The following is a 144,179-nucleotide window of genomic DNA, read 5'->3' on the forward strand; positions in this document are numbered from 1 at the left end:
ACCCGTGTTTTGGTACTCATACTACACTTCTGTACCTTTTTGGTGCAGATCCAGGTCCTAGTTGCCGCCGTTGAGCTAGTTCATGCGAGTTGACTATTCAGAGACAAGGTGAGCTCTTGGAGATCGAGTTGTCCTTTTTCCCCTCTATCCTTATTTGTCTTTTACTTTCGAGACAAATGTACAAGATTATTTAAGACATTTTAGATTCTGAGATTGTAAATTCCTCTTGTCAAATTTAGAAGCTCTTGTATTAATACTATCAGGTCGTGGGATTTGTGTTTGAATATCCGTTGTCCTTAGTTGTATAAATATTGATTATATTGTGTTTATGCATAGAGTCCATGTTGGACGTTCTTACCAAGGTAACCCATTGCCATAGCTCACCGGAGGGATGTGGTAAGTGCCACATGACTCCAAACGGGGTCGTGACAGAGTCAAATGTCAGTATATATATATAATAGCACCTCCCTATAATAGTCATGAAGTTTTCGTACAAACACTGAGAGGCTTGACTGTATACAACTTGTGTATTTGCATACCCTATTATTACTAAACAATAGTTAATCACCCCTCAATTCAAACTGGAAATCTGCTATATAAGTTGGATGATATCATCTCCATTACCGTTCACTTTTCTTTCAATCTTAAATTAAGGAAAAGAAGAATCTAGGAGCACTAGGAAATTTAAGCAAGTTTGGAAGTTGGAACCCACAGGAGGGAGCCCCCAGTGTTATTAGAAAGCGATTTGACTTGACCACTTGCCGTTTGGATGTCTTCATCAGCCTCTTCAACATCATTTGAAATTGAATATGCTTTATTATCTTTTCTAATTTGTGGAGTGATTGATTGTTTGTTAATTAAGATTAGAGTTATCTTGATAGTCAAGAATTCCAGTCAAATTATATTAGCCATGACCAGATCATCCCACCTATGTGAATTTCAGAAAACTAATTAGGAGGATTGCAATAGGTTGATGTCCAACGAAGTGATTTTACGTACGTATGAAGAATCTTTTGAATACTGAAATTGCTAAAACATGTCCAGCTTAGATGCACTTTTGTCAACCCCTAGAGCATTACTAGAATGATCGTGCCGGCCAAGAGATAATATAGTTTACTCCGACTAATTTAGAATTTAAGCTAGTTATTGACACAAAAGTCATGACCAAGAATCTCCACGAAGACAAAATATTAGATGATTTCTTTTCATCTATTCAAGCAGGTCCCGGGGTCTCGGAGACTCATTCTGACTGAAACAAGGGGCGGGTCTTTACCAACTTCCAAATAGTCTATTTTAGGGAAAAGGTGAACGCCTAGCGCGAAAGGTTGCTTTACTAAGTAAGACAAGGCAAGAAGCAAGGGCGCAGCAGCTGCACGAAAGCCCTTGCTTCTTAGCGCATCCCTTTTCTTCCTCGTTAGCACTTGACTAATAAGACAGAAAGAGCCTTTCTTACTTGTTTAGTAAAGTCTCGTTTTTTGATAGGAGTAGGTGTTTGCTAGGGCAGGGCACTTTTCATTCTTCATCCGAAACTAACAAGACCTATGGAACTAATTGAGTTACACACAAACTGATTCGGAAGTATGATCAAAAATAAAAAAGTCATAAGCAAGCAAATGATACATATAATAATTTAAAAGTCACCTTACTTTTAAGGAAAAATGAACCCAAGATTTTGGAGTTCAAAAAAGTCTTTAATATTTGTTTGTTGCTTCCGTCAACTTCATGACTAGCATCTTACAAATATTAGTGCTCTTTCATTTTTGTTTTTAAGCCAGCTGGTTTTGATGGCTATGGTAAACCTTCCACTCAATCAGCAAAGTAACCAAACAAAGTGCACAATATCATTTATGGAAGTGCTAAGAAAAACTTGATAATGGTTCTTTTTGACTTATTTACTCTAATAAAGTTCGCTTCTACTAATGGTAATTTGGCTAGAACTGAAAATCCCTCTAATGGGATATGGCCCTTTGTATTTTTATCCCCATTAGTCATTAAACAGAGACTAAGTTATTGCGGCTAATTAATCATTGTCGAATTAGTGCAGTACCTAATCATTACCAACCATACCTAAGTTACAAAAATAAAATCATCCCAAATCTTGTGAATCTACAGAATATCTGATTTTCCTGTACTCAATCATTGACAATTGAAAATCAGATTTGTCATTTGTGAACCATTTGATTTGGAAACCAATAGGAAAATCTTAGCTCAGTGCTGCGTCCAATCGGCTGAGTTTGATTTGATGAAATTAATTAGTTGGAAGACTTATTCAAATTATCCATTTCCTAGTTTCTTTTTCCAATATTACTAGTTTGTGATGTTTGGCTGAGCTTAAACTAATATGATTTTTATGATTAAATACGTCGACTAGAAATTTCATAACCCCTAATCTCTACTTGGAACTAGTTTATACTGAAAAATTAGGTTTCCTCCTCTATAAATCTAGTTGTTTAAGATACTTTTGGAACAGATTGACTAGGAACGATTAACAAACTATCTGAAACAGAAAAACTACATGTAATATTATAATGCTATCCTTATATAGATTAAAATTTATATGCACCTAATGTTTATACTAAATTATATCAACTTATCATTATTGAATAAATTTTATTGAGGTGGGAGTGTGTATATTAATGAACCACGGTTAATTGGGCGATGTCCATGTACAAAGATATCATGCATCTATATTAGATCAATTTTTATCCTAACATATTGTATTAAGACTTATATTCAAACCAAAATTAGGGGGAATAGCTTTCTGATATTTTATTTGGAGATGTTAATGTGACTCTTCATCTAGTACTTGTATACCCTTCATAATTGTTATTTTATGGGCACACTTTACAGCAGTATGCCCTAATAATTGGAGAGACATATATAGTACAATCCCCACACTGCATTTACTGTTTAGTACTATGACAAAAAATTAATGCTAAGATTGCTTCACATATATATGCACCCTAAGCTGCCACATTTCATGCTTCAATACCGATTGTTGAACTTCATCTTAATCTGTCAATGCCTTTCAATGCTTTCATTTTCCGCTGAATTAACAAACGTATCAGGTAGCAGGTTTTCGGGGACCAATAATTTTTGCGTAGACCTTGTATTTAACTCGAGATATTCATGAAATATATAAAAACATTTAAACTTGGCCTCAATTCTGTTGTTGGAAACCAATAACAAAGCGTAGCACTTATAATTTTTATTTTCTTTTTTTTTTTACATTGGAGATCGTTGGGTACACATAGACTTTAAATCTTGAATTATTACTTTTGCTCACCCCCCATTTCTTCTTCCACCCCATTGAACTACACATTGTTATCCAAAGAAGTTCTCAATACGTCCGATATGGGACAGTTCCTCAATTTGTCTTCTTGATTTTAACAATACACGAAAGACATTAAAAGATTCGTTATATTTGTAGGGTAGTACTATTCATATTCATCAGAAAAGTGGTCCTTTTGAGTACCTACATGTCTCAAAAATATTCATTCATGAAGCTTTCAAATTAATGTACCAAAATGATTATAGTGTGTTTGTTCATGACAACTAGAGATGCACGTGGAATTCATTCTGAGAAGAAATCCAGAATGGCTTGAAAGAGACCAAAAGACTTGGTCTACAATGTTCATGAATATATATCCTCAAGATCTGTCAACTATAACTTGCAAATTAAAATCAATCACCCCATTAAGTGTTTGATTAGCAAGTAATTTACTTTACTTGATACAAGAATTTGGCTCCCATTAATTCCCATGGTGTAAGATTAGTAATCAATATCGATTCCAAGAGGCAAGAACCTTAGTTCCTAGCTTATTAATTCTCTTCTTTTTTGAACCAAAATGTTAATATTATTACTAGTAAAGTAGTAGTAATAACTAATATGCATCATAACCAAACAGTGAGTCCGGACAATATGTCCCTGCAACGTGGAAAAATTTTCTGCTAAAGGAGTACTAGCCAAAATCATAGGCGGAATCACTATTTTATTTAGTTACGGGTTTGGCAGGATCCAAATCCACTAGTTTTCAAATCCTATATTCATATTAAAATTTCTTTAACAATATATAAATACCGTAATTACAAAACCAAGAAAACAAAAATGGTTGTGGTCCGGTCCAGTAGAACCAATATAAAAGTAGTTCCTTAGAATCCTAGTTCCTTGCTAATTTACATCACTATGGTTCCTTTTGGCAATATTGTCTATAGTAGCTCATTTTTTGTTTGCATTATTTTTCTTTTAGTGCGTGTTAATTCGTTCATATTTTGTACCTATGGTGGGTGGTAGTCGTGATAATTTGCAAAGTTAAGATAATGAAGTATATGTTTGGTACTACCATAGGTCATTAGGGGAAGGTGAGGAGTAACATGGATAAGGAAGGACAAGGATGGATGGCCTAGACTCCATAATTTTTTTAATTGAAAGAAATTAAAGAGAAGACCAATAAAAATCATAGAATGTGATGAAAATGGCAGTCTTCCTAGTTGGGTGGTTGTTGAAATGTTGTCATTATTGGGGCACATGTCATCAATTCATTAACTGCTACTATCCCCACCAACAAGCTCCATAATTAGGTAGTAACAAATTACATACAAATAAAGTAATAGTAGTACTACTAATAACAACGAGCGTGGTGGAGGAGTAAGTACTCAGAAGTTTCAAGCTTGAACTTTGTGGCATGTGGATTCGCATTTATTAGAGGGCTTTTTACTCTCTAATATGAAACTTTTCGTCAGAAATTCATATTTAATTAAACTTTGATACAAATATCAGATATCGAGCGAGAAAGCACTACAATATCTCTGTTCCAAGATGTAATGAACTTATGGGAGCACATTCATATATTAATGGTGAGAGTGGGATGTCTCTTTTTTATAATTCTCCAAAGAATTAAGAGCTTGTCATGTCACATTAGTACCAGAAAGAGAAACCCCTTCAATGGTTTTGTGCCTTTTTTCTTTTCTTTTTGTTTATATTAAGAAGAAAAAAAACTAAAGGTAAAAGAAGTGACACGAACCAAAAAGGTATCCTTGTATTTGCTACAAATGATTAAAAGTGTGAATTTTAATTAATTTAATTAACGCACTTAAGCTAAGAGGTCCCCCAAAGGAAAATTACAATATATGATTGATGTAGATTAAAGTGTTGATAATCGGCGCCTCCAACATAATTTTGTGCTCTTCCAATAGCTGGTGGATGAAATGAATGTTAAGAATTTGGTCACTTTTTATTATCTGGAAAAAAGTAAAGGTATAATTTTGTTTCTGCCTTTGAGGACCTAATAATTTTACATGTCAAAGACTAACATTATGATGTCTTTTCTACACTTAAATCTTCTGTTTCTATTATGCTACTTTCAGCTAAACATTTATAGGACTTAAAGTTTTGTATTGAATCAGAAGAAATACCAAAGTGCTGTAAAAAGTCATGTGCATTATTTACTTCTATATATTGACATTGCATCAGCTTAAGTTGTGCAGTTTCATAATTTTACGTTAAATGATGCAAGGTTAAATCACCATATTTGGTGTAGTTCGTGACTGAAAGAGGAGAGAAGCTAAAGTTTAAATTTTCATTGAATTAAATTAATGAAAATTCAATTTATTTCTGAAGTTGACATATTTCGTAAAATCAAGAAGAATTCTGCCACAAACACTAGCTCAAAGAGTTTATTTGTTTTTCTTCTTTCATTTCATCCGATCACCGATTGTGTTGAGGAAAAAAAAAAACATTTTGTCAAATTAGTCTTGCATCTAACTCAGACCCAAAAACTAGCTCAAAGAGAGAGGATCCAAACATAAGGCGAGTCCAGTATTAATCTCATATTTCACCGATGTTTAATTCATTCAATTATCACCTTTCACTATTTTATCGGGTAATATGTACTACAAGGGTCCCTTCTTCAACTCTCTAACGTTCCTATTGGCATATAGTCAACACTTGAGCTTCCAATAGATTCAATTTCAATTATGAAGCAAAAAATCTTTTTGGAGTTGAAACTATCTGTCTTGTTAATTCTTTGATATGAAGTCTCTCGACCAATAACAATCTCCGATTTTTTGTTTGTATAGATCATATATATAAAGGTTAACTAATATTTTTTTTTTTTGTTTCCCAAGGTATCCTCAACCTGACAGGTCAAAGACTAATCCTTCACGGATCTGAGCTCCATTTAAGGGTTTACCGCTGGCCAATTGGTTGCTGGATGCACAAAGCGGGAATCGAACCCCCGACACTTGCTTAAGCGACCTAGTGAGCTAACCATTAGGTCAACCAAGCTTGGTTAAGGTTCACTAATAATTGATATATGGAATGAATATACACACTCCAATAAAAGCGATTTATCCTATCTATCTGTCTTTGCACTTTTTCATCATCTTGAAGGGGGAAAAGAAATAAAATCATTTTAGAAAATACTAAAATAATGAAAAGATCGGCCAATTGTCAATATCAGATGCTCTTGCCTTGTGTCTAGAACAGGTGCATTTGGATATTCTCACAGTGATTAAAATATAAAGCAGTGGCTTGATCTTATTCTAAACCACTACAGTATTAATTGTCAATTAGGAGTTAAGTCAAACAGAAAATGGGGTGGGACTGGTAGGCCACATTAATTACTTACCATTGTTTGATTATATATATAGTATACAATAGCCTCATTAACAAAGAGATTATTCTAAGGAAGGGAATTGTTTATTTTTGGATCAAGAATACTTTTTCAACTTGTCCATTAATGGAGTATGGTCAAAGGCAGCTCCATGTGTTTGTCTAAATTAACAAATGTAGACATATATATTGAGGGGAGAGCTGCAAGTTGTTAATAAAGATTTGGAAATGGTTTGTTTTCCTATGAATCGATCTACACTCCCATTTTCCTTTGTCGATTTTGTTATTATCAGAATGCTCATTTCTCTAATGGGAAAATAAAAAAAGTTTAGCCATCTTTGTAGGCTTATAATTTTACAATTAACATTTCAGATAGTTTAAACAAACCAACGTGAATTGTGGTGATGGTTGAATCCCTCCACCCGCAACCATATCCCACTTAGGTATGAAAAATTTGTTGGAAATGTTGCTCTCGAAAATGAGTCTTATAATGTGTTAATCTAAATTAATTAGATTCTAATGTAATATGGAATGAGAAACCAAAAGAATTACAATATAAACGAAATTGTCTAGAGAATTTTTTGCTTTATAAAGTTGGTCATTGAAAGTTGCTTGTTTGTTTAATTTTGGTAAAGTGACTTCCACATGGTGCAATATGTCTAAAGAAATGAAGCAACTTACAGTTGCATCTCCTTGGAGTATGTTTACTGTGTCTAAAAGAAACAGCTAAAGCCCAAAACCACAAAGTGTGTAAGGCTACAGTTCCACATGTAATATACTTATATAATTTCAAAAGTTAACTATTGATTCATTTCTACGCCTATCATATGATTATGGATTTATGAATTTTAGATGGATTCACGCGGCCGTACTGTGACTGCTCGAAGAAATGCAGCTTTAATATTTCACATTTTCTCAGTTTTTATGATATATTTTTCTTGCTAAGCTTAAATATTTGACTTTACTATCATTTGCATAAAGTAGGGGTGTGCATCGATCGATTCAGTTTTGTGTGTTATTGATTCGATTTATCAGTTTTCGATTTTTAAATATGTAAAACCAATAATCAACCAATAAGATATTTTCTTATCGGTTTCGATTTATCGGTTTTTGGTCCTTAACGGTTCGATTTTTTATTTAACCAATAAGAAAATACTTATAAAATAGAAATAGTAACAACTAACATAAAAAAATGAAATCTTAGTTACCGTCAAAATTCTACGCAGTGCATTTTAGTTTACAAAAATCTTAAAACTTGAACTGAATGTTAGTTAGAAAAAAAAATCCTAATTGTTGGAAGCTATAAATGCTTCAAACTTTTTAATACGATAATAGCCGAGCTTTATATTGTATCTTTGTTGCCCTGAATAGGTTAATAATATTTTATGAATCACTGAATTATGAATAAATAGTGCATATAATATATATATATATATATATATATATATATATATGCATACACATATCTATCTATCTATCTATATAGAGAGAGAGATTTATATATAACATAAGTAGAGATAAAACAATAACTTGGTGTATCCTTATTGGGTTATCGGTTTAACCGATAACCCAATAAGCTAAAATCGAAATCGAACTGTTTACTCAATTAAATTTTTTATAAAATCAATTAAAAATCGTTAATTCAATAACTTTTTTATCTATTCGATTTATCGATCGGTTCGATTTTTGCCCACCCCTAGCATAAAGTATATATCAGAAACATGGAAATCTTATTTGCTTGCACAATTCCTTTTTATCTACGTTTTTATATTGAGGAAAATACTCCAAAATAACAGTTCAGTTGGTTGCATAAAAGAATAAATTCGGCATATAGTTCCGTATGGCCTAAAAAATATGTGGTTTTCATGATAAATATTTTAGCATTATAATGTTATTTCTACATAGGCCAAACTCATCGGTGGCCTTCTAAATTTGGCACGAATTTTTACTTAGGCACCTCAAGTGAACGTTGTTCACTTTTAACACCTCAAGTAGCCACAAAGTGTGTCACTTTGACACCTTTTGCTGAATCAGCAAAGAGAGTGTATTGCCAGGCGCGTTTTAGGGTATATAACATATAAATGAACCAATTATAAAAGGACATTTGACATTTTTATAAAAATAATTTTTATATAATTAATTTAAATTAAAAAATAAATTAATAACCCCACCCCACCCTTATATCATCTTCCTAACCACCCCACCCCACCCCATATCATCTTCCTCAGCCCACCCCATCCCCAAATCGTTGTTGTCACTCTCACCCGAAAATTGTCTTCTCCCACCCTCCCCCACCCCCATCCTTTAGTTTTCCACCATTTTTTTTTCTTAATACAATTGATTTTTAATATTTGGAAGAATGCAAGTTGGTGCAGATTGTAGATTTCTTCTTCTTCTTCTTCTTCTCTCTTTCAACTATTAATTTTCCACCATTTTTTTTTATTTTCTTAACACATCTGTATCTCTTCATTTTCTTGTCTGATTTTCGAGAAAATGACAAAAATGGTCCATATGTTGGGATTTGATGAGACTATCATGATGTTTTTGAGAAAGTGGCAAAAATGATCCATATGTTCAGAAAATGACAAAAATGATTTTCGTCGATGGAATAACGGTGTTTGCTGTTGTTGGTTTGGTTAATTTGCGCTATATGTTTTGAAAGTGAATTTGTTGTTGGCAAAAATTATTGTGTGAAGTGAATTTGTCTTGACGGAGGTGCGGTTGTTGGCTTGGTTGGCGGCTGGGGGGAATGAAGAAGATGACTTTGGGGTTTGGGGAGTGGGGGTGGAGGTGGGGGTGGGAGAGGGCAAATGGAGAAGATGACCGGGGGGGAGGCTGTCATGTAGAGAAGATGACTTGGGGGTGCTGGGGGGATGGGTAGTGTGTTGGGTTCGAAATCGAGAGGGTATCATACGGAAGTTTAAAGTTTGCAAACCAACGGTGATAATTCAAATGACAAATAAAACATATATTAAAAAGACATATTATTAATATGATTCGGTCAAACAACCTACATATTAAGAACAATATTAGGAAATATAAAACTTATGAAAAAACATAAACCTATGGGAGAAATCTCCCCCTAAACCAGACTCTTTTAACGACTACATTATGGATGTTATTGTGTTATGGTATGAGAAGGGGTCTTCTATTTATAGATATCCAAAATCTTTCCTCCAAGAAAGAAGTTGGTGAAATATGGAAAAGAATTATATTTTTTTCTTTCAAGAAAATTAAAAGTAATTATGGTAACTTTTATTTTCCTTCTAAGAAAAAGTAAAACTTAAATATAGTAAGAAAATCAGGTCAAAAACCCTAACAAATCTCCCCCTTTTGGCTTGACCTTCTTTTTGTGCATGATCTTCGTTCTTCATATATATTCTTCATATATCACTATTGTTTGACATGCTTTAAAAATTGAAGCTTTTTGGGTTAAAAATATATAACCCCTTTCGGGTTAAAAACATTGGAACCCTTTATAGGGTTAAAAGTAAGTTTTCTTTCCAAATATGTAATAGCAGGATTATTGAAAATATGATTGATAATTGTCTCCACATATAGTTTTTGGACATATATCTTCATTATCATCAAATTTGTTGCAACTTTGTTCTCAACATGTCCTCAATCTGAACTATCGAATTATTGAACCATAGGCTCTAATACCACTTGTTGGGTTCGAAATCGAGAGGGCGTCATGCGGAAGCTTAAAGTTTGCAAATCAACGGTGATAATTCAGATGACAAATAAAACATATATTAAAAAAACATGTTGTTAATATGATTCGGTCAAACGACCTACATATTAAGAACAATATTAAAAAAATAAAACCTATGAAAAAACATAAACTTATGGGAGAAATCTGCCCCTAAACCAGACTCTTTTAACGACTACATTGTGGATGTTATTGTGTTATGTTATGAGAAGGGGTCTTCTATTTATAGATGTTCAAAACATTTCCTCAAAAAAAGAGATTTGCCAAATATGAAAAAGAATTATATTTTTTTTCTGAAAAAGTAAAAGTAATTATGGTAACTTTTATTTTCCTTCCAAGAAAAAGTAAAACTTAAATATAGTAAGAAAATCAGGGCAAAAATCCTATAATTGAGTTTGGAGTTTAGGGGTGGTAGGGTGGGGTGGAGTGGGGGTTGGGTTGATAATTTTATAATATTTTTTAAAATGCCACGTGTCAGTAATTAATTGATTCCTTTAATTTAATTGTGTGTATATATATTAATAAGTTGGATAATTATTAATAATCATGTATTTTGGCCCTTTTTTAAAAAAAATTAATTGTGAATATAAATAATGATGTGGCAATTTAGATGAGTTGACACAAATCAATTGATCGTTTTGTCCACGTTGGCAGCGAGTGTCCACGTTGACAGCGAGTGCAACACACTCTCTTTACTGATTCAGCAAAATGTCAAAGTGACACACTTTGTGACTACTTGAAGTATTAAAAGTAAACAACGTTCACTTAAGATGTTTATGTGAAAGTTCGTACCAAATTTAAGGGCCACCAATGGATTTAACCTTCTACATATCAATTCAAAGGTTAGTCTTTGAAAACACTCGACTGGATAACCATACATAAGGTAGATAATTAATTACTCATAATACTACTTATCATCAAGTAACTATGTGATGCCAATTTTGTATAACTAATTCATAAATTGAACGCCCCATGCCTTTTCAATCATTATTGTCGTTTTTCTACAATCAGTAATATGGACGTACGTATGTACCCCCAGCCCCACACACACACGAAAAAAAAAAACAAAAAAAAAAACAATATGTACGTAAAACTACACTTCAAAATTTTCGTCCGGTCAAACGCAATTAAATGAAGACTAGATAGAAATATTATTCTATTATTATTGTTAGTACTATTATAGAAATACACTTTAGTAAGATATTTTTTAAAACAAAATTGAAAAAGAAAGGGTAAATGGTCAAATATATTCTTAACTTTGAGAAAAAATTTAAATATACCCTCCGTTATACATTTTATTCAAATATGCCTTTGCTGTTAAAGTTTAGGAGCAAATATATCCCTAAACTTTGCGAAAAGGTCCAAATATACCCTCCGTTACAAGTTTGGTCCAAATATGCCCTTGCTGTTAAAGTTTAGGAGCAAATATACCCCTTAACCTTGCGAAAAGATCCAAGTATACCCTCCGTTACAACCCATAACCCGACCCACCAATTTGAACCAACCTATAACCCGACCGACCAATTTGGACCAACCTATAACCTGACCCAAATTTTGTTTTCCATCATTGAGGTTCCTTTTTCCCGCAACAAGACAATATCTCTAATAGTCATCTAAACGAGGATCATTCTTTCCGTCTATCTAGCCTTCAGAGGAGAAATTACGAATCTGTTCCGCGAACCTAACCGTGTAACTTGAGGCATCAAATTTGTATATTAAAGTGATTCTATTCTGCCCCTCGAGAAGTTTGTTGTAAAAATTATCGATATTACTTTCAAAGATTGAAACAAGGCCTATTTCGAATATGACAATCCATTTTTATGGGGTCTATCTCTCTCTTAGGAGCTGAAACAGCTGAGAAGCCATGACCCTGATTCTTCCACATTTTACAACTATTTTGAAATATTTCTATAGATTAGAGTCCTTCGCGATAAAATCAAACAACATGAAAATAAATCAAAATTTGAAAAATGTAATATCAACACAATATTTGAAGTAGAACACACTGGTAATAAGAAAAATGCAACATTAACATAATATTTGAAGAGTCATTGAACTGATGAATATTTCGATAACATTATAAGATTGAAATTTTGATGAAAAAAATTTGGGTCGGTTTATGGGTTGGTCCAAATTAGTGGGTTGGGTTATGAGTTGTAACGGAGGATATATTTGGACCTTTTCACAAAGTTAAGGGGTATATTTGCTCTTAAACTTTAACATCGAGAAAATATTTGGACTAAAATTGTAACGGAGAGTATATTTGAATCTTTTCACAAAATTTAGGAATATATTTGCTCTTAAACTTTAACAGCGAACACATATTTAGATCAAACTTATAACGAAGGATATATTTAAACTTTTTCATAAAATTAAGGGGTATATTTGATCCTTATGCGGAATTAGCCCTTATGACATTGGTAGTCACGAGGATAGGTCTGACGCGCATTTAGTGTCCCATCTCCGCCCCTAACCACTAGCCCCAGTGCACTAACTAGCCCTTTCCACAAGCACCCAATCACGTGCCAAATCCATAATCACACTTTTTCGATATCTTATTTCTTTCGTCGATCTTTATTTATTTGATATATTAAAAATAAATATTTAAATTTTAAATCAAAATAAAATAGGTAACTTATCATTTTTATAAAATTAAAGAATTTTTTTATTTATTATTTTTCAGGAAATGAGGAAAACTATGAATAAGAAAACATGGATAGAGAATTTATTTATTTTTTTAAAAAAAGATGATGAGGGTGGGCGACCCAGGTAACCGGTAACATAGCACTGAATTCAGGAAAGAGTTGGCTATGAAGACGACATAATTAAGCCGGGAGAAGATGGCATAACTAATGGCGTGTATATTCCCAATCCACAATAATCCATGCACGTACACGTAGTCAACATTGCAGTTAAATTAGAAAAAGGCTGAGGGTAAATTATTTCACACTAATTACATCCTGACCTCATCCTTAATTTTTACTTATAGGGGTTTCCTATAAAACCTACAAGTAGGAGTAATCTTTTATCCCTCCTTTTCAAAATACTCTTTCTAAATATATTTATTTATAAAATTCAAAAATATTATTATATTTTTTAATACTATATTTATCATTAAATAACTAAATAAAATGTATACTTTAAAATTTATATTTTCAAAACATAATCAATAAGGTTATTGATAAAATAAACTTCTAATAAATTTTTTCTAAGAAAAACTTCAAATTGACAAGAATCAACTATTTTAAAACGAACGAAATGATTTAACACGAATAAGTAATTGCTCTCTATTTCAATTTGTTTGTTTGTTTTTTGACTTATATAGAATTGAAGTAAAGAAAAGTTTTGAATGTTTTAATTCTAAATAAAATACTCTTTCTTTGTTACTTATTTATTATTTCAAAAATAAAATTTCAATTTAACTTATCACAATTATTTTTTTCAAGGTTTTATTCTTAACATTAATTATATATTTTTCATGATCATGCAATGTTGAAAGTGAACAAGTTCAGTTCCCTATTTTATTAGTAATATGTATTCCTGAGTACTATAAACACTCAGTTGTAACACATAACAAATAAGTAGACTAAATATGAATCAAGAAAAGTCATGTTAAGACATAAATAAAGGTAACATAATCAATCATTTCTCCTAATAATAATTTTAATATGGGACATAGTAAATAAAAAAAAAACAAGTATTTTAAGACTGCTGATCGAGGCATTGATCACAAGAAAACTTCAAATATGTTTACAAATAACAATGGATTCTCATTTACTTTGAAAACTCCAATTCATAAGTAGCCTCTTCAAAGGCAAATATTCTACAACGAGGGGATTAATTTGGCCATAATATTAACAATAATAGACGTTGATTCATTTTTTTATACTTTGGTGGCCACTGGCTGGTGGGTTGGTTGGCCATAGCAATGGTGCAATTTCCCATGCGTGAGAAGGGGAATTGATCGACAAACCGACCGACCGTCGAAGCTAACGGCGTTAAAAACAAATTCATTTGTTGGAAAGAGGGGAGGAGAGGACACAAAGATGGAAGAAGAACACGTGATAAGAGGATCAGAACTGTCACTGACATACATATACAGAGGAGCTAGGAGGGGTCCAAAATACAGTATATATACTGTGGCTAGCCACTGCTCATTGCTTAATCGTCAAATCCATCACTCACCCTATCTCTGATTCTTTTGGCATTTTTGGGAAGGCTCCTCCCTAGCTCCTAAGTCCTACCTAGCTTGGGGTGTGAAAAAACTCAATTTAATTGATACTCGAATTGAAAAAAAAAAAAAAAAAGTTAATTAATTTATTGATAGTGGGTTATTAGATTAATTATCTGCAAATGATTTTTGTAATTTTTTAAATTAAATTATAGTACACATATGATTATCAATTTATAAACGAGAATAATTCAAATGGGTGCTTGAAAGATCCTATTACTGCAAATCAACTACAAATGAGACAAAAAATGGTGGGGCTCATCTCATTTCTCAAAGCTAAAATGGAAAAGCTTCCTAACCATTCTCATAGAGCCATGCATTAGAATTTAATTTGGCAGGCTAATGGAGTTAATTTAGAGGAGGAAATTGAATGATCATTTTATACACAAATACAAACTAATGGAACAACAAGCACCAGCCTACCTTAAAGAAATTTATGAGCCGGTATATTTATTAGTAGTACTAATAACTATCGAGCCTCTGGCATCATTATATGAAAGAATAATTACACCATGGGCGTATGATATTCCATTAATTCATCTTTATTGAAGTACTGTAAATATTATTGCCCATTATGGACATTACTACGTCTCCCTCTAAAGTTACATGGTCTATAGCAAATAATTACGACTGGGCGAGCCGTGGTTCAATGTGTCAACCCTTGATTAAGAGGACAACAAAGTATAAAATTTCCAATAATCCTTTTGCCCACAATAAAAAAAAGTTAGATTTACACTATAAACTAGTTAATCTTTTGATATTTTTATCCTGTGTGGGAATTTATTTGAGAAAAAACTCACAAGGCTATGTAAGTCTTTTCACAATTATGACCAAATTTACGCCAAAAAATTATGGTCATTTAACACTTCCCTAAAAATTTATTGGATTTTCAATATGAATATAGGACGCACACAAAAGTTATCAAATTCTTGTGAACCCTCATCAATTATTCTAAATTTGTACCTCTTTAAAATGTTCCTTTTCAACACACATTACTCTATTAATAGATTTCCAAGTTTCTTTTTTTTAATATTTAATGAATTTTTAATATCATACAGAATATATGCAAAAGTTAAAGAATTTCGAAGTAACTCCGTCATCTACCCTAATTACTTCGATACTATTATTATTGTATTAGACTTTACATAATTTGAAAAACACTGTTATTGGACCATCCCGTTCCAAAGTTCATAATTCTTTGAGACAAATATATCAAAAGGAGGTTGTAAGTGTACTCAAACGAATCACGTGGGGTAAGAGTAAAAAAGATGTAAAGGTAAAAACTACTGTAGGGGAAAAGGTAGAAAAAATGGAGCTAACAAAGGAAAGAATTAAATATATGCAAGTTGGCTAATAAGATTTCATAGCAGTGATGGTTTGCATAGAGAGTCCTATTTAATCGTGAAAATAGAAATAGTCTGCAGATAAAGTGTAAAAGCCAATACGTTGACTTGCTAAAACCCATAGTCAGGCAAACCTCCATTTGCCGGTAATCCCCATATACCCCCCACTTGGTAAAAATAAAGTTTATAAACTTTGGTCCCCCTATTTTTAAAGATATATTCCCACCTCGGAAAAAGCCTCTGCAATCCAATAAAAGAGACTCACTGGGATTTTCAGTTTCACATTAAAGTATTCTTGGTAATATATGCAGTGGTCTTTTTGTGTTTGCTGATTAAGAATTAGGGAGAAAAAGGAAAGCGAAAGAAACATTACATACAACAAGAGCAAAAAGGAAGAAGAAGAAAGGATTTATATTCAAAGAAAGTGAGGAAACAGAAGTTTAGTTTGTTTTTGTCTTGTTCTTTTATCTTCTTCCCTTACTATGTTTTTTCCTCCGTTTGGTTTGTTACTACCAAATCCCGTTTCATAGAGCCAGTTAAACAACAGCCAAACTCTCCTTTTTCTCTCTATTACCATCATCATCATCATCAAACAGCAAAAAGCAAAAAAGTACAAAGAGATAGAAAGACAAGAATCAGAAAACTCACAATGGTTTTGGGATGGCGAAGAGCTTTTTGCACATCGATCCCCAGAGATCGAGATACTAAAGAAAAGCAAGACAGCACAAACCCAACTCCGAGTCCAAGGATAAGTTCCAAATTTGGGTTTTTCTCTAACCCTTCAACGCCACGTTTCCAGTCACCACCAGTTTCCAGTTCAATACTCCGTTGCCGGACCACTGCTGCTCCGCCATCTACCTCCACTATTCAGGCGGCGTCAGCTCCTGGAAGTCCAAAGCTTCAATGCAAAACTAAAAACAGTCCACGGTTTTTCAATAGCTCTACGCCATCTTCCCCTCGTTCACCTTCCACTTTTTCGCTTCTCAAATCCAGCTTAGGTTTTCCTAAGGTAACTATAACTGATTAATACTGTTCGCTTTCCTGTTCTCCCATCATACACATTTCTGCACAGTGAAATCCAATTATATGTACAGTAAAGTTATCCTTTTTTTTTTCTTTCTAACTTGCTGTTTTCCTTGTTCAGCAGACAAAGTGCGGCACATGCTTACAGACGGTGAAGACTGGGCAAGGCACAGCCATTTTCACGGCGGAATGCTCTCACAGTTTTCATTTCCCATGTATAGCAGCTCTGTTGAGGAAACAAACCGCCCTTGTGTGTCCAGTTTGCCATTCTGAATGGAAGGAGCTGCCTCTATTGTCGATACACGATACTCAAAAGCCAGTGAAAGTTGAAGAGAAAACAATTAGAGAAGTATCTCCATCACCCAAAGCTAAAAGAGATGTCAAATTTACAAATGAAAGCAGCTTTCAAGGAAGGCCTATTTTAAAGGTGTACAATGATGATGAGCCACTGATGTCTCCTACTTCTGGTGCTCGATTCAATCCGATTCCGGAATCAGATGAGTACGATGAGGAGGAGGATAATGTGGTGGAAGAATTTCAAGGCTTTTTCGTCGATGCAAACGTGAAGCCGGTGAAGGAGAGTTTGGTAAATTTTACCAACTTCGAGTTGAGGTTATTGCCTGAAGCTGCCGTTGTATCTGTTGGCCGGAGTCATGAAACGTACGTGATTATACTGAAACTGAAAGCTCCACCGGCGTTAGCAAGGACAGCTCGAAGAGCACCTATTGATCTTGTTATGGTGCTTGATGTTAGTGCAAAAATGAAACCTCAAAATATCCAAATGATGAAACGTGCTATGAGGTTAGTAATATCATCGCTATCCTCATCCGATCGCCTTTCCATTGTCGCCTTCTCCACAACCTCTAAAAGGCTTTTACCATTACGGAGAATGACATCAAGCGGAAAACGATCGGCACGTCGCATTGTGGATGCTATTGTTGCTCTAGATGGAACAGGAACCAGTGCAAGCGACGCCCTCAAAAAGGCTGCCAAGGTTCTAGAAGATCGCAGAGAACGTAACCCAGTCGCGAGCATCATGCTCTTATCAGACAATCCAAATCAACGCTCCACCGCCACCACCACCATCTCCACCAATCAACGTTATCAATCCTCCATCGTTTCCACCTGCACGCGCTTCAACAACCTGGAGATTCCGGTACATTCAATCGGACTGAACCAATCCAACGAAGAAACCTTCACGAAATTCATCGGACGTAAACTAAACTTCGTCGTTCAGGACCTTAAAGTTCAGCTAGGGTTCGTCTCCGGTTCAGCGCCGGCGGAAGTAGCAGCGGTTTATTCCTACACAAACCGGCCCGCTTCACTCGGTTCCGGTTCACTTCGACTCGGCGATTTCTACGCCGAGGAAGAAAGGGAATTGTTGGTGGAACTAAAAGTTCCCACGTCAGTAATTGGGGCCCACCATGTATTGTCCGTTCGATGCTCTTACAAAGACCCATCAACAGAAGAGCTCGTATACTGTAAAGAACAAGCTCTTTTAGTCCCGCGTCCCCACGCCGTTCGATCATCAACTCCAAATATCCAACGGCTTAGAGACCTTTTCATTTCCACACGTGCCGTAGCCGAATCTCGCCGAATGATTGAGCGTAATGACTTAACCGGCGCGCACCACTTATTGTCCTCGGCTCGAGCTTTGCTCATTCAGTCCAATTCCAGCTCAACTCGCGAATTCCTTCCTGGCTTGGAAACCGAGCTGTCTGAGCTACATTACAAAAGGCATAATCAAGCTCAGTTTCAGTCTCAGTTTCAATCTCAACCTCAGCGGCCGCATCGGCGTAGAATAGACGTACAACAAAGAGAAGATGATAAAGCTGAGCCGCTTACGCCAACATCGGCTTGGAGAGCAGCTGAAAGGCTAGCTAAAGTGGCTATCATGAGAAAGTCGTTGAATAGAGTCAGTGACTTACACGGCTTCGAAGATGCAAGATTTTAATTGTTTTTTTTTTCTTTTTTTAATATTGTAGAAATTAGATCAAAATATAGGGCCTATCCATATAAGGAAAAAATAAAAAACGACAAGGGGTACCCGACGGCTCGGCGCTTTCTGCAGAGGAAAACAACAGATAGTGAAAGGGTAAAGTGGGTACCCCACATTTGGGTGATTGATTTGATTAAGGCAGTCGGTGGGGCTGGGCAGGGGGTGTTAGAGGAGGTATTATGTGCTTTTGTCTTTTATTATCTCTCAAAACTTTTATAATCCTTTTTTTTAACTTTTATTATGTAGAGATTTCAATGATGTTTAAATGGAGATGAACAGAATAATCCTTCTTCAATTTGTTGTCAGTGGTTGTCTCTCTATCTTTTGTTTGTTTCTCTTAATTTAAGTTTGTTGGTTTTGGAAATTTAAGGCTAACTAATGCAGCATAATATAATATAGTATTTGTTTATTGTTACTGAACTTAAATTAATAGAAGAAACAACAGTCCTATATACTGATTCTGCATGGAATGATTTATTTCGTTAAATGGTGTCAAAAAGGCGAAAGAAATAAATTTATCATTTAACTACACTCGAGAATGAACTAATGTTCTGATTAGATATCTGGATTGAAATAGTATTTTCTATCGAAATGATATTTTTGCTTATCTTGATGGTCCTTTATACAGAAGATTTATTTTCCTTTTTAATGAATCAAACAAAATAGCTGATGGTTTAGTCAAAGAATAGAGACTGGAAAGGTGGGTGTTATATTGAATTCATATAATTTGATGTTAAATATATGAGCAAATGCAAAACAACTGTTTTTGTACTTTAATTTTGATGAAGGACAACATGTATTCAATGTACACAGCACGAGCCTGGTTGCTCATCAAATAATTCCAGAGAATACAAAAATCACAACGATTCTCTAATGATCTTGGGGTCATCTCTGCTGAATTATTGCACAAAAATCCAGGCTAATTTAATGAGCAAATAAATACAATTTCCCTCCTACTCAATAATGCCAAGTCCAAATTACTTCGACATTGTTTTTTTACCACTTGACATTATTTTATCAAAAGAAGCATCTTTACATCCACGAAATAGGGGTGAGATTCTTATACATTCTATTCTCTCTCATTTATAAAATTAAATTAAGTATATGTTGTTGACGTTGTTTTAATGGTATAATTCTATGTTTGAAAATATTGTGACTTAAAACTTCTTACTTTAACTGTAATCAAAAGAATTATAATCAAATACAAGTGACACATTTAAAGTTAGAAGTTTCAAGAAATTAATCACCACACAAATGTAACGATATGTTTAAATTTTTAAGTCGAATCAAAATGTGCTACATAAAATAAAAATAAAGGAATATTTTAATCTATCATCAACTTGTGTAATGGACATAATGGTTAAAATCAATATGGGAGAAGTGGAACGAGACAAAGAAATTTTACACTACTGCCAAATATGAAAACACAGGACATGATATACATCTCTATTTTAGTGTCATTTTCAATTGATTCAAAAGAATTGGAAGATAATATCAATTGATTCAAAAAAAATTGAAAATTAATGACCCAACAAAGAGGGTGGGGATGGGATTATTTTAATTTACCCTCTCTAATCCCAATAACAAAAAGCAAATGTGGGGAGCCTTAATCACATGCTTAAGAGTCATGGACCACATATAATCATCATCATCAACTCCATTTAGTTTCTAGATAAATCTTCTGTTCTTGAAAATCCCAAGAAAATTAGCAAGAAAAAAGTGATCTGTTTATGCACTTTAATGAAATTCCACATTAGCATAACTTTAGCTATACGTTTGTGGAAACTAAGGTAAAAAGATATAGAGCCTTTTTTGCAAATGGAAATATGCATGAAAGGAAGAGATAGAAAAAAAGGTTTAAGAAAGTAAATAATTACTAGTACTATAAAGTGGGGAAAAGATATTATTTCATTTGAAACTAGTTTTGGTCATAAAATTTCAAATTTAATTCGAAATTATTTAAATTTGGAAAATAACTTATAACATAACATGTAATTTGACTCACTTTTTACTTTTGAAATTATATTTAGTTACATTAAGTAAGAATATTAGTTTTTAAAAACAAACACAACTCTATCTTCGACTCCATCTATATAAATTTCAAATATAGAGAAAAAGTATTTGGAACCTATGACCAAACACCTAGTAAGCTTATTACTGTACTTCTTTTCACTTTTTTGGTGGTCTACTCCTGAAATTGCTCAACTTTGTTAGAGCTTTTTGAGAAGTAAAGTACTATAATATCAAAAAAGATTATAGGAGTTGGTACGTTTAATATGCTTCCTTTTAGACAAATTCTTACCAATCCAAACCAAACAATTTCATTGGAATCAAAAAGACACCTACTTTACTTCTTTATATATATCACCATAAATTTACGATAAAATAGCCAATGGAAAAGGTAATGCCTAAAACAATTATTACTATATGCTGTACTTTGTGTCTTCTTACTCGGATCATGTTCTCTATTTGTGGGGCTGTCACATTTTTTACCAATTTAACACTGTATCCTTCACCAGATCTCTGGGATCCAAAGATACGTGTCCCAATTGGCATAAAACACTTAATATGAGTAAGTGGAAAAATGAATGGGCAGATCCAACCATGATGAATCAATTTCTTTATATTTAGAAAGATAATACTCCCTTCATTTCGAAATAAGTAAATCATTGAATTTTTTTCTAAATTTTTCCTTATGATTTGACAATCAATTAACTTTTGAAAAGGTATTATAAGGTCAACTTTTTTCTTTTTTGGAAGTAAAAATGAAAGGTTGTGTTAAATTTATATCTTTAATGCTTCTTCCTTAATATATGTGTCAAAATCTAACAATTCATTTATTATGAAATGGAGGGAGTACATACGTACTAGCTTAGAGTAAGTTTTGATAATGGATCTAGGGAACAAAAGAATCAGAGAAAATTATAAATATCTGTGATCAACACTTTATGATGATCACCTCTTGCTATTTATAGATCACTATTTGACACCATTAAAGAGATGTGTCCCAATAAACAGATATTTTATTCACATGAGGGACATTTTATCCATAATATTTCATGTCTTCACAAGTGTTTGGTTGGTTAACCACAGAGAATCGTCTGCACAGAAACGACAAGAGAACTGTGGGCTATTCAACAAATTGGCTCTAACCAACCAAGAAATAGACATCATCAAGAAGATACCCTATTAAAAACCTCAATCAAAAGTCATGTGCTTACATGGGATGTTTATTCAGAAAAATAATTACCTTTTATAAGAATAATAATCCATAAAAGTCGTATCTTCCGAAAAACATAAAGTTAAGGAGTCACCAAGGTTGTTTTGATTATTCATTCAAACCAAAAACACAGTAGCATCTCCAAAAGGTTATCCAAACACCCATTCGGTTGCTCAATTCAGTCAATCAACCGACCGCTTGCTATGTTCAACAATATTTAGACCCATATAACAAGTATTTCTTCTACTTCAGTTCATATTACCTGTAGTCCACTCCACCATGTAAACTTGCATATAACAGATTAAGAGCTCAGGTGGAGATGGAACGCATCGCGCCAGTTAAAAGCTTATTGCAAAGAAAAGGGGGAAGAGAGGGGGAGGGGGCTTAGGAAAGAAACAGAATTCATCTCGTACATGTATACTAATCAATCTCGAACGAATTACTTCTTACGTTATTTCCTCCAGAACCCATTTTGACCTAAGGTACACGAACTGAAAGACTTCAAGAGCAACAACTGATTGTACTGGCATTTCAAATTAGTTGCATGAAATGGTAAAGAATTTCCTATTTACATCCAATTTACCATAGTACATCGAATAGAGCAATTTTAAGCACAATTAACACTACGGTCAGAGGTACCATCAACCATGTAACGAATGAACGTGAATTGAGTTCAAAGAGAATAGAGATAAAAGAGGGGTGACGAGAAGATTTTAATACAAACGCTGAGACAATCAATTCATACTAGAAGAACAATTGTTTACACTGACCGACCTCAACCTCTGTGGGGCAGTAAGGACACTTGAAAGGCCGTGTATTGTTATTCTTTGACAGTTTTGTAATAGATTGCTTGCATAGCACATGCCCGCAAGACATCAGCATAGGCGGATTCTCCTCTGTTGCCTGATCCCGACTCACTGGACAGACAAAGATAGAGTGGAACTGAAATTCTCTGTCCAAGTCTATTGGCACGGGTAATTGTTTCATGGATTGCCACTCCTGCTTTTTCCCAGTCATCACATTCATCAGTTTCAGAAGGGTTGGCAACCCCTGGACGCCAGCAGCAATGGTCGCACTCAATGGACTCTCATAGGATTGACCCATGAGATTGCAGAACTGACGAGCAAGCTCTTCAGCCAGTTTATCCCAGTGGCAAGGAGATAGTAAATCCGAGTAAGGTGAGGAATCCAGTTTCCCAGCCCACAATAGACAGGCCATGAGCCTCTGGATCTCTGCCAAATATTTGGTAGCAAAAGGTGGGAAGTTCGTTCTAGCATAACCTAAAGCTTCATCTCTACCTTTATTCTGCAGAATTTCTACAAACTGCTGCCTGTGTAGCTTCATTTCAATATCAGATCCACTTAGCTTAAGTTTCTCACTATTGGTGGTGGCCCAACTAACAGCTGGATCCAAGTTCCTAGACCTCATGGCTTCAAGTATCTGATACATTTGCAGAAATGGAGATTTTTGGTCTGCAGCTTCAGATTCTCTGGCCTCATTTGCAAAACAATCACCAAGATCAAAGTGGCCTTCCCGGTAGAAATGGCTGGCAATTATCTGGTTAACAGTATGGATATCTGAACCAACATTCCTGTAAGCCTTTGATATATCAGGATTTAGAGACTTCTCAAGGAGCTTTGGGTACTTGCTTAGTGCAACATTTAGTTCTTTTTGTGTTCCTTCCAACTGACTGAGCGGAGCAACTTCCTTCAACTTGGCTTTTAGTTCACTAAGAATCACTTTGTGTTCACTCAAAGATGCAGTATCATTTATTGATTGTATCTTCAACAGTGCTTGTTCTATTTCATGACCGATCTGCTCAATCACTTCTTGAGATTTTGATGATGCAACCTTTTGCTTCTTTGTGACACGATCAAAGGCATCTTTAATTGTACTCAGCTCCATTTTTAATTTCTCGAATTCCTGCAAGAACTTTCTTGGTGTAAAATAGACAATCCCCTAGATGGAAAGGATAGAACGTCATTATGCACCTCCACATGGGCACAAATAGTAGATAAGAAAAAGAAATGAAAGAATCCATCAATGCCTAGCCACCAGACTTGATGGCGTGTGCTTGTGCCTGCAAATAAAATATTTTCTCTCTTAAGAACTACCTAGCTCTAACTCATTGTGAAACACGAGATCCTAAGTAGCTACAGCAGAAAACGAGTTTAAGATCCTTAAAGAACCCGAAAGGAGACAGGATCATTAAAAGTTAGTAACTAATAAGACATGGAATATTTTGACTGCTTCATTTTATACCTTTGCCTGCTGCTAGCTTGTCTCACCAGTTGAGGAAAAAACACCACACATCTCTCCTCTCACATAGAGCACAACCACACACACATCGCTCCTTTCTGGCTACTATTTCAGCACCACTACTTTCCGGGATCGTCCAAACACTATTCATCTTTCTGGTGACGGTTCTAGTGCCACTCTCTCTAGTGGGAGGTATGCGACTTTCTATGCAACCAGGATCCCACTCTAAACTTCGGATCTTTTGTCATTGCTTTACCAATTTAAGTTACACCAATAATATCCAACAATTTTGCAACACTATCTCTCTTTTGGTTAATCAAGAACAGATTTTGTTCCACGTGCAGTGCAAAAAACCCTTCGTTTCATGTGTAGATTCATTCCACCATATTGTGCGCCTAAAGACACTCCCATATAAAGGACACCATTTACTTTGTTAACCAAGTCAACAAGAAGCCTTTTAAGTATTAGTTTCACAAACAATATCACTATTTGAAGCAGATCTTATTTACAAACATTTTGGAACAGCCTTAAACAGAAAGGATCTAATAAATGAAAAGAAAGGTCCTGCGGGAGAAGGTACTCATGTTCTTCTAGTTAGGAGTTTTTTCTCTTCAAATTCTGCTTATACTACTTTTCTCAATGGACTTCCAAGACTATCATAAAAAAAGCCCTTTGAAACTATACATTTTGATGTCAATGGCTGAGCAATTCATCTGCCACCACATAAGACTGGTCCAGATTGTCTATTGTTGTATCTCGATATTCAACCTGCCATCATAAATTACACTAGACGCCCCACCAATATAGTAATACGTACTACTTTCACTATTCTATGACCTTTGAAACCCTTCCCTATAATCAAGAAACTTGCACTCCATCGAGCCTACAAAAATCCTAATTGCTTGTAAAACAGAACCTTCAAAATAAGGTTTTCCTCCAAGTGGGTGTGATAAACACCGTGTAAAGATCTCTTAAACAAGGGTTTAGAAAATATATGCTACAAGTTATCTTGTATCTACTACTTAAGTCTTACTGGTCGGAGTTACTTGATGCCTTTAATGATGGGAGGTAACAAGTAGGAGTGGAATATCTGAGGTGCATTAAAGTGCCTGAACAACATAACTATAAGAAAACTAAGAACCAAGGCCACCCTAAACAATTCAAGTTGACCTCGGGTGTTTTTACCAAGTCAACCGTTATTCCATTGACTTACTTTACTGCATACTCCCTCCGTTTTGATTTGTTTGTCTGGACAAGGAGTTTAAGAAAGTAAAGAAGACTTTTGAATCTTAAGGTTGTTAACTAAAGATATGTATAATGTACCAAAATTTCCTTTAATTATGTGATCACAAACATGCCATGTGGAGTTTTTTTCGCATCCAAGGGTGTGGCCTAATGGTTCAATGAAGTTGGGTTGAGCACCATGAGGTCTCAGGTTCAATTCCCAACAGAGACAAACATTAGGTGATTTCTTCCCATCTGTTCTAGCCTTGGTGGACGGAGTTGCATGATACCTGCTCCAGGTAGGAGGTGGCGGGTATCCTGTAGAAATAATCGAGGTGCGCACAAGCTGGCCCGGACACCATGGTTATTGAAAAAAAAGTCATGCGGAGTTTTGAAATTAAAGAGCTGCCAAATTAGGAAAAGACAATTCTTTTTTTAAACAGACTAAAAAGGAAAGTAAGACGAGAAAATGAAACAAAATTGAGAATTTGCTAAAAAATAGAAAATATCAAAAGTAGTGAAGTATGTGATGCATAGTTGAGAATATTCATGAAAGAAGACGAACATGTTAGAAATGCAACCCTAGTTACGTATGTGGTACTTTGGAGCAAAGAAACATGAGATCTTTTGAACAGGTGGGATATGAATAGGTACATACTTGGTGTGTTGCTTGCGGCGATTAACTTTGCATATGTTTAACGGGTCGTTTGGAGGTTAAGTGGATTACTATCCCTAGCTCAAGCATAATTTTGCATTATTTTTTAACAGAAGAAAGCAAAAAAGAAAAACTTAGGTTTCATAATCAAATCAGTTAGCACATCCACTGCTCTAACTTCTACGCAATAGCTAGGAGAATTTAGCCATTATTTTTGTTTTACTTTTATAACCGAGGAATCCCCAAGGGCCTGTGCGCGCAGTTAAGAATACAGGGTGAGTGTAAAACAATTCAGCCTGATTAATTGATCTCCAAATATTACATTAATTGGTAGAAGAGATGAGAAGTGACATCGCAAGATTGGTTCCGATGCTGCATTTAGACACATTCATCTAAATGTAGCAATCTCAATATTGAGGGTACTATCTTCTAAGGTAAACATTTGGTTCTTAATGACTTGCACATAAGCCATTTCATGGCAGGGAGACTATCGATCCAGATTTAAACGAAACTAGAACATGTACGCTTAATGCTTCAGTATACCCAACCATTTCTGACATGAAATACATGAAAGTTTTCTTTAATATTTTGAAGGATGAATTCAAGACATGTCCAAAAGCCAATTCATGGAAGGGAAAGTGTAGATACAGATTTCAACAAGATTGGAATATCTAAACTTGTTGATTTGGTACCTAACCATTTCTGACTTGAAATACATGAAAGATCCCTTTTATGCTTGGAAGGAGAAATTCAAGAAAAGTACATGTTCACAAGTAGATCCAATCTAAAATTCAGAAGATTAATTGTGGCCCAAGGACAACACATTATAACAGAAAATTAGGCATAGGACCCCCATATTATCCTAACATTCTTTTTAGACCCATATCATCCAAAACGAAATAGCTTATCTTCTAAGTCACTTGGATGTTCTCGCTTTTTTATATTCAAGAAATTTCCCGAGGACCAGTGAAGCATGATTCCGGACTCGTCCACCCCTCTACCTTTCTCAATATAAACTCCAAGTTTTTTTTAAGACAGGATTCTAACATATGACGTGCGCCTAATCCACACAGCACATGTTACACACTTACCATTAGACTAAAGCCCTTGGGGTATCAACTTAGATGCTCTCTTAGACTAGATGAACTCTGGATGACACATTTATTCCTACACAAACATATAAGTCTCCTTTTTTCCTAATACGCGAAATAAAACATATATGCCGCTAACTAGAATTAAAAGAATTTCTGAATGAATTAAATGTTTTGTCGCGCTCAGAGAAACCGGTGCGCAATTGTTCACGCACTAACCCCAAAAATCAAACAACCATCCAAGAGCTGAGCTCATATAATTCTACTTCACAACAAATACCCTCCCAGTTCCAATCCAAGCTGATACACACATCATCAGAACTTCTTCCAATTAAACGAACTCCAATAATTATAAACAAATTTCATTCATCACAATTTGATTCCAACGCAAACGACTTCATTTGCAGGCATCTATCTCATCCTCAAACTTTCAACAATAAGCACAAAACTACTACACGAGTACATCGCCGCGTTACTAATTAAAATATCCACATGTTTTAGCTCAGTACTGATCCCTAGATCTGAAAAAATAACTGCTAAATCTTCAGCATAAATAACCGATTTATTACTATAACAGGCATCAATCAACGAACAATTATTACATAAAGCACTCACCCGATAACCGGATCGTCAAATCCAAAGATGATCCAAACGGTCAAGTCTAGAAAGTTCGCAACAACTCTCACAGAGCTGAATTAAGATTTCGAGTCAAATACAAAAACGTAAACACGAAGAAAACATGAGGACTTTGAGAGCGAGAGAAACCGGCGGGTGAAGGAGCGGAAGAGGACGATGAACCGGATGAGAAAAGGGTGATTTTACAGGTGACGATTTTTGTTTGTGGTAGAGACGAGAAGATGGGTGGGTAGGGTTTCCTCTGTGGCTGCTTTGTTGTTTTTTATTTGGCTAATAATGAAATATTGTGATTAGTTGGTGCAAAGGGAAATGCTGCGGAAAGATGTTGTGGCCTGTGGGTGTCGAGAATCGAACCCATGACTTACAACAATAAACGGGTATTTTCATTTGCCAATAAATGGGATTTACTAGTTTCCTCCTTATATGCCCGCTCTCCCATTTTTTTATTTATTTTTTTCTTTATCGGATTTCAATCGTCATATACATAAAAGGACGCCAATATACATTATTAATTTTATTAGATGTATCTGAACTAATTGATTTAAGTATAATTAAGAAAATAAAATATTTATCTTAATTACATAACATAATTAACGTTATATTTATGAAATTATAATTAATGAATCCTTTAATTCAGTAATAACTTTCTAATTTCAAAATTTTAAAACACTAAATTAAAATTAGATATTGAGGAATCTCAAGTCGATTTCGACAATTGCATTTCCTGTAATAATATATCACATTGCAAACCAATATTAGTTTAATATGCAACAAAATTTAAATAAATTTTTTCAAAACTTGAAAACATAAAACAATGCTTAATATCCATGCCTAATATTCTTGTGTATATACACTGAAATAAACAGAGCCATATACATAAATGTGTTACATATAAAATGTTAATGCATAACATATACATAACTTTGTAGTGTATATGTTCTGAAAATACAACAGTTCAGCAGTGTTTGTTTCAACACATATACATAACAAAATTAACAAAATTATGTATATTGGTTGATATACATAACTATATTATGTATAACACTGTTAATGCATAACTTGTACATAAACATATACATAACTCTGTAATGTATATGTATTGAAATAAACAATCCATCAGTGTTTATTTCACTACATATACATAACAAATTTAAAGTATATGGGCTCACATACATAATAATATTATGAATATGGGGTGAAGTAACAACAAATCTCAAAGGATTACCCCAAATATATACATAGTCACGAGATATATTAGGGTTAAAGTGACAACACTGATGCTTTGTAGCTATGTATATGAAAAAAAAGATTAAGCAAGGTAAATAAATTCAGGCACCAATCACTCTACCTTGGAAAGAGGGAATCATGATATTTTTATTTTTTTTTTCTTTCTTGAAGATTCACCAACAGTTTTTTTTTAGCTTCTACCAGCAACTTCCCTCAACTTCTTTGTCTTAGCGAGATCGTTGCGATGTTTGCTCCAAGATAAATTTTTTTAAAAGCTTGTCTTTATCAAAATTGATGATTGGTACAATGAAAAAGGACGAAGCGAAGATAAAATTAATGAAAATATAAGGTGTAAAGAATAAAGAAAATTAGAGATTGAAGGAGTTTTTGAGTGAATCTGAGGGATGAAGGAGCGTCAATTTTGGTGGAGGAGAGGCAAAAGCCACCGTCATTGGCGTTTTGCTCTAAAATGAAAAGTTTCAATTTATTAAAATGATGAAATTGTGAGCATAGAGTTCGAAAAGATTGAATTTTGAGGATTCGAAGTGAAGGAAAATGGAGAAGATTGTTAATGGAGTTTGTCTGTAAATAAAAAGATGATGATGAGTAGTTTGATCCGAACATGATTATAAATTCAAAACTTGGCAACCTCTTAAATATGCCTCGTTGATTATAGCCACTTTTTAGTACATGAATTGGAGAAAAAAAAATTGTAAAAATGGGATATTTGCAATTAATTTTAAAATTTGAGATATTGTATAGTAATAAAAAGTAAAATTGTAGTTTTAAGTGATTTAACTTTATATTTATTTTTTTGGTGCCCAAGATTATGGATTTATTTTCTTTTTTTTGGTTGTTAGGGTGTGTATGGGGGTGGGGTGGGATGGGGTGATGGTTATGAATTTGAACCATTGGGACGTCTAGTTTACAAAGTTTGTACCAAGTACATAATTTAAATATAAATATAATATCATGCATATCGGATACTTACTTATACACAACGTATATATTATATGTATTGTATAATCTGCAAATATTACTACAATTATTTTATTCGGAACAACAAATATCAACAAAAATTTAAGAACTTCTATCTTAATTCATGTCCTTCACACTTTATTATCTAAGGTCATGTCCTTTGTAAGCTATAACTACGACATGTCCTGTTTAATCACCTTCTCCCTATATATTTTTGGTCTACCTTTATCTTTCCGAATTCGTTCATAGTCAACGACCTCTCACACCTCCGCACTAGGACATTTGTGCATCTCCTAGTCACATGCTCAGACCATCTCAACCTTGCCTCCCATATCCTGTCTTTTAATGAAGTCATCCCCACATTTTCTCGGATATCCTTATTTCTAATAGTATCTCTCTTAGTAAACCCTAACATGCTCGTCTCCGTCACCTTTATCTTCTAGACGTGATAGTTTCAGACTGGCCAACATTTCGCGCCGTACAACATAGTTTGTCTAACTACCACCCTGTGAAACTCACCCTTAAATTTAAGAGGCACCTACTAATCACACAAGACTTCAAAAATACGCCTCAATTTCATCCACCATGCACCATTACAGTGATTGACATACTCGTCAAATCTCTCTAATTCTCGTAAAAAAAACTATCTATTTTTTTGGATGGCCTCTGTATTGAGTCTCACTTCCACGTCAACTCGTCCATCACCTTATTGCACTTGCATCCAAATACCTCAGTCTTGGTCTTGCTTAACCTAAACCTTTTAGACTCTAATGTTCGTCTTTACACCTCCAACTTAACATTAACTCATTAATTCATAAGTCTTGTCGGTCAAAACGTCATCCGTAAACAACATACTCATGACACACCACCTTAAATTTGCCACGTCAATGCTTCCGTCACAATAAAAAAAAGAAACGAGCTAAAATTTGATCCTTAATGCAACCCATCAAAAGAATGAACTCCGCGTCTTCTCTTACTATTTCTTTTCCAAATCTTGATTACATCGTATATATTTTGAATCGATCTTATGTACGCCACAAATATATCTCTAGCCTCCAAACATTTCATAAAACCTCCTTAAAAACTTTTATCATAATAGTGAAACAACATATACAAGTCTTCCTTTTGGATAAGGTTTGTTTTGATTTCCTTTCTTTTAGGCCATTCTCATCCCAAACAGAACCTCAAAAATGACTTGGTCAAATCTCTTTTACGAGCTTTGGGTAAAACGAAAATGAACAGAAACCAACAAATAAGGAAACCCAAAAAAGGAAAAAAAAAGAAAAAAAGAATAAGTAGATCCAAGGCAACCCTAATTGTATGCAATTTTTCTCCCACCGTCTTACGGAAAAGCCACCAAGTATGTTGAAACCGAATTCGGGTTCGGGCTATATACGCCCGGCGCACAATAGCATTTGGCGCTGTTTGTTCTGGGTCATTCCTCCAGCTCTACCTTTTCCTATATCATTCACCGTTTCCCAATTCACAACAAAGCCGAATCGTTACCTCGCTCTCGTTGTGCCGTTTTTCTCCAGATCGACTACCGTTTCGCTTTTTCCTCTTCGAATTAACGCTTTTCTCGGTATTCTTCGTCTGATTTGACTCGATCTGCTAGTTTTTTCAGGTATGGAACTAAGTTTTCATAAAAATTATTGAGATCTGAATGAATCAGTATTGTTTTTTTATTATTCCAGGTCGAGTCAGGTAATATTTTTTTCAAATATATTGGATTTGTAGGCTTCTTTGGATATTAATTACTGAAAATTTGGGATTCTTGTTCTTCCTTAAAAAAATTAGGGCTTCTAACAATAAAAAATAATAAAAAAAGTTTTTTTTTAAATCACTTAAGGTCCTTTGTCTCTCGTGGACGAGAGTCCAGAAATTTGATCCTTTACGTGTTTGAGTATTTCCAGTTATCTCAATTATTACTTAGAACCATCTTGGTTCGATTGCGTTCAACTTTTTTTTTTTTTAATTTTTTTTAATTATGTACGGATCGAGAAACTCTAAAAAATTCGGTGTCACAGAGAAGGTTAGGAATTGTCAGATTCTCAATCCATTCGAAGTTTTTATATTATTGTTTCAAAATCTGATCTTTAGTAGATGCTGAATGCATTTTTCTTCTGCAAATCAACTCAATTTGGTGTGAACCTGTTAGTAAAACGGAACAAGTTTTCTATATTCGGTGGAATTTCTATTATTACTATGTTATGGTGGAAAAGGTTTTGTGGTTACTATTGGGTGCCTATCTCCGGGGTCATAACTTCATCTCTCTCTTTTCAGGACTTCTGATTGTTGGTGTTTGTGAGTTATTGAGTATTTGGTTGGCTGATCCAGAACGGCTATGCACGGATATGAAAGAGATGTAATTTTAGTTTTTAAATCTTCCATATCCTTTTGAATTTTTTATCTTCTGCTTTGATATGACGGTTTTGTTGTTGATTCAGGAATACGAGGAGTATGAAGATTTGGATGAATATGAGGAGGAAGGTGAAGAGAATGAGGGTGGTGAAGAGGAATATGAGGAGGTAGAAATTCAGCGGCCTCCAGAAGAATCGTTGGAGTTCCTGGAACTGAGACAACGACTGAAAGAAGATATCAGGAAGCAGAGGATGAAAGAATTAGGTTCTTCTAATGGCCTTTCCCACGGAACTAAGAAGGCATTGCCAAGGGACAAGTGAGACTCACTAGTGCATTTCAGATTTTGGACACTCTTGTTTGTTGTCCATGGGGGACTCTTCCTTGATTTTGAATTTATTATCCAGTCTGTTGCAAATTTCTGAATGTTAGCTGTGTGTTCTGTCGTTTTTTCAAACCCATATGTCAAGTGGATTTTTGGTGTCTAATTTATGTATCTTCGTTGGAATATATGCTTGTCTTCCCTCTACCAGAGTTTCCCTTGAAATTTTTCACTAATGGAGATAAATAGAATAGAACTGCTTCAAAAATTCCGATTTCTAGATTCTAAAAAAGCAATATACCCTGTGTAGTCCGACAAATTCTGGATTCTGAAAACTATAATTCAAATATTTCCTGTTTGTTTCAAGTTTTCATGGCATTGTTGTATGAGAAAGTATCTCTTACCCTTTTTAAAGATTGGGTATACATATAGAATAAAGTTAGTAGCTTTCTGTTTTGAAGCTTATGGTGGTCTTACTTCCTATTTCTTTCGGCACTTTCAGTTATGGTTCCTTCTTTGGACCTTCTCAGCCTGTAATCTCTCTCAGAGTAATCCAAGAAAGCAAGTCCTTATTGGAGAATCCAAATTTGGCAGCAAAAGTCATGAAATCAACTCACGCAAATCACACTGTATGGTATCAAGTTTTAATTCATATGAATATGCCTGTGCTTCAGTTTAGTTTTGTAATCCTATATTTCTTGAAGGTGTGTAAGGTATCATCACTGTATTAGTGAAGTACACTCTGGTAGTGTACATCCTAACACAAGTTACACAACTACTTTAGCTTCCACCTTCGCACTATGAAAGATTTGCAATGTCACCTATGCCATGCTAATATTGCATGGTTAATTGTTGTTCTCTGGAGTCAATGGGCATTGATGGCACATACCTTTACATTGATGTCTGTGGCATAAATTATATCTGTTAAACAGCATTTCTGTGCTTGCAGAACAATAAGAGCTCTGCATCAAAGCACACAGGATCAAAATCTGGTACCAGCAGCAATGCACCAAAAGTCACTACTGGGGTACTGAATTAATTAGTGGAAATTCTTCATTTTGTTTTACCACAGATCTCCTCTCTGTATTTTGCTGATACCTTCTTGAAGATAATTTTTTGCCATGTGAATTTCTGCAGTTAAAGACAAAGGTGCAGATGTTAAAAAATACAAGAGATTACTCATTTCTCTTATCAGATGATGTTGAACTTCCTGCTCCATCAAAAGGTTCTTTACCTCATAAAGCCTCGGCTGTTAATTCTGGTGCGCTTTCTGTCATAGTTGATCTGGACATTTATTTAGAAGTAGCTCAGTGCATAAATCTATTTATTTAGAAAATCTATTCTGTTTTTTTGGTGATATTGAAGCTGCACGATTAGCTTTACCACCAGGCAACAAGCAATCGTCAAGCAATACAGGGAGAAAGTTGCTAAATGATCGTGAAATACGGAAACCTATACAAGGAAGCAGTCAAATGCCGCCGAAACTGTTGACTCAGAAATCAGTTTCAGTTGGTAAACAAAATCAACTAGCACTAGATTCCAGGAAACAACTGGGTAGCAGTAAAGGGAGTGGGCCTGGCCGGCCTTTGGGGCCAAAGGCAGTGCCTCCCAAAAACATAGGTGGGCCAAACGGCAAGAGGGTTTTGACAGTAGCAGGTGACAAGAGCACTGTGCCTGCTTTGCAAAAGCCAACCCCTTCAAATTTGCAACCTCCTATTCCAAGGCAATCCGTGGTACAGAAAAAGGAAATACTACAATCTGGAAAATCAAGGGTGATGCCGAAACAAGCTGAGCCTTCATACAGACATAAGGCGATGATGCAGAAACAGGCAATGCCATCATCCAATTCTCAGGTATTACCTATATTTCATTTGTATGTTTCGCTTGCAGAGAATGAAAGCCTACTTGCTCTTCATTTTGGTTTGGTTTAGGGTCCGTCAGGGTTGGGTGAAAAGAGTAGTTGTGATGATGAAGGATGAAGACATGCTAATCCAGATTTGTGATTTTAACAGATAAAACAACTGCCTCCTAAAAATGCGACTCGTTTTCCGGAAGATACACGCCCTGCAAGAAAACCAATAAGACATGATGAAGAAGAGGATGGAGCAGAAGCTATTAATATGATTAGGAGGATGTTTGGGTACTTACTCATCCTATTATTTTTTGAGAAAAACTTATTCTTTCTTATTCTTTTCAATTTACTCCTTGCAAGTATCTTTTAGTTGATTCATTATCCAAAGGGTTTGAGACTGGAAAGTTTTATAGCCTTTTAAGAACTTTTTTCTACAAGTGAATAAAGTAAAACTTTTTTCTAGGAGTGGATATACTTCCTAGTGGAAATGGATAAAGTTAAGTGTGACGTTCTCTTATACAATTTGTTTTGAGTTAATGGTTCTTGACTTGATATAGTTAAAAATTAAACAACATATCCAGTGCAATACCAGAGGTGGGGTCAGAGATATAGTTAATTAAGAAGATCTATGATAACTGCAAGATGCTGCTAGCTTTGGTAATGCTTAATGTTGAATTTCATCTAGTTTTGTTGGCTTGAGAAAGTATCTTCTTTTTTGCAGGTATAATCCCAATAGGTATCAAGATGAGGATGATACTAGTGATATGGAGGCTAATTTTGATGACATACTGAGGGAAGAAAAGCGAAGGTTGGTGATATCGTCTCATGTTTTTGTATTTTTCAAGACCTATTTTCAGCATCTGTTATTGAGAGGAAATACTGTCCTTTTGGCATTTCCATTTGTTTAGCAGTGATGTCAAGACAAGTTTGGAAACAGTAATTTCAAAACATTAGTTAATTTCCTTTGTGTTTTGGCTCTAAAATGGGAATTTTTTGAATCTTTTTATACAATTTTGAAACCTTGTGCTGAATGCTGACCCCATTTTAATTTTTTCGCCAGTGCGAAAATAGCAAAGAAAGAGGATGAAGAAGAACTCCGGAAGATAGAAGAAGAAGAAAGGAGGGAGCGGTTGAGAAAACAGGCAAAGAAGCGCAAGTTGAGCCATCAATGACGGGAAATATGTTTTCCCTTGTTAGATAGAGCTATATAGAGGTTTTCACATTTCCCTGGCTATCACTAAGTAGTGGGCTGTGGGGAGTTTGTACAGCACCTGAGTCTCCTCTTAATTTACCAGTTGATTTGCTTCTATTGGTTGTATTGAGTTGTGGCTCATTGCCCAATCAGTTGTAACAGAAAACTTTTTTTAATCATTCTGCAGCTGCAATAATTTAATGCCTGTGCCAGCCAAGCCAAATGTGAGAAAATTCTCAGGTATATGGGCACCTGAGTTATTTTCTACTTGCATTATTTTCTAACGTGCTGATTTCAGTTACTTTCATTCTACTTGCGCTATTTCAAATATTGGTTTGTGAATTTTTAATAATTATGTATTACAAATCATTTGCCGAGGGTCTATTGGAAACAACTTCTCAATTTCTTATGAGGTAGTGGTATGGAACTTTCAGACCCCACTAGTTGTTGTTGTATGTAGGGGTGTACATAGGTTGGGTTGGTTCGTTTTTTATTAAAAAAAATCAAATCAATTATGTCGGTTTATTAAAGCTATAAATCAAATTAAACCAACATAAAATTGTTTTTTTTGGTTTATGTTTTAGTTGTTTTTTTTTTTTTTTTTTTTTTTATATTTATAATCTTTAGTTTTTATAATTATATTGTGATTGAATACTAGATCAAATATGTTTTCCCAAATGAGGAGTGAAAAACACTCTTGAAACTAAAAAATGAGATGAAGAGTGAAAAGTTTAAGTTTTAAATTTATATTGAGTTTTCGATCATTTAATTAACAATTAATGAACAAATAGTACAACTTAAAGGTCCAAATCTAAATATATATCTATATCTACTTTCAAATTATTGAAAATTGCTAAAATTAGTGGAAAAAGTATTTAAAAAGTAAATTATAATTAATATTTTATGTATAAAAAAGTTTGAATATTATATATATATATTATGTCGGTTTGACTTTGTTTTGTTTAACACCAAATCAAATTAAGAATTGTTTTTTTTTTTTTTTTTAACGTTAAACCAATCAAATCAAATTATAAGTCTTTGTTTTTTTTTCGATTTAATTTGATTTGTTGATTCAATTTGACTTGATGGTGTGATCTGTACACCTCTCGCTAGTTGTATGCATTCAAATCATTTAAGTTTTACGCTTATACTATTATTTTTGCATTAATAATGAATTCTGTGTTGGATTCTGAGGTCATAGCTCCAATGATTAGATATGTGTTAGTTTTGAGAAGCTGTTTCAATCGGCGGATAATTTGCGGTGAAATGCTCAAAATCTGAATGATGATGTAATGAATTTAACTTAAGACTATTGCTTATCACTTCGATTGTCCTCTTCCCGATTAATTATGTAAAAAGGGAAGACGTGAAACAGCTTGGTGAGCTTTGGACGGACACTTGGACGGACATTAGTTAATGTGAAATCAAACCGCTCACTCATATGTGCAATATTTAAATTGAATTGGATTTGCTTGATAATGAATTTTTTAACTATTCAAATCACTCATATATGTAGACCGGATATATTTTGGTTTAAATCGAAAAATCAAAAAATTGAATCTAAATTTAATTTTGATTTAATTTTTTAATTTTTCGGATTAATTTCAGTTTTAAATTTTAAAAATTTGGTTAAATAATTTGGTTTTTGGATTTACCAAAAAAAAATCGGATAAATCAAAAAACGAAATTATATAAATAATATATTATATATATAATTTAATATATCTGTAAATACATTAAAAATATAATATAATCTGATATAACATATAAATATATATTATAATCATTTAGTAACCCTAAATCCTAATATACTGTTTTGCTTTAGACCCTAATATTAACGTGAAGGCTGCAACGGCGCTCAACCATCCTCAATTCATTAATTCATTTGAAATTTCAACATCGCCAACGATACTTATTTGCTCAGTTCGTTACTGCCATCGACAGTCGCTGTCGAGTGTGGCCACTGCCGTCACGCCAATGGCGATGACTCAGGAGGTCGATATTTATGGTTATTTCATGCGTGTTGAATTAATTATATTTGGGAATGAAAATAGGTTTTAAAAAAAAGATTATTTTTCTAGAAAAATCACCAATTTTAAATGCTCACTACTTTAACCTTTAAAATCGAAATAAAAATCCGAAATAACCGAACTGAATTTGTAAAAATCGAGCCAAACCAAAATAATTTTGGTTTGGTTATGATTTTTCTTTCGTCAATGCGAAAATTGAAAAATCAAATCGATATTCAATAATCAAATCGAACAAATCGAATGTCCACCCCTACATATATGTAATATTTAAATTGAATTGGATTTGCTTAATAATGAAATTTTTAAATATTCAAAACTTATATGACAAAAAGTAGTATTATATTTAAATTGTAAATTTTCTTTTCTCAGAATGGAAGAAACATATTTTAAAATATTTAATCATCAAATTTTAATATGAGAGAGAGGCCCTTAAATTTCGCAACTGACGGTTATGGATGGCGCTCTAAGCAGTTTAAGAGGAGTCGTCGTTGGACATTTTCAACGTCATGTGCTGTGTTGGAGCAAAGTCGCAAAATCTCCACCCCAATCATAGCTACTATTCACTACCTCTCTCTCACTCTCTGTTTCTCAGTCGGCAGTAGCTACTCTAACAACAAGGGAACAATGATCACGGAGATGCTTTCCAGTGTATCCATCGGCAAAGCTTATCCTCTTCCTCGTAGCAGCTTCTCCCCGGCTTACGCCAAACCTTTTCGACCTTCCTTCATCTCTTGCCTTGGGTAAATACTGTATAAACTCATTTCTATTTCCCTCTCTTAATTGTTGCCATCAATTTACTTGCTCGTCTCCATGTTGTAAAAGATACTTATGCTATTCCTCAAAGCTTATGTAACGCAGAAATGTTTGTCTAGCATGAAAACTGGGAAATATTTGCTATTTTATTGGCCAGTATGGTCAAAATGCCCTTGGTGCAGTGTAGAATTGCTCATTGGTAGGCGCCCTGCTATGGTCGAAAGCAAATTGGATTTCATGGTCGTTCTCTATCTTTGCAACAAGCTAGGCATGATCAATATCTTTGCTTTAGCTTTAGGGGGAGCGTTAAAGAAATGAATGTAGTTATAGGGACTGATAGCAAATCTTTGTCTATGTATATTCTTTATAATATACATAGACAACGTAATTATAGGGACTGATAGCAAATCTGTGGAATTTTCCTTTTACATTCCTTCCATATTACACCAGTGACCATAATCTCATTTGTTGCTAACTCTATGTACTTTTATATAATCTTGCTACTTGATGGAATAATACATCATTATTCTCCTTATCTGCTTGATTATATGGTATCATGTAGCCAGGTTCATTCCCGTTTCGGCTCCCAACTCCATGTTCCAGTTGGGCTTGGGCGTGAAGGGAAGTGTTAAAGTGAGTTAGAGCTCACATTGGTTGGGGAATGGATTCATGATCTGCTTATATGGACTTGATCATCCCCCATTAGCTTTGGGGGTTGAATTAGGCCAGGTGTCATATAGTCACAGATTTCAAAGAACTGAGAAGCATCGTCTGAAACCTACAGATCTATAGGTGTAGTTAAATTGAGTAGTATTATTGCCTTGGTGAAGGGTTGGTTGGGAGTCATTTGTTGTCATACATTAAATTGCTCTTGACAACTGTGCTTTGCTGACCTACTCCTTTCTAGTCTCTTGGTGCTGGCCTTAGTGTTTATGTTCAATCATAGTTCAACTGAAGATTAATTATATGTTTGTCGGTTGCACCATCTACTCCAAATTAAAGCGGTTCCTCTTATGTTTATTTTGTTGTCAAAACATATGATAGAAGTGTCTCAGAAATCCAATGGGTGCAACAGAATCAAAAACTTCACGTTCTAGTCAACCGTGTAAGCCAGTGACCATAATCTCATTTGTTGCTAACTGCTGGGGATCTTAAACTTTCTATGAGATAAGAGCTAGAGATAGTGTTCTAATTAGAATTTGTGTACGCCATCCCCTCATCCTTCTTCATCTTGTATATAGTGTAAAATGGGAAAAAGGAAAGGCGTCCCAGTTACTCCATGTAATAACTCAACCATTGTTGGGGGAAGCCCTATCTGGTGGCTTGCTTCCTGAGCCCTTTTCAGTACAACTTGGTGTCGCCGCATACCTCATTTAAATATCAGATCAAAAGATGGGCAGAGCGAGAGACTGTTCTTCCACTTCAATACACAAGCATATCTTTATTTAATGGGCTGAAAATTGTTTTGTTTGACTTTCTTCAGGAAGAATGCAGAGAGTAATGGCTCATCTAGTGGACCTTCGCAGTTGGAGTGAGCACGAATCCATCCTTCTCCCCCTTCCATCTAAGTTATCTTTTCTGTGTGAAAGTTTATCCGTTTATTGCCACTAAAATACTACATTGTTTTGCAACATAGGTTGGGAAACCAGATTAGTGATGAGGTACTGCAGTGTTTTTTCTTCAGTTGCTTCAATCTTGCTTTACTACCTGTTTTCATCTACTGCAATATTTTCGTCTTTTTTTTTTCTAAAAAAATAGAACACTCCACAAATGAGGAGTGGTAAATTAGAAGGGAAAGGCACTGGCATTTGGCAACTTTTCAGAGAAGCTCAAGGGAGTAAGTTATTTTTGATGCACTTTTTCCATCCAAGTTTACTTAATACCTGTGTAACACATCTTCTTATTGTGTTTTACTGAATGCCTTCCATCTAGATATCTTGTACTTGAACAGACAACGCATCATGGCAATGGAAGAGCTTGATAGAGTAAAAAGCGAGAAAAGTTCATTGCTTGATCGGATCGAGCAACTAGAGAGAACAAAGCTAATTAATACAAGAAAAGGTAGTGGGTACTATTCTTGCATTCTTCTTTTATCTTTTGCAGGACCTATCAGAGGGTTTCTTTCAATAAAAAACACAATATCCTACGGGTAAACAGCCAAAGAAACCTACAATAAGAGGGAAATCTTAGTCAATTTAGACCAAAGTATAAAAACCCAAAAGCACAATAATGTCACCAACTTAACCATTGACAAACTAACAGAAAGTACCTGAAATAGCCCCACCTAAGCGGCCAAATAAATTATTTATTGTTTCAAAAGGGATTACCACGAAAAAGGGCAAAATTCAGTCAAATCTGTTACCATTCACCTTCAGTAGAACTATCAATTGACCAATGAGGTTATCCCCAAAAATTTGTCTTCAACATTTAGCCCCAGATAGATGACACAAAAAGAGCCTTGTATTCACACCTCCATATGGTAGTAAAAAGGGAGACAAAACTCCCTGTTGTTCTACAGAACACAGAGAAGAAGAAAACATTTGAGGATAAAAAAATATTCTGCTTGTTTATTTCTAACAAGTAAACTAATAAAATCCTATTCTAACTTCAACTAGGATACTAATAAATCCTATTCTATATCAACTTAAATAACTGAATTTCAAAAATAAAATTACCAAACTAAAAAGAAAAATAGCAGCAAATAACTCAATACTTCAACACTCCTCCTTGAGATGTTTGCTGGTAACTCCAAGTTGTTCACGAAGAGTTTCAAATCTGAATTTGGGAAGAGCTTTGGTAAATATATCAGCGAGCTTCAATCCCTTCTTGGTCTCAGCAATTTCATTGAACATCTCAATACATTTCTTCACAAGGTTCTTCCTAATCACCTTGAGAATCTTGTTCCGTTGTAGCATCTCACGAGAGATGTTGAGAGGCAAATAATCAGAGTCCACAACACCCTTCACAAATCCAAGGTACTCGGGCATAAGCTCCTTACAGTTATCCATAATGAACATCTTCCAAGCTCCTATTTTCTCCTTGCAGTCTTTGCATTTGTACTGTTCCCCAACAATAGGACCATCCCACAATGATCACAACCTACTCCAATATGAACTTGCGGTCCTCCACCCGTTAACCATGCGGAAAGATCAAATCTAGGTAGTGATTTGCAGCCAGCAACTTCGTCCTGATTTTGTGCTGATGGGATCTGACGAGCAGCTTTGTACGCTGATGCCTTTTCCCTTGATGCATACAACTCGGGAAACTGCTCTTCCAGGTATTGTGCAAGAATTAAACAAATATTGGGGTATCCATTTGGATGCTCCAGTTCCAACTGGACATCTACATAGCTTGTCGCTAGGATTGATCACACAATTTTCACAATAAACATGGCCACAATTAAGAACTACGGGTCGTCATAACAACTGGTTGCAGATACCATAAACAAATATCTCATAAACACCTGCTTTTCACTTGCACTGGTGTTTTCATCCGCGAAGTTAAGATCTTTTGACGTTGCATCCATACTGGGTTTAGAACTCCATGTTGTAGGATCTAAAGAAACATCTCCTGAGGAATGCTCTCCTTCCTCTGCTGAACCATATTTCTGCAAAGGACCAGAATGAGGTGAAGCATTGTCTGGAACACTATCATTCTTGCAACGGGATTCTGATAAATAGTCATCAACATCATCATAGTTTGACACATCATCGCAATCATCCATCCCATCCCATCATCTCCGTCATTCTGATCTTCATGAAATGTGAGGTTTGAATTTGAACTATTGTTATTGCCAGAGTCTGGAGATCCGGATGTTGTCCCAACTACAGTATGTGGATTATCCTTCGTTATAGCCTCCTTATTGTTTAGAAGATTTTGAGGATTTTCCTGAGAAGTGATTTGCTCGATTTCAACGTCAATTGTAGTGCAGCAATTTTCATTTTTTCCAGAATAAAAAATAAAATCGTCATCGTTGTGCTTGGTGGTCACAATAACCTGCTCACATTGACTACTTCGACAAACTTGCTTAGAATTTGAGTTCTAATTTAAAGGAAAACTTCTTTTTATCATGTCAACTCTAATCACTTCTTGGCCACTAGAATTAGAAACAACACATTTTTATCTTTGAACAGTAACATATAATAGCGTTCTAGCATTTGACCAACACAATAGATTTTGATCAAGATCAGGTACCAATAATCTTAAATAAATTTAGTACCTTTGGGAGCTTTAATTGCCACAGTTCCTTTACCAACAATCTCCAACATAGTTTTATCGGCCAACTTGACACTACCTTGGCAGATTCCAACTTCGTAAAATATTCTTGTTTGCTGGTCATGTGTTGAGTGCAACCACTGTCTAGAAATCATGTGTTTTTATCATTCAATCTTGTTGCTGCCATCACCGTAAACACAAACTCCTCCTGTTCTTCAACTTCTGAAACTTTGGCTTTTTAAGTTTGTTGGTTGTTCTCCTTCTCCACTTTGCAAAACCTTTCAATAGGACCAAGCTTATTGCAATATCTACACTGGAGAGGTGGTTTCTTCCCCTTAAACCAACAATCATCCTCTTTATGATTGTTTTTTTTGCAATACTTTCATGGAGGAAAGTTTTCTCTTTTCTTGACTCTATTGACTAGAATTAGTAGAAGGTTCCGGGATTTTACCTTCCTCTTGCATTTGCATCTTTACTTTAAACTTGGCTTGAAGAGCAATTTTAGGAGCTTCTTCTAGCCTTAAGGATCTTATTTGCTCTTGAGCTTGAAGAGCATGTACAAGTTCTGAAGGTGACAATTTTGTGAGATCCTTTGATGCATAATTGCTAATCGAATGGCAATTGTGGGTCAGTTTTAGGAATTATCTTCGAAAAACTGATATGCTAATCAGGGAAAATCCGAGAACTTAGCTAAGATGAGAAGAGAATTTGAGAGAGAGAGCAGAGAAATGTTATTATTCAATCCATATAACAATCAGCACAATGGTTTGTATAGCTAAAACTCTTAATTGGATAGTTGTGACCGCCTTAACTAACTTTGGGATGCGGCTACAATAAAAACAGAATTTTAAACTACAACTATCATTTTAACAGTTTCAACTAATCAAATGCCAGCTCAGCTTAATTCTTGCTTTCTTCTCTTCTTTATACTTTCTATTGCATACTTGTAGCAATACCCCTTCCTTCAACAGATCCTTGACCTCAAGGATTAAAAGAGGGAAATCTCAATTGAAACTCAGAAGATAATTCCCAAGTTGCCTGATCTTCATCCAAGTTGCTCCACTTAATAAACAATTGTTCCACCGCTTTGTTACCCTTTTTAACCAATCTTTTGTTTAGAACTCTCTCAGGGGTAGGACAGTAAGAACTTGACAATTGAATAACTGGAGAGTGTGCAATGTTGCAAGGGACTTCATGACATTTTTTTAGCTGAGAAACATGGAATGTAGGATGAATGAGTACATCACTAGGCGACAATAGCTTGTAGGCCACAACACCTATTCTAGCTTCAATCAAATAAGGGCCATAAAACTTAGCAATCAGTTTGTTAAAGGGCCTGGTAGCTACTGAAATCTATCTGTAAGGCTGAATTTTCAGGTACACCCAATCTCCCACCTCAAAACTCCTGTCAGATCTATGCTTGTCTGCCGTATCCTTCATCCTCTGTTGAGCTCTAAGGATATGAAACTTTAAGAGTTGAATAACTGCTTCCCTTGCAATCAGTGACATATCAGAACCGGATTCTCCAGCTAAGTAAGGGAGGTAAATGGGAGGTTTTTGGCCATAGAGAACTTCATATGGAGTGCATTTAAGAGTGGTATGATCGGTGGTATTGTACCACCATTCAGCAAGAGGGAAATAAGACACCCACTCTTTAGACTTATCTGAGCAGAAACACCTCAAATAGGTCTCTAATGTCCTGTTCAAAACCTCAGTTTGTCCATTAGTCTGCGGATGATATGCAGTAGAATGTTGTACTTTGACTCCAAACAATCCAAACAACTCCTGCCAGAATGAGCTAACAAAAATTAGGTCTCTGTCACTTGTCAGGGTAGAAGGTAGTCCGTGTAACTTGAAAATGTGATCCATGAAACATTGAGCAATAGTTTGAGCAGTATATGGATGTTGAAGATTGATGAAATGAGCAGACTTGCTTAGTCTATCAACCACCACTAAGATCACCTCTTTACCTTGCACCTTAGGTAAGCCTTCAATAAAATCCATGCATGCATCAGTCCAGACTCCATCAGGTACAGGTAAAGGTTGTAACAACCCTGGATAAGCAGAAGCATCATACTTATTCATCTGGCAAGTGCACTCTTATTGATGAAATCTCTAACATCAGAATTTAGAGATTTCCAATAGAATAATGCCTGGAACCTCTTGATTGTTGCATCCATCCCTGAATGCCCACCTTGAGGTTTAGCATGCCACAATGTAATGATATTCTTCCTTAATTGTAAATCCTTGCCTACAACTAATCTTTCTTTCCACCTTAACTTATCATTAAGCCATGCAAAAAATTTGAAGGGATGAACCTGCAACCTGTGGATCACTTCTTGCAATGTGGTATCAGCTTGCCAAGAAGCTTGAATACTTGCATACAAGGCTTCATCATGTGTCAATAATGAAATAGCTAAGAGCTCAGCCTCAGGTTTTCTTGATAATGCATCAACAACCTTGTTCTCAGCCCATTTTTTGTACTTAATAGTGAAATCAAAAGCCATCAATTTAGTGATGCCGGCCACCTGGAAATCAATATGAATATTTTGTTTCAAAAGATGTTTCAAGGCCTTTTGATCAGTTTTGACAACAAAGGTCCTTCCAAGTAAATAATGTGGCCACTTTGTAATAGCAAAAATAAGTGCAAGCAATTCCCTATCGTAAACACACATGACCTGGTGTTTAGGGGCTAAGGACCTACTGATGAAAGCAATAGGATGTCCTTCCTGTATGAGTACAGCCCCAATGCCTTTCCCACTGGCATCAGTTTCTACTAAAAATATCTTAGTATAATCAGGCATGGCTAAGACTGGAGCTGTTATTAAGGCCTTCTTTAGTTGATCAAATGCTTCAGTAGCTTGAACTGACCAGGTGAACCCATCCTTCTTTAAGGGATCATGTAAGGGTCTACAAATGACACCAAATCCCTTAATAAATCTTCTATAATAGCCAGCTAATCCCAAGAACCTCTTAACTGTTTGAGGTTAGTAGGAGTAGGCCAATGTTGAATTGCAGTGATCTTTTTAGGAACAGTAGCAACACCTTTTCCACTTATGAAATGTCCAAGATATTCCACCTGCTTGACTCTAAAAGCACACTTGGACATCTTAGCAAATAGTTGGAACTGGTGCATTGACTCAAACACTGCCATCATATGTGTAATACCCCGGAAAATTTTTCATTGAAATTTTGTGCGTAAACGTGTTGGGTTCTATCTTCTAGAATGAATTATAAATTTTTCGTGTGGAATGTCTTAGATTATGACCCACCATTACGTAGAGTATCGAATAAGCTTTTCAACGATATGTGGATCATCCAAAACGGACACCCGAGCGACGAGTTATGAACATTCCGATCGAACCGTGAATAGTAGTGAACAGTAAAACATGCAGGAAGGAAAAAGTACTGAGGCCTGGCGTATTTTTGCTCCAACTTTAAACGATCATTAACTCATTGTACATAATGATCTGGGTGATCTACTATACATCAACGGAAAGCTCTGCGAGTCCTCTTTCCAATGAAATTGGTTTCAGCCAATCTGTCTATCGGAGCAAAAAGTTATGGTCGATCTACTTCAGCCTATCAAAAGTAAATTTTTGGGTTAACTTCAAACGGTCATCACTCCTCGTACACAATGATCTGGGTGAGATACTATATATCAACGGAAAGATATGAGAGTCTTTCTAATGAAATTGATTTCATCCAATTTGGATATCGGAGTAAAACGTTATGGTTGATCTACTTCGGACTATCAAAACAGTCCACCAAAGGACAGATTCGAGAATCATTTGATTTTTAGGGGCGTTTTGGTCATTCCCCCTCACCCAAAATCCGTCCAAATCCTATATTAAAGCCTATTAGAAGCATTATATGTTATATTTCATCAAATTCCCTCAAAAAGAAAACCCTAAGCTCCTACATCCAACTTCAAGAACCTCCAAAGTTCACCATTAATTCTGCAAATTTATTCAAGATTCCAAGTTCCTAGTTCAAAAACTCCAAGAACCATCATTCAAAGGCACGATTAATATCTCACAAACGAGTATCGATCTAAAGTTCATCATTCAAGGTATGTGGGGTTTTTCAACAAGAACTCTTTTTCGTTCTTGTGCCCAAAAGTAATTTTCTTTACATAGGCATGATTTTTTATTTGATTTTTACGAATTTGAAGCATGAACCCATATCTTATGATGATTATTATGAAATCTTGATGTTTATGATTTTGAAAGATGAGTTTACATGTGTGGAGATATAAAGCATGAATCTTGAACGATATTTATCATGATTTTGATATTTGGGTCGTGAATCCCCATTGAAAATTGTGTTTTTTTGAGAAAGTGTGTGTTATAAGCACGTTGATGTTGAATATTTGAGATATTTTGAATGATTTGACCTTTTGGTCTTAATGGAGTTGTTTTGAACTCGAGTGTCGAAGAAATCCACAACGTGGTTGATTTTGATAGATGGGAAGCATGATGGCTCCCGATGTATATTTATATATTACTGAAATTGTTTTGTTGTGGATTGTATTTGAAATGATCTGAGTTAAGTCCGGGAGAAATCTTTAGCACCGAGTGGGAGGTATAAAGCGGCCTTACTTCCCTAGAACTATGTGCCCCCGTAGGAGTGAGCCTGAGGGTGATTTATATAGTGATCACTAGTTTGTGTGGATTTGATATCGATAGTCTTACTCCGATGGCAAGGATAGGATGGCTCTCCCCAACGTGGGTTGTATGTTGGACTCCATGTGGCTTACATGGTTTATGTCGGTTATAGGATCTTCCTGTGTGTGTGTGTTTCCTTGTGTCTATGGTGAATGGTGAAGTGATTTGAAAGTGGAATTATGAAAGTTATTCTTTCGAAAGATTTAAATGATAGTTACATTAGGAGAATTGATATTCTTGATGAACTGAAAGTGATTGACAAATTATATGATGACTCACATGTGTTATTATACTTATTTCACCCTCTCATGATTATGATGATTTTCTTCGGGCTATGTGAGTCTTTCATACATCCTGCATATTTTTTATAAATATTTATGATGATGATGATTATACAACTGCATACACCCCCATATACTCTGTTCTTTTCCATGGTACTGACCCACACTTTCGGATGTGGGCTGCATTTTCTCGGAATGTAGGTTCAGGTGCTCAGTTCCAGGTTCGACAGTGATTCTTCTGGCACGTTGTTCTACATCCTCTGTTATGGTGAGTCCTCATGTTCCGAGGACGTGATGTCTGATGTTGGTTTCATGGAATTGTTTACATTTGATAACTGAGTATGAGTCAGTTGGGGCATGTCTCAATGGCTCGCTGGTTTTATTGATTTTCTTAGAGGCTTGTCAGACTAGTATAGATGTTGGGAGTTGACTTATAAGTCGTATTTTGTTATCTTTCTGAAATTTTTTTATTCTTAGATGATGATTACTCTGTTGATATTTGAAGGTTATTTATGGAAACCCCGTTAATTTGTGTTGAACTGAATAAAAATGGCTCAAAGGGTTAGCTTGAGGCTACTCGTAGCCTCAAGCACCGTGTGACGCTCCGGGACCTGTTTTTCGGGGCGTTACAACATGATCAACATGCTCATTCCAACTTCTACTATAAATCAGTATATCATAAAAAAATACCAGGAATTACTTCCTCAAGAGTGGTTTAAACACAGAATTCATAAGGCTTTGGAATGATGATGGGGCATTAGTTAAGCCAAAAGGCATAACTAAAAATTCGTAATGGCCTTCCTGAGTTTTAAATGCTATTTTATGTGTATTTCCTTCAAACATCCTCAACTGGTGGTATCCATCTCTGAGGTCTATTTTTGAAAACACCTGTGCACCTCCTAATTCATCCAAGAGGTCCTCTATAATTGGAATAGGAGAATTGTCCTTGATAGTGATTTGGTTTAATTCTCTGTAATGTACACATAACCTCCAGCTACCATCTTTTTTTCCCACCAAGACCACTGGTAAAGCATATGGACTAGTATTATGTTGTATCATACCTTGATCCAACATTTCTTGAACCAATTTCTCAATAATATCCTTCTTAATCCCAGGTACGTGTAAGGTCTTTTACTGGCTGGATTGGCGGAATCTAACAGAGGACGATGCTAGCAAACTCATCAAGTAAACCAGTTAAAATCAAGGGAGTTTCATTACCTTGATCAGTTTGAATATTGTAGCAAAGGTCTTCTGCATAATCTGTAGGCATTAAGGATAACATGTAAAGCTGATTCTCAACTTCACACTGCTTGATTAAAGTCTTACTCTTAGTAGTCTTCAACTTATTGGTTGCTCCTCTCAGGACATGTTTCTTGCCTTGGTACCTGAACTCAATTGTTCTGCTGCTGAAATCAAAGAGTATTCTTCCCAAGGTGCTTAACCACTGGACACCCAAAACAATATCCACATTACCTAAAGGAAGTAGCAAGAAATCTGAAGAAAAAGTAGTGTCTTGTAACAACCACTGCAGATTTTTGCAAATTGATGCTGTGGTTACTTTTCTCCCATCAACTACACTTATAGATTGTTTCTCTATGTTATTTGCTTAACATCCCAGCCTTTTTGCAACCTCCTGATCTATAAAGTTGTGTGTACTCCCAGTGTCTATAAGAACCTGCAAGGGCATCTTCTCATGATAACCTGTCACCCTAATTGTTTGATATCCAGAGATACCAGTATAGGCTTGTAAGGAAATGGTCATCAACTCTTTAGGTTCTAGTACAACTTCTTGTCCTGCTTCATCACATTCAACTTTTTGTAGCTGATCATCTTCTACTACATCAATCAAATAAATTTGTTTCTTGGTTGCACACTTATGTCCCATAACATATTTTTCATCACAAAAGAAGCACAACCCTTTTGCCCTCTTCTCATCCATTTCTGCAGAAGTTAGTCTCCTTCTAGTATTATTTCCATTAGACCTTGGATATCTAATTGGTTGAACATCACTACTCTTTTTAACTGCAGAATTTGGCACATGTGGTTTAGCAAATGAGGGGAGTAGTTAATAGGGGTCCTTGCACTCTTCCTCCACTCCTCAAACCCTGCTTGAGCTTTAAAAACATCATCCTGCAATCTTGTCAATTTATAGGCCTGCATCAATGTCTTAGGTGATTGCAGCCTTACAACCTTATTCAACTCTGGAGTCAACCCTCCCAAGTAACAACTAATTTGGTTTTCAATTGATAGGTTAACAGATGTCAACAACCTATCAAATTCAGCCTGATATTCCTGCACACTACCTGTTTGAGTTAATTTCTTGAGTGCTTCCATAGCATCCTCAAACCCTTCCCCAAATCTTTCATTCAAGGCCAACACATACTCAGTCCAACTCAACTCTGCAGTTGAGTTCCTTGATCTCACATACGATCTGTGCCAAGCTATAGCTTCTCCTTCCATATGGATAGAAGCTATCTTAACCCTTTGCTCAAATGGAATTTCATCCATAGAGAAGAACTAGTCAACCTTATATAGCCAAGTTCTTAATTCTAAGCCAGAGAATTTGGGAAAATCCAACAGAAGTTACCATGATTGTGATTGTCTCTTGACCTGTAATCATTATGCAAATCCATGGAGCAAGCTCTTCCAGTAGAAGATTCTTCTCTTCCCCCTTCTTTTTCTCAGTTATTAACTGCTAGTCTTGCCAAGTTTTCCTTCAATTCCCCCATCTCCTTGTCAACCTGCGAATTCCTATCCATGATGCTGGTCATTCCCTCCATTAGTTTCTGAAGTTGTTCTTGTATCTGTGAGATCTTATCCTCCATACCTTCACTCGACTTACTCCGATTGACCATCTATGGCCAAGGATCAGGACAACTTTGATACCAATTGATGCGCAATTGCTAATCGAATGACAATTGTGGGTCAATTTTAGGAATTATCTTTGAAAAACTGATATGCTAATCAGGGAAAATCCGAGAACTTAGCTAAGATGAGAAAAGAATTTGAGAGAAAGAACAGAGAAATGTTATTATTCAATCCATATAACAATCAGTACAATGTTTTATATAGCTAAAACTCTTAATTGGATAGCTGTAACCGCCTTAACTAACTTTCGGATGCAGCTACAGTAATAACAAAATTTTAAACTACAACTATCATTTTAACAGTTTCAACTAATCAAATGCCAGCTCAGCTTAATTCTTGCTTTCTTCTCTTCTTTATACTCTCTATTGCATACTTGTAGCATCCTTCGAATCTTCGAGTGAGGAGATCCTTGCTTCAAATCTTTCCGGCAAACTCACAAGAACCTTTTCCACGATTCTTGAATCTGTAAGCTCTTCTCCCATAAGTTTGATTTGGTTAACAACCTTCATCAACTTGTTGGAGAACTCTTTAATAGTTTCTGAATCCTTCATTCTGAGAATTTCAAACTCTCTTCTCAGATTTATCACTTTTATTTGCCTAATCTTGTCACTTCCGTGAAATTCTTCTTTCAACTTGTCCCAAGCTTCCTTTGCAGTCTCACTTGCCATAACTTTAGCGAAAATTACTTCCGAAAGTGCTGATTGTATGCAAGAGAGAGCTTTAAAGTTTTTTGCAACCTTTCTCTGTGATTCTTAATTTGCGTCATAGTTGGATTATGTGGCAAAGGATTTACCTCTACTCCAACCTCTACCACTTGCCAAAGATCATATGCTTGCAAGTATGTTCTCATCTTGATAGCCGAAATTGGATAATTCTCACCAGAAAAAATTTTTGGGAGGAAGGAATTGAAAAATTGTTGAAAGCCATAACAATATTGACTTTTACGCAGGGTTACTTTTAGGGTCTTCTCTCTCACAGATCCCTCAAGAAATTGGCTCTGATACCAATTGTTGTTCTACAGAGCACAGAGAAGAAGAAAACGTTTGAGGATAAAAAATATTCTGCTTGTTTATTCATTCACATCTGAATTACGGCAGAAGAGTAGGGCCAGATTGGGTCGCTAGTGTAGGGAATTACTTGGTGGGGGTTTTTATTTTTTATTCCTGTTATGATTCCGTATTCAGTGTTCCATGCTTATTACGAATCTGTGTGCTTTCCTCTGCTTTCCTCTGCTTTCCTCTGTTTTATATTCCGTATGGGTGCCGTATTGATATTATTGTCATCTGCTTCTGTGCTTTACTATGTGTTTGTGTGATATTTTGTGCCTGAGCCGGGGGTCTTTCGGAAACAGCCTTTCTACTTCATCAGAGGTAGAGGTATGGACTGCGTACATCTTACCCCCCCAGACCCCACTAAGTGGGAATACACTGGGTTTGTTGTTGTTGTTGTTGTTATTCATTCACATCTGAGAATATAAATAGACAAAAGAATCCTATTCTATTTCTAACTAGGAAAATAATAAAATCCTATTCTACCTTCAACTAGGATACTAATAAATCCTATTCTATATTAACTTAAATAACTGAATTTCAAAAATAAAATTACTAAACTAAAAAAGAAAAATAGCAGCAAATAACTCAATACTTCAACACTCCCTCAAATTGACAGAAAAAGACACTAAATATTCTAGTTCCCTCTCTTTAGGGAAAAAAGTAGTATAATTTTCCATCTTTTTAGAAAATACGTTGGATACTCGTCAATATTGAGAATTTTAATATTAAGATGAACAAAAGATAAAGAGGAAGAATATTTAGGTTAATCATGTTGAAAATGTATGAAATTGATGTAGTACATTGTGATCTCTTTTGAACTTTACAAGTGCTAGGTTTAGATTATGCGGGATATTTAATCTTCTGTCATAATTTCCCAACTTCTAAGTTTGTGTCTTTGTATCCATTTCAGTTTTCAACACAAGACTAATGTCTGATAGTTTAAAAACAGGAGTCCAAATGCCATTTAGGATGTATAAAGTGATTCCTGTTACATGCTCTAGGTTGCAGATATAATGCTCAGAGTCTCCTAGTTAGAATGCATTTTCTTGTTTCTTGTACTTTTGGTATTTCTTCTTGCTCTGTCTTATCCTATTCTATTTGATGATACTTTGACACATATTCCGGGGACTATGCATGTGATAAAATGCAAAGCTCATTGTTGGTTTCATGAAACAGATAAGTTCTCAATCAGCGCCGAGTTACTACTAAGGATAGACTCTATGCTTCTTACTAGTTTGATTGAAAGCAAGGAGGCATCAGAGTATAGAAGGCTGGTCATGGATTCAAAAGTTAGTATAGCCGATTATTTCTCTGAGATTATGCATAAACAGGATACCGAGCTTCTAGTAGAGCTGCGCCACTTCTTGGGGAATAGTAGAAAGTAAGTCCCCAACAATGTGTTGACTAATTTCTAAAGCTATGACTAAACTTTGGGCAGAAGTTTAATTGATTCAGAAATATTTTTTTTAACTACTTTCAATGGTTGATTTTCTCTTTGGATTAAACTTAGTTCTAGTGATCTATTTTTTTTGTTGTTGTTAATATTCTCTTAATTACCTGAAATATTGGGTGATGTTGATGTAACATAGATGTTGCGCAGGTGAATTAGAATTTTTCTTCTGGTATATGGTTTGAATTACTAGATAATTTATTACAATTGAGTTTACTAGATAATTTATTACAATTGAGTTTTCTGGAGTTCATCTGTTCTTACTTTTATATTGATGTTCAGGTCGGGCTACCACATAATCCACATTTGTACTGAAATGGCACCAGTGGTATCAGTTGGATCTTTGGCAGTATATGTGACCGGTTTATCTCGTGCCTTGCAAAGAAAGGGAAATCTGGTTGAGGTTATCTTACCCAAGTAATCAAGAATATTTTTTCCACTCTCATTTTTGGTTGTTTGATGATGAAAGGTTGCGCGGCTTCTTTTTTAATTCTTTTCTGGAACTACCATCTCAAGAGGGTTAAGAAGCTATTTAGATTCAGATATAGATGAAAACAGATTGGATATATACTCTATCTAAAGGAACTAAAGATCTACTTTGAATATCATCTTTTTTAGACGACAATTTTAACTTATTACGTAAGCTTAGAGGTGCTCTCTGCTATGTTCTAGGAGGACCAACACCTGTATATTCATATTTGATCTCGTTACACCATAGTTTCTGGATATATTAGTTTAGCACTCATTAGCTTCTGTGAAATGTATCTATGCATAGGTGGTGTTCTCATTCATATACTATTCTTAAGCCTGCTGCCTCTTCGTGTTTACTCTGTTTGAATCATGGGACATTTTAAATTAAGTAAAATTTTGCTGAATAAATTTAATGCAGGTATGCTAGCCTAAATTTAAATGAAGTTCATGGATTCCGAGAAGTTGAAGCAGAGTTCCATTCATGCTTCAATGGTCAACTGCATGGAAACAGAATCTGGACTGGGTGAGTTTCTGCTTAGTGTGTTCTAAATTTTTTAAAAAACATTAAACTATTTTCCTTTCTGAGGTGAGGCTGGGTGTCACTGGAAGAATATGGATATAATTTACAGTTGGGGAGCAGGGAGATGGTCTTTGAACTACATCATTGTTTATATCAAACTTTATCCTGACGCGAAGAGCAGTAAACCTTGCATTTTTTGTTGTACAGGGTTGTCTATGGCATTGGAGTGACTTTCATAGAACCTCTCAACTATTCATCATTTTTCAGTCGTGAGAACATATATGGCTACTCAAATGATTTTGAACGGTTTGTAAATTCTATTCTGATAAGCACGCAATTGAATGAGAAGTAGGATAAGAATTTCATACGTCTTGTTGTCTGCCCTTGAACTTTTAGCTTCCTAAAACTTCTTTTTCTAATTATATACTTTTCCGCTTATTCTGGTAGCTGATCCCAACTGATTTTGGTTTGATGCATATTTGATTGATTTATTATTATGTACTGCCCCATTCTCTCTGCAAGAGGATCACTTGATGCTCAACTATTACCTTTTATTTCTTGCCCTTTTCTTTCTTCTTTTTAAATACTGCGAAGGCGCTTATTTTGCGTATCTTCAACTTAATATGTTCTTATGCATCGTCTTTATTATTCTGATTTAGGAAGTATATGTCTGTTTTGGAACACTCTCTTGATATCAAATGTGATTAGAACTTGAAAGCTTCTCAGAATGCAGCCTTTCAGCCTGGATTACTTCATGATGTTGTTGGTCAACTCTTATTATGAGTACTTATTTTTGGTTAAGGTTGATTTACTCTAACTGGAAAGGACTTCAATAAACAACATACTTTAGACACCAGTTGTTTGTTTAATATCTAACAATAATTTAAACAAAATATTTCCGGCATTCTAAAATTTGCTTACAATGCAGAGAGTTCCTCCTAATATGCTATATGAATCTCAATTGGTTGCCTTTGCATCTTCTCCTGCTACCCCCTTGTCTAAACCTCACAGATTTACAAAAAGAATGAAAAATTCCTATTGGACTAATGTTGAGAAGAATGGTCACGCTATTCTTCATTAACCAAAAACTTGGCAGCTTACTGACTAGAAGAGGGCAGGAAACAGTTGATCATGCTAAAGACGAGATTTATTTGCTGTATAATTGCTTAGCTAACATTTATGAAATCTAAGAACTTCTAAAGAACATTAACATCCATACTGATAGAATGCGCTGTCAAATGTGGTCAAGATCCAATGTGGTATGTTAATTCTAAATAATTTTAGCTCTTTCAAAGTTGTAAAATGATAGAAAAATGCTAGTATTCATTTTTTGTTTTGAGCTGAAGTTAGGTAGAGAATGACTTGTCCCTGCAAAGTTGTTTAGTTTTGCTGAACTTCTTTATATTTCTATCCCAATAAACTCTCTGGCTAGTCCTTATGATATGAGGTAGAAGTAAATGAGGCCAAAAACTGCAATAAAGGTTTCATGACTTTGATCAATACCCCGTGCATCGTAGAATTGTCCATTTTTTTTGGCAATAGAAGACTTGAGGACCATATTATTGAGATTTAAGTTCCGTTTGGATGGTTTTTTGTTCGAGCATAAGTGTATGTCTGTAGATATGATTGTTTAACTGGAAAGAAACTCCAACTAGTAGTGGGGCAGTGCGTGTGTATACACCTTTACCCCTCCCTCTATCCCACCCCAATCTCTCTGCAATGCAGCTGGCCAGCTGGTTGAAGGAGTTACTAAGTCACTTGTATTTGCGCGTAAATGTTTTGTGATTAATTCTTCCTGCATGGACTTAAACTTTTGGTGGTTTACTTTAATTCGTCAGTTGTCAAGTACTGACAGGATTTTCACGATTTCCTCTGAATTATCATTTGATGACAGATTCACCTACTTCTCTCGTGCTTCATTGGATTATATAGTTAAAGCAGGAAAGCAGCCGGATGTGCTTCATATACACAACTGGGAAACATCTATTGTTGGTCCACTGTTTTGGGATGTTTTTGTAAATCAGGTTCACTTCGTAGCATTCACATTTGACAATGATAAACTTCTTAATTCATTTTTACTGTTATTTAGATAAATCTGGCACTGTTTCTTTCAACATGGAGCCATTTGATTGTGTTTTTCTTTTTTTTGATCAAGTAAATATATTTTTGATTACTTAAATGGGCAAAATCGGCTTTATAACAAAAAAGTAGAGAACCTACTGATTCTCTAAATATGACACCACTCTTCTATATAACTAGGAAACTACATGGGCGCACCAAAAGAAACTAAGGGATCAAAGACTACTTTTTAAACGAGACCCAAGTAAAACTCATCGCGACCCCTTCAAAAGCTCTCATGTTTCTCTCTCTCTCTCTCCCCAAACAACCCACATTAATGCCAGTGGAGCGACATTTAATGCCCCTGCCTCTTCTCTCACTCTTCCAGCTGAACATCAAATGTTAAATGGTTCTTGGATCGCCCATGAGATGCCAAACCAACTAGAAATATTCCACCATAATCTCGTGGCTAGACTGTAATGTAGAAGAATATGATCCACATCCTCGCCTGCCTCCTTGCACGTGTAATACCAACCGATACTGACAACCTTCCACTTCCTAAAACTTTCCTCCGTCAAAATCACCCCTCAAACGGCTAAGCAAGTGAAAACACACCTTCCTCGGCACCTAAGGTATCCATATAAACTTAAACGGAAAGAAGTCCTCCTCCCTAACCAAAATTCTCATAAAAAGACTTGACAAAGAACACTTTGCTATTCCTCAAACCCCAACTCAAAACATTGAGGCTATTGCTTATGAAGCAAAACTAGAAATCTTCACCTTTCGATCATGGTAATCCCTTATGACTCAAGTCCCAAAACATCTCTTCACTTTTTACCCCTGAATTTGCTAGATTGTCAACTCCCTTTGGCATGATACCCTGTAAAAGCCCCACATCACTTATGTTTCCAAAAGAACTAACTCTCCTCCCATCTTCTATCCTGAATGATATACTGCCACTAAATTCTGCTCATTCCTTCATGATATTCCTCCGCAATTCACACCTCTAACTCACAGTGGCATCATTTCTTCTCCACCCTCTTCCATCAACCCATATTTATCTACCATCACCCTTCTCCCAAAATCTTGCATCTCTACCCAAATCATATCTACTTTCTCAACAACGCTTTGTTACAGACCCGCAAATCTTTAACCCCCAAGCCCTCCCCACTTTTTAGGAGATGTGCATTTAATTGCTTTGTTCTTTGCTGAATGTCCTCTCGACCTTATTGTTCAAAAAGGCCATTGACATGAAGAAACTACAGCATTTTTCTGGTATTTTGACAGGTCTGGTTATCTATTTCTTTTGCGCGTGTCAACTAAAATGTGTTGCTCCACATACAATGCAACTGAATTTTTTCTTACGTGGTTCAGTCGACTAGTCCTGCTTCCTCTGAATGATGCGCTTTTTTATTGTATTTCTTAGGCAAAAAAAAACTATGATGATTGATGTTTCTGTTAAAATTTCCTTTCTGTCTGCATTGAGGTTGATGCTTTTTTTTTTTTCCTTCTCAAATGTGCAGGGACTTGAAGGTACCAGGATACTGTTGACATGCCAAAGCTTTGAGTCTCAGGCAAGAGCCTCATTATGTGTTCATTGACTATTTTACTCTTCGAATGATTTTGAAATGTACCAAGCCTCTTGACAATCATTGGGTCATATATCTCAGTGTATAGAGCAACCGGAAAAGTTAGCCCTATGTGGGCTTGATTCTCATGAACTACATCGTTCTGATCGTCTGCAAGATAACAACAAGTCCCATCTTGTCAATGTTTTGAAGGTATTTGATGCTTTTTGACCTCTTAACTGTTCGCTGCCATTGGATGCTTGATTGCACAGTTACTGGGTTCCGTTTGGTCACATAAGTGTATCTGTATTTTCATTAGAAGAGAGATTCCTGCTTCATATTTTACTGCATAAGGTAATTGGAGAAATTTCAAACTTGAAAGCAGGCAACATGTACTTCCCGTCCATGCTTTTCATTTATATTTGCCTAGAAATATGAATTTTCATGATTTTTTTCACCTTGTTTCCTAGTTCAATGGATTACCCCCAGACACAGTTGAGCTCGTTTAGCGTGCTTCATGTAACATTTTGTTTGTTTGTCTTCTTCCAGGCTGGAGTTGTTTACTCCAATAAAGTTATTATAATGTCATCCATGCAAACAAAAGGGCAGGTAATTCATGCTACGAGTCATGGTCTGGAGCCCACCTTAAGCATACACAAGTATGTTCCTCTTCAACATTTTACAATAACGACCAGTATGAATTTCTGATTCTTTGGCAAGTTTTTTCTTTGATAGAGGCTCCAGATATGCTTTTGCTTGCTGCAACAGATTAGTAGTCTCTTAGGTTTGTTTTTCCTCTGTTGTTTATGGAGTTGCAATTCATTTGCTAATACAACTTGATTGTAGGGACAAGTTAGTAGTTGCTCCTCCTGTATTTGACAGTTCAGCTTGGGATCCTTCAGTGGATAAGTTTCTCCCACAAAACTACAGTGCAGATAATATGAAGGGGAAATCTGTCTGCAAAGTCTCGTTGCAGCAGCATCTGGGGTTGCTGGAGAAAGCATCCATTATTCTCGTAGGTTTTACTCTGCTTGAAGATTTTCCTACAAAAGTATGTAACCAAACACTACGGATGGAAATTTCTCAAAGATTAGCTTCTTCTTTATGAGATTGTCTGGGTCAGTCTGCCTAACAATATGCTGCACTAATCAAGGGACAGAATATTTCATTATATCAGGAAGGACCTCTGAAGTTGGGAGAAGTAGCTGAGGTGGGGTGGGGGGTTCTGGAAATTTGAAAATGAACATTTTCTTCATGTTATACTGTTGAGTTTAATTTCATGTAGTTTGAATGACATTGAGTTGTTCTTTCCATAAGGAAAACAGAGGTGTCCTTGGTATAACTGCACAAAATGTCTGCTTTGCTGCTTAATTTTATGTCGCTTACTCTATTGAATGCCTTCTAGGAACTTTTAATCCCCAGATGATCTCTCTGAACGTTAGGGTTCCTCTGGGTAATTTTCCCGAGGTAACTCATATACCTTTGTTTTAAGGCATCCATCTGTTGTAGTGTGTCCAGATGAGGATATCATCGGTGTTGTTCAAATTCAATATTGCTTTCAGCATATGTATCAGCATATCTTTAGCTTATTAGTGATGTATCTTCAGGTAGGATGCATCTTCCCAGACATATCTGATATTGAACTGGAGAAACTCAAGAACATTATTGGGACGGCTTCAAGGAGAGGTGTTCAGGTCGTTCTTCTGAATATGCTTGGTGTGCTTTTCTCAAATAAAATAAATTCTCGTACTTAATATATTTCATGGTACTTTTGGTTTAAGATGAATTTAAATGGAGAATAAAAATGGTCATGGAGGATTCATATAGATGACCTCAATTTGTTTGGGACTTAGGTAGTTGTTACTTTTCTCAAATAAGTCATGGTTCTATGTATGTCTGTCTCTTGACGTCATATGTGATGATTCTTTCAAAGCTGCACTTCTATTTTGAAAATTAATTACTCCCAAATTTTAATGTCTGTTATTTTTGTCTTCCTTTGGAGTTTGTTAAACAAACAAGAATTTCAATTGGCAACATGCAGTTTGTCTTCATGGGCTCAGGTCAAACTCGTGGTTTAAATACAGCATTGGAATATTTTGAGGAGGAACTCAAGGTAATTATATTCCTTCTTTTATCAAGGTATATTTGTGCCTCACCCTGCGTGTAACACCTATGTCATTTAGTTATATCGCTAATTGTGACAGGAAAACTGAATAAAACTTAGCTAGCTACTTTTGGTAGAATGAGACAATTAGAGTCCAGTGGCCCAAGTCTTAGCCATGATTCAACTCCTGACCGACCATCCAGCAGAACCTTGTCAGTTTCCTTGTACTAAGTTTGTGGCTAATATCTTCGTGACGTCTTCAGTCACACGAATAAAGAAAGCCTCGAGTCAAAAGTGTTTGGGTTCTTGTAAAATTGCATACAACGTTGCAGTCTGTTTAACTCATGCCATGGGTCCAAATGTTGGGAGGGTTATGTTTGTGTTTTGTAACTATGAGGAGTCATCTGTTGCTGCTGGATGCTGCATATGCCTCTCTTTCTCTATGTGCTAATCCTGAAGTTATCTGACAAATAAAACTGGAGTTAGCTTGCTGGAATAGTTAGTCCAGTTTCTCTTCTCCGGAGTGAAAGAAATAGATCTGCTACTAAGGATTTCAAATCTATTATGCTGTCAAAGTCATGTGGAAAAAGTTGCAACCTCTAGTAAATTTCATTTATCTAAATTTCATTTCCAAAGAGTAAATAAATCTATGTCCAATTCAAGATCACAAGAAGGTTGAATGACCCTTGAAAAGCAAAAAGAGACCAAGATTTAGGGACAAGGGAGTAAACATTCTCAAGAGGGAAACACTGTAAAAAACTTATTGAGAATGAAAGAGACTCTCAAACATGAGGAAGTAAGAATTTTGTATAGGGCTACAGTGGATACATACTAGAAGAGGCATATCATGGCTAGTAGAAAATATTGACATGTAAGAAATACTATTGGATGAAATACTTTGTTACGTTCACCTGGTCTTTTTCAGCTGCTACTGATCAGAAAACAGTTTGTTGTTTTGTAATTGGGAACCTCAGATGTGATGAAACTGTTGTTTGGAGTAGCTAAAGTTTGAAGTCAAAATCCGTAATTGGAAACAAGTTGCATCAGGATTCTAATATCTTAAAGTGACTCTTCTCCTAATGCCGGAAATGAAAAGACAGTCTATTTTTTTGGTACTTTTATGTGCAGTATTTCAATTTGGCATCCTAATATGGACATTCTCAGACTAGATTAAAGATGCATGCACATGATTACCTTTATTGTAAATTATAGTTACACAAGAATTTGGAACTAAAATTATTGTTGAATCTTTCAATACTACAGGATGAAAACATGAGATTCCTTAACAAATATGATGAAGCTTTAGCACATTTAGTATTTGCGGGATCTGACATCATGCTGTGCCCTTCTTTTGATGATACACTCCAAGTACCGGTAAGTGGTTTCCGTAAAAGTCTTATCTTTTTCAATCTTTTGTGGACTAATATGGAAATATAAATAACATGCCCTTTTTAATTCAAAGAGAAAAAAGAGACTGCTATGTACCATGGGGGTATAACTTATGACGGACCCTACCTTCTTATTAATCATTCAAAGGAGTAAATAGGAGTGATATGGAAACCTGAAGCCTTGTTTTCAAGTTACATAGAGACACTGAGAGCTAAAACATAAATCTAACATAGTAGAATTGGACATCCTTAAATACTAAGAAGGCTCGTTACCAACTTCCAGTTTATCTAAATGATCCCTTGTTCCAGGCATACGATGGGATTAATCTTGCAATTAAATCTCTAAGAACGGACCTGAATTACATTAAATAATCCACTTGCTGATTATGTTCCTGCAATCATGTTCGTGTATGTATCTGCCTTGGGAACTGAAACGTTCTATTATGAGAAGAAATGTTTGTTGCTTCTGCCAGTTACTCACTTGATTTTCATTTACCACCAACTGTACTCCAATTGATCGGATCGCCCACCGAAGAATCATTTGTTTCAGCCCTTTAATACAAGGCCTTATCTAAGGGACTGCAAACTGGAAATTTACAATTTACCACGAAGACATTGGCCACGCGTGGTTGGACAAGTGAAGAAGGGTTCTCAAAATTTTCAGAACTACTATCATTACATGAGCACCCTTGATACATGCATCATCTTTGCTTTCCATGATTAATTGATGAACCTTGTTAATGACACTTAGTTGACATCATATTTGCTTCTCTTTAAAGTTATTAGATTTTTTCTCTTTAGAGTCATTGGATTTTAATCTGTCTGCTTTTTTTCTTAGATCCTGAAATAATAATGCTCCTGATGTTTCTCTGTGTTTATGTGTAGCTCAAGGCCATGAGATATGGAGCTATGCCTATTCTACTGAATTTTCCTTACAGTAAATTCGGGTTAGTTAACACGAACGCAAAATAAGCTGAACAATAATGTCCTCCAAGGTTTATTATTTCCTTGCCTGCTGAGAAAGTTCACGTTTTTCATCAAATTACTTAATGAACAGGCACTTTGTGGATCATGATCTTGAGGGCACCGAACTCTCTCGTTTTATCGAAGATACCTTCCACAATATGCCCCTGAACCAAGCAATTGCTGAACTTGTACGTACTTGAGTCTTTTGAAGGTCTTTCTAGCCTCTCCACCCCTTCCCTTTCCCATGGGCCCAAAAGAAAATAAATATGTGACAACTTCACTGTTATTCAGCTGTCTGCTTCTGGTAAGTACTTTTCTTCCCAAAAAAGACCAGGCTTTCTAACCTTACTTTATGTCATGTTATTACAGAAGAACAACCGATCAAAATGGGACAAGAAGATGGTCGATGCCATGACAAAGGACTTTTCGTGCGATGCAGAGTGCTGTGACATTCATATCTCTGCATATACAGCAATAAAGAATTTGTAAACTCTACATATTCATGTATTTAAATCCGTCCATGCTGGATGCCTATTACATAGAGGAAAAAACTATTAGAGTGCCTATAAGAGTAATTGATTTAGTCAATAGGACAGACATAAGTGAGGGCATTTGTCCATTCTAACAAATAGCTGAATGTTCTCTTCTAATGAACTCCTACCTAAAGAGAATCAGAAAATATTAAATGAATAAAACAATTAAACGGGAGGATGTTAACGATGTTGAATATTTTACGTTACTTTGCCTTTCAACCGTTCTTTATGCGAATTGCACAGCTTATGTCATTGTTCTTTGGGGTGCATAGAAGCCTAAGCTAGACTAGAGGCCTTCTTTTCTGGACACGCTTTTTCTCTCTATCTCTTTCCCTCCTCTCTCTCACACACACACCTGATATTGCAATTCTGAAGTTTGAAGTTTAAGCCTCTGCAGTATTCGCTAGCTTGAAGATTGATCTTATTTTCATGCTTTTTATCATTAGAGGAGGAAGTTTAATTTCTTTGTGAATTCTTATTTGCTTTAAGTTAGGTTTTGGGGAAACAGTGTGCCCTTTTAATTATCTGCTATATGTTGCTATATCGTAACAAAATAAAGTAGGGATAAGGTTTCTTTCATCCTACCTCCGCCAAACCCAACTTTTGGGATGACACCAGGTATGTTGCTGTTTGCTATATAGTCGATTTAGCTGGCATGACTCATGGATAGGAATGTTGATCTGCATGTGTTATGATTCTTGATTCAGATCATACCATACAATGTGTTATGGGATGCCATATTACTGAGTTACAAGGATAATAAATCTACTAGAAATGATTTGTACATTCGAAAGTTTTGAGTTTTTGAAAATTGAAGTCATTTAACTCTCTAGATGCATTTCCAAATTTATTATAGAGTATATTTAAGATGGTGTACCAGTACATAGTAAATATTTATTGCTGCTATTAAATGGTTTCGCGTCTTTATTTCTCTGCAATTCTGCTTAAGTATGGCTGTTTACTGTAGCTAGCCATTTCAAGTTTCAGCACTGATACTGAGGTTGGTGGACTGAAATAAATCTTGCTAGGGCCTAACATTGAAAGCGACAGTATAGCAGCAATTCTTTGTGTCGTCAACGTTGAAATTATTATCAGCTAACTAACAATACACCAAACAAAATATCCTTTTCTCCATTTTAAACATTTAGGATAAGAGCAGTGAGTCTCAGGCCCATGGAAATCACATCTTGGTTCGAGTTTGTCGGTTGGACCAGGCTGCTAACCTTATCATGTGCCAAAGATACCACTGGTGGAATACACAGAAATAGTTGCATTGCATGGTGTAAAACTTCAGCAGATGTGCAACTCCATTTGTTTGACATAGTTTGACTAGATATGAATGAAATAAAGATTTTTAAAATATGTCGTCTTGAATGTGTTATAACAAAATATCTTCTCACCATGAGTAAAAGAGGATATTAAATGGAGATGTCATTGTTTTGGCACGGACTGATAAGAAAATAGTGCTGGACAAACTGAAATAGAGGGAGTATATTTTATGGTATTATGACAGAGGTGGGTTTATGATCTAGAGATTGTGGGTGTACAACTTTATACTTTTATATACTGTATTACTCTAGATCTGTCTGTATTTATATACCTAAAAAATTGATAGAATAATTTCCCTTAGGAGATCAAACAGGTTGATGGCTGCATTTGAGGGGTTCATATGTAATATGACTCTGCACTTGGCTAGCAAGATGTACTGGAGTCATTATGTTTGCAGAAGATGTACGTACAACTCAGTTAGATCCAAAATTATCTCCACTGTCCCTCTGGTTTTTTTGTCTCTCGTTGTGTTGGGAGGGACCAGTGAGTCAGTGATCCTCATTAAACATGTACCTTCCCACCCTACTTCATTGCATCTTGTTCTTCATGATAAAAAATAGTAAGCCAACTATTACATTTTGATAAGTTAGATATGGAGTTTAATTTCTGTATGAATACTTAACTGATAGTTATTATTATCTCAATAAGTTATTTGCTAACGTAACTTTTTGAAATAATACTTATTTGTTAGTTGAGTGGCCCCACCTGAGAAATCAATCCATTAGATATGAGAGCAAGCAATCTATGTAATCCTTTTCTGCAGACTGCTTGGACCTACTGCTATTTTGGACCAAAACTAATCAATATAAATTTATCCTAATCATCAACCAAAGTTAATCGAATAACATTTCAGTGGTATTCATTCCTTTATTTCAATGGACCAAAGAACTGTTTATGATAAAGTACGGGTATAAACATGAATATCATCAAAATGCTAATCTTTATTGTTAAGTAAGTAATAAAAATAAAAAATAAGAAAATGATGAAGGAAAGAAAACACTTACCCGGAATAGAATTAAGCACCAACTTTGGAAAGACAAAGTGAGAGTACGAAAGAAATGGAGAAAAATTAAATAAAGAAAAAAGAAAGAATCGAAAAGAATTTGTAGAAATAGTGAGGGTAATTATCTCCAATTGTTTGCCTCCGAAAAATACAGAGTATATATTTTAGTCAAGTTATGTAGTTACACTATATTACATCTAAATTCAATTGCAAGGTGGCCAAATTGCTATGATTACTACATAGTTATTTCCTCAGATTCATAATAAGTAACGTTTTTAACTTGAACACATTTAAAAGAAAATAATTAGTACCTTATTGATTTCATGAAATACCATTTATTTTCAACAAAACAAAACAAATCATACCACTTTTATTATGCATGTAATGCAAAAGACAGAGAGTTCGCACTTCAATTGATCTCTTCAAGAGAAAATGTGTCACTTTTCAAGAAGTATGATCCACTGGATTTTCTTCTTCGTCTCTTTCAATGTTATGCGTGTAATGCAACAGCATATGCAATTGTGGCTGGCACGCCTTCCATTTTTATAATCAAAGAAATGTTTGTTGGATTCAAAACTTGGTGGGTCTTAATTCAAATATTCTCAAACTTCAAAAAGGTTGTCATCATTTCATAATGAGAAACTTTCCTTGAGAAACATAAAAAGGTCTATGTCCCCACATAATTCCAAAAAGTAAATTTATGCAAAAGAAGCAACGTACCACTTTTTTATGCTTGTTTTTTTTTTTAGTCCCACAAAATTCCAAAAATACCCTATCTGTCTCTTACCAAAATCCAAACACAACATTGATAATGACGAGCAAGGGTCACCATCGTTTAGTTTTCCTCCCCTACCCGCCCGGTAAATTCCATACCATATTTAATGAAATCAATTAATCAACAATATAAAGAAGAAGAAATCCATTTACTGATTTCAACTTAACTTATATTTAGAGCCCGTTTGTTACTGAAATTTTTTCACTTTATTTCAGTAAATTATTTCATTTTAGTCAAACTGTAGTATGATCATAAAAATTTTTAAAATTATATTTGAAAAATGAAAACAGCTTAAATTTATTTTCACTTCAACCTCTTTATAAAAAAATTCAATTTATTTTCATGACCAAACACAATTCTAACTTAAAAAAAAATAAATTTAATTTCATGGTCAAAAACCTATTTATATCTAATTTATGGTTATCGCAATAATATTGAGACATTACTCCTTCCTCCTTGAATTATTTGTCATAATTCTTTTTTTCACCTCCTTCAAGAAATATTCATTAGGATTTTTTAGAATTATTTTAGTATTATTTATATCTTAAAACGTAACTTCACTTTAATGAATGTTTTTTCTATTTATGTGGCATCTCCTATAATTGAAGAACCATTACTATTAAGATTTAAATAGAAAAATAAGTACTATAAATTTTGTATGTTTCTCTTTCGCCCTTGGATTTGGATAGGAGTTTTCCTCCGTTTTGTTCTCTTGATAATTTAAATTTGATTAGTCCATCAAATTTATAATATTATATAATGAAAAGATAAAAGTAGTATTTATCATCCTCTCAATTCAGTGAGATAACTATTTTTTAAATAGCCACTATGTCTAATTTAAAATGGAGGGAGTATTAATTTACAGATTTAAAATTCTAGTAATATCTAATTCTATATTTGGCGTGGTTATCACCACCTTCAGTTCCCTCACCAATAAATTTACTGTATCAAATGTAACGATAACAAACATTTATATCCATTGCAAATGACCTTCCTTGCCTCAATTTCATTTCGTTAATCTCGACGAAACCCCCTTCAATTTTCCCTTCCCATCTTTCTCCACGTATATATATATATATTCACCCTTTCTCCCTTCATTTCTAGAGAGATATTCCTTTCCCTTTGCTAAAAATCTTAGCTGTTTTCATCGTTTGAATAAACTGCGGTTACCCATTTTGCTGCAAATTACCAGTATATTTGATTGATTGTGAAATAGTAATTAGTATTCATCATCAAAATTCAAATTGCAAAATAGGTTTGAAAATTTGGATAGTATTGTTGTTCGGCTGGTTAATAGTCGGAGGTTTGGTGAAGTTTTGAGGCAAATGTTCGTTAAATATGCCAAGCATTATTAGAGCTCCAGCTGCAAGGAAAGCTACTACCCTTACGGTAACAGTTTTTTTTTTCTTCTTAATTTGAATGTTTAGCTAACTGTTGATGTGTATTTTGCTTAGTACTGTATCGTTTTGGTGGATGTAGGTAGCAGTGAAATGTAGGCCATTGACGGATAAAGAAGGAGGCCGCGATATAGTTAGAGTAAATAATGATAAGGTAGTTCTGTATTCATTTCTCTACTGTTCTATATGAAAAGCATTCTGTTGTGTTTTCTCTATGTATTAGTATATTTATTCATTGTGGAGTTGATTGACTAAACTGAGTTATTTTTGGTAACTCGTGGCAATAATGATGAATAATAGGAGGTTGTTGTTCTGGATCCGGACTTGTCGAAGGATTACTTAGATCGCATACAGAATCGTAGTAAAGAACGAAGATATGCTTTTGATTATGCATTTGGACCTAAATCTACAAATTTGGCAAGTATTTTATATTATCCTTGTTATTTCCTTCTAGACTTTGCTTTGTGTATGGATGATGCCAATATATGCCTTGGCATTCAAATTTGATGTCATTAATTGAAATCTGATGCTGTGAATCTCAGGGAGTCTATGAGAGAAGTATCCAGTCTACGATTGCTGGTGTTATTCAAGGCCTGAATGCAACTGTCTTTGCTTATGGCTCAACAGGCAGGTACATACAACACTAGATTATGAACATTTGACCTCTCTGTGGTTTTTGAACCTTCTGATGAATCTCCTGGGGTTGGAATATAGGTTAAACACCCCGTCATGATATGAAGTTTTTAAAAGTTAACTGCTAAATTAACCACTCCCTCCGTCCCATTTTATGTGGCATACTTTGACTTGGCACGGTGTTTAAGAAAAAAGGAAGACTTTTGAAATTTGTGTCTAAAATAATCTTGAATATTTGAGTGGTTGTAAATCATTTCATTAAGGATAAAAGAGAAATTTTAAAGTTAACCTTTTTCTAATTATAGTAAGATGACATTCTTTTTGGGGGCGGACTAAAAAGGAAAGTATGCCACATAAAATGGGACGGAGAGAGCATATTAGCATTAAGTACCACTAGTCTGATCTTCCTTCGACCTTCAACATATGGTGCGTAAAGTTGAGATGCAAAATGCTACAACAATGAGCATTTTGAATACAAGGAGAAACTCGATAAGTTAATGACGCTGAAAGATTGATGCAGATCAAATAAATTAAATGAAAACCAGAGATTGGTTAATAAAGGTTTATTTTGTTGTGAAGTTGAATGGAAGTTATAGGCATTTAGTTATTTTTTGGCTGCCATTCAGGTCATATCAATATATTAATATTGAACAAGTGTTTGTATTTTCAGTGGAAAAACATATACAATGGTTGGAACTAAAGATGACCCTGGACTTATGGTTCTGAGTCTTAACACTATATTCAATCGTATCAAGAATGACAAAAGCTCTGACGTGTTTCAAGTTACTTGCTCCTACCTGGAAGTCTATAATGAGGTCTGATGTCTTTTGCATGGTATAGGTTGGTTGAAGTGGTCTAGACCATGTTTTTGACATCTAAATATGGTATAAGCAGGTAATATATGACTTACTTGAGAAGTCATCAGGTCACTTGGAGCTCAGAGAGGATCCAGAGCAAGGAATAGTGGTTCATGGCCTTAGATGTATCAAGGTTCGTCCTATTAATTTTTTATTAATCTTTTTCAGGGAAGACCACATTTTGGATCATTGGACTTGGCATCTGTCTGGAAACAACCTATCTACCCTACAAGGTTGGGGTAAGGTCTGGGTACATCCTACCCTCTCCAGACCCAACTTGTGGTGTTACACTAGGCATGTTGTTGTTGTTGGACTTAGCATCTGGGGTCAATGTTTTTTTTTTTTTTGTTTAATTAAAGACGTCCCTTGAAATCAATAGCTTTATGAAGTCCCAATGGGTTTCACATCTTAAAGTGGCACTGCGTATTCATGATATTGTTTTCTTAATGCCTTTGAGATGCTGTCCACCAAGTCTTTCAATACTTATCAATCTGCATCATACATCTTAATGCAAGTTGCCCTAGCTTTCCAGTTTCTTTTAGGTCTGAAGTGAAAAGATATACTTCCTGCAGTTGTGATGCTATCTTCATCTGTTGATTTGACTATTTTGTCTTATCACTTGTTCTTTGGCCTCACTGTTACTTAGATAATGACTATTTACGTTTCAATTACTTTTGCTCTAGTGATACAAGATCCTTTCTTGTCGTTCTTGACCCTGTTACTTGTATTAGGTTAATTCAGCTGATAAAATCCTTGAGCTTTTAAATTTGGGGAACAGCAGGCGAAAAACAGAAAGCACAGAGGTCAATGAAACTTCATCACGGTAACCTTGACTTTCTGTTAATGTACTATCAAAATTTCCTTCATTTTCTGTCCAGCTTTCTACAGCAAAGTGAGATATATTATCTCTTTTCCTTTTTCTTGATTCCTTGGAAAAGAAGACTTAGATGCAGACTTCGTACATCCTCTGCAGTTCATAAAACTGAATCTTGCCATTGTTTATCAGACATGAAACACTGATAAATATTACAGCTAAAAGAAAAGGGGGTGGTTCTTGATAACTCTGCTTTTTGTTATAAGATGAAGAAGAATCTATGACTAGCTCAATTTCTTGGTTACATCACCTTGTTAATGGTATGGAAATACTGATATTTTCTGAGCAGATCTCATGCAGTTTTGGAGATTACTGTGACTAGGAAACAGAGAGACAAATACTCTAATCAGGTTATAAGAGGAAAACTGGCACTTGTGGATCTTGCTGGAAGGTCTGCCTAATATTTCCTTCTTTCTTCTCCTTTTCCTGCATGAGCAAAAGATAGGTGATAATTAGCTGTTAAACTTTTGATACAGTGAACGAGCTTGTGAAACAAATAGTGGAGGTCAAAAGTTGAGAGATGGTGCTAACATTAATCGATCTCTTCTTGCCTTGGCAAACTGCATAAACGCTTTGGGGAAACAACAGAAGAAGGGGCTAGCTTATGTTCCTTACCGCAACAGGTTCTTGAAAGGTTGTTATGTTGGTGTTAATCTGTTTCCTAATGCTAACTAGTTTAGTTGTTTCTTCTTGCAGCAAATTGACACGAATTCTGAAAGATGGGTTGAGTGGTAATTCTCAAACGATAATGATTGCCACCATATCACCAGCTGTCAGTCAGTATCACCATACTGTGAATACCTTAAAGTATGCTGACAGAGCGAAGGAAATTAAGACACACATTCAGGTTAGAGTCCAATATAATATACTAGTCTAACAAAGGACACCAGAGTCATGCTAGAAGAAGATCAACAGGTTTAGTTGTGATGTCCAATGCATTATATAGTTAAAATCAAACCCAATTTTTGTTACATGATCTTCTCATAGCGGAAAGAACAAGTACTCTTCATTTGTTTATTATGTTTTAAGGTGCAGTGGTTAGCACTTTGCAATAAAGAAGTAATATCTACAGTTACCCTTGGATAGAGAATGGATGGATGGAAGGTAGTGTAACAAGAAAAGTAAAATTGAATAGGTGAGTAATCTGATGTTTATCCAATGAAATAAATACATTAAGATGACTTGAGTGTATTAAAGAGGCCTTGTGTTCCAGTATTACAAAGGAATGATACTAATTGCAGTTACTCCCTCCGTTCGGTTTTACTTGTCACTTTTTGACATGACATACCTATTAAAAAAACAATAATTGTTATAATGATTTTACCATATTACCCCTATTAATTAATATTTAGTAATAGGTATTGGAAAATGATTTGAAGAATAAGTAATTAATGCAAAGGGTAAAATATGGAAAAAAAAATTTCTCTTGATTTATCAAAAATGACGAGTAAAAATAGAAATCAAATTAGGAAAATAGTGACAACTAAAAGCTATGGAGGGAGTACTAATGAGAGTAGTGGAGGAAGAAGGATGGAACTAATAATAAAAACTTTAAAAGGATAATTTTAATTTTAGTCCTTAATGGTTTTCCTAGTACTAAAAAAGTAACCGCATCACCAGATTCATGTAGCTGTCCTTCTGGTGAAGGGTCATCTCAAGGTTGTGGTAAGGTATAGAGGTTGCACACGGTTGACTTGCTTTTAAATCCACTTTATCCTTTTGTGATCTTTTGGTAAAATCAGTCGATTTTTTTACTGGTACAGCCCAATCCTCTCTGTGTGACTTATGTTAAAGCGATCCAATTGAGAAACTCTTCTATTTGCCTTTTGTCCCAGTAACTACTCAGGAATCAGGATAATGACTGAATTCTTTCATAAATGAGCCTATTGCTGATCACAATGCTGAAACTATATTGGGCATTCTAATTTGCAATTCAGGACACATAGTACTTGATTCAGCTTGGTTTCAACTTGGAATTTGTTTGGGATAGATCACCATATTCTCTAGACGAATTTTTACTTTAGAGACTGATAAATTTCTATGCAATGTGATTTATGCTCTAGAGATCAATATCTGTTTGCCTGTTTCGTTGCCTTGAGATATTGATCTGTCGTTCTGTTTCAGTTATCTTCACAAGTTAATACAAATTTCAGTAGGTGTTGCTCATCAGTTCTGACCTGCATTTTTATGCTCTTCAGAAAAACATCGGCACAATCAATACTCATGTTTCAGATTATCAACGGATGATCGATAGCCTTCAAGTAAGCATGCTGATATTTTTAGCATTTTTCGTCTGGACATTACAAAATCATGCATGTTTAGAAGAGCTGCTTTTCCTTGTAGAATGAGGTCAGCCAGTTGAGGAAGGAATTAGATGACAAAGAAACACAACTAATTGCCAAGCCTACTGAAAAGGCCTCAGATGACGAACTCTCTTGGTTGGACACGTTGAGCCATGAAACCAGTGAAAATGTCCAGGATAGAATAAATTTGCAGAAGGCTTTGTTTGAGATAGAGGAGATGAACATTAGCAACCGTAATGAACTCCAAAATCTTGATGATGGAATCGCGAAACAGCAGGTTAAGTATCATTGTATTCTTAACTTGATCAAAATCTGAGGACCATATATTTGCCAAACATCTATATGCTTCTCTCTGGCGCTTACCACATGGTGCCGAAACATTTATCTATCTTGCACGCAATGATTTGTATTTGGTTGATCGGTAGCTCCAGTTTCTTCTTAAGTTTCTACATATCTAGTGCTCCCTGTGGTATGAATGCTCTACAACTGTTTGGAGGGTCACTTCCCTCAGGTCAGTCTACGTTGATTGTGAAAGTGGAGTGCTTAATGCTTAGTCATTTGCTTCTATTTTATTCCTTCATTTTTGTCTGGTCCAAGGTGCTTCATAATTTTGCTCTTCAATCCTTAAAGATCACTAGCGCTGTCTTGTCTTTCTCCTTCTCTACAACTCTTTTACTCTCTGAAGATCTGATATTATGTTAAGAAGTTCAAGAACGTTTTTCTTATTGGGTATTTCCTTAATTTTTCAGGCTGTTGAAAAGGATGGGGCAGTCGTGCGGGCTCTAAGAGCAAGACGCCAAGTCATTCTTGATAATATTCGTGACAATGATGAGCTCAGTAACAATTATCTGAAGGTGGCTAAGTACTATTGATGTAGGTTATATTATCCAATCTCTGCTTTCTATTAACGTATCAGGAGTTGTAAATTCCGCAGGAAATTGAAGCAAATGAGAAACGAAGGTGTGAACTCCAAGCTATGATTGATGAAGCTATTAGCAATAATGGAAACAAGACTTACTTGAGAGTTCTCAGTCAATACAGGCTCTTGGTAAGCACATACCATTGTTTTTGCTCATTTGTTTAAATCCCTCCAAAGGAGATATGTCATTTATCCAGTTCAGTTTCAACAACAAACAGATATATCAATTATCCAGTTCCCTTTACACCAGAAGATGCATTACGTCCTCTGTAATTTTGCCGTCTATGTTTCCACTCATTGGTTTGCTGCCTCTAGTACTAGCAAACCCAATGAAAATTTAAAAAAGAATTATGCAGAATTGCTTATAGTAATTTTGTCTGAATATTTTTGTATCGTTTGAACCTAACTTGTTTACCACCCCTACATTTAGGGAATTGCTAATACTGAGCTTCAGCTTGAAATAGCGATGAGAGATCAAATACTCCACAATCAAAGGGAAGCACAAAAGAATCTGTGGAATTTACTCCTTAGTTTAGGCCTTGATGAAAAGCAGATAACAGATCTTGCTCTTAAACAAGGAATAACTATTGAAGACTGGACAATGACTGGCCAAATTCAATTATCTGATAGAAGACAGTCACCAAACACAGGAAATGGAACATATACAACCTTATCTTCCTCTCCGCCAACTTTTCAGCTTGGTGCTAACGTGCCACTTGAACAATACTTCTGTTCTATGCCAATTTCATTGAGAAATCGGAGATCACCGCATATCAATTGCAGAGGTGAAGACAACAGTTCTTGTCATTTGCATGACTGCTCTCCATCAGAAAGTAGGACACTGAACGAAGACGAAAGTTGTTTCAAAGATGGGACTTCTTCACTACATGAAGTTCCTAGTAGGCGTCCTCTTGAATATTGCAGTTCATATCCTCCACCAACAAGAAACCAATTTTCTTCATGCAGTGAAAGTGGCATATCAATGACACCTTCCCATGTGGATTTCGCGCAGCAGCAGCTGGTATTCCTTCAAACTAATCATTCTGAATACCTCCATATTGAAGAGACTATGACCATTTTTATTAGGACATGCACTTCCTCCCTTTTGTATTTCAACTACTTGCCTCTCAATGTTATTTTCTCCTGTTTCCTTTTTGGTTTATACATTTACTGAACTCTTTTATCTCGCTTATAGGATGTCCAGTCAAGCTCTATCAGGCAGCAAATATGGCCAAGCTACCATGCTGAAATAAGTAGCAGCGGTTACTTTCACCATAGGGTATCAAGGCAAGGTCGGTTTCATAGTAGCCCCTTAACCCAGAACTTCACATCGGTCAACTCTAATCACGTGCTTCCTAAACTTGGGCAATTTAACTTGCAAGAGATGCAGGTGCTTCCTTCCTGTGATTCAACCACTTAAGTTTCATTTAGTTCCAATAGCGGCGAAGCTCAGTCAGCAAGATTTGTTTAAACAGTCTATTCTTTCATTTGATTCCTTTTTCAATTTTCCCCTCCAATTGTACATAATATAGTATTAGAGGTTGTATAGCCATTTAGTTGATCCAGTAGTTGGCGTAGATTATTCAATTAATTCTCGTCTTTTAATGAAGTAAAGAATGTAATTGTGCTGCTGCAGCGCATACTTAAGTAGTGTGAGCATTTGAAAGTTGTTGGCTGTTGATGAAGCAGTTAAAAGTGAATTACCGAGTGAATTTTCTGCGAAGCTCATGGAGACACAATGACTTAAAACCGTTGCTGCTTTTGAGTTCTACTATTGCTTAAATATCATAAAAAGGTGCTATGGAAGTGTTGGTTCATCTGCATCCTTGGTCGTTGAAACCTGAAAATCCTGCTCGTCAGGTGATAGCCTAGCCTGAAAAGCAGATTTTTGTTAATGCATGTTGGATCGCCAAAGTTTAAGATACCTTGTCAAGTATAGAATTCTCCTATCTCTCTTTTTTTCTTTTTAAAGAAATTGGGAGCAGGGGAAGGGGAAATGAGAGAGGGCATTACAATTTATAAGGTTGGGAATAATGCTCACCCATACGCCCTCTTTCTAAAAGAGAAAATACAATACCCCTTCTTTCTAAAAAGAGAATATACGATAGACTCACTCCTGCAGTTTCCCGTAAAAATTATGACTTGCTTAGCCTGTTGCCTGTCGGAATCCGGACTTCCGAAGTGGACTGCCCCTGATATGTTATACTGTACATAATAGTTGATGGTCTTCCTCCTCTCTTAGGGAGTCCGGCGCTGGAAGAGAAAAATTTTATTGTGTGTGAAATAAGCCACATCATACTGGTATATGAGGATTTTATTGTTTGATATTTGGCTTATGTGGGACCCATCTCTTATTACTTTGTGATTTGTTTACTTTTTGATCTTTTTCCATCAACATATTTTTGTTAATTTTTTTTTCCTATGTTGGTTTGAATTTTCATTTCATTTTTTACAAAACTCTATCTTTTCATATGTAATTTAATTTAGAAAAAAATATATTATATCACAATTATTTAAAATCTCAGTTCTTTTAAACTAATTACATAAGTTTTTTATTTTACTTGAAAGCTTAATACACCATAAAAAATGCAACGTGTTATATGATATGCTCGTGTAAAATTAAATGACATATTCAAAATAATGTAATATATTCATTAGCATTAAATAATTTTTTTCTAATAATTTGAGAAAAAGTTGATAGAAAGTAATTAGCTCTAAAGATTTATGTAACTTTTACTTTAATTTAAGATTTGTAATTAGCACCGAAAAATTGCTTTGTGTCGCTCTATTGACATATTTATTCCATCTCAGGTAAAAAAAATAATCTTATCTATTAATAGCGTTTCAACTGAAAATATTATAATAATTGAATTTTTTTCAAAGATGAAATTAGTTCACTAGTAAAGAGAAAATGAGAGAAAGGTGTTACTTTAGCAGACAGTTAGAGACTAGGAAGTAGAAATTGAGAGGCATCATCATCATTTTGACTTGAACATTAAATTTCAAGTACAGAAAAATATAAATTTTAAAAATAAAGAAGAATAAATATTCCTTCAAAAATTTATGAGTGTATTATGAGTATTTCTGTCAAAGAAATTCTGGAGAAAAAAAGTATGGAGATAAAAATAATGGAAATAGTTGAGAGAAATTTTGGGAGAAAATAGTTGGAGGTGGGAAAATAGAAAGTAAATGCATAAAATTAATTGTAGAAAAAATTATATTAAATTTTTGGTGATATTAATATTGAATTTGAAGAAGAAAAAAAAATGAAATAATGAAAACAAGAGCACGTGAGTGCTAGGTGAAGAATGAAGACGTCAATGGTGAGGGCCCACAAAAAACACATGTCAATAAAATAAAAAGCCCTCGTACAACTTTTGTTAGTTGTATGGGACTCACAATAAATTTTTTTTTTTTTCAAAAGAGACATTCCCCCAAATTTTGGCGAACTATAAATTTCGGTTTTCGGTATCCTCCTTTTTGATCAATTGAGTTTGAATGGAAAGAGTCATATATATATTCAAAAATTTTAAAACAGGACAATGTCTCAAACTAATGTATAACGATCGTCAAGCTAACAAATAAGTGTCCATAACCATATTTATATACAAATGTATAAATTAGATTTGATTAATTTTTAAAATTAAATTAAATTAATTTATTAAAATTTGAACATTCAATAATTACATAAAAAGTATTTTAAATTATATTTTTCACATAACAATATATTAAATAAAAACTGTATCTCAAAAATATTAGTAAAAATTTATAGTATCTTTTTTAACTCTAAAAAGAAAATGTGTCAAATAAAAAGTAATGGAGGGAGTATTTTGAATTCCCACCTTATGTATAAAGTCCACACATTAGTTTCCTCTGTTGGATCAGCAGTTCGCTAAAAAATCCTTAACTCTCAAAACACCCCAAATGACTTCAACTCCTGAGCCTTCAGATTCTTTCAAACCCTACGAGCTCAAACACACTCTCTCCGGCCACAAACGCGCCGTCTCCGCCGTCAAATTCTCTGACGACGGCAAACTCCTCGCCACTTCCTCCGCCGACAAAACCGCCAGAACATGGGACGTCTCCGACGGCTCCCTTCTTCACGAATTCCTAGGTCACGAACAAGGCATCTCCGATGTTGCCTTTTCCTCCGACGGACGTCATTTAGCTACTGCTTCCGATGACAAAACTATCCGATTATGGGATGTTGCTACTGGGGCCCATGTCAAAACCCTAACAGGTCATACGAATTACGTATTTTGTGTTAATTATAATCCTCAAGCTAATATGTTGGTTTCTGGGTCGTTTGATGAGACGGTTAGAATGTGGGATGTGAAAACTGGAAAGTGTCTTAAGGTGCTTCCGGCGCATTCGGATCCTGTTACTGCTGTGAATTATAATCGGGATGGGACGTTGATTGTTTCGAGTAGTTATGATGGTTTGTGTAGAATTTGGGATGCTTCAACTGGACATTGTGTGAAGACCCTTATTGATGATGAAAATCCACCTGTTAGTTTCGTCAAGTTCTCGCCCAATGGCAAATTTTTACTCGTTGGCTCTTTGGATAATTCTCTGGTAAGTTCCTGTTTTTTTTTTCCATTGCTGTTTCTGGAATTATTCTGTTGTTTTGTTTTTGTGTTCTTTCCAAATTTGTAATCCTCTTGTTTTTAGACACTGAATTTTGGCTGCCAGTTGCGTAAGCAGAAGTTCTGTAAAGGTTGAGTTTTGGTAGATTTTGTTTGAAAAATTGTAGCTTTTTGGTGAAGTTATTCCAAAGAAGCTTCCTCTGAGGTGCATTATACAAGTGTTTTGTCCACTTTAGATAGCTGTTTTCTTTTCTTATTTTCTGTGGAGTCCAAAGTGTTTTTTACATCAATGTAGTGGTTATGAAACATTGTAAAGATTGTTCTATTGGATTCTTCGTAATATGAATGTTCCTGTTACTCGATTTAATCATCAAAGTTGGTGTCTTTGCTGTTTTGAGCTGATTAAGTCAAGAGCGCTGAACTTTCATGCTGCGGAGAACTTAGGTTTTAATGATTAAAAGATTATAATACATTTGTCTATCAAGTGCTTCAATTGCAGCATATCACTTGTTGTGTGCTTTTGGTGAAGTTGGAACTGCTGTTATGGAAAGTCTGAGAGTTGAGCATCATGTGTCTAATCTTGTTTATTTAGCAGATGTAAATTGATCCAAACAGAGACAAGAAACATGCTAAAGTTTTCTAAAATATTTATTTTATCTATAGACCCTTGTGGTCCATCCTTTCCCTGGACCCTGCACATACCGGGAGCTCTAGTGCTCCGAGCTGCCCTTTTTTTCTTATTTAAGAGACTGAAGATTATCCATCCAATTCTTTTTCACAAAGGGGAAATACTAGAAGAGAAGTCAAGCTGAAACTGGAAGGAGAAACTAGGACTAGTAAAGTATGCCATGCACAAGGGTAGCAAATCCAATCCAAAAAGATATTAACAGGTTGGGCGAGTACCAAAATGTATCTGCCAAATTAAACTCTCTAAAGACGGCTCATATTTGGCTAGGCTCAGTCACCCATTCAACCTGGTGATGGCTTCCTGAATTTGTCTCGTGCTCCTGATTCTTCACTTTTTTTATTGGATTCCAGCAAAATTGCTTGCATTTCTCTCTGACAAATTCTTCACATTTTCTCTAAGGGGTAAAGGTGCGGTGTCTGTTACCTGTTCCGAGAGTGGGCTTTTCCCGGGGTCTAGCTTGAAGTTGAGACGCACATAACTACCTTTTTCAGTTTACACGGAATAGTTATGGCTCTGGAATTGCTTTTTTCCAAATAAATAGGTCACAAGCATTTTCTGTGATGAAAACAGACGTCAACTGATTGCTACTTCTGAGATCTCTTTCCTTACTCTATACTCGCTGATCTTTTCTGAAAGCACAGATTTCTCAATGGGTTCTATCTTCTCAGCTAGAAATTTGAAACATTAAATTTGGATCTTATGTTAACGCATCAGTAAACCCAATGCTATCCCCAACAGGTTTTGCTGGTACTTTATGCATGTGGCAATAGTTGATAGAATACTTATAAATTAATACAAGACTTTAGTAATACGTACTTACCTAAAACCCAACAAATAGCGCTAAAACCACAATATGATCACTAATATATGAAACTAAGAAACAAAAATACCGATTCTCAAAAATCCAACAGACACTAGCCCTCGTTACCCAAGCACAGTCAATGAGAGAAGATATCCCTGTATTCTGCAAGCCTGCAATTATTTAGTCTATGTATTCCTTCAAGTAGGTACTCAGAGGTGGTTGAAATTATGTGTTATAGTCCATGTGAAATTTGTATGGCTACGGAAGTTAACAATGAGGAAACCTGCTTCAGACTAGAATCCCATGATAATTAACATATTAATTAGGGAAAGCATTCAATGTTGCAGTTTTATCCACATGTGGAATTATATTCTGATGAAATAATTTATCTTTTGAAGGGAATAAAAGTCTATCAAGGTAAGATCAGAATCCGATCAAGGATTTTGAGCTCTATGGGTTCATTCTTTAAGGTTTTAGTATTGGGCTCATTTATTTTAAAATTATGGGTTCAAACCTACTAGTATTGCAAATTTAATGGATTTTGATGCATAAATTTATGCTCGGCATCGAAATACTGGGTTCAAATGAATCCAGCGCAGCAACATTGCATCCACCTCTGAGTAATATGGTATCAGAAGCATGCATGTTTGGAGCTTCTCATAGGAAGGGGAACCTTCTCTTTCGCCAATAAAAATGAAAATAAGAGTAACCTTCTCCTTTGACTCAAAAAAAATAAAAATAAGATCAACCTTCTCCTATTTCATCTATTCCAAAGAAGCCAAAAAAGAGATAGCATTGTCCTCTAAGTCGGGTTCCTGTTCTTGTCGATTTCCTGAACCATCTATCTCAAGGAAGTTGCTTTTTTTTTCTCACAGTAACAGCCTAAAGATTTTTAATAAGAGAAAACAACAGATGAAATTTTCGCCACCCTGTTTTTATGGGTGTTGGAGTTATGTAGTCAAGCTTTGTCTGATTTTGGCCCTTAGGACACGCTCTTTTGATTTATATACAACTTGTGGTCTCTTCTGTTGGTGGCATGCACCTTTCAAGAGATGGCTGGCTTCTCATCTGTGAAATTTAACTATTGTCAATGTGTATATTCAGTAAAGCAAACTACTAACAGTGAATTTGTTGTGCAAAAATTGTCATGGTGCTTTGAGGATTATCAGTCATTCGTCTTAAGTCTTAATGTTTCTCTCTCTCAACAACAACAACAACAACAACAAACCCGGTATATTCCCACATAGTGGGGTCTGGGGAGGGTAGAATGTACGCAGTCCATACCATTACCTCCGAAGAAGTAGAGAGGTTGTTTCCGATAGACCCCCGGCTCAGGACACAATGACATTAAACAAAATTGTCATAGAACAGGAAACAAGATATAATAACAGAGATACAACACCCACAAGGAAATACTATATACTAACAAACCAAAGGAACCCACCTCCCCGTAATCCACCTAACTAGAAGCTGCAACCTATGTACAAAGCCTTACGACTACTAGCCAAGCTACCTCAAGGTACTCCTACCTACTGACTACGACTCAACCACACATATTAGCCCTCTATCTTAATATGCGTCCTCCATATCTTCCTATCTAGGGTCATGTCCTCGGTAAGCTGTAACTGCTCCATGTCACGTCTAATCACTTCTCTCCACTATTTCTTTGGCCTACCCTTACCCCACCTGAAACCATCCAAGGCCAACCTCTCTCACCTACGAACAGGGGCATCAGTGCCCCTCCTCATCACATGCCCAAACCATCTCAACCTCACTTCCCGCATCTTGTCCTCCACCGACGCTACCCCCACCTTCTCCTGAATAATCTCATTCCTAACCCTATCACCTCGAGTAAGTCGACACATCCACCACAACATCTTCATTTCCGCCACCTTCAACTTTTGGATGTGAGAGTTCTTAACTGGCCAACACTCCGCTCCATACAACATGGTTGGACGGACTGCAACTCTATAGAATTTGCCTTTCAGCTTGGGAGGCACCTTCTTGTCACACAAAACCCCCAAGGCGAGCCTCCATTTCATCCATCCCGCCCCAATACGATGAGAGACATCCTCATCAATCTCTCCATTCCCTTGAATCATAGCTCCAAGATACTTAAAACTATCCCTCTTACTAACCACCTGCGAATCCAACTTCACTACCACCTCGTCTTCCTGCATCAAGTCATTAAACTTGCATTCCAAGTACTCCATCTTGGTCCTACTCAACCTGCCCCTTTTAGACTCCAATGTTTCTCTCTCTCAAAAAGAAAAAAAGAAGAAGAAGAAGAAAAAATTTGTCCATCATCCATTTCTTTTCAAAGTCCAGTTTCCTCTAGTAATGAAGCATTACGTCTTGGCAGATGTGTTCCTTGCAGTTTTCAAATAGTAGTGCTATTTTCTAACTAAGCTGATTGCACATTTTAGTATTGCTTAGTTTTCACAAGAAGTATGTGTACCGTGTTTGGGAGTGTGTCGGTATATGTCTGTCTAGTGTAGCCTCTGCAAAAAATTTCACTGTCTAGAAACTGCTACTTAACGACTTGGAAAAAAAAACACGAAAATGAGACTGCTTTTTGACGTGCTCAATGACCTTTGCATGCTTTTCTTTTCCTTGTTTTGCAGAGGCTTTGGAACTTCTCGACAGGAAAAGTTCTGAAAACTTACACAGGCCATGCCAACTCAAAGTTCTGTGTTTCATCAACATTTTCTATAACAAATGGGAAATATATTGTCAGTGGTTCTGAGGATAAGTGTGTGTATTTGTGGGAACTTCAATCGAGGAAGATAGTTCAAAAATTGGAAGGTCATACTGATACTGTGATTTCTGTAGCATGCAACCCCACTCAGAACATGATTGCTTCTGGTTCTCTTGGGAATGACAAGACTGTGAAGATATGGACTCAGGGGGAAGACTAACTATTCTTTTATTTATTCCAATGCATTTGTGCAGTCCAATTAGGTGATGTAGCGCAGGTTGCTGCATCTTTTTCGCCTTGCATGCAAGAATGTCTTATTAATGTAGAAACTCTCTATCTTTTAGATTCTGGCAGTTGGTGATCTTGATGCGCTTTCAGCTTTTGTCTTAGTTATTGTAATTCAGGAATTTGCTTTTCTAGACGAATAACTGTATCTGAATTATGAAAATCGTTTCAATTTTAACTTTTACTTCGTCGCTCACCCCTCTCCATTCCTGCCCACCATTCAAAAGAAAAAAGGGTGAGAAAGGAAAAATTTGCTTGTCGCCTGTGCTTATTTATGTTATAAGACTTGGTGCCCGCGTGGGTGGATTGGCTTTAAGCCAAAAGTCAAGTTAGAACTCCTAACTTATGACTTTTGACTTAAAAATAATAATAAGAAAAGTGCTTAAAATTCAAAAGCACTTAAAAATAAGTCAATCCAAACAGCCTCTTATTTTTTGCATTTCAGCCTAAAACTAAGGCTTATAAGCATTCTAAAGTAACCCGAACACTCCAAAAATGCTATAACCCAATCCAAGATGGCCCTTACTTTTGACGTTCACAGTTTGCATCTTGGAGCAGATGTGCTTTTGTAGATCAGTAGAAATGCAATAGCATAATTCTGACTGAGGTGCTATATTGCCAGGATTGCTATTTTAGGATTATGTTTGATGCTGTCCGTGTCTCTGGGATTCTGATTTTCTAATAATGTGGAAGATGTTTCTGGTTGTTAAAACTTAATTTTTATTTTTTTTTGGGTAAATATGTGCATTTGTTATAGACCTGTTTAGGTGATCCATCATATTCTTAATGTTGGTAAGGAGGGGCAAGTGATGTTCTCTATCAGCTTAATCCAACACTAATATGGTTTAGGCTCAGTTTAAGTCTGAAATTTGCGCTTTAATGATAACAATTTAATGATATGTACATCCAATTTGTTTGCATTTGATATTCTCTGCTTCTACTTGAAATTATAGGTGAACATATAGTATAGTTTTGCAAAGCAAATACGATTATCGAGTCTGGAATTTGGATATGAGAGATTGGATTTTTACAAGCTTGAATTTCATCTCTTGACTTTGTATTTTTGGGGTTCTTTCTAGAATTTCTGGTCATTGCTATTACAAATGACAAAAGCCTTAGAGAAATACAATTTCTGGGATTTGATTTTATCAGAATCGTGATCCCATTCTTTTTATAGTTCACGGAGATTGTGTTTGAGGGATTCGACCAAAATGGGAAGATCTAAATCTTAAAATAATTAATTCTTCATTTCATCTGTCAATGGAGCAAGAGAGATCCTGAAATTCAAAGATTAAAAAGGTAAGCTAACACAAATTTTTCTTATTTACGAGAGGAAGTTAATTTTCTTAAATTTAAGAAAAATACGTTCATTTGAAAAATATTTTCAAAATATTTAGCTAGCCAAACATAAGAAATTTCCAATGTAAGCTAATCTTTTCCTCCGTTCTATTTTATGTGATAATACTGCACTTCTCTTTTTTTGCTTTGTCCAAAAATAACCTCGACACGTTTCTATACTTCAAACTTATCGTTTAACATTAATGACATGATTTTATGTCTGATATGTTTTAGATAATAAGTTTCAAAAATCAGTCTTTAGTTTTTAAATTCCAAACCAATCAGATACCTGTTGTCTCTCTTTAGTGATTGCTGATCTCCGATTTGTTAGAATTCGTTTATCACATCTGACATTGTCAAATTATTCTAATAAATTCCACTTGTACTGGCTATTAATCTGGTTCCCATTCTCTGAGTGCTCTTTTATTTTATTTTCCATTCAAATTATTATTCATTTTCTTACTTTTTAATATTAGGAGCGGATCAAAAAACTTTCGTATTCTCTTACTGACAATTTATATCAATAGGTCACTTAATTAATTTTCTCTGCGTACGACTGGTCTATATTTTAGTCAGCATGTAACTCGTGTGTACTGTGGACCAAAACAATAGTAGTTAATAGAGTAGATAATTTCAAGGAATCTACAGCTACTCAAACATTATTTTATTATGCCATATGGAGTAATCCGATGTTTAAAAATCAAGGATGGCTAAAATATTCAAGTAAAAAATGGAAAAATAGTACAAGGATTTGTCATATCTTCCAAAATGGACATTTTTTAGTTTATACAATAATATAGGAAACCCTCACGGACACCCAGAACTGAAAAAATTGAGGAACATTTCACTCGTGGCATATAAAATATGCAATATAAAAGTATAACTACCTTTTCACTTTGGTTGAAGATAAGTAACCTTATTAACTTGTTGTGAATGAAAAATTCTCCTACTCCTGATATGGTTCAAATATAATACACTAGTAGTAGTACATTGTAGCAAGTTCCAAAATCCTCATCTGCACCAATTGATGGACAGTTCATCGCTAAGATGGTTTTCGAGAACGGTAAGATCGAATACACAAACATATTAATAAATAAATAATCTTAGATCATATATTACACGTAATATCTTAATTCTGTTTGTACGATTAAACTTGCAGGAAGAAGGTGCCTATTGCTCGAATAAAAACAAGTCCATCGACGATTTCACTACTCAACAATCCACAATCTCTGAGGATCAAGATACTACTAGAGAACTATCTCTATCTCCAGATAGTAATCGTGCTAATTCTCCTCCTTATTTTACCAAAAGTAAAGTCTCAAAGAACGATTTTTCGATCATCACCCCTTCGGAAAGTTGCCCAATTCAACCCAAAATGAGTAACAACAACTCTTCATCTTCACCTCGTTTTCTTTCTTTTAATAATACTAATAAGACCAGCAGTCATCATGTCCAAGGGTGTAAAATAGAAGCTGTGGATGAGATGTACTTGTGTGATTCATCAGATGAGAAGTTTTTTCCAAATCCGAATTCTAAAAGTTGCTGTTACGATCAAAAGGATAACACAGCAGGGAGGAAAAGAATTCCTTCAATAGATCAACATCATATTATTGCTGAGCGTAAGCGTAGAGAAAAACTCAGCCAGAGGTTTGTGGAACTTTCAGCCATTCTTCCAGATCTTAAAAAGGTACTCTATTATTTTATTTTGAGGTTTTAGCGGACGCACTGTATATGTGTTAAAATATAATTTAATTTACTCGATAGAGCCCAGTAAATTGCATTTTCTATGATTCAAATTCCATAAGCATGAGATTTTAGCTCTCTCTCTAATTATGAACGCACAACATTTCATTGTGACCCCGTTTTCAATACTGTGATTGATTTCCTTGCTAATTAGTACTAACAATTGTTCTATTTTTTACTAATCGTTCTGTGCACTAATGCCGTGAAAAATATTTACACGCTCAAGTCACTTGTAAATTAATTATGTGTAAATCGTTATGATTGTGCATTTTTACGCTATTACTTTATAGTTTAATAATAACTCATGATAAATAGCTGATTAATTTTTAAAAATATCTAGATAGCTAACATTTGTTTAATTCGCGCGTAAATAATGACTTGGTAGGTGGACAAAGCTTCAATTCTTGAGCAAGCAATCAACCACGTGAAAGAGCTACAAGAAAAGGTGCAACTATTGGAAGAACAGAAAAAGGCAACGCCCCAGCAGGAATCAGTTATGTTTGTGAGCAAAACTCAACTGAAAATGGAAGAAGATGAATACTCTTCATCCTCTGCTGGCGATTTACCGGCAGACATTGAAGTACGATTCTCAGATAATAGAGTATTGATCAGAATTACCTGTGCGAGGCACAACGCGTTCGTGCTGAATATCCTTACCGAAATAGAGAAGCTTCGTCTTACCATTATTCAAAGCTGTATGATGCCTTTTGGAAAGCATGCCACTGATGTCACTGTTGTTGCTAAGGTAAAACACTACAAACTTACTCAAGTATTTACCAAATTATGAGTACGTACATATAAGGATCAATCTTTTACATTTTGAGTTTAATTTTGATTTACCAGACGTATAATTTTTCTTTAAAAATCAATAATAAAAAATAACTACTATAATAAGGCAGGTAACATGTCACAGCATGGTAAAATGTACTAATAGTGTACAATGTACATATATGCTTTGCACTAACAACGCATGTATGTATAGGTTAAACCCATAAACTTTGAAGAGTTCAAGTTTTATATATGTGCATAATCTCTATTATAAATACCTTGCAGATGGATGAAAGTTTCTGCATGACACTAAAGGATCTTGCGAAGCATCTCCGAATGATCACTGGGAGGCTAATGACCCAAGCTTAGCACTTTCTCTGATAGAGGAAGTTGTTAAATATTAGTACTACTAGTAGCATATCTGAAGAATTAATTAGATAATATTGGAGAAGCACGAGAGCTTGTTTTTTTCTTCACATTTTATTTGGTTAAATTTTCTACAATATGTGGTTTGTAAGATAATGTTTATTATCGCATTGGCTACATATATAAATCATTTCCAAGGAGTGAAGTTATTAAAGTAAGTTGTCCTACATTATGTAAAGGTAGTTATGTGCTAATGTTCACATAACTGTAGTAGAACTATATATCTAGTTATGTGACATACAGTAAAATTACTTCATTCAGTATTTCCCTATTGTAATTCTAGATAATGTGGAACAATGCTTCACATTTAGCTTTTGATTTTTGTTTTTTTTCTCCTTCATCAGTCAAAACGTTCTGAAATTACAGAAAAAATAAAAATGTTCTTTAATAATCATGTAACGCAGCCTTCAATCTCTTCGTCACTCAATCTCAATTGCAAGAGGTAAGAAAAAATAAAAGTAAAGAATATAGTAAGAAGCAAGAGCTATAAGTATATACCAAGAGATTCAATTTTTACAACAATCATAGATTTTGCACTCAAGAAATTCATGCCCCCCCCCACCCCCACCCCCAAAAGAAATCACAAGTTGAATTAGGAAAAAATTTTCTTCTCATGTATTGATCCATGTACAAAGCTGTGTATATATACAAGTATTTCTTGCAAAAATAAGAAAATAATTTCGTACACTTGTCTAATTCCTATTTGTCTAAGTACATAGGTGTTATAACTAACTATATTCTTTGTATAAAATTATCTAGAATATGAACAACTGTCCTTGTATGCATCTGATGGTCCATATTTAATCAATCATGTTTTATTTGTGTGCTTCTGATCTTGCTACATCTCTCAGCTGTCTTCAGACATAAGTCCATTAAGTTTCTCTTTTGTTCTTGACTTGCTCTTGACATCTTTCTTTCCTTTTCTCTTCTGTGTGTTATCATCTTCAATGGAAAATTGGTAAGAGGAGTGAGTTAATTCTTCTAACAACCCCCTTAAGTTAAAGAGGAGGAAAGAGATGCCCAACTTGGCAAGAATAGAATGATGAGAAGGACCAGATAAGGGTTTGGTAAACAGGTCAGCAAGTTGAGATTTTAAACGGACAAATGAGAGGGAAATAAGCTCGGAAAGAAACTGTTGTCGAACAAAATGGCAATCGAGTTCCACATGTTTTGTCCGTTTGTGGAACATAGGATATGAATAGCTGCTTGGCTATCGGAGAAAATGGGAATTGGTAGAGATGGTGGGATTGAGAGATCTGAAAGAAGACGAGTCAAATAAGTAATTTCTACAACAAGACGCCTCATGAATCTATATTCCGCTTCTGCGGAAGACAAGGAAATAGAAGTTTGTTTCTTAGACTTCCAAGCAATTGGGGATCCGCCAAGACTGATAAAGAAGCCACTAACGGAATAACGAGAATCACGACAGGATGCCCAATCGGCATCACAGAAGGTTAAGAGTTCAAAGCAAGGGGATGAAGAAAAGAATAGACCCTGATTTGAAGTGCTAGAAAGGTATCGAAGAACTCTTAACGCAACTAAAAAATGATCGTTGCTTGGTTGATTCATGTACTGACTGAGGATCAAGACGGTAAAGCAAAGATCTGGTTAAGTGTGAGTTAACTAGTTGATCTTGCCAATTAATCGACGATAAATGATGGGATCAATGAGGAGAGAACCTGATTTGGCGACCAATTTTGAAGAAGGATCAAGAGGAGAATAAACAATGGGCATATCACTGCAGTCAAACTCTGTAAGTAATTCCTGTGTAAATTTTTGTTGAGTAAGAATAATTCCATGCTTTTTGCGTGAAACCTCCATACCTAAGAAATAATGAAGTTCCCCCAAGTCTTTGACTTTGAATTCTGAATGTAGAAACAGTTTAAGACTTGAAATTTCAATAGGATCATTGCCTGTAATAAGAATATCATCTACATAAACAGTGATAATAGTGACAAAGTCTTCATTTTTTTTTTTTTTGAAAAATAAGAAATAGTCATTGAGAGGGGAAGAAAATCCTTTGAAACTGAGTGCCCCCGCAAGACTGGCATACCATTGTCTAGAGGCTTGCTTGAGGCCATACAAGGATTTCCTTAGTCGATAAACATGTTGGGGTGATGTGACCCCTGCTGGAAACTTCATGTAAACCTCTTCCTGTAGGTCACCATGTAGAAAAGCATTACTAACATCAAACTGAGATATGAACCAACCCTTCTTGACTGCTAGAGTAAGCAAACATCTGATGGTTGTCATTTGACAACGGGAGAAAAAGTTTCTGTGTAATCAATGCCTTCTCTCTGAGTATCTCCCCGAATAAATAATCTTGCCTCCAATCTTTCAGTTGTACCATAATTTTGCTGCTTAATTTTGTATACCCACTTACATGGTAGGGCTTTTATTCCTTTAGGCAAAAGAACAATTTCTCAAGTATTGTTGTCAAGTAAAGCTTGGATTTCAGAATCCGTGGCATTTCTCCATCCTTGATGTTGAGAAGCTTGAGAATAGATAGTTGGCTCAACCAAGGTATCAATAATTGTGATAAGATGTTAGTTTTGAGATGATAAAACAACAAAAGAGAATGTAGGAGGAGAAACTGGAAAATTAAAACAAGTAGAAGTAAGATCAATAGTATATATGTTTCCACGAAAGTAATCTCCTAGATAACTAGGTAAAATTTTTCTTTGGTGATCTTGGTAGATTTCCTAGAAGAGAGAATAGAGTATTGCAAGGAAGCAGGAGAAGTAGATTGAATAGGAGAAGTATTACTAAAAGGTGAAAGAGAACCAACACAATGAGGAGAAACTAGTAATGTTGATGAAAGTTGAGAAGTAGAAGTAAGAGGTTGGCAGTATGATATTGATGGGGTACTTGAAAGAGGAGAATAAGTGGATATAGGTCCAGAAACAGAAGATTCATTAGGAAAATGAAAAATAGGATACGAGGGTTCTGCATCAGTAACAAAAGGAAAGATGTTCTTATGAAAATGGACATCTCTAGAAACAAAAACCTTTTTAGACTCCAAATTCAATAACTTATACCCTTTTTCTAGATGGATAGCCAAGAAAAACACATTTTCTTGCCCTAGGTTCAAATTTGGTCCTATAATGAGAGAGGGAAGAAGCAAAACATAGACAACCAAAACACTTTAAAGAATGATAATTAGGAACCTGACCAAAAAGAATCTCATGAGGTGTTTTTCTACGAAGTACCTTTGAGGAGAATCTATTAATAAGAAAGGCAGCTGTGAGAATGTATTCACCCCAATAGGACATAGATACCTTAGAGTGAAATAGTAAAGTTTTTGCTATCTCCAATAGATGTCTCTGTTTTCTCTCAAAAATACCATTTTTTGAGGGGTAGCAACACAAGATTTTGATGCAAAATTCCTTGGGAATTCAGAAACATAGAAGAAACAGTCGTTTTTCCTAGTTCCATTCATTATCTGATCGGATAACCTTAACTTTGGCATTGAATTACCTTTCAACCATGTTAGGAAGTATTTTAAGGTGGTGAAAGAATTTTCCTTAGTACTAAAAAGAAAAGTCCAAGTACTACTACTATTGTCATCCACAATAGTGAGGAAATATTTAAATCCATTATAGGTAGGTGTTTTAAAAGGACCCCATGTATCAACATGAATATGGTCAAACACTTGTTTCGATTTAATATGACTGATTGAAAAAAGATTCCTAAATTGCCTGGCCAAAGGACATATAACACAAGGACAGTAAGATAAAGTAGGAAAAGAAAGTGATCTTATATGTTTGATTGCTTGAAAGGGCAAATACCCAAGTCTTACATGCCATAAATTTACATCAGATTTTGATTTTCCAGAAATAGAAAAGACTCGATTGAAACAAAACTAGACTCAACATTTTTGGAAAAAGAAAATGCAGAAACTGAAGATAGCTAGGCTTCCACTAGGTTCCAATAGATAGAGTCCCCCTTTTGCTTCACCAAAAACTTGAAGCCTCTTCATGAGAGGGCCCTGCAAAATGCATCCAAAAGGAGTGAATAGAATGAAGCACTGAAACTGAGTACATAGCTTATGAATAAAAAGTAGATTAGATGATTATATTTGAAACTTAGAACATGTTCTAGAATGAGATCACCTTTAGAAATAGTTATTCTACCTGCATGTGTTACCTTTACAATAGAAAAATCAGGCAACTTAATCATAATTGGAATAGATAAAGAAAGTAGGAATAAAAATGAACTGGGATTAAAGCACATGTGATCAGAAGCTCCGAAATCTATGATCCAGGAGCTGAAATTAGCTTTAAAAGCTGCATAAGAATGGTTTGTTTGCATTCACCTCTGGAACAGTAGCCTGGGCAACTTTTTTTTGATTGAGAAGAGTCACAAGTAGAATGAACTGTCCAGGAGACAATTGTTGTGCAAATCGCTTCTCAGTTCCATAGCTGGTTTCCCTTTCCTGTGTCACATGAGCAACAACTACCGAATTTCCCTTGACAGGTCCTTGAATCTTTCTTCCTTTGGTAAATTTAAAATCAGCTAGAAATCCTATGAACCTATAGCAATTTTACATAGTGTGATTAGTCATTTTGCAGTAGGAACAAAATTATCCAGATTTCTTCCCTCTTATAATAGAGTTTTCGTTGTTATTGTAACCACCACTCCTCTACTGTTGAGAGCTTCTTGGATATGGTGTGCTTTGACTTCCTACCATGAAAGAAGAACCATTTCTAGAAAATTGAGAGGCAACATGAGATTTTCTTTGATTCTTATCTTGCATAAGCAGAGAATATGCATAGTTAACAAAGAGTAAAGGATTAATCATGAGTATATTGCTCCTTGCAAGAGCAAAAGTGTCATTCAACCCCATAAGGAATTAAATGAGCCTCTCATCTTTTTTAGACTGCATGACCTTTTTCTTTCTTCCATAGTTATAGTTACAACTGCGAAGCATGGCAACATTAAGAGCATCAAGCTTATCCCAGATTTTTTTGATCTTAGTAAAGTAACCAGCAATATTATCATTTCCTTGAACTAAATCTGTCAATTCCTTCTACAGGTGATAAAGTCTGGTACCATTTGGTTGCCCAAACCTATGTTCAATGTCACACCATAAATCTTGTGTTGTTTTTGAGTAAAGAAAACTATCATCTATGCTTTTTGAAAGAGAATTCAACAACCAAGATATAACTATGTTATTACATCGATTCCATGAATTCCAAGCAGCATTAGTGGTAGTTGGGGCTGGTAAGGTTTTATCAATGAACCCCAACTTATTTTTTGCGGATAAAGAGATACGAATCGATCTCCTTTATCCAGCATATCCCTTGCCATCAAAGGGACAGTTCACTAGGATCATTCCTGGTGCATCAGAAGCATAAAAGAAATAGGGGTGAGAGACATCCAGAGTGCCTGAAGAATTGAGTGCCTGAATAAAAGATCATTCCTGCTACTTCTTCATTGTTAAGCATGATGATGAAAAACAAAGAGAGTAACTGGATTTGCAGAAGAAATTGAGCAAGAAAACCTTATGGCTTTGATACCATAAAGAAATCACAAGTTGAATTAGGAAAAAATTTTCTTCTGATGTATTAATCCATATGCAAAGCTATGTATATATACAAGTATTTCTTGCAAAAATAAGAAAATAATTTCGTACACTTGTCTAATTCCTATTTGTCTAAGTACATAGCTGTTATAACTAACTATATTCTTTGTACGGAATTATCTAAAATATGAACAGCTATCCTTGTATGCATCTGACGGTACATATTTAATCTATAGTGTTTTAGTTGTGTGCTTCTGATCCTGCCACGTCTCTCAGCTGTCTTCAGACATAAGTCCATTAAGTTTCTCTTTTGTTCTTGACTTGCTCTTGACATCTTTCTTTCCTTTTCTTTTATATGTGTTGTCATCTTCAATGGAAAATTGGTAAGAGGAATGAGAGTTAATTCTTCCAACACCCCCCACCCCCCAGAAAACAAAAATTACAATGTTCTGTGGCAAGAACTGCCTCAAATTTGATGAGTAAAGGATTGTTCAGCATTTCTTTTGGGTTCATTTCATCGTCTAGATCATATTTGAATGAGTAAAGTGGTCCCTTGGGAATTGGGATTAGGAATCCGTTTCCTTTTAGTTATGTATACTAAAATTGATTGTTCTCAAATACTTGTCATTCTAAAATTAGGAGAGGCATTAAAGAATTAATCAGATGTAAATTAGTCAAATTGCTTTTCTTATTAATATATTGTTTAATTGGGCGTGTAGAATCTTATTCCGGAAAATAAGTGGAAATAGAAGATGTAGTAACTTGGTCCGACATAGAAAATTCTACTCTCTAGTCTAAAATAATTGATATTTTAGGTTTGGACATATGGATTAGGAAATTGACTTACTCGTAAAATTAGAGGGGTTTTGACTAAAACATACTCCTTAATTATGATTTTTTTTAGGTTACACATAATTATCATGAGGATTAGGAATATGTCAAAGGGGAAATTTGCAAAAAGAATTAAACAATTTCTTGATTTTGTGAACTATCAACTATTTTAGACTTTATTGAAGAGTCTTACATTGGATTAAAAAAGAACGAATAAAATTCATTTCATTAGATGATATTAGAACGGAGTTCATCTCAATTATTGTTTATCCATTTTGTCTCCATATAAATTGTCCATACTCCAAATCTCTAGTCCTGAATATGAGATGGAGAGTTGAAGAGTATCACATGCGATATGAAAAAAAGACACTAATTATGAAAAGTTGATACATATTAGAACGACAGTCAGCTAATTCCTAGAAAGTATGATGAAAATCGTGGGTGGTCAAATTTCAGGAAAAATAAGATAAATGTACATCTTAATTTATCATATTTACACAAATCTTCACTCTTATAAAGTAATTACAAAAATTTCAACTAATTATATATCTTCTTTAGATGTACCGGGGGAGATAATTATATATATCTCAACAGACCCAAAATTGAAAAAAATAAATTGGCGGCAGCTAATTATGTATCGTTACAAAGAACAATATATCTTTGGATGTATTATGTATCTCGACAGGCCATCATCGGAAAAAATGTATCGGGAGCTAATTATGTAGCTTTACAAAGGAAAAAAATGCATCGTCATTGATGCATCGAAAGCTAATTATGTATCTCGACAGATTCAAAATCATTTTTTAATATAATTATGCAAAATATTGACATTTTATGTAATTAAGCTCAAAACCGCCAGGGTTTATGTTGTTTGACCGAAATTTCAACCAAAAAAAGCCCAGATTTCGAAAGCTTTGGATGTTGGACAGATGGTGAGACAGGCCCAAACTAAAAATTTTAAAGGCCCAATGAAAAAGGAAGTGGATTATGACCGAATAGAAATCCACTTAAATTGGAACAATTTAAATACTTTATTTTGTATAATGTTTTTACAAATTTTGAAAAATTTAGATTCATTTTAACTATATCATGTGATGTCTTCTCTATAGGATAATTTAAAGAAACTATTTTAGTGATTTTATTCCGATCCGCAATAAATATAAGTTGTTCATTCAACTAATATATTAGACACCAACATGATTTGTGGTGCAGTGGATGAGACTGTTCTACCCTTAACCAGAAGTCGAGGGTTCTACCCTGGGTATGAAGAAAATTCTGCTGGGGAGCGCTGCCACCTTAATGGACCCTGCAACGCGCGATCCGAATTAGTCGGGGCTCCAATGCGGGCACCGGAAACTGGATGGGAAACAAAAACAAAAAAAACACTAATATATTAGACTGCATTGCCTGTTAAACAAAAATGCAGACAGGAATATTTTTCTCATTACATTGGTTTTCTCTTATTTGTTTAATTTTTTCCAGATCAGAAGGAGTTTTATATAACTAAAGATTAATGAAGAAGGTGACATTAGAGTCCCTTAATTAAAACTCCACCAGCCATATCAAATGTGGTCGTGCATACAAACTAATCAGTTACGTACTGAATTAAATGATAAAGTTTCCAACCCTACTCCCACTAATCTTGCATTATCTGAATATTTATTGGTTAAGTTGAACCTAATTGATTAAAAAATGGAGATTTCGTTAACACTTTTCCATGTTCTTCCACAGTTTGTCATGCACCTTATGTTAGGTCAGGGAAATGGAGAATAAAATCTTGATTTCTGCAAAATTAAATTGCAACTTCGTTAAAGAAAATTAAGATCCCTAGATCTTTGACAGATAGGAATCCAATATTAATCGTCGTTTGAATTATTATATGTGCTATTATACTCCAGTCTCCATGTTGTATTGTTTCAATTGAATTATTAATATTGGACAAATACAGCATCACTTCTTTATTTAATATAATACTCATCTGTTCCTAGTTGTTGTCCAATTATGGTATACCTCTCTTTCAAGAAGTGATGTTAGCAAAAATTTCTATAATTGGAGAACAACCATACTTGACGTGATCCAAATGTATATTATCCTCAATCAACTGCTTATTACATAACTACAAGTTCATACCATACTTTATAAATTTAGTGTCTAATCATGAACACTACTTGCCCCTTGACAAAGTGAAACTGACGTTTTACTGGTAATAAATGTCTTCGAGAAAGTTAAAATTCAAACTGCACTCTAATGTTCTGAACTATGAGGTGATTAAATTGGCTGAAAATAGCTGGTGTAATAAGTAAAAGCCAAGGCATGTTATTATAATAATAAGAAACCATTAAATTCTCCGAACCTTAATCTTTAGATTTGACAAATCAACATTATCTATATATATATATGTATTGTTTTTTTCTAACTCATACCAAAAAAAAACAAAAACCAGAAGGCATAACATTTATTGCACCAATTTAATAATGGCATCATACAGCATGACAAATCTGTAACAGATTGTGAAATCTCCTGCGAATATGGCAAGTCAACAAGTTACTGCTAGTGAATTTTTTTTGTATTTGTTAATTGTTCACAGGCATGTGAGCTGAACTTGGGTGAAAAAAGTTGAATTAATAAGTAGTGTTTGCACGGACTTCCTTTATTTCAAGGTGGTCTTTAATTTTTATCCTTCAAATTTATAATTTTTTCGTAGAGCAATTTGGATTACATATTTACCAAAATCCGCCTAACTTTAGATGAGCTAAATTGAGTGATGTAAAATAAGCTAAACTAATAGTTGAACGCTCATTAATTCGCCCAAACTTTAGCCTATTTGATGAATCATATTTTAATGGAATAATATTGTCATCCTAAATAAAGAAAGCCATCAATGCTAATCCCTCACAGAGTATGTTGGAGAGGAGTAGTAATTTTCTGCAATGCTAGCCACTTAATTTGGACTTCACCTCGCATCTCAAAAGAAACATTTTCGGTCAATTACTTTAATTTCATAGTATAAAAAGGGAAAGGGTTCGTACTTGTAACGTGAACAAGCACTCCCTCCGTCTCATTTTACTTGTTCCAAATTTTTTAATTTAATTTCTTATTTTAATTGTCACAAATCAAGTAGAGACAATTTTTTTCTTCATGTTTTAACCTTTGCATTAATTACTTTTTCTTCAAATTAATTTTAATTGTCACAAATCAAGAAGAGACAATTTTTTTTTCCATGTTTTAACCTTTGCATTAATTACTTTTTCTTCAAATTAAAATGTAAACATCATTTAATAGGAGGGGTAATATAATAAACTAGTCATGTTATTAATTAGTTTTCTAAATCAACGCACCAAGTTAAATTGAGACAATTAAATTGGGACGGAGGAAGTATATTTAATTTGTCAAACAACATTTCTCAATGATGTTGGTGTTTTCCCATATTTAATATTTATTCATAATTCGTCAAACAAATTTCGTCAGTAATCTTGCAGAATAGTGATACAGACAGGAACAAATCAAAATCAAACGAATTCTTATAGTATGTATCATTTTGTTTTCGTCTTGGCATTGTTTATGACCACTGGATTTTGGGGTTAATTTGTCATAGTCAATATTTTGAAAAATGTACTAAGTAATGGCTATAGTTAAGAGTTAGGGTAAAATGGACACAAACGAATAAATTATTTATTAAATTTTCAAATTAAATAAATATTATTAGACATGTAATTATAATAACAGGAACAAGTAAAAATGGACGGAATATAATGAATATTTAAAAGTAAAGTATAGTTGTCATGCTTGGAATTTCCATGGATTTGATTGGTTGTTTGCCATAAATTAGGAGTATTATTAGAATCTAATAATTAGATAATATTGTTTTCTCCTGAAACAACGATGATGTTAATCCAAACAGGGCAATTCACGTGCTTTAGCTAATGAGTCAGATTGGTGTTAATGGGTATATGCTTCACGGGGTCCACTCTTCAATACTTTCATATGTCATTTAGCATAAATTATATTCCCCTATGTCTCAAATTGGATTTTCAAGTACTAATAATCTAATTTAGATTTTTAAAACATAACAAATAAAATTAATTTGATAAAATAAATACTTTTTTAAAGAGTATCAATTTATTATGGGTTAAGTAAAATAAAATTAAGAAAGTATTTAATAAACAAATTTCTTCTAGTTTTTTTTTTTTTTTCTAGAGGGTCAATATCATACTGTGAAATTAACAACATATAGAGGTCACTGTCAATGAACTTATGATAAAAGACCTTATAAAGGAAATTAATACTCAATAGCAGTTAATATACAAAATATGATCTGACCAACATATAAAACTACAAGATGATAATTTTTTTATGTTTTTTTTTAAGATTTTCAATAGATTCTGCCCAAGGTTCTCTTCATGTCTTTTTAATTCTCCCTGAAAAGCTCATCTCATTATTACCCAACTTGTGCAAAAACTAGATATTTTTGGATTTCCTCAAAAGATACGTTCGTTGGCATATCTAGACTCTTAAAATCAAATTAAACCAGCCGGCCATATATAATCAATCATATAAAATTGTGCTTTTTTTAAAAAAGAACATGTTGAGCTTTTAGATAATCAACAGCTAATATTCTTCGACAAATAAGCGAGATTAGTAATTAACCAGAAAAGTAAAAAAGGTTAAACTGCTTAAACTCCTGTGACTTGTGTTTGTGTGATATATTCATCTGTTATATATGGAAACAGCTTAACACTTGTTTGTTGAAGATATTCAAAGGGTCAAAGAGTACATAAAGAGAGGGTCATCACCAGATAAAACAGGAGTTTGCTTAAATGTAGTGGATTAATGCATTGAATATATACATGTAATTAGTGTTTCTCTGAGGCCTTATTGCCTATCTTCCCTGACAAAGGCATAGATGGTAGAGATGCACTTTAGCTTGTTCATGTTCCTGTTTTTTTGTTAGTCAATGATTACATACATTTACAGTGTTATCAAGAAAAAAAATTGTTATACTCCGTTTGTTTCAATTTGTCTGCCTGGTTTTGACTTGATAGAGTTTAACAAAGTAAAAAAACTTTTTAAATTTTGTGATCTTAAATTAAAGATATGTGAAATGTACAAAATATCTTTTAATCTCCCGATCTTAAGCACATGTAAAGTTGAAATTAAAGAGTTACCAAGAAAATAAAAGGACTGACTAAAGAAAATAAAACAAACAAATTAAAATGGTGGGAGTGACATGTTAAACTGCAGTATAATGTATACTAATTCTTTTGCACTATAACTTAAATTGATAACAATATCAGGTATGTTCGGCGTAATGAAATTATTCAAACTTGTACGTACGCGAAGAAACACTGATATATATATGTATATATATTAAGATCGGTCAAAATTAATTAGAAAACCTTTACTTGTAAGTTTCCAAAATGTCATCCGAAAGAAAGATGTTATGCTTAATCGTCGAAACTTTTCACACGTGCCTGTTACTTAATTACTATTATTTTAAAGTCGTGAAAGTATAGTGTCAAAAAGAAATGACGTACGTCTGAATGTTTTGAGGAAAACATTCCGAACAAGTAGTGTAATAAACGCCAATGATGAGATCGATGGAGAGATCACAGCAATTGAATTTGAATTTGAGGGATATTTATTCCACTTTTTGTTTGAGCCAATTTTTGCAGTCAACGCCATCATTCAATTTCAATCAGCTACGTACATGTATTGATACACAAGAATTACCTGCTCCTTTTGCTCTAAGGTACTTAGATACTGATTTTGATTGGAATCTACATATAGATCGATCTGCAAAATCTAGACCCAAGATATATATATATATATATATCGATGGATATTTCATCATGGACTGAGATGGTAAGACGAAAGAACTTTTAATTTAATTGCTTTAAAAAGTTCCTTTAATTAGCTTGTAGTGACATTAATATTTCTTATGGAAATTGATCAATTAATACAGGTCCAGGAGACTATATATATGAATGATCATGCACTTGTTAATCACTGCCAAATGATGACTCAATTTGATGAATTGCCTTTCTCTTCGTGCACCTATAGTAATCAACCTTCCATCATCAGGCTGCTTTTAGCAGCTCTTGCATGAAGGAAACTCACCAAAAGAGTACTGCTATTTCTTCTTCGTCTGGTAATATTACTACTTCTTTTTCCAATTCCAATTTCAACTCCAACTCCAACTCCAACTCGTTATCAGCCACTACTACTTCCAAACACTTTCATCAAATTTGAACATGACCTCGGTCAAGTCTGAGGTGCCACATCATCAGAAACTACCATAAACTTCTTGTCGGATCCTCATCGATCATGATTTTGAAGATGGTGAAAGACTAATCCAGGCATTAGGATATGGTAAAATTGGTGATAATACTAGGAAGAAAATTAGTTATAGTAGGTCATCCCTAACCTAAAGAAAGTAAAAATCCATACTTTTTTCAGATCCCTAATTTTGTCATTCACCAGCTAAATTCTTTGCGTTTTTCTACGTGGTGAAAAATCCTGGGCAAGTTAAGTGATCTAATTAAAATAGTTAAGGATTTAACAAGATAATATTGATTAATCTTAACCCTAATTGCGTATGATCTTATCTTGTTAATTATATGTACTCCATAGTATGTACTTTGTCCTATTTCAAGGTTATAGTAATTCCATTTGAAGTTATGTTTCAGTGATTTGAATGTCACTGTAAAAATTCTTGTGCACTATCGATCAACATATAGAAATTAAAATGAAAAAGTTCTTGATGTACTAATTATGTATAACTTGGGTGATTGTTTAATTATCTACACAGTTGGATAAAGCATCAGTACTTGGAGATGCTATCATGTACATAAAACAACAGGAAGAACAAGTAAAAATTCTTGATGAAAATGCAACCAAATATAGGGAAGAACAGACGATCGCAGTTAAAAGATCAGCACGTATTATATCCAGTAATGGCAATTCCTCGTCTTTTCGATCTGAAAATTTCAACATTAGCACAGACAAGCAATCACTACCGGAGATTGAAGTGAGAACTTCAAATGGGAATGTTCTGATTAAATTTTATTGCAAAAAGCAAATTAGTAGAATAATAAAGGAAAAATATTCAGCCAACTTGAGAAGCTCAATCTCTCCATTACTAGCAGCAGTGTCATGTGTTAAGGTTTTTCCTCATTTTCTTATTATATTTGAATTTTATTTTTTCTTAGAAGAAAAATAAAAGTTACTATAATTACTTTTACTTTTCCTGAAAGAAAAAAATATAATTTTTTTTCATATTTGGCTAACCTCTTTCTTGGAGAAAAGGTTTTGGACATCTATAAATAGAAGACCCCTTCTCATACCATATCGCAATAGCATCCACAATGTAGTCATTAAAGAATCTTTGTTTAGGGGGAGATTTCTCCCGATAAGTTTAATGTTTTTCGATATTAGGTTTTATAATATGTAGGCCGATTGACCAAAATATATAATAATTTAATGATTTTTAGTATGTTTTTCTTTGTCGTCTGATTTATCGTCTTATAATTTGCAAATTTTAAGCTTCCGCATGACGCCCTCTCGATTTCCAACCCAACATCATGCCTTTTGGCTGCAACATTATCCACATGACAATTGTTGCTCAGTTACTACCTTTGTTCTAACCAATACTGTGGAAAGTTATTCTATTATATCTATATTGGAAAATTGTCTATAGTAATTGTAATTTAGTAATTAAGAAAATAAAGCTAATATTCTCTGATATGATATTTCATAATTTTTTTTAAGAAACAGATGGATAATCAATTCAGCAAGACAGCAGAAAATGATGATGCGAATAGTATACGTATGGGCTATGGCTATAATGAAGCTCATCAACGGCCAGGAGGAAGTAGCTTTCATTCAGCATTACAAAATGCAAGATTTGTCGAAGTAAATGACTTTGCATATGTTCCCATCAATAAAATAATTTAAGTGATAATGTTGTTTTAATAGTAGATAAGATCAGTAGGGTCTAAAAATCTCATTTTTTAAAATTTTTTTTTAGCCCTTATAAGTTTGGATCCCATTTTACAGTTTCCTCACGTGCTACAAATGAAATTGGCTCCTCTTGTTTGACAAACAATGAAATTCCACTAACTGATTTTTTTGTTCGTTTGTTCTCCTTTGGGGGACTGCTACAGTACATGCATGCTTTTTTCTTGTTGTTTCTAGGATTTAAATCAAACAGGCAATTAGAGTTTGTTGTATATTAGATTAAATAAAAAAGCACTAGCATTAGAAAATTTAAAGGACCAAAGATATAGAGAGAACATATTTAGGGAATTATTCTAAGTATAAGGGACTATTTGTTTAAATCATTTCTCCCAAATTGAAGCTGAAATACTCTTCATTAAGAGTCTTCATTAATCAGTTTGGCTCAGTTTACCAAAACCAAAATCAAATCAATTATATTAATTTAATCGGTTTGGTTTTTGATTTTTTATTTTTTTTCTTTCTTATCACATTAAATATTAAGTCAATTCCTCTTACGAGAGTTGTGATTAATTTTTGATAAGTTAATTCACGTTTTGTAAGAATTCAATGATTTGATGACTATATGATCTATTAAAATGCCCTTATAGGAGAAATATCAAATCAATTCTCATGCTCGTTAGAATCAATTACTTTCTCATTCCAATTTGTATGATTTGTTTTGTTAGTTCCAAAGAGAATGATATATTTTTATATATTTAACAATGTATTTACTTCAATTATTCATTTTATCCTTTATTAGATGCTTTATGTCACGTAAATATTTAAGTTTCTTTTTTATCATAAATTTTAAAGGTATTTCTTTTCAAATAAAACTTCATACTTATTCAAACACCTTCACATAAGTTGAGATGAAGAAAATATTTTATAGTACATAAAATCGATGCATGATAATTGATATATATAATAGTTCTATTAAATATTATTTCTTATGAGAGAATCACAAATATTTAAGAAATGTTGTTTAAAGAAAATTAAAGAGAAAGTGCTTTATTTCCACCTTGAACTATACGTGAAAAGGTTGAGACACATCCGAACTTTAAGAGAGTCCTATTACTTCCCTGGATTAATTAAAATCGTATTTTTGACAACCTTAGTGCCTACGTGGCACATACATGGCACAACACATTGAAGGATCCACGTAGGCACATGTGTGTGCCACGTAGGCATTAAGGTTGTCAAAAATACGATTTTAATTAGTCCAGGGGTAATAGGACTCTCCTAAAGTTCGGGCATGTCTCAGCCTTTTTGTGTATAGTTCAAGGTGGAAATAGAGCAGTTTTTTCAAAAACGATATCTAAAGTTGTAAGAATAATAATTTAAAAATTATATTTAGATGTCGTGTGGTTCAGTTTTTCCTTCTTGCACTCCATTGAATCAATATGTAATAATTTTTTAAATCAATTTGGTCCGATTTGTCAACTTAATTTGAACACTCCAATTGTTTGTGGACTAAACTGCAAACATCCCAAATTATGATCTACCAACATCAAAACTTGGGGTTCAAACCTGGATATAAAGAAAATATAGCTGAATGGACCTTGCAGTGCACGATTTGAATTAATTGGTGGCCAAATGTGAATACCGGATAGGATAGGAAACCAAACATAATAAAACATCATTTTTTTTCCTTCTTGTTAACACATCATAAGGACACTAGGTGTGTAGTTCTATAGTTTCTACAACGCTGAATAAGTGTCATAGCCTTCTCTCCACGTACATTTGACTCCAGCCATTAACCTTTGGACGTTCTCAAATGAGCTGCCAAACAAACTCATATTAGGTTCTAGGTTTAGTATGAACAACAAGATTGTCATTTTGTCTTGTCATTTTGTCCTCTAATACTGAACAAAACTACAAGAGTACAGTAGCAATTATTTTGTCTAGACTCTAGAGATGGTAGGATTCAAATTAAATTAATACAGTTTTTGCATAATTAGTAAATATATACAAGGAAGTCAAATTAAAGTTGTTTAATTACGTTTCAGTCACCATGATCAGTGTGTTGTTGATTAGCTTGTGGGCCTCAATTTATGGGAAAAAAAAAGAGACTTAGTACTATACAGGTAAATCCAGCTAATTCAACGGTCGCCAATTCACAACTTTTTATGGACGGAGACATCCAATTCCATCCCATGTGCGGTATTGACTTAAAGAAGAGATTCGCACCCTTCAATATAACAAATTAAACGCTTTTTAGTCATTAGCTATTTTAACCTACCAAAAAGGTTCATTTTATTTGCCATATTACAAGCTTATTCCCTTTGCTTGATTCTCTTAACTTTGTTACTCCTTTGCAATTTGTCTAATGCACTCTCCGTATTAGAACATTTATCTTAACTCTTTAAAGTTTCAATTGATCTCCTTTACTGGTCATGCTTCCTGAAATGTAGGTTTTTCCAATCATATTCAACGGGAAATTTACGCTGAGACATGATTGTTTCATTTATTTTTCACAGATTTAGCTCACTAGGAAAAAACATGAAGGAAAATATATTTTCACTCAAATAAAGCTTCCTGATTTTTACGCCGTTATTTTTTCCTTTTTTCGATGACTCAATCAAAATATTTATCAGAACAATTACTACAATGAAAAATTTCAATAAAAAGAATAGTAATCAGGGGCGGAGCCACCTTACAGTTAGGGGGTTCATCCGACCCCTCTTCGACAAGAAATGATACTATTTATACATAACTAAAACTATCTTTTATGTATATATAGGTGATGTTAAACCCCTTCAGCTAATTTACGTGCTTATTTTTTCAACTTTAAACTCTTTTAGTGAAAGTTTTGACCCAACCACTAGTACTAATGTATTTGTCACAAATAAGAAGCAAAACTTAAAAGCCGTACTTTGACGAAATTACGAAAAGGGGGTTACCATGGAAAAAACAAGAAAAGGAGATGTAGTTAATTAGTCACATTTGGTTCTATCATCAAAATTAATTACTCTCTCTTTGAAGTTGGAACAACTGTGATGTTAACAGGAGATGAATGATTCACGAGGTTATACTTTCGAGTATGATGACGCGGCTTGCCCCAGTATGGATGCTTCATCTGACCCCAATACCCACTAATCCCTTCTTTTGTCAGCATATGCTTAAATTATATGTTCTTAAAGTAATTATCAGCTCTTTTTTCTATATCTCTACTTTATCAAAAGCCCTTTATGCCAGGAAGCGTTACCAATTAAACCGACACCATAGTGCAACATACAAGCATTATATCTTCTTAATAAGGTCACTTTACTTCTTATTTACGGAAAAGTTATTTTTTTTTCCTTCATTTTATTTATAATTATTTAACTTTATGTCTAATATATAAAAGTTACTTTTTTTTATTTATTACATAAAAGTTACTTTTACTTTACTTCGACCATCACAAAAGTTCACTATAACCAAATTTTATAATAACTCCATCAAAAAAATGACATGATAATCTTAATTAGCTCTTAATTTTAATTTAAGAGAATATAATATATTACATATATCTTGATTTTTTTTTATATGTGTCCAACCCGATTTTCCTTATGGATTATATAACGGAAGAATATCAATTTCTCAATAGATTAGGCTACCTAGTGAAGGCTATTTTCATAAAAAAATAAAAAAATTAAGTGATATTTTTATGAAATAAAATTATACTTATATATTCTTAAAATCCTCTAAAGTTGAGATATGTGTTGGTAAATTATCTTTTTTCTCTAATATTATGGCATGTAGTTGATAAAATTATTTTTCTCCCTCTAAAATTGTGACATGTAGTTGATAAAATTATTTTTTTCATACATTTTTTTTCTTGCCACTTGGATCTTTGCATTTGGTATATCATAATAATATGATAAACTACTCTATTTATTGAGTTTGCCTTTGTATTTTTAATTGTTTGACTAATCGTTTAATTCTCTTAAAAGATTTTATTATAATATTCAATTTCTGATAAATTACATATTGTTTAATTAATTTAATTGATAAATATAAAAATTAGATATCCTATAATTTCTTCATCTATAAAAGTACTTATATTTTATAACTTTTATTTATGAAACTGTTAATATAACATCATTTGTATAAATTTTGACAATACTTATTCAATGACACAATTAAACTGATTTTATTTTTAAACTATCTTTAGCATGTTGATTTATCTTCAAAGAATTAAAATTATTTTTAAAAAAAAATAATATCATACATGTATTTCTATTTTATGTGTTTTGAAGAATTTAGCTTGTTTATCACTCTTTTTTGATGCACCTTTTTGACAGATTAATGCAATATTCTGAAATGTTTCATAAAAATATCAACTAATTTTTTTTTTTTATGAAAATAGTCTTTATTAGATAATCTAATCTATTAAGAAATTGGTATTCTTTCATTAAATAATTCATAAGAAAAATTGGGTTGTGCACATATAAAAAGGATCAAGATATGAGTAATATATTATATATTCACTTAAATTAAGACTAAGAATTAATTAAGGTTGCCACATCATTTTTTCGATGGAATTATTGTAAAATCCGGTTATAGTGACTTTTTTGATGGTCGGAGTAAAGTTAAATGACTTTTGTGTAATGAATAAAAAAAAAGTGACTTTTCTGTAATAGATACAAAGTTAAGTGACCAAAAATAAAATTTACCCATCTTCTTTGTTACTACAATTTATATGTTATATCATCTTTACTAGTTTCATCTCATCGGGTTGTTATACGGGATAAGTGTGGTATCGCATTAGATTGTTTTATTACATCTTTCATGTGAATATATATCTCACCATTTAGTATAAATAATGGGATAAAATAACCTTGAGATTAGCTAATATCTCATGTTAAACATTGAAATAAAATTAATTTCAAATTTTATGTCAAAATTATTATCCTTATCTCATCGTACCAAACAACTCTTTATATATTCTACGAAATCTACACAATTGACATGAAAATACATTAAATACAATTTTTTCGTATCAAGTATACATCTTCTATTTTTTTTTTTTTTTGGAACTACTTAATTAACTAACCCATTCTTTCCCAAATTTCTTTTTGTATCCCTGCTATTATAAATTCTATATATACAAAATCTTTAAGATTTCATGTTCCTTGTCTGCCATGTATACTATATTATTAATAATAATAAAATTCTCCATAATCTGTCTCTTATCTCGAGGATATATGTAAGACGTTTTAAGATGTAGTATTAGTATAATGTTAAACTTTATTTTTAAGAAGTAAATTATCTTAGAGAGCTAATAAAAAATTATTGTCATTGATACGGATAAAAGATTAGGATTGGTCAGACTGGTCTAAAAATTAGAAGTGCTACATAAATTGCATTTTTTTTTTCTAACATAATTACTGGTGAAGTAAAGGAGGAGGATTCCCAGAAAACTGGAGCTAGCTAGGTGGTCAAAAAGATCACACTGACACGGCAACAGTGAGTAGAGTAGAATCAAGCTGATGAACAAACTAAGAAGTTTCCACCATCCAATCTTTTAACTCGTGCTTATTGCTCTATTATATTGCTCCTATTATTTTAAGTAGTACTAGTAATAATAATAGAGAGAGTGAGAACACAATAATTGAGGTAACATTTCCACCTGTTTTTTCTGTTTCCATTCTCTTTTTTTTTTTTTTTCATATTTTTGGCAGTCAACGCGAAGCAACTATAAAGACACAAGAATTCCTACACTTGACCATCTGACACCAGCTGAGATCTAAATTAAAGCATTCTGGCTCTCATAACTAAGGTAAATTAAGCTTCCTGTCCATTTTAGGAGACCTAATTTTTCTCATTTTATTAATTTTCCCAAATACAATCTATGTATGATAATACTGATTGCGATTTGAATCTTGCGGCAGGATCCATAAGCATAAGATACAACTGATCTATCACTATATAAGATCGAAGACGTACAGATATCGACTTAAATTCCGATTCAGAATGGATACAGCATGGTGGTCTGAAATGGTATGATCGACACTGAAGGCTCTTATTGCTATAATAAAGACTTCATTTTATTCGATTTTATATATGCAGCTCTATATAGTAACAAGTAACAAAATTATCTTTGAAATGAATCGATATTACAGGAGACCCCAATTGATGAATTGCCATTCAATAAGGCCTTCTCCACTTTTTCTCCTCCTCCGCCTTCCAGTATCATTTCTAATAATTACAGCTACTGCCATTCGGGGTCAGCCAAAAACCACTTGGAAAATATGAAGGTCAAGAGTGAGGTTCCATCAGGAACTACCATTAACTTCTCCTCTTCATCATCAATGGAAACTGATGATTTTGGTGATAGCCAAAGTCTAATCCAAGCCCTGGGATTCACATTTGGTGCTGCTGATACTAATACTACTACTCAGAAGAAGAGTTACAGTAGAACTAGTTTGCAGGCACAAGACCACGTTCTAGCTGAAAGAAAGCGAAGAGAACGCCTCACCCAGCGTTTTATAGCTTTATCTACCCTCATTCCCAACCTAAAGAAGGTAATTAAATCTCTTCTCTCTCAATTATATTCCTACTCAAGTTAACTGAACAACATTTTGTGCTGAAAAAGGAATTCATTTGATGATAACGAAGCCGCCATCTTTATTAATTAGAACCTTTTACAGTTCTATATGAATCAGTAATAGCGGAGAAATTAGGAATAATACTAAGGCATTAGAAGAAGAACGTAACCTACTATGGATGAACAATTGGACTAGGGCATTAGAGAATTAAGAGAACACCACTTTGGATTAACAATTGGGGTTGATCGAGTGAAACCTTTATCTATGTTTGAACCCAATTTTTTTTCCCGTTTTGTTGGTTCCATCCTTGGGTGACCTGAAATGGGTCTGTGACTAAAACCAGTTACCTTCTATTGTGATAGTCTGATCCATGTAGGTGAATTTTCGAGTTAAAATAAATCATGACAACAACTAGTTCCATAAGTACTTACAATCCATGTAGATCTAAACTGATCTTTGTTCTGAATTTCGATCTGATGATTAAAAACCATCATAAATATGTATGTGTGCTCTAAAATTGTACTCCTATCCTATATATGATTGACCAAAAATATTGTGTGTTACTCTTTACAGTTGGACAAGGCAACAGTGCTGGGAGATGCTATAAAATACATAAAACAGCTCGAAGAACAACTAAAAACACTTGAAGAAAAAACCAAGAAATGTAAGGAGGTGGAACAAGTGGTTGCGGTGAAGAGACCTCGATTGGCCTCCAGTTGTGACGATTCCTCGTCGTCGGGCGAAATCTCCAGTGTCAGCACAGATCGATCATTGCCAGATATTGAAGTTAGAACTTCAGACGGAAATATACTAATTAGGATTTATTGCAAAAAGCAAACTGGGATAATGAAGGAAATATTCAACGAAGTTGACAAGCTTCATCTTTCTGTCGTTAGTTGCAGCGTTATGCCTTTTGGCTACAACACCTCCCACATGACCATTATTGCTCAGGTACTAATTTGAGTTATGATCATTTGGCCATGAAAATTTCAAATTCAATTTGTCGAAATTATTAATTGATTTACCTTTCTAATTAATATTTTGTCCGTTTAATTTTACAGATGGATCATAAATGGAGTGTCACACCAAATCATATTGCAAATAGAATCCGTGCGGTTATAATGAAAGAAGAAGCCAGCTCTGGTACAACATAAAGAAGAAGATTTTCGAGATTTTTAGAAGTTAATTAATGTCTTTGGATATGTTCAATTTCAATAGTGATATATTGTTTAGATGATAATTGTAAGGTCTGCCGTCTGTAGATCTCTTTTTTCGGATCAAGATCACCTGAAATTAAGTGTTTGGACCCCGATATGCAATTGTCACACCTGAAAGTGGTCTTGTTTTCCTTAATTTGTTATCTTCTGTAATCTATGTTTACTCTTGTCTCCACCAGGTGACAAGGACATGTTTACTGTAGATTTTAGTGAAAAGATTGAACCTTAAATTTTTTTTTTCCATCCGGTGTTTGGTGTCCGATGTTCATATTGGAGCCTCGACTAATTTGAATCGCGCATTGTAAGCACCATTATAGAGGTAGACCGTATTTAAAGCTCGAACCCAAGACCTTTAATTAAGGATAGAACAGTCCTATCACTGCACCACTAACCCATATTGGTGAGCCTTTACTCTTTATCAATTTTGTACGCCCACGTTTCCTTTCATGTCACCAGAGTAACTGAATTGATATGATCTTTAAACCTTGGGCATTAAAATTTTATTTTATTGAATGATTTAAAAGGGTGAATTTTATTTTTTTGGCCGCGAGGATCACCATATGCTAAATCTTGTGATTAGCCATAAATAATTCTATTACCCTGTGAAAAGAGGCTACAGGTTATGAGTCACTTTTTTTTTTTTTAACAACAGGGGGCTAATTTTACCTCAACTAATAACCTTGAACAATATCGAACCATTTCGTACAGTTTATTGAAAAAATATATATGAATCTTCTAAGCTCATTTAAATTAGAAGGACTTTTTTCTTTTAATATCTTAAAGTGTATTTGTCAATTGTACTAAATTGGTATGGGAGAAAAGGGCAGTGTTATGTATTAAAGCTATCACTATGTGCGAGGTTAGGAAGGATCGAACTTAAAATAGGTGAAGAAAAATTCACAAATTTACTTTTTCTCGTAAAATTATTGATTGGAAACGGATATGAAGAGTCAGCAAGCTATTAAAATTTTCAAATGAAATGAACTACGATGATTTGACAGACATATGGAAGGAAAAAGAAGAACTCTTCGAATACTTCCTTAAATTTCCTTTACTTTGTTAATTACCATGAAAACGCATCGCTGAAATAGAAATCCCTTGCATTACACTAGCCACCTCCACTCTCAGGCCATCAAAGAACTCATTAAACATCTGATGCTTCGAGATACACTTTTTCTTTTTCATTTTTTTTTTCTAAATTAAAATAAACATATATATCGCCTTAACTAAATATTCATTCTTGCTTATTTTAATTTTTCACTACTTAAGTATTATTATTATTATTTATAATATTAGCATAGAGTTTATCATAAATTTTGTGATGATCATAGGATGATTACTCCTTTCTTCTTCTTATTTTATACATGTATGTTAATTAGAAGAGACTTTGTTACGCTTCAATAGGATTAGTAAAATATGGTGGGTTCGAAATCGAGAGGGTGTCATGCGGAAGCTTAAAATTTATGATCATGTGATGATAATTCAAAGGATGCATAAAACAATACTAAAAAACTATATTATTGATATGGTTTGGCCAATTTGTCACACCACTTTTTTACGCGTACTCCAAAAAATGGATATTTTAAGGGTCGAAAGGGTTTTATTATTTAAGTGACAAAAAGATGAAAATTTGTTTCGGAAAAAAGATTATTTGCATTTTTTATTCAGAGTCGCCACTTGGCATAATCCGGTGTGCCAAGTCACCTTTGGAAAATCCTTTTCGAAACCATTTGACTCTTAAACCGGTTTACGAACATAGATTCCGGCTAAGGAATTCTGTTGACCGAGGGGAAGGTGTTAGGCACCCCTCGATCCCGTGGTTCGACCACGGTCGCTTGGTGGAGTGTATCGACTATTTTGGCATTATGAAATGTATAAACCACACAAAAGAACACAAAATAATCAAACAATAAACAAAACAAAACAAAACAGTCCAAGAACGTAAAAGTCCAGTCCAATTATACAGTCCGAAAAAAAAAACGAAAATATAAATCCTAGTCTAAAACTAAATCTAAACTCCACTGCCCTACCCGATGCCGCGGGCCTTCATCACGATCATTTTTCGCCAACATGGTACGTCGGGGCATTCCCCGGTGAATAAATACAAATGATCTCGGGGCATTCCCCGGCTAAATAAATACATCTGAATCGAATGCGATAAAGTAGAAAACATTCAACACATACTCCACATTCGACATCCAACGGGACATTTATTTCTAAATTTTGCCTACCTGAACCTACGATTGCCAACCCACTTGACTTATCATAATACTATCATGAAATTGATAATTAGCCGTGAAAGTAACAATAACGACGAATCGAAACAACAACAAATCAAAATTAATCCTAATTTACTTTAACTATTTTTTAACTCGCTCCCCGAATTCCCTTTAAACCACATGATTAATGCATGTTTTGATTTTTCAATCACATCTCATAATCCGAAACCAACGTCAAACACAACATAAACAACGAAGATTCAAACCAAACACACAACAAATAAATCATCCATACCAACAACATCAATAAAAAGTCAAAATAAATTAAAGATTCGGTTAGAAGAAATGGACCTTGACGAAACTAATCCTTGTCGATAATAAAGAAATCCGAAGACCAAAATACTCGATCGGAGAACCTCACAATGAACAACTCCAAACTCAGTATTAAAATAATAACCGGACAGCTCCAAAACACATGAATAAAAACTTTACTATACGAAACCCAACCAAGAATGATGACGAGATTCGATGAAGGCGACTCGAAAGCCACTATCGACGTCGAACCATGAAATAGACGAAACCAAAATCAACCAAAGACAACAAGAAACCAAAAACCAACGCAGATCAAGCTCCGGGGAGCTCCGGTGACGGAGAGGCGGCGGGTGGTTGCCGACGGTGGCGGCAGATCTAGGTGGTGACGAGCCGCGGCCGGATCTGGTCGGATTCTCGGGTTGGGAGATCGGGTCGGGTCCGGTCGGCGAACGGTGTTCGCCTGTGTGGCTATTTCGCCGGTGAACGGAGCGGCGAGGGGAGAGAAAAGAAACGACGGCGCTGTTGCCGCCGTCGCCGATGAAGTCGGGTCAAGGCTGGTGCGGTGGTTTCGTTGGGCGTCGCCGGTGGCGAATGGACGGAGGGCGGCGCTCGCTGGCGAAGTTTATTGGAGGAGAGAGAGAGTGTGAGTTTAGAGAGAGAAAAAGAGAGAGCTGATTTTTCTTTTTTTGGTTCCCCTTCTGTTACTGTTCATTTTATTTTTTGTCTATGTGGGTATGTATATATATTGTGTTTTGAGGCCTTTCTTTTTTGACAAGAAAAAGAGAGGGGGGTGGGGTAGCGTGGGGTAGGGGTAGTAGTGAGGTGTTATTTTTTTATTGGGTAGGTTGTTAGGATAAGATAGGGTTAGTTATTTTATTATTTGTTTATTATTATTTTTTTTTGTATTTTACGAGGTATAATGACATGGGTGAGGGTACACGGTAGGATAAAATAAGAGTGGGTAAAAATGACATCGTGGAGGGTACATGATATGCTAAGGTAGAAAATGAATATAATCAAACTTCTAAGAGGGGGGGGGGGGCAAAATTACGTGTCTACATCATGCCCCCTTTGAATGTAAACACGCAGTGTTTTCAGACAAAGAAGTAGACAACGAGACCGAATTTTGACCCGACCATTATTCAAAGAAAGAAACAGAAGGAAGAAGGACAACCGGGTTTTGACTTAACATATCCCACCTACTCACATTATGAGAGGATCGAGTGACAAGTATCTCAACTTTCGGAAGGAGGTGGACTATACCGAGTTGGAGAGTCGAGTGAGGTTCCATCGAGGTTCCGGTCCACGGCTCTGTCATTACATCAAAAATGAAAATTACAAGTTAAAACATAAATGAAATTACAAAAATCCTATCTATACAGCTTTTATTGGCTCTTGACTCGATTTTTATCACCCTATTCTTCAGGCGGGCTCCTGACTTGCAATTTCTTTCACCTTGTTGCTTGGCTTTCAATTACTTTGCTTTGTTGCTTGAATTTTCCGTTTCTTCACCCTATTCTCCAGGCGGGCTCCTGACTTGCTATTTCATCACCCTGTTCTTCAGGCGGGCTCCTGACTGGCTATTTCATCACCCTGTTCTTCAGGCGGGTTCCTGACTTGCTATTTCATCACCATGTTCTTCAGGCGGGCTCCTGAAACCCAAAATTAAAACTAGAAAGAACAATATCCCAAACAAAAATTATAGTAAATAGTATTTCATTTTTGAAAGCATTGTCCCATTTTCCAGGAGAGTCCTGAACAGAAAGTAAAATCCCATTTTTTAGGAGGGTCCTGAACTGAAAGTAAATTCCCATTTTTCAGGAGGGTCCTGAGCATAAAGTAAAATCCCATTTTCCAGGCGGGTCCTGAACATAAAGTAAAATTCCATTTTTCAGGAGGGTCCTGAACATAAAGTAAAATCCCATTTTCCAGGAGGGTCCTGAACAAAAAGTAAAATCCCATTTTTCAGGAGGGTCCTGAACCGAAAGTAAATTCCCATTTTTCAGGAGGGTCCTGGACATAAAGTAAAATCCCATTTTTCAGGAGGGTCCTGAACTGAAAGTAAATTCTCATTTTTCAGGAGAGTCCTGAACATAAAGTAAAATCCCATTTTTCAGGAGGGTCCTGAGCAGAAAGTAAAATCTCATTTTTTCAGGAGGGTCCTGAACAACAATTAAAAATTTCATTTTTCAGGAGGGTCCTGAACATAAAGTAAAATCCCATTTTTCAGGAGGGTCCTGAACAGAAAGTAAAATCCCATTTTTCAGGAGGGTCCTGAACAAAAAGTAAAATACCATTTTTCAGGAGGGTCCTGAACAGAAAGTAAAATCCCCGGATGTGCATTTCCAATGGTAGCTGAATCAAGTGAAATGAATTTGCCCCTGTTTCAACAAAGAAAATTTGTCAGTTAAAAACTTAGTGGTGGCTTGCAGCTCTTGGCTTCTCAGGTATCTGCCCCAGCATTCGTTCCTTTCATCTTTGTTCTCAAATTGCTAACACCTGCCCTGTCTTGCCGCATCATTGACCTGGATCCAGATTAAGGGAAATGAGTTCTGACTCAAACGATGGGTTTTCATTTTACCATGCCCCTGAGCTGCACTCTTTTCCCAAATTCGAATGCTTCCACGAATCCAATAGTCTGTCGGTTGATAGACTTTCTTTGCTTCGTGTTGAATTACGATCATATTTTTCTTGTGCTGTTCCTTGGCTTTTCCTCATATAATTGGAAGGACTGGTAGTAAATTTTGAAATCCTTCCTCGCTTGTTTTGACACAGACTTGACTTAAAATGTAAAGAAAATGATGGGGACTTTTATTTTTGTTAAATGACATAAGAAAAGACAAAAAACATGAATATGTAAATGAAAGAAATGGGCAATGTCCCATATTTAAAAAGAAAAACTTATCTGAATACGACGACCAACTCCAATAAGTATGACATGCATTTTGGATTGAGCTGCCTGATCTTCCTATCCAAACTCCCCATTTGTTGTTGAGTTCGTACCTTTGCCTCTGAGCCGCTTCTTCAAATCCATTGGACTCATACATCACATTCGATTGATGACATCTTAAAAGAATTTCGCCAACAAATCTCTTTCTTCTCACTTTTCACTTTTCTCTTGAACTCTCCATCGCCTTATGGTGCCTGCAAAGGTTTTCACCAATAAGACACTCTCATTTTCATTTTCTCTCAACTCACCATCGCCTTATGGTGCCTGCAAAGGTTTTCACCAATAAGACTCTCTCATTTTATTTTCTCTCAACTCACCATCGCCTTATGGTGCCTGCAAAGGTTTTCACCAGTAAGACTCTCTCATTTTATTTTCTATCAACTCACCATCGCCTTATGGTTCCTGCAAAGGTTTTCACCAATAAGACTCTCTCATTTTATTTTCTCTCCACTCACCATCGCCTTATGGTGCCTGCAAAGGTTTTCACTAATAAGACTCTCTCATTTTTATTTCTTTCCTGATTTCTTATGCTGAGGGAGACAAGCGGCACTTCACACTGTATCATCATATCCATTGCATGCTTAGCCTTAACCTTATCAAAAATTGATCTAAAGGGCTTTCTTTGGTTGTAACTTGGCTTTTGGTTAAGGTTAAAAAATATGGTAAGAGGCTCAAACGATACTTGAAGTGGGGGTGGGACTTACAACTTTTGGAATCGATTCAAACAACACATTAACTCATGCCCCAGTTTTGTTGACTGGGTGAATCTTAAAATTTTATTTGGTTGGACCGAGCCCGAAATAGGGCAGCCTACGTATCTCACTCCCGAGAGAGGAGAATCAGGTCGCACGTAGTTCTATCAGCTTGTTCTTTGTTTTGTTTTGATTTTGATTTTCAATTTTTTTTTTCGAACTCTTTCTTTTGTTCTTATTTTCTTGACATTTATCCTCAACTCTATTTTGGTTCCAAAAGAGGGATATGAAAGAAAAATAAAACGAAGCTCAAATGGGTAAACAAGGGATGACACAATGTTTGGATAGAAGAACAAAATGCCTTCATCATATCAATCTTCAAGAATGCAAGTACTAAACATGCAATAAACTCAACAAAGGATCCAATATCATACATAGTATCTTTTGACCGCATCGGCATTAATAGCCATTTCTGCCATTTTGCCTTCAATATCTGTCAAATATAAGGCTCCATTGGGCAATACTTTCTTCACAACAAAGTGACCCTGCCAGTTAGGGGAGAACTTGCCTCTCGCTTCAACCTGGTAAGAAAGGATACGTCTCAATACCAACTGACCAACTTCAAAATTCCTGGGATGGACCTTTTTGTTATACGCTTGAGCCATCCTCCTCTGATACAATTGGCTATGACACATAGACGTTAGCCTCTTTTCCTCAATCAAACTCAAATATTCCAGTTGGGTTTTTACCCATTTGTCATCATCAATCTCTGCTTCTATAATGACTCAAAGAGAGGGAATTTCAACTTCTGCAGGGATGACTGCTTCTGTCCCATACACCAATAAATATGGAGTTGCCCCTGTTGAAGTACGAACAGTGGTGAGATAACTCAACAATGCAAATGGAAACTTTTCATGCTACTGTCTAGACCCTTGTACCATTTTTTGCAGTATCTTCTTTATATTCTTATTGGCAGCTTCTGCAGCACCATTGGCCTTTGGGCGATATGGAGTAGAATTTCGATGCGCGATCTTAAACTGTTGACATACTTCTTGCATCAAATGACTATTGAGATTGGCGGCATTGTCTGTAATGATCATCTTAGGAATTCCAAATCTACAAATGATATTGGAATTTACAAAATCTACCACTGCTTTCTTTGTCACTGACTTAAAAGTTACTGTTTCTACCCACTTGGTGAAATAGTCAATGGCTATTAAAATGAATCTATGCCCATTTGACGCCTTTGGCTCAATCGGTCCAATCACATCCATTCCCTAAGCTACGAACGACCATGGAACGGCCATTGCATGTAACTCAACAGGAGGAGAACGTTTCAGATGACCGTGTACCTGACATTGATGACACTTTCAAACAAATTGAATAGAATCCCTTTCCATGGTAAGCCAGTAATAACCTGCTCGAAGAATCTTTTTTGACAAGACATGACCATCCATATGCGACCCGCATACTCCAGAGTGTATTTCAACCATGATTGCTGAGGCTTCTTTTGCATCTACACACCTCAAACGCCTAATAGTCCTCTTTTGATCGTTGGTGGCATATGCTGGGTATTCTCTTGACTGAATGTACCGCTTGATATCCAAGAACCAAGGTTCTCCATCGAGCTCTTCTTCAACCGCATTACAGTAAGCATGTTGATCACGACTCTGTATATGCACTGGATCGATGTAGGCTTTGTCAGGATGTTGGAGCATTGAAGACAGAGTGGCTAAAGCATCAGTAATTTCATTATGAATCCTTGGAATATGCCTAAATTTTACTAACACAAACCGTTGACATAGCTCCTGCAAGCATTGTTGATACAGGATAAGCTTCAAATCTCGCATCTTCCAATCGCCTTGAATTTGATGGACGAGCAAATCCAAATCTCCCAACACTAATAATTCCTGGACTCCCATATCAACAGCTAACCTCAAACCAAGAATGCAGGCTTCATACTCTGCCATATTGTTAGTACAGTAGAATCGAAGTTGTGCTGTTATCGGGAAATGTTGTCCCAATTCAGAAATAAGAACCACACCTATTCCGACTCTTTTCATATTGACAGCTCCATCGAAAAATAACCTCCAACCAGGATCAACATCTATAACGACCTCATCGACACACGACATTTCTTCGTCAGGAAAATTTGTCTTTAATGGCTCGCACTCTTCATCGATGGGATTCTCAGCAAGATGATCTTCCAAGGCTTGGGCTTTCATGGCGGTTCGAGTCACATATACAATGTCGAACTCGGTAAGCAATATTTGCCACTTTGCCAATCGACCTGTCGGCATAGGCTTCTGAAAAATGTACTTCAAAGAATCCATGCAGGAGATGAGATAAGTAGTATAGGATGAGAGATAATGCTTCAACTTCTGTGCTACCCAAGTTAGGGCACAACACGTCCTTTCAAGAAGAGTATACCTGGCCTCATAAGTGGTAAACTTCTTGCTAAGCTAATAAATACCCTGTTTCTTTTTGCCTGTGACATCATGTTGACCCAGGACACAACCGAAAGAATTGTCCATGACTGATAAGTACAAGATCAAAGGCCTACCAGGCTCCGAGGGTACCGGCACGGGCGGATTTGACAAGTTTCTTTTGATTTGATCGAACGCTTTCTGACATTCTTCAGTCCATTTTACCGCAGCACTCTTTTTCAGCAACTTGAATATGGGCTCACAAGTGGTTGTGAGTTGAGCAATAAACCTGCTATTGTAGTTCAGTCTACCAAGCAAACTCATCACACCCGTTCTATTCTTGGGCGGGGGCAAATCCTAAATGGCTTTGATTTTCGAGGGATCCAATTCAATTCCCCGATGGCTGACTACAAACCCTAACAGCTTTCCAGACGAAACTCCAAATACACATTTTGCCGGGTTGAGTTTGAGATTATACCTGCGAAGCCTTTCAAAGAACTTTCTTAAATCTTTAACATGGTTGGCCTGACTTTTTGACTTAATGATCACATCATCCACGTAGACCTAAATCTCCTTATGCATCATATCATGAAACATAGTGGTCATGGCTCTCATGTATATTGCTCTAGCATTCTTCAAACCGAACGGCATCACTCGATAACAATAAGTTCCCCATGGTGTGATAAAAGATGTCTTCTCTGCGTCTTCATCATCCATAATGATCTGGTGATATCTGGCATAGCAATCCACAAAAGAGGCAACCTTGTGTTTAGCACAGTTGTCTAACAAAATATGGATGTTAGGTAGTGGAAAATCATCTTTCGGACTTGCTCTGTTCAAATCCCGGTAATCAACACATACTCGAATTTTGCCATCTTTCTTTGGTACAGGAACAACATTGGATAACCATATGGGATAACGCGCTACTCGAATTACTTTGGCTTCAAGTTGTTTCATGATTTCCTCTTTAATTTTAATACTTACATCTGTTTTAAACTTCCTTAACTTCTGTTTGATAGGAGGGAACGCGGGATCAGTTGGCAATTTGTGAGCCACTAACTCAGTGCTTAAACCGGGCATGTCATCATAAGACCATGCAAAAACATCCTTATAATCCATTAATGCTTGAATCATTTCATCTTTTAGCTGTGGCAAAACATGTACACTGATTTTAGTTTCCTAACATCTTCTTGATCCCCTAGATTTATCGGCTCAGTCTCATTCAAATTAGGATTTGATTTGTCTTCAAATTGTTCCAACTCTTTGCTTATTTCTTCTAGTGCTTCTTTTTCATCATATTCCCCATCCTGCTCCATTATATCTGTATCAGTTTGGATTTTAAGATCAGGCTAAAAATTCCGCATGCATGTCATGTCATTAGAATCAGCATAAAGAGAAGTGTGCAAGAAAGAAAAACAAAATATATTAGACACAAAACCAAAAGGGACACTGCATTTCATTAAATAAAAGATAGAACGGGTTGAACATAGATACCAACATAACATAAACAAACTAAAATCCGAATTATAACCCTGAAATAACTCGGATAAACAGAAAGAAAAACAAAATAAACTACCAAAACTCCCTCCTGACGGGGAAAGGAGTGACTTCCCAATTATTGAGTCGGATAGCTGGACCTATGAATTATACGTCTGCCATACTGGTACCTTCTCCTGCTTCAACCATATCAACTTCAATAAAAAGGTTTTGGAAGTCATCAACCAATTCAACTTCAAATTCCACATGCTTCGCGATATCGCTCTTAACAAACGATTCACTGAGTAGTGGCATTGGGCGAGGGAGTGACCATGTTTCCTTTTTCCTTCCCTTGGCTTTCTTCAGATCTTCAGTCGTAGGCTCAAATCCCAGACCAAACATGCCCACGTTCTCACTCGGACATATGGGATGAACTATACCATGCAGAGATGCTCCCAAACCTTTTCCTGGCTCAAATCCGTATTTCTAAAGTTCACTCACCATCATGATAGAAGCAGAAGACAATTACGGTCCCGGTATAGCCTGCCATTCAGGGATACGACTCACTAGTACTGTATCAAAAATTTGATAGACGAATGTCTCCTCTACGTTATTTGTTTCAATAAGAGACAAGGGAGAATCTTCGTAGGCTGACAAATCTCCTTCACCATGAATAACTACTTCTTGCCTGTCATGCTCAAACTTAATCATTTGGTGCAGTGTAGATGCAACCGCCTTGGCCTTATGGATCCACGGCCTTCCCAACAACGGATTGTAAGAGGATTCTACATTAAATACTTGAAACTCTATGGCGAACTCAACAGGCCCTATGGTCAACATTAGTTCTATTTCGCCAATGGAATTTGATTTTGCACCATCGAAAGCCCTAACACATACATTGTTGGGCCTGATCCTGTCAGCACCAATATTCAACTTTTGCAAAGTAGAAATAGGGCAAATATTTACACCTGAACCTCCATCAATCATAACATGAGTGACGTAGAAATCTTCACACTTCACTGTAATGTAAAGGCCCCGATTATGCCCTGTACCTTCAACAGGCAATTCATCATCAGAAAACCTGATCCGATTGACCTTAAAGATTTTTCCAACCATTTTCTCAAGTTGGTTGATTGTAATCTCCCTTGGAACATATGCTTCATTTAATACCTTCTGTAAAATATTACGATGCTCCTTGGAGTGCAACAGAAAAGATAAAAGGGAAATTTGAGCAGAGGTTTTCTTCAACTGGTCCAATATTGAATACTCTGGCAACTTCATCTTTTTCAAAAAAAATTCGGCTGCCTCTTCAGTAATAGGCTTTTTGATAGACGACGGTCCACTCACCGTTGGCTTGGACTTACTAAAGCTTTTAGGCACGAAGCATCTTCCTGACCTAGTCAAACCTCCTACCTCATCTACATTTTCCACAACTTCTTTTCCATGATAGGTCATCACAGTCCGCCCATAATTCCAGGGAATCCTTTTCGTATCAACTATCGGAGATTGGGTCACCGGTTTGAGGATAATAGGCGCTGCCAGTGCTCCTTTCACTGTCAAGATGGGCTGACTCAGAGCCCCCACCACTGTCAACTTGGGTTTATCCTGACTTGAATCAACATGCCTTCTGGCACCTTGTACTGTGATCAGGGGTTTCTTCGTGCTTTTTTGGGCTTTATCTTTTCTCATTCCCTCCTGGCTTAATGACATTGCTTTCAAAGACTCTGCTACATTTACCGATTTCTCTTCAGTGGTCTGTATCTTGACAATAGGCTTATAATCCCTCGAAGACTCTTTCCCATCATATATCAATTCTAACATATTGGTCTCAGCATGGGTTGGCAGAGGATTCTGGTTAATGTTTGGACCCTTCGGGGCCTGGACCAACATCTGATTCGTGTCAATTAAATACTGGACAACTCTCTTTAAATGCCAGTATTTCTCAATATCATGGCCTGGCATATCAGAATAGTACGCACACCTTAAAGAATAATCGAGATTCCTCGGCGGTGGATTTGAAATCCTTCCTTGAATTGGACTCAAAACCTTCAACTTTCTCAACCTATCAAACATGCTAGCATATGACTCCCCAAGAGGTGTGAATTGATTTTTGACCGCCTTCTCCTTCTTATACTCGGGCCTAGGCTGAAAGGTGGGTCTGGAGGGGTTTTAGTAATGGAGCTTGCGCGCGCCATTGTGGGTAAGAAGGGGTTTGGCCATATGGCTGTGCGCTATATACTGGGTAAGGTGGTGGTGGAATAGAATATAAAGGGTTTTTTGGAGGGTAGTAATGGTGGGGAGGAATATATTGAGCTTGGGTGTAGAGTTGGGTTTGGCATTGGGGATAGGGGCGAGGTGGTCTTTTGGGATAGGAATGGGTTCCAGCTACGACAGACGCCACGTTCTCTTTTTTCTTTCTACCTCCAAATGCGCCAGATCCATCTTGAATCTCTTGTGTGGTGGCTTTTAATGCGGTAAAACTCACTATTCGGCCGGTTTTAATTCCATCCTCTATCATCTCCCCCATTTTGAGGACTTCCATAAAAGACTTTCCCATTGCCGAAAGTAAATATTGAAAATAGGTCTCATCCTACACCTGAATGAAAACTTCTACCAATTTACTTTCTTTCATTGGAGGCTTTACCCTGGCGGCCTGTTCACGCCACCTTATCGCGTATTCCCTAAAACCTTCAGTGCTCTTCTTCTTCATGTTGACCGAGGACTTTTTGTCTGGAATCAGGTCGATGTTATACTGAAAATGCTGAACAGATTCAGAAGCCAAATCATCCCAACTATTCCATTTATCGATATCTTAATCGATAAACCATTCTGAGGCCAGATCTGAAAGACTCTCGCCAAAGAAGGCCATGAGCAATTCTTCCTTTCCTCCTGCAACCCTCAACTGGTTGTAATAACGTCTTAAGTGTGCCACGGGATCGCCGTGTCCTGCATACTTCTCGAACTTAGGCATCTTAAATCCGGGGGGAAGATTGATGTCTGGGAACATGCAAAGATCTTTATAAGAAACACTCCTATAATCTCCGATTCCTTGCAGATTCCTCATAGCCTGTTCTAAACTTTTCAATTTCCGAGCTATGATATCCTGTTCCTCCGTATCAAATGGAAATGCAGGCGGCTGAGTGTACCCATACGGTTCATTCAATTGCAAAGTAGGCTCTGGGACATAATACTGAACACCTAAAACCTTCAGTACTGGCTCACTAGAAGACCTAGGAAGCCTCATTGTGGGACGCGCAGCATATATGGGAGTTTCATGTGGTGGCGGAACCACAAATATCGGTGTGATCGGTGGCGCTGGCTGAGCAGCGGATCATGATTGGGGAGCTGCCAAGGGTACACTAGAACTGCCAGGATGATAATATCGCGGAGTGAATCCTAGCGCGTGGTCGGGTGACTCAGTAGGAACAGAGAATTGCGCCTGAGAGAGTGGTGGGCAATTAGAGATGTTTTCAAGAACTTCAGGGAGCGGAGGAGGAGGCATTTCGCTGGCCCACGCCCCGTGCAAATCTATCAGTTGTTTTCTGAGCCTTACTACCTCATCATTGTGTTCAGCACTTTCTTCCCTGTGCTCCTGATCCGGGTCAATGAGCGAATTTTCCATCTCTCTGTTAGCCATGGTGAGCTTTGCTTTGGATCTGGTGAAGTATGGGTGACTAGCCAGAGTGCTGCAAACCTACCACTGTTATCTGAAAGAACATGTTCATCAAAGATGACATCCGTTAGGATTAAGGCACACAACAGACATGGGAATCTTATTGGTAAAATTGCCCTAAATTCATACTCATTTCTACCAACTTTTGAGGGTAGCGAGGTCATTTCAACATTATCCTGATTTTTGTCTACACCACTTTTATCTACACTTATTATTATTTTTCTTTCCCTCTGTTTTCTCTTTTTTTTCTTCTTTCTCTTTTTTTCTTGTATCAATCTCTGCTCTTTTCTTTTCTCTCGTTATCTACCTTTATTTTATCATTCTTTATGGCTTCTGTTTTTCTTTGAAAGAGGAAAAATAAGAAACAATGAAACAAAATGATTAGATTGAACCCAAAAGTAGGTTGCCTACGTATCATGTTGTACATGAATCAGATCTTGCGTAGTTCGGGCAGCATGTGCATGAACATTGCCCACTTTTTTTTTTTTTTACGAAAAATGAAAATAAATAAACAAAGGAAAGACGTAACATCATAACCCTGTGAAGAAAGAAAACAACAAAACGTACAAAAAGTTTGGGACCACTGTAAAACTAAACAACAAACACGAAACAACGTTATAGACCCCTAAGACGACATAGGTGAAATTACTAAAAAAGACTCTAATACCAAAACAACTTGACTTCGACTTAAAACAGACACCACCCTACAATGACAGACACATAAAAGACTCCAACTGGATAAAGATAAGAAGTGCTCTTTCAGACTGATGCTCTGTGTGATGACCCTGGCTGATATGGACCTGCCTCTGAAGTTCTCTTTCTCCCATTCAAGATTTGTAGCATATCCTGTAAAGATACCCTGATACCGGAGAAGAAGCTTCGGGCCCGTATTCCTGCTTCATGAGGAGTGCACTTGGAAAGATTATTCTGACACCTTTCTACCGACTTGAACAAATCTGCTAACTGAACTCTCAGTGTTTCCACTTTAGACCTTACACTTTCATCTTGATGGTCGTCTACTATGCATTCTTCCTGTATTCTCCCTCTAAGCTACGCTGGTAAGGGTTGACTGATACCCCGAGGGATAGATTGAAGCTAGACCTCATATCCCTGAGTGTGGCCCGGATTATCCAAACTTTCCTTGAATGTGTCCACACCTAGCTTTGTTGCATGCTTCCAAAACTGTTCATACCTGCTCTCACCTAAGGCTTGGTCCTTAAAGTATTCAACATCCTTCAGAAGATCTACTGCCGGTGGCACGTCCTGTAGCCTACCTAACTGGCGCATTACCCAAGAAGGATTGTATGGTCTAGTGCAATTGAGTCCTAACATAACTAAAGGGAACTGAGTCTGACAACCCAACAATACTATCTTTGGTCGAAGCCACAGATAAGTCCACAAAATGTTATCCCCGGTTCTTGATTCAAGAAATTCAATCCAAGCCTTGACTCCCACGGGTAACGAGAATTTATCCAAACGCAACCTGGAGTCCATGGCTTTCACTCGATTGGGAATACAACGATCTAACACGTCTGATCTAACTAAAGAAGGAACATGCAAATGCTCTATCAACCATAACTGCAATATCAAGTTACTGCCCTAAAAAAATCTCCTTCCCTCTTTCACTTTGTTTAAAGCCTTATATATTTCTTTTAAGATCATGGGTATGAGAGTGAACCTGCCATTTTGATTAATGCCCTTGTCGTTTTGATTCTTATGAAATAGGGCCATCACCACAGATTGCAAACGGATATTAATACGTCTTTCTTCTAGTGGAAACACTAAAGTACCTAACAAAGCAAGGGTGAAGACTTCAAGACGCTTTTTCTCCCATTTCTCCTTAGTCACATGAAATTCATCCCAAAAGCAATCAAAACCTTTCGAGGGCCCGAATCTATCGAACAAAAAATCTAGGGAAACCCACGAGTCACTTAAACAACCCAAATGGATACCCTTACTTTTTAAACCACAGGACTGCAAAAATCTCACGCCAGTATGATTTCGCGCTCGGATCATATCCTTCTCGATATAGGGCAAATGCAACAAACCGGATATTTCTGTCAAAGTAGGAGTCATTTCACATTCCCCAAACCTGAACACCAAACTACTCGGATCCCAAAAGGTCAACAAGGCCTCTATTAAATCTGGACGAGGGGTAACAAGCAAAAGTTCCGTAAGATCACCTAATATTTTAATCAGTTTCTGCTGATCAACATAGTTAAACATTTCCCACCATTTGATTAACTTTTTGGGCACCTTGACAACCATCAGGGTTCTAGACTTGGTGGACAAATCCATCCTGTAATAACACACAAGACGTTACCTCAAAAATTCGACAGGAGTAGAAGATTCCCAACCCTTGGGATTTTTGACGCAAACATATGTCGATGAGACAGACCACATTCATGTCTCTAATTCGCCGAACAGAAGTACTGAGCGAAATCAGTCTACTTGGCAAACAACTCTAGATTACGGGACAAGAGACCTAGGCTAATACTAAGACCAAAGTAGACACAAAAATTTACCGGACCCACCGAGGGTTGCCTACGTATCCCAACTCGAGGGAAGGGAATCAGGTATGCGTAGTTCATTCAGATTGGACAATTAATGATTAACAAATAAATTGACCCTAACTTACTACCAAAAACGAAAAAAAACTTTTTTTTTTCGGCTAGACGCTTTAATTAAGACTGACACCACCAATTATATAGAAAAATCTTTTTGACATTTTTGTTTTTGACAAATAAGTAGCAAAGGCAAACAAAACTTTTTCTCTCTTTTTTTTTTTTTGAACTCACGGTACTTTACAAAATGTAAAAAAATCTTTTTTGAATTTTGGGATTGTGAAAAACAAAAGCCATAACGAATTCTAAAATAAACTACGACACTCCTTTTTTTTTTCGTTCTTTTCGACTCACTTTTCTATTTTTTTTTCTTTTTCGTTTTTGCCTACACACCTTACTCCTAACAAATTATTTTTTTTTTTCAAAAATCAGTCCGTCAAATGACCACGTTACCCATAATAATGCAACAGTTAGCACATAGGGATGCTTTAAAGGAGAGTCTCCTACAAAGGGTCATGTGGGTCCCGCTAGGTCTCCGCATGATGCACATAAGCATGACCTAAAGGCTGACCTACGTTGCGGTTTACTAACAAGGCTGTTCGGGGAAGCATATGGTAGATAGTGACTGCTTTGCTTTCCACCTACTCCATAACACCGATGGCTCCCCCCCTAAAATAAGGGTGACTCAACTAGAGGTTGTGTACAACACGTGTACTACGAGACTTGTTGCAGAAAGAAGGCCGGGGGGTGGGCTCATGATGACAGATATAAAGCGGTAACACATAGGATAAATAATATAAACAAAGAGCACGAAAAAGCACAAAAAGTGAAAATAACACAAACAATAACCACAAACAATGTTTATACACTCGTAAAGCCAAACAAAGCCGATACGACTCCAAAAATAGCTCGAATTCTGAAAACTTGTCATGTTCCCCAACAGAGTCGCCAGAAGCTGTCACACCCCTTTTTTACGCATACTCCAAAAAATAGATATTTTAAGGGTCGAACGGATTTTATTATTTAAGTGACAAAAAGATGAAAATTTGTTTCGGAAAAAGGATTATTTGCATTTTTTATTCAGAGTCGTCACTTGGCATAATTCGGTGTGCCAAGCCAGCTTTGGAAAATCCTTTTTGAAACCATTTGACTCTTAAACCGGTTTGTGAACAGAGATTCCGGCTAAGGAATTCTGTTGACCGAGGGAAAGGTGTTAGGCACCCCTCGATCCCGTGGTTCGACCACGGTCGCTTGGTGGAGTGTATCGACTATTTTGGCATTATGAAATGTATAAACCACACAAAAGAACACAAAATAATCAAACAATAAACAAAACAAAACAGTCCAAGAACGTAAAAGTCCAGTCCAATTATACAGTCCGAAAAAAAATAAAAAAATATGAAAATATAAATCCTAGTCTAAAACTAAATCTAAACTCCACTGCCCTACCCGACTCCGCGGGCCTTCATCACGATCATTTTTCGCCAACATGATACGTCGGGGCATTCCTCGGTTAATAAATACAAATGATCTCGGGGCATTCCCCGGCTAAATAAATACATCTGAATCGAATGCGATAAAGTAGAAAACATTCAACACATACTCCACATTCGACATCCAACGGGACATTTATTTCTAAATTTTGCCTACCCGAACCTACGATTTCCTACCTACTTGACTTATCATAATACTATCATGAAATTGATAATTAGCCGTGAAAGTAACAATAACGACGAATCGAAACAACAACAAATCAAAATTAATCCTAATTCACTTTAACAATTTTTTAACTCGCGCCCCGAATTCCCTTTAAACCACATGATTAATGCATGTTTCGATTTTTCAATCACATCTCATAATCCGAAACCAACATCAAACACAACATAAACAACGAAGATTCAAACCAAACACACAACAAATAAATCATCCACACCAACAACATCAATAAAAAGTCAAAATAAATTAAAGATTCGGTTAGAAGAAATGGACCTTGACGAAACTAATCCTTGTCAATAATAAAGACATTCGAAGACCAAAATACTCGATCGGAGAACCTCAAAACGAACAACTCCAAACTCAGTATTAAAATAATAACGGGACAGCTCCAAAACTCGTGAATAAAAATTTTACTATACGAAACCCAACCAAGAACGACGACGAGATTCGATAAAGGCGACTCGAAACCCACTATCGACGTCGAACCATGAAATAGACGAAACCAAAATCAACCAAAGACAACAAGAAACCAAAAACCAACGCAGATCGAGCTTCGGGGAGCTCCGGTGACGGAGAGGCGGCAGGTGGTTGTTGACGGTGGCGGCAGATCTAGGCGGTGACGAGCTGCGGCCGGAGCTGGCCGACGCGCCGCGGACGGAGCTGGCCGACGCGCCGCGGACGGAGCTGGCCGACGCGCCGCGGCCGGAGCTGGTCGGATTCTCGGGTTAGGAGATCGGGTCGGGTCCGGTCGGCAAACGGTGTTCGCCTGTGTGGCTATTTCGCCGGTGAATGGAGCGGCGAGGCGAGAGAAAAGAAACGACGGCGCTGTTGCCGCCATCGTCGGTGAAGTCGGGTCAAGGCTGGTGCGGTGGTTTCGTTGGGCATCGCCGGTGGCGAATGGACGGAGGGAGGCGGTCGCCGGCGAAGTTTATTAGAGGAGAGAGAGTGTGAGTTTAGAGAGAGAAAAAAAAAGAGCTGATTTTTCTGTTTTTTGGTTCCCCTTCTGTTACTGTTCATTTTGTTTTTTGTCTATGTGGGTATGTATATATATTGTGTTTTGAGGCCTTTCTTTTTTTACAAGAAAAAGAGAGGGGGGGTGGGGTAACGTGGGGTAGGGGGTAGTGGTGAGGTGTTATTTTTTTATTGGGTAGGTTGTTAGGATAAGATAGGGTTAGTTATTTTATTATTTGTTTATTACTTTTTTTTTTGTATTTTGCGGGGTATAATGACATGGGTGAGGGTACACGGTAGGATAAAATAAGAGTGGGTAAAAATGACATCGTGGAGGGTACATGATATGCTAAGGTAGAAAATGAATAAAATCGAACTTCTAAGGGGGGGCAAAATTACGTGCCTACACAATTGGCCTACATATTTAAACTAATATTAAAGAAAATATAAAAGCTGTTTGGGAGAAAATTCCCCCTAACCAAGACTCCTAAATTTAAATAACTACATTGTAGATTCTCTTGTGTTATGGTATGAGAAGAGCGTTTTCTATTTATATATATCCAAAATCTTTCCTAACTCTAAGAAAGAGGTTAGCCAAATATGGAAAAGAATTATATTTTCTTTTTAAGAATAAAGTAAAAGTATTTATGACTACTTTTATTTTCCTTACAAGAAAAAATAAAACTTAATTTTGGTTAGAAAATCAGGCAAAAACCCTAACAAATCTCTCATTTTTAGCTTGATTTTCTGCAAAATATTCTTTTTCTTCCAGTTCTTGTGCATAATCTTCGTTCTTCACATATTCTTCATATATCACTGTTGTTTGACATGCTTTAAAAATTGAGCCTTTTTGGGTTAAAATATATCAACCCTTTTCGGATTAAAAATAGTGGAACCCTTTTGCAAGGTTAAAACTTAAAAGTGAGCTTTATTTTTAAATATGTGATAGTAGGATTATTTAAATATGATTGACAATTGTCTCCACATATTGTTAGACAAAATCGTCATTATCGCCAAACTGGTTGCATCTTGATTTGAAACCGCTTTGAACCTATTTAATTTCGTTTCACCAAACCATTGGACCTTTGAACCGTAAGCTCTGATACCACTTGTTGGGTTCGAAATCGAGAGGGCATCATGCGGAAGCTTAAAATTTTTGCGAACCATATGGCGATAATTCAGAGGACACATAAAACAATGCTAAAAAATTATATTATTGATATGATTTGGCCAATTAGTCTACATATTAAAACTAATATTAAAGAAAATATAAAAACTGTTTGGGAGAAAATCTCCCCTTAAACAAGACTCCTGAATTTAAATTTAAAGGACTACATTGTGGATTCTCTTGTGTTATGGTATGATAAGAGGGATTTTCTATTTATAGATGTCTAAAACTTTTTCTCTAAGAAAGAGGTTAGCCAAATATATGGAAAAGAATTATATTTTCCTTTTAAAAAAAAGTAAAAGTATTTATGTCTACTTTTATTTTCCTTACAAGAAAAAGTAGCACTTAATTTTGATGAGAAAATCAGGGCACAAACCCTAACAAAATAAGGTATAACCCTCCTTACTTTTTCTTTTGAGGCATTTCTCCCAGTGGATTTGTTTTAAAAAAAAAATATGTATATAGCCTCAACTGAGTAATCACTTTATTCCTTCATTCGCCAACCTGCAGCTACTGAGTCGGACTAGTAATAGTCCATTACATGTATGTAAAGAGATTTCAGAACTTAGTATCCCACCAAGTTCTGAAAATTCAATTAACAGGAATTCTTTGATATTGAATGCCCGGAGGATTATTACTCAAGTAACTCCAAATGTGTTGGGTTGTTGTACCTGCAGAATAAGCATGTACCAAAAGACCTACATCAAGAGGAAGTTACATGTCCAACTTTTTTGTTCCTTTACGTTAGTCCAAGCATCCTTTGAAAAGTCAAATATTCATTCCTAGTCATAAAATGTAGCAGTAGTTATGATACAATCCTATTATATAAGTAAAATTAGAAATTAAACAACCAAATTTCCGACCAAATGATCTAGAAAACTTAATAGTAGGATCAGCTGGTCTGTTGTACGCGTACTTTGACTCCAACCTCTTCGTTTCTCTACCGTACCGTTTGGACTTTAGCTACAATTTTTGGTTCAAATATTCTACTCCTATTCATTGCTTCTGATGAGTGAGCTGCCTGCTGTCCAAACTCATATATTACTAGGTTTGGTATGAATAATAAGATTCCTAAAAACTTGGAATAACGTGTAATTTTTTCTTCTGCCAACTTATATACTGTAATATCTTAATGCAACTAGCTAGATAGAAAATCTAATCAAATGGATACTCTACCATAACGATTAATTTCTGATAAGGACGTAGACACCGGCCATGTACCTTTGACTTTTTAAATTGACTTTATTGTTTGGTATTCAAAATTCACTGACCAACTAAGTTAGATTGCACCGTAATAGACTAGAGCAATCCTTAATTATCAGGAGGTTTTCTTGTACTCGAACAGAAAACATCTCAATTAAGGTAAAAGGATCTCAATCATCTCACTAGCTAGCTAGCTACCGCCACTTGGTGGTATATATGTCCGTTGATCTATATTAATTAATTAGGATTCATTGCTCTTTATTCACAATGCACTTTCAGTTTCCGCTATATATAATTAACAGGATTATGATCAAAATTTAATTGAACATCCTTTAATTAAGTTTTAATTGAGGGGATAGATCAAATTTAGACAATTTATTTGCACAAAAAAAAATGAGAAAGAGAGATGGAGGTAGACTGATCAATTTAATTACAGAAGAACTTACATTAAAGAAAAGACAAGTTGAATCAAGTTAGTTAAGGGAACCAATAATACTCCAGAAATCATGGCCAGTTTAGTGGAAATTACTTGAAGACAGATGAGCCATCAATGTCAAATCCTCTCCAAAATTATGGGTTATTAGCATTTTGCCTAAGTTGTCTGCAGGCTGTTGTCACGTTGTTATGTTCACTGCCAACTTTCACCCTGTTCCTATCTGGTAAATTAAATTTTCAACTTTATGAACTCCTACATCTTGACTAAATGAAAGTGTTGTCTGATCTAGAACACCAAATCGTGACTTTATAAATATGAAACATAAACGAAGTTAATTCAAACTCTTCTTTCTACGTAGTACACGATGGAAGTGAAGATAACATTACTTCGGGAACGTATTTTACTAAAATGCACTGTCATTTAATAATTATATTGTGACATCTTTATTTCTAACCCTACTAATAATGTGCCCAAAAAACAAATATTTAAGGTTGACATCTACGCGAGATGAGATTTGTCATCATTATCAAGCAGATCATTGATAGATGTTTTTTTTTTTAGAGATCAAGAGGCCACGACCAAACGACAATTAATTCTGGTTATGATAGGTGGTGTCAAGTAGAAGTATATTGATATATGCTGCACTGAGCCATCCTAATGGACCGATAAACTTAGAACTTTATGTTCCTACAGAACCTGATCAATTCGACGTCTATATATTTTCTTTGTTAAAGGATGAACAAATCAAAATCATGAGAGAGACCAATAACTGAGTTGATATGAGAGACAAAAGAAGGTAGTTTCCATGTTTCAGCTGTCGTTTTCGTTTTCCGATTTAGTTGTAATACGCTTTGTTATAATAATAAATTAAACCTAATAAGTTCCCCCGGCCCTTTTTTGTTGCGATCTTCATAATGAGAAAGAAGAAAATAAGAAACTTACCAAATGTATCCTTTGATTATATAGTTGCGTTGTTGCAAGAGATTACTAAATCTTAACGAATGCATACTCATAAAAAGACATGAAATGGCCATGTACTTACCAGAGATCAATAAAACTTATTTTAAAATAAATAGTTATCAATTTCACTAGAAACAAGACCAACTAACTGACATGCATTGTTGTAGTTTCTAAATTTATGTATCCAATATTCATCAATATAGATAAAATTGTCCTCTAGTTAAATAAAATTTCATTGTTTATGAATTTGATCACGTTTTATTAATTTGGTTCTTGTCACCAAGTTGGGGTATTCAATAAGTAATATTGTTCTCCAGTTGAATTTTATAGACGAAGGAAGCTAACCCGAAAAGGATAATTCACGTGATGCCAAGTCAGATGATGTCCTCCCAATAGGGAGGCTTCACGTGGCCCCTAATTTCCACTATTTTTATATGAGCGATTTTGAATTTTGAATTGAACATAACACTTTAATGTTTTGTTTTGTTTTGTTTTTTCATTTTTGAAAAAAGATATGGCCTAAATCAAGTGTTACATATCCGTCTGGATATAAAATATATCTTGTTAAAGGTATAAATGTAAAATAAATATTTCAATTAATTATTTTTTTCTTTTTATATATATCTGTATTTTCTTTGCTTATTCTTTAAATATATTTATCCTTCAGTGGAGGATTAGTTGTCAACATCTTAACGTCACGTACAATTTAAAATGAGAAAACTTTGCCTTTATGAAGCAATGAGAGCTTAATTTCCATATTAAGTAAATTGCACATGATTAGTAAACAAGGCGATATGTTAAAAAAATATGATGTGTCACCAACAATATATGTGGTGGAATATGTTAAATGTGTCACCAACAACACACATACTAGTTTAGGTGTATGCATCTTATGCGTGTATTTCACTTTATTGATTTCAAACGTTACATTAAATAGGATATTTGTTTAAATAATAAAGATGAGTACAGTAATTAAATTCAACAACTTTATTTAATTAAACCTAACCATTATCAGAAAAAAATTTCAAAGACGATCGACATTCATCTACCACCGGTAAATTACAACAAAATAATACGATGATAAAGACATCAAAACAATATAATTTATCTAAACTTTTACCCAAAAATTTTCTCAAAGTCGTCCGACACTTATGTACCACTTGTAAACTATTACTATAAAATAATAGGACAACAGAGATATCAAAATAATACAACTAAACTTTACCTTTTCACAAAAAAAATTCTCAAAACAGAGATATAAAAATAATATAATTAAAATCTAACATTTACCTAAAATAAATCTTCAAAGTCGACCGACATTCATCTACCACCTGTAAATTCATCTACGGCTTGTACACTACAACAAAATAATACAATAGTGATCACAAAGTTTCAGTTTTGATAAAAATAATTCTTCTCTGGACGAAAATTTTGACACTAAAAAATGACTTGAATAAAATCAAACAAGATTATATATATATATATATATATATATATATATATATATACACACACACACACATACGTTGATCAATTCTATTATATTGACAAAAATAGTGAAGAAGTTAAAGGTTGGAAAATTAAGCATCTACCAATCTAAACATGTAACCGAATTAGATGAACATCAATCATTTTTCAATAAGCAGGGGCGGCTCAACCAATATGAAGGCTTAAAGCAAAACTTCAACGAGAGGCCTCAAAATTTTATTAAAAAAATAAAATCATATATCATATGTATTGTATATAATATCATTTTAAGTCTATTTTGCTAATTTTTCATATACGAAATTTCAAATACTTTATCTATTCCAATTTATATGCTAATTTTAACTTTTCGAGATTCAAATTTTTTGATTTTGACAAGTACAATAAGACATAATAATTGTAATATAAAATACTCTTTTAAATAAAAATATGAAAAATTAATATGAAAAAAACAACTCATTCAATCCTTAAAATCTAAATGCCACACATGATTGAGACATAAGAGTACTTCCTTCGTTTTTATATAAGTGGTGTTTTAAGCTTTTCATTTTATTTCATAATAAGTGATGTTTTAGAATTTCAAGAAGGAATTATCTTATGCTTCCTGAATTATTCTTGTTTTAATACATGGAGTTCCATACCCATTAAAGAATCACTTCTTTATTTAAGATAGTTAATTAGGATTAAGTTAGTAAAAACACTTCTTATTTTTTAAAATAAGAAATTTTTGAAAAACATACGCAAACTAAAAACATCGCTTATATATATATATATATATATATATATATATATATAAGGAAATTTTGGGGGCCTAAAGCGTAGGCTTTAGAAGCTTTATGCTTCAGCCGGCTATGCCAATAAGTAAACCAGTTTCTTCTCTAATTTAACGTGCATTTTAATATTTATAAAAGTATTTCCTTATTAGAGTCCTATTTAGGAGTATTTTTCAAACTGATCAGTACAAAGGAAAATATTAATTGATTCTTCTTCCATATATTTTAGGAGTCAAGTTAATATAATAAAAATAATTAAATAATAAATTGAAGAAAATAGTGAAAAGACATTTTTGTCTAAAGGAGAGTGTTTTGATGAAGGACAAATTAAAAGTTTAAATCACTTTTCAAAGGGTCTTCACACTTTTAATATACTATAGATATAGACTATAGATATAGATATGTGGTGAACTGGTAAGTCCTTCTTCATTTTTAATTAAAGGTTTCGGGTTTGTCCCCAGAATACAGAATTGCTATTGTTACGAAGCTTTTTACCCACCAATATTGGACTTCTCGAAGCGACCTAAATTTAGTTGGACCTCCATATGAATACCAAACACCGAGTGAGCGGACTTAACGTCATGTCGTCATCTCATATTGAAAGCTTCAAGAATTACAAGCGACTAGCAGAGTAAGTGTTGCTTTCGGGCATGAAATGCATGTCTAATTAGAATAAACAAACGAAAAAGAGTAGAAAATGTCTTTAAATTATGTGAAGCTTAATAAAAATGTCCTCCGTCAATAATATGATTCAAAAATACTCTTATTGTTATTTAATTCGGTCAAAAATACACACTATCTTTTTCTTTTAAATCACACTCTTTCTCCTAAATATGTACAAATCAAGTATCTTTACCATTAGATGGATGTAAAAAAGGGAATTCTGGGGTGGAGTTATTTTGGACTTTGGCTTAACCATCAAAGTCATGCACTTTTGGTTGTGCAAATCAAGTTCAATGGGTCACCCTAATTAAATATTATATTATAAAGGTCATTGCTTAGACCTCCTTTATTTTTTTGGCCTATCTAAGAAATATAGAAACTTAGATTTTTTATAAAAACATCGACATCGAGAGATAATTAGACCCCCAAATTAAAAAGAAAGAAAAACGAACATTAATGTCATTATCGGAATAAAAAATTTTAGTTATCAACCAACAGCAGTTGTGATTACTTTATAGAATGCCTTTATGGAAAGTGAAATAAAACTACCTGTTAAATAAAACCAACATGATGGAGACTAATACATATCAAAACAATAAAATGGAGAATAATGATGTCATATAATTAACATATAATAGAACGACAATTGTATGAGCTGGATCTAATGTTATTCATTCAGGATATTTTAAACAAGGCGGCGGAGTATATCGCAATGACGATACCCCAACGTAAACAAATGTTGGATACTACCTAGAGTAAAATTAATTGGTTTGAATTATTAGTTTTTAATAATAATAATAATAATATAATGAACTTTTAAGTTTTGGTTGCAATGATCACTAATAATTATTGCGGCTCAATATTTTAAGTAAGATCTTTCCCCATTTGTAGAAATAAACTAAAGAAAACAGATTACAGCTTTTGTAGAAATAAACTAGAGAAAACAGATTACAGCTCTTTTCCTGTTCAAAGGAAGTTGGTGACCACAATCTTCTAGAGATCCCTGGCGGAAGTTTTCTAGGTTTTCTTTTTAATCTCTACTAGTGTGTCCGTGCCCGTGCATAGCACGGGCGAAGATATGATTGAAGATAAGATAATTATGTTTCATAATATGTGGTACGAAGAGTTATGCTTTATAATATGTGAAACAAAGATTACAGTGTTATGTTGTTAGCTTGTGAAAGTATTACATATAATCATTTGTTGGTATAAACAGTGCTAGAGTTGTGGTACATTGTTGGTAGCAGTGGTGGAGAACTAAGACTGACTTTTGTGAATTGAACTTCTTAAACGTCTTCTTCTTTGGGTGTTGTGTTGCAACATCACCTTCAACATAGCAAGATATAATGTTTCAATATCCATATCTGTCACAAAATAATGTAAACAGTAATTATCCATAACACAAGACAAAAGCAAATTATTACTGGTCCAATAACTGCACTACTCAAGATGCATAAAGAAAGACGTGGATAAACAAAAGTTTATTAATAACTATTCTTTATAAAAAAGGTACTTCATTGTATCATTTCCTTTTTGAAGGATGTCATCCAATATTGTTGTTCCTGACATTCTCATTTTCAGAAAGCTATTTATCTGAATGTTTCTTGTATACCAAGTACCAATGGATCAGCATTGTGAATCTCATCTACATTGTCTCCTATAATTTTGTTTAAAACTGATTTGGTATTACATAACATTACTGTTAAAGGAAGCTATCTATTTTAGTATATATTTAAAGTATTAAATAAGTGTTAAGAGACCTAGTCGGAATTCAGGAAAAATGGTGAATATCAAGTAATGAATCTTTCTCTTGGTCTTTTGCTTTCACAGTTGGAGATGCTCCCTTTGCTGATTCTGTCATCTGCACAGAAAGATTGGTTTTTTAGTTAACTGCTCCAAGCTTTCAAAGGAATAAGGAAGAGTAATAGAAGAGAATATATCACAGAACTACAAAAGTAGAAGCAAACCAACAGGTCTTAATAAGTATTCTGATAGTTTGAAATAAGATTATTTTATGGTAATAAGCTATTTCATATAGAATGTTATCAAGTCATAAAATTCAAACTGGTGCCGCTTGTACTACCGTATCTACCAACCACATGAAATCTTTACATGTTCTACCTTTATTCCATTGTACCCAAGACGTTCTTTGAGGCTTCCAGCAACAAGAACAAATGCAGCCTTCCGTGTTTCTTTGATTCCAGCCTCCTCAAATTGAACAAAACTGTTGTCACCATATGTCAAAACCTCTCCTGATAGAACCTGGAGAAGGTTGCATCCATCTTAGAATGCACGACTAATCAAGAGCAGGGCATCCATTACTTTCCAAAATTTTCAAGGTGATTAGAGGAGTGAGCAACAAAATATAATCAAATTCTAACCACAGTGAGCATCAGCTATCATACTGCACAAGAAACACAAGGAAATGTGTTGCTAGTTTATTGCAGCATGCATAGTATCAGGAGAAATGCAAGGTAAGGTTGTGTACGATACACCCTTGTTGTGGGGTCCTTCCCCGGACACCGCACATAGTGGTAACTTTAGTGCACCGGACTGCCCTTTTTTATAGTATCAGGAGAGAGTAGCTGCATGAAAAATACCATGTAGAAACAACTCCTTTTGGAAATAATATACTTATGATTAAAAAGCTTAGCTTCTATATTATTGCTTCCCTCATTTGTGTTGCTGAAGTCGATCATCCCTAATATATAGAGCAGGTTGAGGAAGAATCATGTTGTGAGGCTCTGAAGAAGGAAATGATGAATTAAAAGTGCTAGGAATAGTATTTTTTGTTGCAGGTTGTTTTTTGGCAGCATATTTTAGTCTTCGTTGTTCAAGAAGTGCTTTTTTGGTTCAGATGGCATTTCTTTGTAAGCAATACGACGTCGAAGATTTTTCTCCATTTGGATATTACGCATCTTTCTTTTTATTTGAGACATTTGATTTCACAATGTTATTGTTTTATAGTTTTTTGTGATTGTTTTATTTGAATTCCTACAAACAAAATGTATGGTTAGACAATCAGATTAAAAATCAAATAGAACAAATTTAGGTTATGTAATTGAAAACCTAAAATCGTAGTGTGTATTGATTATGAAAAAGCAGAATAAGAAGACATGTCATTTGAATGTGGTAACTAAAATATTACCTCTTAAGTGAAACACTGTACAACAGCAAAAGTAGAGAGATTGAGTACAAAAGCTACAACTGCAAAGAAACAAAAATAAATCTGATTTTAGGACTATTAACATTCTTTATTCCAAAACTGTTCCTATAACCAAATGTATAAAAGCTTGTACGACCTATTATAAAGAGTTGAATTCATCTTAGTTATAACTATTCAGATATGAATAAATGAAACTATCAAGATTTTACATATAGTATAATATATTAACATTCTTTATTCAAGAACTATTCCTATAACCAAAAAAGCTAAAAATATTTATTCCTATTATTAAAAGAAAGAATAAACAGAAAGGGGAGAAGGAGCTCTATTAAATGTAACAGGGATGATTAAAGTGCAAAAATGCAAAGAATAAAAGAAGCACCTATCAACATCTTTATGAACAGAGGAAAAATCAGAACCATTAAGTTTGACACAAGAACAAACTGAAACCTGAAACCTTCCATAAGAAATCATAAATGTAAATGAAATATTTCTCACTGTCAAATAAGATAAGACATTTTTTCCAAAATTGCTTGATAAAATGCCTGACATGAAGAGTTATGGGATGCCATAGGGAGTGAGTGATCATTGCCTCATTGTGGTTCAAGTGATTAAGACATTAAAGAGGAAAATCAAAGCGTTCAATTATTGTAATATGTGGAGTATACTTATTCCATTTCATAGTTAAGAAGGTATGGGAGAGGTCGGTGAAAAGATATAACATGTACTATGTAGTGAGAAAACTTAATCTATCGAAAAGTGAACTAACTAAATTACATAAACAATATTTTAGTAATCTGGTAGAATAGGCTGATACAGATAGGAATGTAATGCAGTAGGTAAAAACCAACTCCAATTGAATCTTTTATATATAGGGTTACAACATGAAGAGAAATCTTTAAGGCAATTATGTCAGAAGTCTTCTTATCTTGCTGAAGTTTTGTTATTGTGGAGATGTAAAGTGTAGTGGAAAAGGACAAGAGATGGTAATAGTAAGTATATTTTTCAACCTTAGATGATTATTTTATCAATCTAGCTTTTGAGGGTATAGGAAGTCAATGTTTCTCAAACTTCCTAGAACTACCAAGTTAGGCCACAAAGATTACAATTATGGGAAGCAACTGCTGTCCAATTTGATAATAAGGCATAGAGAAATTAGTCAGTATGTCAACAAGGTAGGTGAAAGAAGCATTATCATATGAGTGAAAGATCAAGTGTGTGAGGATCTTGTACGTGGTAAATGCGACTTTAGTGGTGGCAAGAACCTTTTATGAATATCCTTGATATATGTGCTTTTGTTTGGTGCATAAATGCACCAGTGAGAACGGTTATACAATGGCTTGTTATTGAAGAAGACCTATGTGTTTTACAATGGCTTTAGGTATACAATGACTTGTTATTGAAGAAGAAATATGTGTTTTACCCTTTTGGAGTTGGTCTACTGCACCTATAAGTTATTCTGTTGTTGTAGTTTCAACCTGTCTCTCTGCCGTTATAGTCTTTAAGACGATGATGCTAGTTTTAAGTATTCTCCTTGCCTAGATTTCTGTGTACATTCAATCAATCTGATAAAATTAGTCATAACAAAGCTATATCATAGCTCAAAATGTAGCGTTAAAAGGGGCTCAGCTTTTTATACTTGTGTAGCTTCTGTTTTATTGTTCTTAGTCTTACATTCTAGTTAAGTGTTAAAATTAACATCAATCAATTGTTCCGAGAGTAGTTTTAAATTCCCAGATCACGCCAACAACTTCAAGAAGGGGGAAAAGGTCATTAGTTCTAAGATTCTTGGGAGAATGATTACGGTGGATTGACTACTAATACTTATTCAACTAATACTTATTATCTTAGGGAGTCACTCTTTGAAAAAAAAGTCTGTATATACTCTGATAGAGCACTGTAAGAAGGAAAAAATTACCAGTTTAATAGGATCACACATATATTAGACATCAGACAATACTATATTGGCAACTACACCAGCAATTGTCCAACTGTGGCTATACAAAAGGAGAAGGTAAGTGGTAGTTCTAAGAATGTCAACAGCAAAACTTTGGAAGACCAAAAACAAAACTGTTATAAGCAGCTCCGGTTATTCTATCATAGAGTTGGAGAAAGGAATATTATTACCTGGTGGGGATTTCGAGCGAAGATACTATTGGTAAGAAAGATCAAGTGTGTGAGGATCTTATACTTGGTAAATGCGACTTTAGTGGTGGCAAGAACCTTTTATGAATATCCTTGGTATATGTATGCACCAGTGACAACAGTTATACAATGGCTTATTATTGAAGAAGACCTATGTGTTTTACAATGGCTTTAGGTATACAACGCCATGTTATTGAAGAAGACCTATGTGTTTTACCCTTTTGAAGTTGGTCTGCTGCACCTATAAGTTATTTTGTTGTTGTAATTTCAACCCGTCTCTCTGCTGTTATAGTCTTTAAGATGATGATGCTAGTTTTAGGTATTCTCCTTGCCTAGATTTATGTGTAACACTCAATCAATCTGATAAAATTAGTCATAAGAAAGCTATATCATAGCTCAAAATGTAGTGTTAAGAGGGGCTCAACTTTTTATACTTGTGTAGCTTCTGTTTTGTTGTTCTTAGTCTTACATTCGAGTTAAGTGTTAAAATTAACATCAATCAATTGTTTCGAGAGTAGTTTTAAATTCTCAGATCACGCCAACTACTTCAAGAAGGGGGGAAAAAGTCATTAGTTCTAAGATTCTTGGAAGAATGAATACGGTGAATTAACTACTAATACTTATTCAACCAATAGCTATTATCTTAGGGAGACACTCTTTGAAAAGAAAGTTTGTATATACTCTAATAGAGCACTGTAAGCTGGGGAAAAATTACCAGTTTAATGGTATCACACATATATTAGACATCAGATTATACTATACTGGCAACTACACCAGCAACTGTCCAACTGTGGCTATACAAAAGGAGAAGGTAAGTGATAGTTCTGAGAATGTCAACACCCAAATCACAGCTCAGCAAAAGGTGTTATAGCAAATTAATTTTAGAACAATGTATTCAGTATTCAGTATCCACTCTCTAACTGACTTCAGTTATCCAACGTCTTGTTATTAAAGAAGACCTATGTGTTTTAGCCTTTTGGAGTTGGTCTGCTGCACCTGTAAGTTATTCTGTTGTTGTAGTTTCAACTTGTCTCTCTGCCCTTCTAGTCTTTAAGTTGATCATGCTAGTTTTAGGTATTCTCCTTGCCTAGACTTCTCTGTAACATTCCATCAATCTGTTAAAATTAGTTATAACAAAGCCATATCATAGCTTAAAATATAGTGTTAAGAGGGGCTCAGCATTTTATACATGTGTAGCTTCTCTTTTATTGTTCGTAGTCTTAGGTTCTAGTTATCGGTAAGTGTCGGATTCACCAAAAGTAGTATTTTTTTGGAGAATCCAACATGGGAACCACATCAAAAGGGAAGGGTCCATGCAACTTAGCCAAATAAAACAATAAAAAGAGGTACAGATGAACATAATCTTTGTCCTACTATTTGAAGGGACAGAAAGATCATCCATCAATAAAGTAGAAGTTGGAAGATATGTTTGAGTTGGTCTGTTGCGCCTATAAGTTATTTTGTTGTTGTAGTTTTAACCTGTCTCTCTGCCCTTATAGTCTTTAAGTCGATGATGCTAGTTTTAGGGGCTCAGCATTTTATACTTGTGTAACTTCTCTTTTATTGTTCTTAATCTTAGGTTCTAGTTATCGGTGGTACCTGATGACATGATTTCCTAATGATAATTGTAAAGTAATATCTTGATAGAACTCTAAAACTAATTAAGTGTTAAAATTAACAACAATTAATTATTTCGAGAGTAGTTTTAAATTTTTAGATCACGCCAACAACTTCAAGAAGGGGGAAAAAGGTCATTAGTTCTAAGATTCTTGAAAGAATGAATATGGTCAATTAACTACTACGACATGATTTCCTAATGATAATATGAAAGTAACATCTTGATGGAATTCTAAAACTAATTAAGTGTCAAAATTAACATTAATCAATGGTACTAAGATTATTGCAAGAATGAATACGGTGAATTAACTACTAATACTTATTCAACCAATAGTTATTATCTTAGGGAGTCACTCTTTGAAAAGGGGAAAAATTACCAGTTTAACGAGATCACACATATATTCGACATATATTAGCACTGTAAGAGGAGGGAAAATTACCAGTTTAACGGGATGACACATATATTAGGCATCAGACAAAATTAATTTCAGAACAATGTATTCAGTATCCACTGTCTAACTGACGGTCCTCCTGATCCATTGATGAAAAGAGACGCAACTATTTTTTCTAGGCATGACTATGTCCTCACTGTTATCAGTCGTGACAAATATTTGTTCTCTCAATCTATTGGTGTAAACTCTCAGCCCCTCACAAGATTATAGTCAGTTTCATATATTGCATAATTCTTCAGTTAACCATCAAATCTTGTCCAAAATTTAGACCATCTAAAACTTATGTTGCTCGGACTCTTCAAAATGTTAGCAGATGAGTGTCGGATTCACCAAAAGTAGTTTTTTTTTGGAGAATCTGACATGGGTGCCGCATAATCTTTGTCTATTTCACGCTGAGAACATTCAATAACTACAAGCAAATCTGGATATAAAGCTTCAAGTTCAATAAGAAATTGTCAAAAGTAATTGAAACTATTACTCCTACTACACACTGATCTTTAAGCTTCAAGTTCAGTAAGAAATTGCTAAAAGTAATTGAAACTACAGAAGATGATTAAACTTGTTTGTAATACTGCAACTACATACTGATCTTGCTAATTCCAAAACCTTACATTATGAGAGATATTTTTACTCAAGTAGTAAGGAAACAATTGAACTCATGCTTAAGAAAGTAGTCAAGCAGTAAGGAAACAATTGAACTCATGCTTAAGAAAGTAAAAATCAATCAAAATCCCCAATTTTATTCTTAACAGAATTTAGGAAAAAGAGAAGGTCAGAAGAATTTCACTAATAAGTCACCAGAAGTTGAAGGCAAAATTAATGGAAAGCCCGAGTTCTGAGGTTTTATCTTCCAAAATTTTCACAGATATTTTCTCTTCATTTTTAAGAACACAAAAGAGTAGTAATGAAAGGCCAAGTCAGTCAATATGTGGCTAGCAAACTTAGGAAAAATCCCTTCATTGTAAAAGTAATTACGAAAAGGCCATTAATATAAGACAATATAGTAGTCACCCAACTTTTCACTTATATATAAGAGTAAATATACTCAGTTGCTAATACCTACTCATACAAAAAATAAGATAAATAATTTTGGAGTATCTCAAAATAAGTACCTTAGACCTGTTGGCATCACGTTGCGCGCGAGATTGAAAAACGTTATATACACTAGTCACTAGTCTAGCTAATTAACTTTCTTGGATTCGACGTATAATGAGAGCTTTAGTGAGTAGAATTTGTTGTTTTTCAACATTTTTGGGTACAAGAATCTATAATTTGACACAATATATAACTTCGATACTAGTTCAAGTTTAAAACAAGAACACTATTAGTACAAAAACACCCTCAACACAAGATCAAAGTGATCTTTCTAAGAAGTGTATTTTATTTTTTCAGAAATTAAAATGAAACAAAAATGTAAAGCCAAGTCCATCGACTTCACGGAGTGTCCTTAAGGAATAATTTTTCTCACTGTACCCGAGGTTTTGGAATTTTCCTCCCAGGATAAAATGGCTTTTAATCAAACTATAGTGGTACCCAAAATAATTGGATTCGTCAAACTCACTAAACGATTTGATTGATCACAAGGAATTTTTTGAAGACAAGAAGAGTTTGTATTTTAGAAAATTTTTCATACCAAAACCTGTGGATAAATGCAGGTTTATATAGCTATCAAGTGCCCCTTCCGAAAGGTGGCAATGGTTCATCCGAAAAGGTGTATCCTTTGGAAGAGTCATGTCTGTTCATTCGAAACATTGTGTCTTTTTCTTAACAGACACAACTATCTAAACAGTCACTCCTTTTCCAAAATAATATGTCTTTTCACAAAAGGTTGTGTCCCTTCATTTTTCATTCACACCAATTGAACCCAACAATCCTCTACATGAATGGGAATGACTATTCTTTGTAAAACTTTAAGGACAAATATGTGATCATCAAGCAAAGACTTATTGCATCAGGATAAGTGGGTTTTTCTTTGAACTTTTCATAGTGAACATGCATCAGATGCACTCGGTCAATCGATAGATTTTATATCTTTGAACCGTCAAGCTTTAATGTACACCTAGACAACACATGTCACACAACCAACTTTTTACCATTTATGATTCTCACGGTTTTGTTCTTTTCAGCCATGAACATGTCCTGATTTCATGAGAGCTAAGAGAATAGACCTTTATTAACATTCTCCTTGAAGTGGCTTCCATTTCGCCCTCACATAGGTGATTTCTAAACGTTCAATCCTATAGATTAAACTATTTGGTCAAATCTGCCAAATCTGAATAATCATTAAAAGACTTTTCCCCTTAAGTCTTATCCTTGTTTTCTAAACATTGTCTACATCATGAGAATGGATAGGTATTTTGACAATGTTGTACCTGTCAGACACAACTTTGTTTGATCTTCTTGAACCTAGCTCTTGGGATCTCCAGTCTGCTAGGTAGAGTTACCGCCATGCTGACTTGTCCTAGGCTTTAAACCCATTTCCTTGTATGTTCTCTCAACTCCTTCTCTAGAAAGGCCTTTTGTAAGTGGATCCGACACATTATCATTTGACTTCACATAGTTAACAGTGATAATTCCACTAGAGAGAAATTCTCTAACGGTGTTATGTCTCCACTTTATGTGATGAGATTTACCGTTGTGCATCATGCTTCCCGCCCTACCTATCACCGCTTGGCTATCACAGTATATACATGTTGGTGCCATTGGTTTGGGATAATAAGGAATATCTTTCAAGATATTCCGGAGCCATTCT

The 144,179-nt window shown here is 35.1% G+C and overlaps 9 protein-coding genes across 18 annotated transcripts; 7 read left to right on the top strand and 2 right to left on the bottom strand.

The window, feature by feature from the left end:
* Nucleotides 1-16,022: 16,022 nt before the first annotated feature.
* On the top strand, nucleotides 16,023-19,216 carry LOC107860134 (E3 ubiquitin-protein ligase WAV3). 2 transcript variants are annotated; one of them, XM_016705387.2, is made up of 2 exons: nucleotides 16,023-16,908; nucleotides 17,047-19,216. In XM_016705387.2, the coding sequence occupies exons 1-2, from the start codon at nucleotides 16,549-16,551 to the stop codon at nucleotides 18,874-18,876; spliced, it is 2,190 nt and encodes a 729-aa protein (XP_016560873.2). In that variant the 5' UTR covers nucleotides 16,023-16,548; the 3' UTR covers nucleotides 18,877-19,216. The 2 variants fall into 2 exon arrangements, with proteins under 2 accessions (XP_016560873.2, XP_016560872.2); XM_016705386.2 differs by having other exon boundaries at nucleotides 16,024-16,908; nucleotides 17,044-19,216.
* Nucleotides 19,217-22,665: 3,449 nt separating this feature from the next.
* On the bottom strand, nucleotides 22,666-28,444 carry LOC107860135 (protein RMD5 homolog). 5 transcript variants are annotated; one of them, XM_016705389.2, is made up of 3 exons: nucleotides 27,986-28,400; nucleotides 27,590-27,891; nucleotides 22,666-24,064 (listed from the first exon to the last, which is right to left on the bottom strand). In XM_016705389.2, the coding sequence occupies exon 3, from the start codon at nucleotides 24,044-24,046 to the stop codon at nucleotides 22,886-22,888; it is 1,161 nt and encodes a 386-aa protein (XP_016560875.1). In that variant the 5' UTR covers nucleotides 24,047-24,064; nucleotides 27,590-27,891; nucleotides 27,986-28,400; the 3' UTR covers nucleotides 22,666-22,885. The 5 variants fall into 5 exon arrangements, with proteins under 5 accessions (XP_016560875.1, XP_016560877.1, XP_016560874.1 ...); XM_016705391.2 differs by having other exon boundaries at nucleotides 27,590-27,903; XM_016705388.2 differs by lacking the exon at nucleotides 27,590-27,891 and having other exon boundaries at nucleotides 27,986-28,444.
* A 2,719-nt stretch (nucleotides 28,445-31,163) lies between these two features.
* LOC107860137 (protein SPT2 homolog) lies at nucleotides 31,164-36,136 on the top strand. The gene is made up of 10 exons (XM_016705393.2): nucleotides 31,164-31,835; nucleotides 32,495-32,576; nucleotides 32,659-32,888; nucleotides 33,394-33,520; nucleotides 33,841-33,918; nucleotides 34,029-34,152; nucleotides 34,257-34,744; nucleotides 34,904-35,031; nucleotides 35,465-35,551; nucleotides 35,804-36,136. Exons 2-10 carry the CDS (start codon nucleotides 32,556-32,558, stop codon nucleotides 35,913-35,915), a joined length of 1,395 nt encoding a protein of 464 aa, XP_016560879.1. The 5' UTR covers nucleotides 31,164-31,835; nucleotides 32,495-32,555; the 3' UTR covers nucleotides 35,916-36,136.
* A 2,184-nt stretch (nucleotides 36,137-38,320) lies between these two features.
* Nucleotides 38,321-63,062, top strand: LOC107860138 (probable starch synthase 4, chloroplastic/amyloplastic). Of its 4 annotated transcripts, none has more exons than XM_016705394.2 (20): nucleotides 38,321-38,705; nucleotides 40,202-40,249; nucleotides 40,355-40,379; nucleotides 40,477-40,555; nucleotides 40,651-40,779; nucleotides 52,978-53,182; nucleotides 53,534-53,668; nucleotides 54,141-54,245; nucleotides 54,450-54,548; nucleotides 56,137-56,266; nucleotides 57,824-57,874; nucleotides 57,971-58,081; nucleotides 58,418-58,527; nucleotides 58,715-58,919; nucleotides 59,476-59,562; nucleotides 59,910-59,981; nucleotides 61,236-61,346; nucleotides 62,246-62,307; nucleotides 62,418-62,514; nucleotides 62,696-63,062. In XM_016705394.2, the coding sequence occupies exons 1-20, from the start codon at nucleotides 38,380-38,382 to the stop codon at nucleotides 62,813-62,815; spliced, it is 2,307 nt and encodes a 768-aa protein (XP_016560880.2). In that variant the 5' UTR covers nucleotides 38,321-38,379; the 3' UTR covers nucleotides 62,816-63,062. The 4 variants fall into 4 exon arrangements, with proteins under 4 accessions (XP_016560880.2, XP_016560882.2, XP_016560883.2 ...); XM_016705396.2 differs by having other exon boundaries at nucleotides 58,715-58,883; XM_016705397.2 differs by having other exon boundaries at nucleotides 58,751-58,919.
* Nucleotides 63,063-66,888: 3,826 nt separating this feature from the next.
* Nucleotides 66,889-74,698, top strand: LOC107860139 (kinesin-like protein KIN-8B). 2 transcript variants are annotated; one of them, XM_016705398.2, is made up of 16 exons: nucleotides 66,889-67,355; nucleotides 67,446-67,517; nucleotides 67,664-67,780; nucleotides 67,906-67,994; nucleotides 68,667-68,811; nucleotides 68,891-68,986; nucleotides 69,585-69,676; nucleotides 70,017-70,118; nucleotides 70,204-70,350; nucleotides 70,424-70,574; nucleotides 71,926-71,988; nucleotides 72,071-72,307; nucleotides 72,780-72,884; nucleotides 72,965-73,078; nucleotides 73,380-73,970; nucleotides 74,145-74,698. In XM_016705398.2, the coding sequence occupies exons 1-16, from the start codon at nucleotides 67,305-67,307 to the stop codon at nucleotides 74,367-74,369; spliced, it is 2,397 nt and encodes a 798-aa protein (XP_016560884.1). In that variant the 5' UTR covers nucleotides 66,889-67,304; the 3' UTR covers nucleotides 74,370-74,698. The 2 variants fall into 2 exon arrangements, with proteins under 2 accessions (XP_016560884.1, XP_047263279.1); XM_047407323.1 differs by lacking the exons at nucleotides 66,889-67,355; nucleotides 67,446-67,517 and having other exon boundaries at nucleotides 67,745-67,780; nucleotides 67,906-67,990.
* A 2,050-nt stretch (nucleotides 74,699-76,748) lies between these two features.
* LOC107860140 (COMPASS-like H3K4 histone methylase component WDR5A) lies at nucleotides 76,749-82,204 on the top strand. Its single transcript, XM_016705399.2, has 2 exons — nucleotides 76,749-77,524; nucleotides 81,650-82,204. Exons 1-2 carry the CDS (start codon nucleotides 76,874-76,876, stop codon nucleotides 81,941-81,943), a joined length of 945 nt encoding a protein of 314 aa, XP_016560885.1. The 5' UTR covers nucleotides 76,749-76,873; the 3' UTR covers nucleotides 81,944-82,204.
* Nucleotides 82,205-84,038: 1,834 nt separating this feature from the next.
* On the top strand, nucleotides 84,039-86,539 carry LOC107861361 (transcription factor bHLH19-like). The gene is made up of 4 exons (XM_047407324.1): nucleotides 84,039-84,409; nucleotides 84,506-85,033; nucleotides 85,475-85,834; nucleotides 86,143-86,539. Exons 1-4 carry the CDS (start codon nucleotides 84,374-84,376, stop codon nucleotides 86,224-86,226), a joined length of 1,008 nt encoding a protein of 335 aa, XP_047263280.1. The 5' UTR covers nucleotides 84,039-84,373; the 3' UTR covers nucleotides 86,227-86,539.
* An 836-nt stretch (nucleotides 86,540-87,375) lies between these two features.
* On the bottom strand, nucleotides 87,376-87,852 carry LOC124896299 (secreted RxLR effector protein 161-like). Its single transcript, XM_047407853.1, has one exon. It carries the CDS (start codon nucleotides 87,850-87,852, stop codon nucleotides 87,376-87,378), a length of 477 nt encoding a protein of 158 aa, XP_047263809.1.
* An 18,336-nt stretch (nucleotides 87,853-106,188) lies between these two features.
* LOC107860141 (transcription factor bHLH25) lies at nucleotides 106,189-108,621 on the top strand. Its single transcript, XM_016705400.2, has 5 exons — nucleotides 106,189-106,394; nucleotides 106,507-106,615; nucleotides 106,738-107,139; nucleotides 107,737-108,114; nucleotides 108,225-108,621. The coding sequence occupies exons 2-5, from the start codon at nucleotides 106,589-106,591 to the stop codon at nucleotides 108,315-108,317; spliced, it is 900 nt and encodes a 299-aa protein (XP_016560886.2). The 5' UTR covers nucleotides 106,189-106,394; nucleotides 106,507-106,588; the 3' UTR covers nucleotides 108,318-108,621.
* The last annotated feature ends 35,558 nt before the right edge of the window (nucleotides 108,622-144,179 follow it).

The sequence above is a fragment of the Capsicum annuum genome, chromosome 2 (genome assembly GCF_002878395.1).
Source record: "Capsicum annuum cultivar UCD-10X-F1 chromosome 2, UCD10Xv1.1, whole genome shotgun sequence".
Classification (NCBI taxonomy): domain Eukaryota; kingdom Viridiplantae; phylum Streptophyta; class Magnoliopsida; order Solanales; family Solanaceae; genus Capsicum; species Capsicum annuum.

Coding starts and splice junctions, on each gene's coding strand:
- LOC124896299 (XM_047407853.1), bottom strand. CDS start 87,852: ATGAATCAACCAAGCAACGATCATTTTTTAGTTGCGTTAAGAGTTCTT.
- LOC107860138 (XM_016705394.2), top strand. CDS start 38,380: ATGAGAGAGAGGCCCTTAAATTTCGCAACTGACGGTTATGGATGGCGC. Junction 58,528..58,714: donor CCCACCTTAAGCATACACAA/GTATGTTCCTCT, acceptor ACTTGATTGTAG/GGACAAGTTAGTAGTTGCTC. Junction 58,920..59,475: donor TTGAAGATTTTCCTACAAAA/GTATGTAACCAA, acceptor ATGTATCTTCAG/GTAGGATGCATCTTCCCAGA.
- LOC107860135 (XM_016705388.2), bottom strand. CDS start 24,046: ATGGAGCTGAGTACAATTAAAGATGCCTTTGATCGTGTCACAAAGAAG.
- LOC107860137 (XM_016705393.2), top strand. CDS start 32,556: ATGCACGGATATGAAAGAGAT. Junction 34,153..34,256: donor AGCCTCGGCTGTTAATTCTG/GTGCGCTTTCTG, acceptor GTGATATTGAAG/CTGCACGATTAGCTTTACCA. Junction 35,032..35,464: donor ATGATTAGGAGGATGTTTGG/GTACTTACTCAT, acceptor TCTTTTTTGCAG/GTATAATCCCAATAGGTATC.
- LOC107861361 (XM_047407324.1), top strand. CDS start 84,374: ATGGACAGTTCATCGCTAAGATGGTTTTCGAGAACG. Junction 85,034..85,474: donor TTCTTCCAGATCTTAAAAAG/GTACTCTATTAT, acceptor ATGACTTGGTAG/GTGGACAAAGCTTCAATTCT. Junction 85,835..86,142: donor ATGTCACTGTTGTTGCTAAG/GTAAAACACTAC, acceptor AATACCTTGCAG/ATGGATGAAAGTTTCTGCAT.
- LOC107860134 (XM_016705386.2), top strand. CDS start 16,549: ATGGTTTTGGGATGGCGAAGAGCTTTTTGCACATCGATCCCCAGAGAT. Junction 16,909..17,043: donor CCAGCTTAGGTTTTCCTAAG/GTAACTATAACT, acceptor TTCCTTGTTCAG/CAGACAAAGTGCGGCACATG.
- LOC107860139 (XM_016705398.2), top strand. CDS start 67,305: ATGCCAAGCATTATTAGAGCTCCAGCTGCAAGGAAAGCTACTACCCTT. Junction 68,812..68,890: donor ACCTGGAAGTCTATAATGAG/GTCTGATGTCTT, acceptor TGGTATAAGCAG/GTAATATATGACTTACTTGA. Junction 69,677..70,016: donor GTCAATGAAACTTCATCACG/GTAACCTTGACT, acceptor TTTTCTGAGCAG/ATCTCATGCAGTTTTGGAGA.
- LOC107860141 (XM_016705400.2), top strand. CDS start 106,589: ATGGATACAGCATGGTGGTCTGAAATG. Junction 107,140..107,736: donor TCATTCCCAACCTAAAGAAG/GTAATTAAATCT, acceptor TACTCTTTACAG/TTGGACAAGGCAACAGTGCT. Junction 108,115..108,224: donor ACATGACCATTATTGCTCAG/GTACTAATTTGA, acceptor TTAATTTTACAG/ATGGATCATAAATGGAGTGT.
- LOC107860140 (XM_016705399.2), top strand. CDS start 76,874: ATGACTTCAACTCCTGAGCCTTCAGATTCTTTCAAACCCTACGAGCTC. Junction 77,525..81,649: donor GCTCTTTGGATAATTCTCTG/GTAAGTTCCTGT, acceptor CTTGTTTTGCAG/AGGCTTTGGAACTTCTCGAC.